The sequence below is a fragment of the Anopheles ziemanni genome, chromosome 2 (genome assembly GCF_943734765.1).
Source record: "Anopheles ziemanni chromosome 2, idAnoZiCoDA_A2_x.2, whole genome shotgun sequence".
NCBI classification, from domain to species: domain Eukaryota; kingdom Metazoa; phylum Arthropoda; class Insecta; order Diptera; family Culicidae; genus Anopheles; species Anopheles ziemanni.
Window position 1 is genome coordinate 23223450 of NC_080705.1, and position 101105 is coordinate 23324554.

At 43.4% G+C, this 101105-nt stretch overlaps 7 protein-coding genes and 1 long non-coding RNA gene across 8 annotated transcripts; 4 read left to right on the plus strand and 4 right to left on the minus strand.

Moving 5' to 3' along the window:
* Positions 1 to 12434: 12434 nt before the first annotated feature.
* LOC131293205 (uncharacterized) lies at positions 12435 to 13875 on the minus strand. The gene is made up of 2 exons (XM_058321285.1): positions 13724 to 13875; positions 12435 to 13645 (listed from the first exon to the last, which is right to left on the minus strand). Exons 1-2 carry the CDS (start codon positions 13782 to 13784, stop codon positions 12435 to 12437), a joined length of 1272 nt encoding a protein of 423 aa, XP_058177268.1. The 5' UTR covers positions 13785 to 13875.
* A 1562-nt stretch (positions 13876 to 15437) lies between these two features.
* Positions 15438 to 16667, minus strand: LOC131293206 (zinc finger protein OZF-like). The gene has a single exon (XM_058321286.1). The coding sequence runs from the start codon at positions 16665 to 16667 to the stop codon at positions 15438 to 15440; it is 1230 nt and encodes a 409-aa protein (XP_058177269.1).
* Positions 16668 to 35531: 18864 nt separating this feature from the next.
* LOC131282751 (protein Gawky-like) lies at positions 35532 to 41932 on the minus strand. The gene is made up of 7 exons (XM_058312288.1): positions 39066 to 41932; positions 38578 to 38985; positions 37741 to 38396; positions 37207 to 37348; positions 36570 to 37118; positions 35966 to 36353; positions 35532 to 35739 (listed from the first exon to the last, which is right to left on the minus strand). Exons 1-7 carry the CDS (start codon positions 41688 to 41690, stop codon positions 35600 to 35602), a joined length of 4908 nt encoding a protein of 1635 aa, XP_058168271.1. The 5' UTR covers positions 41691 to 41932; the 3' UTR covers positions 35532 to 35599.
* A 20013-nt stretch (positions 41933 to 61945) lies between these two features.
* LOC131293208 (zinc finger protein 70-like) lies at positions 61946 to 64077 on the plus strand. Its single transcript, XM_058321287.1, has 3 exons — positions 61946 to 62065; positions 62130 to 62263; positions 62327 to 64077. The coding sequence occupies exons 1-3, from the start codon at positions 61946 to 61948 to the stop codon at positions 63699 to 63701; spliced, it is 1629 nt and encodes a 542-aa protein (XP_058177270.1). The 3' UTR covers positions 63702 to 64077.
* A 698-nt stretch (positions 64078 to 64775) lies between these two features.
* Positions 64776 to 72060, minus strand: LOC131293209 (protein Gawky-like). The gene is made up of 7 exons (XM_058321288.1): positions 68770 to 72060; positions 68222 to 68623; positions 67192 to 67817; positions 66945 to 67113; positions 66403 to 66879; positions 65978 to 66326; positions 64776 to 64948 (listed from the first exon to the last, which is right to left on the minus strand). Exons 1-7 carry the CDS (start codon positions 72058 to 72060, stop codon positions 64776 to 64778), a joined length of 5487 nt encoding a protein of 1828 aa, XP_058177271.1.
* A 7292-nt stretch (positions 72061 to 79352) lies between these two features.
* On the plus strand, positions 79353 to 82005 carry LOC131281351 (uncharacterized). The gene is made up of 3 exons (XR_009188653.1): positions 79353 to 79712; positions 80643 to 80716; positions 80799 to 82005. It is a non-coding gene; the product is annotated as an uncharacterized LOC131281351 (long non-coding RNA).
* Positions 82006 to 82284: 279 nt separating this feature from the next.
* LOC131293210 (uncharacterized) lies at positions 82285 to 83053 on the plus strand. Its single transcript, XM_058321289.1, has 2 exons — positions 82285 to 82953; positions 82988 to 83053. The coding sequence occupies exons 1-2, from the start codon at positions 82285 to 82287 to the stop codon at positions 83051 to 83053; spliced, it is 735 nt and encodes a 244-aa protein (XP_058177272.1).
* Positions 83029 to 88664, plus strand: LOC131282190 (protein Gawky-like). Its single transcript, XM_058311596.1, has 7 exons — positions 83029 to 85365; positions 85469 to 85855; positions 86314 to 86858; positions 86939 to 87074; positions 87180 to 87677; positions 88018 to 88372; positions 88477 to 88664. Exons 1-7 carry the CDS (start codon positions 83116 to 83118, stop codon positions 88611 to 88613), a joined length of 4308 nt encoding a protein of 1435 aa, XP_058167579.1. The 5' UTR covers positions 83029 to 83115; the 3' UTR covers positions 88614 to 88664.
* Positions 88665 to 101105: the final 12441 nt, after the last annotated feature.

Genomic DNA, 101105 nt, shown 5'->3' on the forward strand with positions numbered 1-101105 from the left:
CGGTGTCTTATTTTCGTTACACTCAAACGCGCAAAACCGGGATGGCCTCCACCATGGCTTACGGTTCTAGGCCGTACACGAGAAACTGCGATGGACACGACGACGCGCAATAGTGTGCCGTTTCTGGTGCCTTAGTGGAGAACGGGCAAGCCTTTACCAGGGCATGGTTTACCGGGAAAATTCCATTTTGACCAACGAAAGAAGAGACGAATTAGAACTTCCTCAACTGTAAGGATGGTGTTTCTAGGCAACAGGAGGTGACAGGAAATTGGGGACGATTTATTTGGTCGAAAGGTGTGCACTTAGACACTGCTCTAAAATTACCACCAACGGCAAATGTTTACTTCGAAGTAATGGCCAGTAATCAAGGCGTTTTATGATCCAAAAGGGGATGTAAATTCAAATTGAATTGACACAATTTTACAATTGTGAAATTGCAATGAAAAAGATGGAATAAGAAAATGAATAAAATGCAAATTATTCAGCATTGTCGCTGTTGGATGTTGAGCAGCATATACGGATAAGCATAAGTAATGTCCTGCACATTTATTACAATTCACAGAAATAGTGCCTTAAATTATCTTTTTAGTTTCCTAACAATTTGCAAAAAAAAAATCAGTTCAGTAAAACAACAGAAAAGTTATTTGATTGAATAGCAAAAAATCAATTAATTATCAATTTTGATCTTACAAAGTTTTATTATGGATTCTCTGGTAATGTTATTGATGATTTTGCATGAAAATTCGCATAAAATAAGCCAAATAAAAAACATTTGAATGAAATAATATTATGGTAAATTATAGTTAAATTGATTGAAATTTTATAAATGTTAGGAATCCTGTGGCCAGGAAGCAGTTAATTTGATTTAGAAACAAAATAATTTAATGTAGACTTTCTTTCTAAAACATCCTATGACCATTTTCCGTCTAAAACGATAACGTTTAAGTTTACCACAAACGAAGGTTTTACTACAAACATTGTGTTATGGTTTCAAGAATGCTTGATATTTAATCTTTTTTCTCATTTTGTTTAGCATTCTTATTTTATCTACTTCCGTAAAAGGTTTAATTATTTCCTTGCGTTAGCTATGAAGGTATTAAATGGATGGATTTTGATTAAAAAATTCTTATTGAAAAACGTACTTCTCTTTCTCACTTCGAAATAACAAACGATGGACAACTAACTTAACCGTGTTAAGGTTCTGGCTGAAAACTACAGTAATAAATTTCTCGACTGATACCAAACATTCCATGTAACGGAAAATTATTTTGAAATGGAAAGCTGTGCAGTAAACTGGGGGTGCCTTTATTTCATATGGTGCTATATTGCATGGCATTTGCAAGAAAACTGCATCATGGTCTTGTGTTTCGAACTAAAAATAAACATATTCTCATTTTCCGAAACTCGACTCGAGATCAGAGATTAATAGAACAGTCTCAATTTGAACCACCCTAACGCAACACACGTGAATTGTGAACAAGTCAATAAACAACAACCAAAACCAGGAAAATGGCATACCAGACAGTCCGGAAACAGGATAACGGGGGTTGGGAAAGGATGAAGGAAAGGAGGCAAGGAAGTTCCGTTGCAGTTGGATGCATCCGCGTCAAATTGACCGGCCAGAGCCGGCATCTAGGGCGCGTTCTGCATCAGATGGTGGGCGCTTTGTGACGGTGTGCAGCTTTTCCTCTTTTTCCATTTTGTTTTTTTACTTTTTTATATTGCCCCGATTGACCCAGCACGGGAAGTAATGGAAGCAACTACACGAGGCTGAAAAAAAGCACCACAGCCCTCGGTCGGTCGAACAAAGAATGAAAGTAAAGGCAGACATGAATGAGGCGCAAGATAAAAAAATGTTCAAACGGAAGCAAAAACAGAGAAAAAACGCAAACCACCGATCCCCAACGGTTTTATTTGGGTCAGGTACTTTGTTTTGCTCTCTCTCTCTCTCTCTCTCTTGTTGTTATTATTATTTTTCGCTTAATGTTATTTACTTGCTCGCTGATGCAACGATTGCAACGCCCAGCCTACGCCAGTTGGCCCGGCGGCGCAATTGCAATCGGTAACAAGAGGAAAATGGCACCAGAACGGGAACAATGGACGGAGAGACACAACAAAACGAAGTGAGACGAAGGATGATTTTGCAAGTAATGAAGCCACCGTGAACAAAATACATCATTGTGGCAGAAATCACTCGCGTCGAATTGTTAGTGAATAAAATCGTTCTAATATTGAGCCAATGAAAACCATTAAAGAGAATAAAACATATAAAAGCCTTGTAACAAAACTTACTATCTACAAAGGTGAGAAACGAAGGTAAACAAATAAAATATTACCAGTATGTTAAAAAGAAATTATGCAACAGGATAAAATTTAATGAGAAAACTTACAAGAGAAATAAATTAAATAATATGTACAGCATTTACGCCCCAAGCAACCGATGCGTAAGCCTCATTAGGCACGCCTCTTTTGGATATGCTTTCGCCTGCTAAATTAGGATGACATCATGAAAAACAGTTCCTTCGTACGGCACACGAAACCGACGCGCAATATATACATTCTGCACGCGAGATCCAACCGAAAACTGCACCATTTACGGCAGAGAATGCACCGATGAAGGTGGGCCGTGAATCGGAGGAAGGCTGTTGAAGGAAGAGAGGGGTGAAGAACGTCTGGCGGATTTCGCCGTTACGATTGACCTAAATTTCACTGGGAAACGAAAATTGCTCCGTTGCGGTCGGTCCGTTCTGGTGGTATGCCCGTTTTCTGCACTTTCTTTGCGTCTGGCGAGTCGTTTCGGTGCAGTCATTTATAAGCTTTTTAAAATTTAGGTTTTTTAATGTAATGTAAAGTTAGCTAGATTTTTCCATTTGTCTGCAGATTGATATTCAATTAAACTATAGTTTGAAATTAAATCCCTAAAAACATGTATTTGCTATATTCGAATCAAAAGTTCAACAGTTTCTTTAAAAAGTACAAACAACAGGTATGTTAATATGAAAAACTTTCATGAGTCTTATAAAAACATTTTTTGTGCTTCATGCAGTTTATTTTCTCCAGTTCCTTTAACATTTTTTCAGATAAAATCATAATCCATCATGAGAATTTAAATTGGAAACCATATTTTCTTTAAGGAAAACGAGGAGTCAAATAACATTTTAGCTTTTAAGAATTTCCTCTTAAGCTTTTCTTTATTTCCAATGCAAATTAAATCTCAAATTCTTATTTCGGGTTCAAATTTCAAATTAATTTCGAAAACCATCCCAGTTGGCAAAGTATAAATTTTTAATACTACAAACAAGATTATCACATTTTTATAGATTACATAATCATCTTCATCATCAGTTACCGGGCTGCAGAAAATTAAAAGGAAAAAGGAAACAGAACTAATGGTAAATAATTCCGCTTCCTCATGATCGTTTGTTCATCATCCTCCTGAAATTCGGATGACACCGGATCGTAATCGCGTGGTTAAATAATGTTGGCCTCCGAGTATCCGTTCCAAAATTTCAGACGAAGATTTCCTCTTACTTAGGTGCTGATGGTAACCCATCACCCTAGTCTGGAGTGTTGCCCTCCCAGCGCAGAAACGGAGGAATCTCATCAATCTTTTCCTCGTCACGAACTTGTCCGCTTCTCTCTTTCACTTTTTGGGCGCTTGGCTGTTTATTTTTACCTTCACCGCGATCATTCTTACCTCATTTTAGCCATATTCCCCGTTCGGCGGTTGGCTTTGACAACCGGTGAGTAAATAGCGACGTGCGACGAGAAACTCCCAAAGCCAGCAGCACGAACAAACCTATCTCCCCCCTACCCCGTCCGAAGATGGCCACGAGTGACCCCAAAAAACCGGTTGTCGATCAATCTTATCCCCCGACGGGGCCATATGCTTCACCGAGGTCCCCGGGGATGGAAGTGGCAACCCGTCACCTCGGGAGAGTTCCGAACGGCAACTGTCGGACTCTGTACTTACCCCCTCATGCGAACAGGCTCGAGAACAGGGGAAATCGGGAAGGTAAACAGAAAACGGGTCGAGTACTTGTGGAGCCTCACGAACACAAAATAAAAAAAAAATAAAACCCCCACACAACCCAAAACAAATGCCACCTCCACACGACCACCAAGTCCAATGTCGAAGGTTGCCATGTTGTCAGCATCCCTCGCGCTCGCACGGGCCCCTTTTTCACCTGTCATGGCCACGGTCATCCTCACCTTCACCCCGCCTTTCCGACCACGGGGGTGGTTGTGGGGTGGTGCGATGCGGCGGGCAATTTCAAGTCCGTGTTTTGTTTATTTTTTATTTTCTTCTGGTTTAAATGTTGTGCCTATTCCAAGAGTAAGCGCGACCCACGCGACATTTGGCCATCGAAAGCCATATGGGCCCGAAGTGTATGTGTGTCATGTTTGGGAAGCGTTTAATTTGAATATTTAACACCGCCCCACCGTTGCGCAAAGCAGTCGGCGACCCCCGAAACAACAAACTCCTGCATTCCCGTCCGTTCTAGCAGTGGAATACCAAAAACCGCGGCATAGAACACCACTCGGGACGGATGAGGGGAGTTAGGAATCGCGGAAAGGTCGTGTGGGGTGGATGGCGTTTGAACGAAAGTAGGTCAGCAGACTGCTTGCTGAGCTCCGTGCGCTTCCCTTTCTTCCATTCGGGAGGACTTTACTCGCGATGGGGTCGCGTTTTTTTTTGTGGATGGCAAGGGGGAGAAAGGGAAGAATCATGACTGATCCAAACTTCGATCAACGTTTGTCCGCTTTGGTGTCCAGCGAAGGACGTATGAAGGGTCACCAAATAAGACAAACGCGGATTTGATGAGGTAGAACGACATACGGAAATGTAAGATGCTAATCGACAATATCAATTCTATTACATCATTTTTTTTGTAGATTAATTGAGTTCATTTGAAAGTTTATTTTAAAATAGTTGTAGTGTAATTGGTGTATTGTAAAAAAATAGTATGAACTTAATTTAAAAAGATCAACTGCATGTACAATTTAATGAATACATAAATAACGACACAGATAAGGAAAAATAAATAAAAGCCGAATGTATAGCTTATTGTTTTATTTAAATTTCTGTGTTTTTCAATTAGCAGAAAGTTTAGTATGTACTTTTGCAAGTTTGTGTGAGAAAAAGATTACGAGAAAAGTAAATAAGTACTCACGTTAGAAAACGATTTTAAAGAGAATAAATATATTAGAGTTATTTATATATCTGTGCTATATTCTTTTGATTGGATTATCAAACATGTTATGAAAAATTAAAAAAAAAATAGTGCGAAACCTATTTTAAAACAAGATGCAAAGATTAGTCAAGTTATCTACAACTAAATATAAAAAGAACAAACAATTCTAAAGAAATATAAAGAGAACAAACAATACCCTGGAACACATTTCAGAATATAAATATATATTTTAACTATCAAGAATATTTTTCTTATCATGATTTTTATCAAGTACTCCGAATTCACAAAAGCCATAATCTAAGTCTCCTAAATAACATGGAAACCAAAGAAAGAGGATTTTTAAAGTAATATATCTTGTACAAACAAAACTCCATTCTGCATTCGAAGTAACTCATTAGGCCTTGCCGAGTATTACACTACAACCATAGACTTATTACATCAAAAGATTCAGTAAATCATCAAACACCTCTTCATACGTCCTACACGAACGAATGCATTTCCCAACTTCAAAACAACCGCACAGTCACGTTACTGAATGATTCTGCACCTTTTCAATGACGGTCGTCCATTTACACCCCTTTTCCCCAATGCTGGATCGGGTCGTCGGAAAAACTCATCCAAACGACGGAAATAAGTTGTGTTTGTGGTGGGGGAAGGATCGCAACACTCCGGGGAACAGTGGACGAGCAAACTGTGAATGTGGGACACCGAAGTCGCAAATGTGGGTCACACAGCAAACCCACACGAATCTGGGAGAAAGGTAAACCCGTCACCCAGTGGCTCACTCACACTCACTGGTTCGCGTTGACGCGGGGTGGACGGTAGCTTTTCCGCCGCTTACGGTCGCGTTCCAGGTGAAAGAGCTTTCTCCCGGGTTGGTTGCGCGTTCCGCTTCGACCGGGATCCGGGGGGCGATGAAGAATATGCGATCGACAATGAAGTTAGTGAAGCACGTAGTAGGAACAAAACCTTCAATGTAAATGGATCGATAGGAACAAAAATAAATGAAAAACTATCAAATCGCACAACGTACCACTGTAATCATAAAACAATTGTGTTAACTTAATCGGATACCGTTTACCAATCTGATCAGTGAACGCAAACGCAAAGCCAATGTAGAAAAAGACGTGCTTTGCCGTGGTTTGCACATCGATTTTTACAGCCCGCCGAGGCGTTGGGGCTAATTAAAGTGTTTAATCTAATCCACATCTTCGGTTGCATAACAATCATTCGAACGGCTCCCCCCCGTAACGTTAATGGTATAATTGAGTGTTTTGCGGCTGGCCGGATAATAATTATAACAGTAGTTAGGTAGAGAAGGGACGCAAACACCGACCAGCTGAGACGTTCGCGCAACAAATGGTAAGAAAGGAACCCGTTAGAAATTATCCTCTTGGGGTGTTTGAGTATTGCGCAAAGTACGTCAAGCAGAACGAAAGCAAGAAAGTGTGAGCATAAAATGGGCTTTGAAAGAGTTACAGCAGATAGAATGAATGGTTTGAGATAACCTTAAAAAGATAACAAGAGCCAAGGGATTTGGATTTTTTTTAAAACACGAGAAGAAGCGATTTAATAAGTAATATATTGTTTCGATAAGATTAATCATTGACATATTTTCAATATTTCTTATCGCTGACATTGAAAAGAAATGCACCATATTTCCGGTGCATCAATACTTCACCAGCTTCACAAAAAACAAAGAGGCCGAGTTGAGTTTGCGCCTTCCCAGCGCCACGAGATGAATGCCGTTCCCTCGACACAAACGCAACACCCACTACTACCCCACAAAACACCCCACGACCAGGCTGACATAACGAGCTCCGGGCCGCCATTGCCGTGCGCTTTCACTTCGGGGCCCAGCTTCAATATCAATGCCTAGACATTGGCCGCCATCAGGGCCAACAGGCCGCACGGAACCTCCCCTTGGGCCCCAAACGAAGCCCCATGATCGTTCTTTCTCTCTCTCTCTCTCTCGCTCTCCTTGTTTGGGTCTCGATCCATTCGCAGGGGAAGAAAATGCGCGAACGCACTTGGAAAGGGAAGCGCAGCGCAATTGCTGGCCCACCGTTGGTGGCGTGGGTTGACCGAAATGCGGTCAGATCTGACCAGCAGGTTGAATTTCAAACCGTCGTTGCGTCCGCGCGTGGCGCGATGCAGTGAAAGGTGCGCCGTGTCATTTCTTCACAGGGTGCGGTTTCATGATCGTCAGTCAGATGCTGCACCATCCACACCACATGATCACTTTTATCAAATTCTGCTTTCACAAGAAAATGAATTTAATTTTTTTAAATACCAAATAAACATCTTCTAATTGTCGGTCTTAAGGTTCATTTTTCCTTCCGGACTCGGGATAATGTTACTACAAGCCAAACTGCGCGATTAAGATTAAGGTCGCAGCTTCCATCATACAGTTTCGTACTTCTTCTCTTCCAGCAACCTCCAAGGATGCTCACCCAGTCGGTGGGGAAAAATGGGTCAAGTGATGAACATGTCTACGATAGGAATGATCGGTTCCGTAGCCATAACAGTTCGCAATAGAAACCTTGAGCCCTCTGACTCAATGGGAGATTTTTCTATCCCTTTCGTTGAAATTTCAGAAGCCAAACAAAATGTAAACATTATTATTTTTTTAATGAATTTAATTATTCCAAGAACAATTTTTTTTCTCCAATAAATAATTCCCTAAACTTCTTAAAAACTATTTACAATCTATACAATACATTTAAACAATATATTTCACTCCAACAGCAGCTCAAAAACATATGAAAACAGGAATATTTTATAAATTTGTTATAAAGAGACAAGTGATATCTACGTAGGATATACACTCTGTATTATTTTATTTCTACATATTAGTTACATTCTGTATCTACCCACGAACTTAAAATGAGGGATGCAACAAAGACTTTAAGTTGACGGCGATGATAACTGCAAGCCGACCTAATTGCATGCCGCATCGCAACCGCATCGATAAAAAAAGACACACCCCGCCTCTTTTGTGCACCTGTGTATTTAGCGGTATATTATTGAACCCAAGGCGTCCATTTTTACCATCTCAAAAAATACACGTACGACAGTGAAGGACGACAGAAATTGTCAAACAACTAGAATAAACCGTCGCTCTTGTGCCGTTAATCTTAATTACGAAATATTACGACGCGGCCCTGCCGGCCTGAATCTTTCCAAACAATGCATTACGTGATGAAACCGACATGACGAATCAGGTTTCGCGCGAGAAGAAACGCTACAAATACGTCGAAAAGGTCGATGAAATCATATTCGTAAGTGAAAACTACCAGCAATAAACGATGGAGACGCTCAGAATGCCATCCGTCCATTTGATAACCGGCAAAAGTTGCACCATTTCAAAATGGAGAGTGAGTGCTGCCACCGCCCCCTACCAAAACACCCCCTCAGGCGCGCCGTTTTTGGTGACCTCAATTTCGCGTAAGTGATGGAAGAAATAAAACAAAATACGAAACCCAAGAGGGAGGAGAAAGAGTAAAGCAAAACAGCAGTAGACTCCAGAACTGCGACTTTGCACCACCACTGCAACATGCACCAATTGCATCGCGTCGGATTGTGCTCGACTCGCCTGGCAACTGGTGCGAGATGAGATAAGACATGCGAAAAAAGGAAACACACGAAAACTGAGCTCCACTTGCAGGAATGAGCAAAAGAAAGGCCCGGCTGGCCGTGGGGAGTCCGGTTAAAGGAAGTGTGATTTACCGTTGGTCATAAAAAAAATTACCTTCCCTTGTTCTTTGTCCTGGTGGGGCAGTGTTTGTTTGGTAAAAGTAGGTCTTGCCAAAAAAATAAAATAAAATAAAACGGAACAAAACCAACATCACCCTCAGAAATGGGAAGAAATAAAAGTTCACTCGGAAAATTCCATGACGAAAGGCAGACACTTCGCAATCCTCCACCCACATTTAACGGGTGGGTTTGTATTTGTTATTTATCTCTGCACTACGATCAAAGGAGGCCGGACAGCAAGGTGTCGTAGATAACTTCGAAGCAGTTTAAAATTCTAACAAATTTTCATAAAATAATCACTTAAAGATAAGGGTTCGAATACAAGAAAAACAAAAAATTAAAATATGAAAAAAAAAACCCAAACACAAAACAAATTGTGAGAAAAACATGAGAGGATACAACAAACCCCATTCAACAAAGCAACGAAAATCTTCGTTTCGCGAGCGACAGGTGATGACAGCGTGCGAGGGGGTTCGATGAACCTCAACGCAGATGCATACACCCAGAGCACAACGGTCGGAAATCCCGAATTTCGAACGCGACGCCATTCGCGGTTGCTATTTTCGGGGGCCGTTAGTGGAACAAAAAAGGCCGACACTCGCGAATTGTGGTCGCCTGGAAAGAGAAACAGAGAGAGAGAGAGAGAGAGAGAGATAGAGCAAAGCGCGAGGGAGAAAATAGAAGAGCAATTGCATTTGCACCGATGCATCTAAGGCTGTATGGGAACTGGTAAGGGGGAGCACATCCTGCAGTAGATATGGAAGATGGAGGACGGATTGAAGCGCACGGTCACCGCAATGCAATGACCGATAATGGAGAGCTTGCCATGATAGGAAACCAAACAAAAGAAAAAACCCGAAAAAACGTGAGTTTACCATTTTCAACAACAACGCCGTTCATCTTAGCTCACTCTGATCTACATTTAACCAAGTTATGTCATGTTTGAAGACTAGTAAAAATTGCCAAACGAATCAAATAATAAAGAAAGATACATCATTTGAACCGACTAAGTAAACCAAGTGGATTTACCACTACAATTAACCAATTTACCACTACAATTCAGTATAATGGATTGCAACGGAACGTTAACATTTAAACTATTGCAAAACCGCTTGAAACAGTTATCAAACCTTTATCTAAATATTGTTAACATTTATCGTAAACAAGAGACACAATGTTTAGCCCTTCTGTCTACCAGGGAACTTTAATTCAAATTATTAATTTTCTGAACCGCGTCTCACGATAAGCGAAAATTACAATTACGCCTTCGAACAGTGTCTGACGCAACCAAGCAGAGGATCGGTGCAAATTAAGTAAGTCGATATCACGAAACTGGGAGCGGGAGAATTGTAACATTATTACTCCTCCGGAACAAAGGAATGTGCATAACATAACTTTTGCCGAAATAATAAACTGCTGTACGTTTGCAGCAAAGCTAAAAGAACGTTGGGATAGGTCAAAGTCAAAAGTAGTATTTACATGTGCTAGCACATTCATTCATATTTTGATTAATTAAGGTACCCTTTTTCTTGTTCTCGAAGTTGTGACTTTTTCAGTTCGATGTATTTCAGTACGATGTATTAGGTGGAATCAATTTATTTATTTATATATATTACCTACCGGAGTTGGAATTTAACTAGACGCCAAATTAAACGATCGTTAAATAAACGAATCCGTCTGCAATTCCACCTATGGTTTTGAATAGATCTGTATGTATTAAAGAACGACAGGTCTGTAAACAAAAATGTAACCAAAAAGATATGTTTGAGCACTTTTTTTCATGGTTGGTAGGTTAGAAGTTACAATAACTCAAAACCTCATTACTAATCATATACAAACATACCTTGTGCTTTCGGTTTGTGCCACACTGTGCGTGCACTGGGCGCCAACAGGGGAACACATATGGCACTCGTTTTCACCCTCGTTGCGCGGAAACCGTCTGGACCGATGATAGATTTGGAGCTCGGTTGCAACTGACGGCATTTGTTTACTGTTGAATGAGCTATTTTTTATTTCACTTTACTCTCTGGCGAACCGTAGCCAAACCCGGCACCACCACAACACAAAGGGTGCCCTTAGCCGGTGTTACCGTGAAATTGGGTCACAGTTACCACCGTCGCCGGTCAACGGTCTACACTAGGATCCACCCGTCTCGGTAGCTCGGTGGCCACGACACAATTTACCGACCGAACCTCCCTATGACCGTCGGTAATCGTAATCATGGTAATCGTAACGGACCGGGGCAAAATGTCAGACTTTTCCAGCTGCTGCAATGCGATGGACATGAGCGGTTGGCATAATCATGATAATCCCACGATACGCTTCCGACTTGCAGATTCAATACGTTCAGTTCGTTCAGACGTAAGCCAGGGCAATTATTAAGTAAACCAAGCAACTTTTTGGAACATCTATATTTCATGTATTGTCTTTAGCAGTTTTTTTGAAATGATCCGGAATAAAAAATAAATTAAATTATCTTTTAAAAAATATCAGTGCATTCAAATACCGAAAGTAAAATTAAGCACAGCTTCAACTCATATTGTAAGATAAAAATGAATAAGAACTGATAACTGCTGAATCATACAATTGGACAACTACACATACGATAAGAATATTCAGTATCCCGGAGTAGGGCACCGACTGGTAATGCGAACAGACCGTTCTTGCTGATATAAATAAAAAATAAATAAATAAATAAATAAATAACTAAGAGTATTTACTCTGGAGTTTTTAAAACAAAAGATTACAATCGGAATTGTATAGATTTTGCCACAGGTTGAAGTGAAGTCACTAGCTAGTCACTGAAGTCACATGAAACAGCTGAACCAGAACAACGCCCCTGGCAACGGTGGGTTGTTGGCAGAGATATTCAGGATGGGGTCGATCGAGCTTGCCATCGGTATGCACCATCTGGTTGTAAGTATTTGGGATCAGGAATCCGGATCATGCTGCCTAAAAAGTCCCATCCTAAATATTCTTCTGTAGACTCGTGCCCACCACTACCTTTACTTTTTGGAAGATCTTCCAGAAGTGCTGAGACCAGCAGATCCCGACGCATTATCTCTGCATCGACTTGAAGGTGTTTTACGACACCATAGAGAGGATCGAGCTATGGAAGACCATGCGGCAGTACAGTTTCCCTCCCTGACAAACGGTTACAGCTGATGGATGCCCTAATGGTAGAAGTTCCGTGCAACGATATCGCACTTTTAGTCGGAACCGTTCGAATTTCTCCGGGATCTGAGGCCTGCCTTGTATTAAAAATTGCCCTGGAAGGTGTCGTAGAAAGCATCGAGCTCCGCGGCATGATTTTCATCCGCTCGAACATCGAAATCATCGGGCGAAACACCACTGGATGCTATATGGACCAGCAAAGACTAATTGCTGAGAAGATTCCAACACTAAATATTAAAAAAACAGTTACCTTTACGGAAGAATTATAAATTTTATTATTTGACAACAATAGTTCCGCCGTTGCCGTATTCATCTCTTTTTGACACTCTGGGTAATCGCTTGTTTAATTTCTTCCGCCTCGGTCTTCATTTTCGGCATTTCAACTAATTGGAAGGTTTGGCTTCGTTGGTTAAATTTCGCGCCAATCAAAAGAGCGTACTTTATCAGCTCCATTTTGTTCATCTGTAATGATTGATAAAGCACCTTGGCAGGGACTTCCTCAAGCTCCTCGAGCGCGAGCACGAGCGCTAAATAGTACAACAACGCCTTCGTTTCCGTATTTTTGGTGATCACTAGCCGGGTCCCATTTCCTTGAAGCTGGAGTTCCAAAAACTGTTTCCGGATCGGTTGATTCAATACATCTGTGAAGGGCGAAACATTGCCCTTCTGGCCTATCGTACGACTCATTTTCCGACGGAACATGCGCGTTAGCACATCCATGAACAGGCATACCCCCGCCTTTTGCAAGCTGCTTTCGGAGCCCACATCTTCCGACTGCATCAATGCCTTTACGCGATTCTCGAGGTACTCGTTGCCCATCGACAGTTCTTCCGGTGGCGTCTGGAGCAGTTGCTTCGCCGGTTCCGTAAGCTTAAGTAGCACATTCGAGCCGATCAGCGATTCGGCACTGTAAAGGTCGCACAGTGTAGTTGCCAGAAGATTTGACTTGGCCCGTATCTCCGCAGCGGGCTGGAGCATCATTTTATCATCCTCAGCGCCGTCTCCCTGAGGTCTATCGTTGGCAAATGCTGCACCGTCATCCACCTTCAGTGCACACTCCGTGATCATCCGTTGGAGCTTCTCCTGTATAACGTTGAGATCGACCTTGTTTCCGTACATTCGCTGCAAATTCGCCAGGTGCGTTTTGGAATCGAACTTCTGCCGCATCATCCGAAGAGTTTTCTCGTCCAGTGCCGCAGTGGTAGTCTGACGCCCACGGGGGCTGTCATGACAGACGTGGCTCAGTTGGCACGATACCACCTCCACAAGCCGCATCTGCCCGGTCTCACGATTGCGTTTGGCCACGTACGTCCGCAGCGGCTCGGCAGCAGCACGTTTCGACCCCCGTTCCTTATTCCCTACCACGTCCAGCCCTCCGATGTAGCCCCTATAAAGCTGCTTTTCTCCCGCTACGAGCACCATGTTTGAGCCGTCGCCATCCAGCGCAGGAACCGCATGATCCCTGGCCCGGAAGCCCTTGGCACCAAACAGCTGCCACCAGTATTTGTACATGTTTTCCACTGCAACAAAAAGGACAAACACGTTGTTGAAAAACTCATGTTTTAAGATGTGTTTTTTCTAGCTCAACAGAAACTTACGCATCACCGGATTGGACGAGTACACATCTAGTTCCGCAATTTCAGATATCTTTACAGACATGGCAGTGTATACACAGTCGTTAGTTAGTGTGAAGGGGTTACCAGTAAAATCTACCGCAGGTCTCTATCAGATCACCGGTGAAACTCGTTAAATCCAAGATACGCTAATGTAGACAGACTTTTACAAAAAGAACCACACATGTGAAAAGCACGTTGTAGATTGTTTGTTTAGATAGTTTGACAGCTTCAACTCAGCTGGCAGAATGCTGGGAGTTTAATATCAAAACAAAGTGGCAAGTGAAATAATTCACGATTGGAAAGAAACATGCAAATTATTGTAAACTTAGGTATTTTCTGTACTGTGTTGTTATTCAAACTAACAGAATAGACAAATTAGTCACTCGTTAAAAATGTTAAGACAAATTTCATGTTTTTCTTATTAATATGTGAAAAATAAGAATAAAGTTAATAAATCCGCAAAGACCACGTGGGTGAAACATTTCAATCTAGAACAAAAGCTACGAGAACTGAACATGCTTTTATTCAAAACCTGGCTCAAAATGTACAGTATTATTACAATTGTAATAATTGTAATTATCTAATGAGGTCGTGAGACCGCTGTTATCTTGTAATGGAATACATGAGTTTTTGTTTTAACTGTATGTGCACCAGCACACCTCGCCGTATCAATCTAGGTCGAGCGAATTTCATTGTTCTCATCATGTCATGAACAACCTTCTTTTATCACATGCTTGATGTATTTATTTGTGCAATTTTATTTTTAATTTTATTCAAAGAGACAAATTCGAGTTTCGCACTGCACCACAACCAGTCGTGACCTACCCCACTACCCATCAACAACCCTGGTAATACCTCTACCGTAAGTAAGACGTTATACAAATGGAAGCAATATTGCGTCAACGTATTGCGCATCCCTTTTGGAGGCACGGGATGACCCATTTCTTAAAAACTGGCGTCACTTGATTTACTCGCAATATGGCAAACAAAACAAAAAAAAACACTGATATACACAAGTGCAACCGTTGCACCCAGGTTGCGATAAGCACCCAAAATGTACTGCCATGATGCGCTTTGCGGGTGTGAACAAAGAAATGTCCATCATTTGGAAAAAAAATCGTAGTAAACGTATACAATGGACAAAGCACTCACTAGGAAGAACTGTTGCCCACTAGAAAAGGGCAGCAAATTAGTAAGATAAGTGTGAAATCATGATTTTTTTTCTTTAATTGTTGATACCATATCAAACCCTACTATCAACCACTTATAATTATGTATTACATATAAATTACTTTTAAGAATTAAATCAAGACTAATATTTAGTTCGTTGCTTTAGGTTGATCTACAATGTACTCTATAACTATATATAATCGAGAGGTTTCGGAGCACATACGAATTCTTGCAATAATACTTACACTGAGCAAATTTTTTTACAATTGCAATTGTACTATACATCGTTTGAATCAGAGCCAATTGTGACAATAAAATATGTCATATTTGGTACTATTAGGTGAACAAACATATTTATAACAAGTTGCCCAAGTAAATAGTGCAAAATTAAAAAAAAAAAATTAATTTGAAGGGGGTTTATCAAGCGCAGTCAGTTTCAATTCGTCATCTAGACTTAGATTAGATTCTTTCAGGCACATCATGAAGTGATAATGTCATGTTAGTTAATCGTTTTACACAAATATATTCATTCCGACCTCTTTTTGCAAGCCTGCACGTGCGCCTTTAGTAGACATGGCCGTACAAACTTCTTCCCGCAATCGCTGCAACCGTACGGAAATAGGCCGGTGTGCTGACGCTCATGCTTTGTCCGGTCGCTTACGTACTTGTACTGTCGGTCGCAATATCGGCAGTGGTACGACTTGTCCCCCGCGTGTGACTGCATGTGGCTGACCAGATTCGATTTGGTTCGAAACTGCTTCGGGCACTGCTGACACGGGAATGGTTTGTTTTCGCTATGCCGCCTCATGTGGCTGGTCAGATGAGACGATTTACTACTACGGTAGTCACATTCCGTACACTGGAACGTTTTTTCCCGGTGTATGGCACCGTGTGCGATCAAGCCTGCCTTCGTCTTGAATGCGGTACCGCATGTTTCGCACACAAAACTTCGCTCCAGTGCGTGCCCTTGTTCGTGTGCCTCTAGTCGGGAGAGGTAAGTAAAAGCTTCCCCGCACTGCCCACAGGTGAACGGTTTCCCCACATACACCGACCGTCGGTGATTCTGAAGGTTGGCCCGTGTCTTAAATCGTTTGTAGCATATGGTACACTGAATGTTGGTATCCATCCGTAAGCCGTCCTGCTCCTGGCCATGTGGTGGGGCGTGTTTCTGTTTCCCATGTGTCATCAACTCATCGATCGTTTCGAATTGTTCCCCGCAACCACAGCATATTTTCAATGGTTGAGCCTCGAGTGAGTACGATTTTCTAGCGGCCAAGCGGAGGTAGTTAGGGTGCAGCTGCTTCATGTGGGTCATTTTTAATCGGGGTCGCTCAAAGCAAACCCTGCACACTGGACACTGGTAATCTCGCACAAGACGGCGGAGATGGGTCAAGAGATTCTTTCGGTGGGTGAAACGGGTTAAACATACGGTACACTCGTACTGGAATGTGTCATCCCATTCAAGTGCTCGCTGGTGCACACCATGTACGGCTGTTCCATGCTTTTCTAGTTCTTTCCGGGACGTAAAGGTCAGCCAGCATTTGCGACCACAGCAACGAAAGGTACGATCACCACCGGCAAGCTTTGGAAAGTACTTTACATGCTTTAAACCAACGCTTTGCGTTAGGGAGGTCGTATCAGATTCCGATCCTGTTCCATCATCCGCATGACCATCGTTCCTTCCATTGTATTCAGAGCCATCTTGATAATCATCATCATCGAGAAGGTACTCCTCGTCACTGTAATGCTCATCCATTTCGGCGGTGTCTAGCGCTACCGTCTCGGGAATTGTTTTGTCGATTGAATGCCATTCCGGTTGCTTTGTTGTCCACCAGCTGTCTGCACGGATAACTGTCTGCACGAATGCATAGGCACTTATGGCTTTATCGACACAATCGGCACACATTACCATCAATATACCATCAGCTGGATCGGGCAGCTAAAACAAGAACGCTTCTAATTAGTACCCATTTACGTATTTGCTACATTTAAACCAGCTCCTTACCTGAACCGGTACTAATGTGCGCAACATTTCCGCTAGAGTAATATTGTTCCTTTTACTATATATGGAGGTAAAATCGCTAGATTCCAAACTACACGCGCGGCAGGCTATCATATTTTACATTTATGTGATTTCGTTGAAACAACTGTCTTGCCTTTTTAAATTAAATACGACAAAAACAAACCAGATAGGTTGTTGTTTGTTTACAATCCCAAAGGATAGCCGATAGCGTTTGACAGATCCAATTCCGTTTATACTCTAGTGTCCGCCCGAACTAAATTGTCAACACAGGTTTATAACAGTTTGAAAAATATTTTCAAAAACACAGAGCAGTTGCCGACCAATTATATGATCAGTCATATTTAATGAAGGAATCTTAAATAATTTAATAGAACCACACATAGGTCACATTGTACAGTAAGAAACTTTCTTTACTTGGTTTAATATGCTTTATTTGTCAATCAACGATTACAATTACGATTACATTGATATTTTGCTTGTTTGTTGCTCACAATTATTCACTAGTTTATTTGTATTTTTTCTTCATTTTTATCTTAAAATGTTATTTGAATGTTTGTCCTGCATAACTCCCGTTCAGTATCATCATTTTGGGCACACACCAGCCACTTTTTTCTTCCTTCATAAACCTTTTACCATGAATTTGTCTTTCAATCCCTCAACACTGACTACCCCCTTTGGAAGTGAATCAAGTGTTTCGGTGGCGGGTTTTACCAATATATATTTATATATATATAGATGTATATAATATTTTAATATATATTTGTTGGATTGCATTGCGGTTTTTCACCTTGTTTGTTGTATACCTTAAGAATAATTATTCATTTATTCATTTATTTGCTGTAGCTGTTTAATTAATTTACTTATCCATTTATTCGTTTTATGCTTAAATGTTTTATCATTTGTATGTTTGCTTTCATTTTGTAACTATTTCAAATACACATCACATGACTATTACATTTTTTCCTTATATCATTCCTCGCCGTCCCAAGTCCCTGTTCTGCAAACAAATGTCCTGTTCCGTTCATTGCTCATATATTCCCTTAACTTGAGTCGTTTGCAACGATGCTGTTTATTTTGCATTTGGTTAACTAATCACGTGTTCACTCCTCAAGATGCATTTTCGCATACCGTATCGATAACTTAACGGAACAATGGATGTCGCTTGTCAGATAAACCTTTCAAACCGAACCATCGATTCTCCTTACTGATAGTGTTTTTTTATGTTCTTTCTCGCTGGCCTGGGTAGTAACCTTTCAAAATGCATAATTGCTGCATTCGCAACCTCTGTCCTCAATTAATATACCCCGCTTCAAACTGCATTTTGTAGTATCTTGAACACAGTTTCCGCATCCAGTCCTGTCTACAACTTTCTAGCGCCATTCCGTGCATTCACTTCCTAGACCCATCTTGCTATTCATTTAATTTGTTAGTTTTCCCTTGTAAATGAGTATCACTCATACTTTCTACCTCCGCAATGTCATTTGCTACTAGATGGCAAGAAGTAGTAATAAGATTAGCCTGCCCCCCGTCAACATCCTTCTAAATCATCTTAATACATTAAAGCGTTTTTTATTCTACTCAGAGTTTTGTGTGGTTTGTTTTGTGTCTCGTGTTAAAACACGACCCCTTTCACCCCGATGTCTCATGTTATCTGTTTTTCTTCATCATTCACCTTTTCTCACTATTTGAGTGATTTTTATATCATTCCGCATGATCACTTGGGTTTATTTTTATTTATGTCTGTTGCATGATATTGTGTTTATTTAAAGTTTATTTCTTATTCACCTTTCAGACAGGTCAGTTCACATGCTACGTCACTCTATGCACATCTTATTTGTCATATCAACGTCGTTCGTTCCTGCTTGTGCTCTTAAGATAATTCGTTACCCACTTGCACAGTCGGCATAAGTTGTAAATGAAGAAAAAATATATATATATATATGGTTTGTTACGGTTCTTCTCGTCACTTAAAAAACCCTCTCTTGCACAACGTATGCAGTATTCTTGTGTGTTTTTTTCTCCATTCTTTCTGGGTGGCTTGAGTTTTCTTTGTTTTGTTTGATCATCCCGTCGTACCGTCTTGGATTCGCTGGGAGTACTTCTTGGGGTTAATATTTGATGGCTCCACAAACCGCTCTTCTCCTCGCTCTTATGGGCCTCGTAGTGACTATTTTTTATTGTTTTCTCTTACACTATTTCATTTTGATTGGTCACATTTATCTTGATTTTAATGAGTTTCCATAGATGAGTGTCGTATGTATGTTTTTCACTGTTGACATTTAGTTACTTGCGAAGTGTGTAGTTTCTTTTTATTATTTCGCAAAAGTTAGCTTTTTACCACATAATCATCACGACTGGTTAATCAACTTTTTGTTTGTTTCATTTTGCATTCCTTCCGTTACAGTTCAAGGTTTTCTTGATTTCAAAATACTAACAAGAATGCTTGATTGTAGTTTATCTTATTAAAAACGTTCATTGGGCTCTCCGCTTCCGAATTTTTGTTTGCTGTTATAAGTTACGTTTTTTTGCCTTTTTGTTGTCTTTGTTGCTGTGTTGATGATGTTATAATATTTGGGTTGTTTATCTTCTTCTTCGATTACATTTCGTTCTATATTTTTGAGTTCCACTTCTTTTCTAATTAATCGTTTCTTTTCTCCAATAAAATTATTGAACCTTCGAATCACTTCCCCATAGGTCAAGAAAGGATTTCTAAACTGCGCTACGAATTTGGCGGTTTCATCAGTACCAGAACACATCCATACACACACGCGCACACGCACGTACACACTGACGCATTTAGGGAAAAAGTATTAATATTTCGTAAGGAGATTTATACGATCATTTATGGTCTCAATGTGACACACTTTATACGTTACGTTGTTGCTTCCCGTTAAAGTTTGTAGTATTCATGCTATACTGTAGCAATTAAGTCAGTAAGTCTGTAAGTTTGTTTGTGTGTGTACGTGTATATGTATATGGGTGTGTGTATGTGTGTGTATAAAGGTTTTATTATCTGCATTTTAACTTCGATATTTGAGAAAACTGTTTCCCGAGTACGTAATATTTGATGATTCATGTAACATGCTTTCTGTGTCCATGCGTCCATAAGAACGGTTCCCGGTCATCGCCGTACGCTTTCGGCCCAGTGATATCTTTCCGCGAAGGAAAAAATCATGATTTGTTGTTGTATATGTATTATAGGGTGTTTTCTGCGTTGTATAACTACGATATTACACTCAGTAATGATTACAAAAATAGATTCGAAAGGTAATGTTTTAGTAAGTTTCCTTTCCCTATTTAAGAAGGTATTGGAAAAAAAATCTGACACCAATTGCGCAACGACGGGTAGGCCGCCTTCACCATCCTACCATTCATACATTTATAGATAGATATAACTTATATATGATTCACAATTTTTTTATCACTTGTGTCACACTCCCCCATCTGCCTTTTTATTGATGTGTTATCTAGGAAATTGTTCCGACAAGAGGAAGGCTGAAATACACTTATAGGTATCATGTAATGTATGTATATATATATATAGGTATATATAATATATTTGATTTGCATCGAATTTTGTTTGGTTTTGTAAAATGTTCGTCCATCTCAAGTTGATAAGCCATATATATCCGTGCCTCTCGGGGGCGTCACATTCCGGTATAACGTCTGTGATACACGTTCGAGTTTTTGTAGAATCTTTTGTAGAGCCCTTCGCATATGCTGCTACTTTTGCTAACATTTTTTTCCACACGAATCGCGAACGCCTATTGCGGAATCAATTGGATTGGGTGGGACCTCGTTTAGTACTAGTCGTAAAGAGAAGAAGTATAGAAACTATGGGCTATAGGATGTCGGCAACTGCTCACATTCAGGTTTCTACCACCGTGACACATAAGGATTGAATGGCGATGTGGAGAGTAAGTGTGCATATGGAGGATCGTCTAAACATTTCACACTACAACAACACATAGCGATATATTCACATTCATATTATTTTTTTTTTTTCATTTTGTTTCATTTTCTTCTCACACACTAACAAACACACAGAGATACACAGGACAAAGTTGGTGGATTTAGGACAACTAACGGTAAGAATTTATCAAGTCTTTATATCCATTAAAGCTGAAGCTGAAACACCTGTATCCTAAACAGTTTTTCTCTTCTGGACTCGACACGACTTCTATTAGCAGTTCTATATCACTATCGAGGAGAAACCAATTTTAAAATTTTCAATTGAAATGCAAGTTGTGTAGTGGGATGAAATTGCTTTAAATTGTCAACTGTAAGTGTCACAATGGCGTTATTTTATATAAATGTAAAAAACATTTCATAAGAACTATAAACACGTTGGGCACACGTTATTTGTGCAAAGAAAGCAAATGAAAGTTGTTTCAAAATACTTGCATGCTGTTACAACTGGCAAATTTAATCAACGAACACATGTTTAGATTTTTATAGACAGTTGACTAGTATGGATGTGAAATAAAAAAAAATGTAATGCCCCAACAAGACACAATTCGGAATAATCAAATATGGTTCATTCTCTTCCTGAATTATATTTATCATTCAAATGTGTTATTGTTGTACTGATTTGTTAGAAAGAGGAACACAAGCTTCAGACCAAATAAAAAACTTAAGCTCACACAGAAAGGACATGTCTATAAAGAAAAGAAAATAATCTTGATGGTGAGATTAGATTGTACATTTCATTTGGCACAATTTCCATTACTACTGTAGTAATGGAAGAGGGGTACACATTTTTCTGTCACGACACCCGAGAATAGTACTCACAAACTCGATTGAAGGAAATGACCAATCATTGGAAAAAATTTACAATCTAGTGTTCATCGAAGTTTGTCACGAAAATTGCTACAATTTTAAAAGCGAACGTGAAGCAGTTGTGTTTTGCTGTTTCATTTTGAGTCTATAGGTGAATCACGGTGAACATTATAGCTTAAAAGACATGGTCAGTAAATTTATTATTATTAAGATACGACTTTCGATACACTTTCACTAGCCTCCAGGTGGCAATATACGGTTTTGAAGATACATTCAAGTTTGTCGATTTTTAGAATTTCATATTGTATGGAATTACACAACGCACTTGTGGCGCAAACATTTTGTTTGATTCTTTCATGCTTTTTCCACATTTTCAAATTTTTGTTTTGACATGCTACAGTGTTCTTCTTTAAGTTATACTTACAAAGGAACATTTTTCACACTCTATATGCAACGTTATTTTTCTTCTCTTTTGTATCGTTGAACCCACACCATTTTACGTTTTAGCTTCGCGTTTTCCGACCACATAGTTCACTGTTTGTAAACGAAATCATCATATTTATGTTTCTTAGCTGGTTTGGTGGCATTCATTATGTTTTGTATAGTTTTCTTATTTAGCTGATAGATAACTGATAGATCGCTTTTATTTTCTTTTAAGCCACTATCTCTCTTTCTCTTTCTTTTATGTTAGTGCTGTTTCTCTCCAGGTGAGCGTTCAAAACCCAGCGGATAAGGCGTCCTCCTGGGGTATTAGTCGACTCGCGTATGTAGAAGGGTTATTGTGAACAACAACAAAAAAGAACAATAAATGAGGTGGCATAGTGGCCCACGCGTTGTCCATTGTCCGATATTGCATCGATTTTGCAAGCTGAATTGTTCTTACGCTATACAAACAAAATGGCGTAGGTATGTACGATCATCTTCTCGTTTATGCTTCCTCAAAATTTTATGTTTTTCTTACTTAAACCAAGAGTTTACCCACAACTTGCTTCTACATAAGTCTAAGGTTGATATCGATTTGTGTCTATCATTTTGTTCTCTTCACCTCAATGCTTAATCGTACTTTTATTGTTGATTTTTTCGCATGTTGCGGCAACAATGGTTTACTTCTGCTCAATTTCATTGCTGCCCTGTTATGAAACGCAAATTTGTTCACTTTTGCTTGCAAATGCGTCGCCTAGCTTTCGGGAGGAAAGAGAAAAACACATACAGCACACTACCCTCCCCCCCCCCCCCCCCTCCCTCACTCCCTCGTTCCCCATTGATGATACACGTTAAAAAATAAACAAGTATCCTAATCAATTTCTGGCTTTTGGATGGCTTGCTTTTCGTAACGGTGGAGTCCGCATATCTACTGATTATGCTGCTCTTGTATTTCACTCTGGTTTGGTCTCGCAACGGTTAGGGGACCATTGCATACGTCGGTTCGAATACAACTATGCCATCGTTACAAATCAGTCTCATGTCTTCAAAACATCGTACGGGATAACGTGTGTCAAGAATAAATACAAATAAAAAAAGGATTTAATAATAATCGAATCGATCGATCCGATCGTCAAAGTATCAACAGTACATTTTGATTAGGTGTAAAAGAAAAACTATTTCATTTTTAAATATCTCTTCATCTTCCTCGACGTTGTTTATGGACGATACATTGCACACTGTTTTACTGTAGCAAACCATATGCTTCGACTTTACCGTTTCTCCCGATTGATCACCGTGATGCATGGAATGTTAGTTAATTGCACTTTTCAAACAATCTCAACCTTCCGCACTTTTTCACTTAAAAGAAACACAGCAAGGTGTACGGTTGTGTGGCTTAATTCTTAAACTAATAAGCTATCTAAAGCGAAACTGGTGCCCATAATAGTGGAACAAAGTGTTTTTTCTTCCCATCGTAGTCGCCGTTGCTTCCCATGCAGCGTGCTTTGCTTTTGTCTTTATTTTGTATCCTGTCGCTTCCCACACCAGTAAAACATTCTGTTATGTCCATAAAAAAAAAGTACATTATTTCGCACTAACAAATTACAAATTGTCTTCTACTGCTCATCCTCAATTTGGTAGTAGTAAGGCTTCCATTGACCAGCGCACTTCGTCCGGCAACATGCAACCGAATTAGCATCTCGTTTCTGCCTCCGAAAACCATTTCTTCGATTTATTTAAAAAACAACCACCCCCTCCGTATGACCATCAATTTTTTTTTTTATTGTGTAGGTGTTGTTTTTGTCGCAAGATAAATTCACTCTCAACTATTCAGTAGCCTCATGGTTTGAGCGCATGTTTTCATGTTTTATTTGTGTTTTTCGTTTTACTATGTAATGTGTTTCCTTACATTTACTTAACTCTAACGCTACCTTGAATTATTCTAATTTTTTTATTTGTTTTTTTTTCCTTCTTCTTCTGGCTAAATCCTTTTTCGTAGAGAAAATACTGTTCCTTGCACTAGGAGAAAATCATGTTGCTTTTCTATTTAGGTGGTATTCGTCGTTTTGTTGCACAAGTTTCATTGCCCGTTTGTTATGTTGAAGTTCAACGTTGCTGTTAGTAAGGTTTTCCATAAACTCGTCCAACGCGAACGATATCGGTTTACATACACACACGCACACGCACATTCGACACATACATACATACAATAAAAGTGGGAGTAACAATCACCCAATGTTATTTTTTGTAATTTTTATCTTTATACTATATGAAATTTTCAATCATTGGTCGAATCTGTAGAGAGTTGGTTTTATTTGAGCTAAGCATCATGGTGAGTAAAGATGATTGTTCAACCTAAAACAGGTTCTGTTGACAATGTTTTCTATGCATTGCAAATTATGCATTGACAGGTTGCCATTTTTATAAACATTGTTTGTATTACTCTTGTTTGCATCATGATGTTTTTCAATTTGTGCACAGCCAAATCCCGAGAAAGTCTCTGCTCTCATTGGTTTTTGGTTGTTGATCCACATTGGTTGTTATACACTGTTACTGGTTTCTGTTATGGGATTCGTTATGGTTGTTCTTACATAGTAGTATATAATCGCTACGAATGTACGTTTCATTTTGTGTTAAATCAGTACCACCAGTAGTTGTAGTATATAATTGATCCTCTATTAGATTGCAGCACTATAAGTATGTACTATATATAACCCTGTTCCACGGTTCACCTTCACCAACAAGGGATCTCATTTTACGTGTTTATCCAAATGTCCAGCAACAATGATAGCCTCATATTTTTCCACATTCCCACCGTTCGCTTCGAAGCACAATAAAAACACTAACAATTTTAGTAGATTCCTTTTTTTTTTGATGCGCTATCCTCAATACGACACATACGTAGGGTTCTCCAACTTGATACGAATGCCTTGCATGCACTTAATCAATAGTCAGAAAAAATTACAGCAATTTACTTAAAATATAAAATGCGCATTACTTGAAGAGTTGGCTAATGCTATATATGCTTACAAGTTAGTTTCCTTTTTGAATATATATCTTATCGATGAACTTTTGCTTACTTACTCTTAGCATATATCTAGTATGTTTTTTATTCATTCCCTTGTCTAGCATCTTCATTGCCTAGAATTAGGTAAATAATTGTGTTATAGTATTTTCACACACACTTCCCAATTTATCACCATATTTGTCTCGGAACGTTCGTCCGACCTAGTAGAACACACACAGCATATAACCACACAGTTAAAAGCAAGCCACTACCTTATTAGTGATCTACTTATTAGTGATAGACTGGATGCATTCTGCAACTCCGGCGCCATTCATTCGTTTTGCATTTTTATGCTCATATATATGGTTTAAGTTCGTAACTTGTTTTGTTTATTTTTTTTTATATTTAGCACCAATTTTAGTAGCATTGATTGACCCTATAAGTCAATGCGCCGATAATAGGGTTTGAGTGGTAAGGGCATTTGTTCACGCCCGGATCATTATTGCGGAGATACCATCTCCATCACTGACGCTCTACCGGCAACATTCATTACTTGGACCTCGCAATGGAAAGGTACGTGAGTCCTTATACACCCTCGTCATTAATGTTTGAGTTTGATCGACTCGTCGACTCACGTGTTTCGATCAATTATTTCATGTTACCGTCAGTAGTTATGGCAATTGCTTGCTACACAAATGTTTTTCAGCATAGTTAAGATTTTATATTCTTCTGATATCTCGGCCGCATCGTTCGATACAGGTACTTCGATACTTTGCTGCGTATTTCGACGTATTCGAAAATCCGGTGGAACATGCGACTGCTTTATCAGCGAACCCATGAATCCTCTCCCCCTACACTCCCTTCTGTCTCCTTCATTCGCCGTAACAAATCGAACGCTTTTCCGGTTCAAAATTGCACGCTGTCTAATTGTGGGCTGGTGGTTTGGTGAACCTGTGGCACATCATTGTGGTCATTGTATAACAGATTATACGTATCGTCATGGTTTGCTTCCATCATTCGTCTCGAAACTTTGCGCTAATATAACGTCCTTTTGTCGTGCAGTTTGTGCTCGACTGGTGTTCGTATACGATTGGATGTGTTTGTTGGAGTTTGATTAACTAGCACGCTCTGCAGTAACCTGCATTTGGAACTCGAACGTTTGTACTTTCGCTGATAGTTCATTTCCGGCCGTGTCAAGTGCATCCGCCGCCTTACGGTGCCTTTACAGCACCATCGTTTTGCAAGAGTTGAGCAACAGGTGCCATTCTTGGGTAACGAAGGGATGCAACAGTTGGACCATCTAATGTTTGCCCCAATCAGTAGCTCGGAATGTTTAGGGATAGAACACTCTCCGCGATTTGGCAAAGTTGTCTCAAACTTTGGCGGGCGCACTATTACCTTCTTTTCTGCTCTACAATGTGGCTGGAAAACCTTACGGATTTTTCTTTGAATGCAAACCGTTTCACTTTACCGGCAACCGGGAGAAAACAACCTCTATGTCCACACTAAGCGATCGCGAATAAGGCGAGAGCGATACCCTCGCTCATGCATCAAACGATTGATTAGGTTGCCAGTGATATGTTTCAAACCTCGCCGTAATCGGGTTTCGCTGTCGATCCTTCAGCTCCTTCGCTGCTTGTTAAGTTGTGTTTGATTTGATTGGAACTCTCTTTGGCTTCAGGGTTTTCGCTGGACTACCGGATCGGCATTCGGGCAACAAAAATTGTATGCTGATCCTTGAAATAGTTGATTTTTGCATAACGAAAAAACCGACTGGTGTCCATAGTCTGTTGTTCTCTAACAACAAATGCTTTGTGTTCTGTCCTTTTCATTTGAACTCAACGTCATTCTTTTTTTTGCAAATATTTCTTCATTTCATCGTCATCTACACTTTGCGCTTGAATCATACCAAGCCACTCTCATACGGCACGCGCACACGTGCGTACAATTTATGAATCGTTTGCTACCACTCTACATGGTTCCAATCGTTGGGTCTACATATTTTAGTTCACCTTCCACTGCGGCTTAAGGATAAGATTTAAAAATAGTGCGCAATGAGAAAATAATATCATTTGAGATACAAATCGAGACACGGGACCGTTTAAGACATTCGGTTGATTTCGCCGGAAAATTGTTATTCTCTTCAAAGCGCATTGCAGGGTTACATTTGGCAAGTTTTTCTTTTCTGGTTCGATGGGTCCTTTTTCATGTTTGCTTCCTACAATGTGTTTTCCTCATCTGTATCTTCTGATAACTACTGTAAGCTCATGTTTGATTTGCTTCGTGATGCTGATTCTCCGCGGAAACGGACCGAGAGGTACGCAATTACGAAAGTCAATTTCATGACGCTATTTAAACGCTCGGAAAACGTTACGTATCCTAGCACTGACAAAGCTGTGGCAGTTTTTAAGGCACTCTCTGTCGCATGACATATTTTTTTTTGTTTTTTGGTTTGCTTTCAACAATATTTCGTGATATAGTCCGTCTATCGTGCAGATTTTATTGCCGCTCGTATTACGCCGGATTTAGCGGTCAATAGACAATATATGCACTGCAGACATTTTTTTTTTTAATTTTTTGTTTCACATTTCAGATAGTCCTTGGTATGAACTTGTTACATGTAATTTAAGTGTTTAATTTCTAAAAGATTTTTTTTTAAATACTCAACATACATCTCTAGATAATTACTTCCCTTGACAGTAAAGAAAAACGAAATCCGAATACTAATACGCAAAAGACGAAAGTGATGAAAAACAAAATTGATACACAATATGAAAGGTTTCCATTCTATTTTTCCACCTGGCACTAGACAGCATTGCTTGTCACATTCGGAGGTCAACCTTTCAACCAATCGAACTAGATCTGTTTGTATGTGAGAGGCTTTTACAGTAAATTAATGCCTCAATCTCACGTCTCATAATTCTCCACTAACTTGTGTTTAATTTAATTCCAGTTTTGTACGCATCACATGAGGAACCCGTAACATTTAGTAGTAGAAAGAAGGATAAAAGTTGTTCTTTGCCAGATGTCCTACACGTGTAGAAAAGAAGACTTTTGTAAAGGAAGTTTTTTATTACAAACTAAGGTACTGAAATAAGGCCACAAACCTAATGTATTAATGTAGTGTTATTAAAACGTATTGCTTTCAATGTAAAGATTTAAATTTCTGGGACCTCTGTCAAAAATAAGTTAGTAAAATATATCTTTCAAAACATTGTTTGCTAACCCTAACGATTGTTGCATCTTCAATTTTAGTCTAATAGAATAACTAGTACTAATATCTGATAGATAGAGCCTGAATAATATCATTCTTTAGGAATGTGTTTCGGTATTGTTAAACAATACTTAGCAAATGATAAGTAATTCAAATGTCTTAAGCGTTGATTTTCTTTGTGCTGTCAGCGAAAAGGGGAACTAAAATAGCTAACAAAAACCAAAAAACTGCACAATCGACTGGTCATCTCGCATCGACAGTCCAAACCGATTGTTTTACGCAACATTTCTCTTCTGGTCCACGACTTATGCACGTGCGTGTTCAATGAATGCGCCTAGGATGGTAAGTACTTGTTGAAGGCGAATTCTGCGTCACACTAGGTTTCAAAAAGTTGGCAAAGATGTCGGTGTGTAAATTGGATTGATTTGATAACGTACTGTTGTACCGCAAAATCTTCGACCTCTGCTCTAATAAGTTCGCAGTTTCAAACCACCTTACAACAGTAAAAATTGTATGAGCAAATTTTAGTTTTTGATGGATTATGGCATAGACTAAACATGTGCGTACTAACCACCATGAAATGGGGGCTAAAGATTGCAAGGGATAATCATTTAACGTTCTATGCTAAAATAGTACCAAAGAACGTATTGTTTAAGTTACTTGAATAGTGCGGTAGACAACTTTATGTAATACAAGTTCGAATGAACGGGTGTGTTCAAATTGTATGAACGTGTGCGCGTATCCTTTCTGTCAAACGCGTACATCAGAGCACAGCCTTTTAATGTTTTGGGACGAACCTCGACACCGAACAAAATGGCGTAGGGTGTTCGAAGCCAGTCGTTTTTCTGCGATAAACCCCCAACTATAAACCAAGTTGTGCTTTAATACTCGCATCGTTGATACATTTTTTTAAGGTGAGCTTCTACCATCATTTCCGCGCACTTTTTGACTGTACTCCATTAGTTTAGGTACCGTCTTATTACACTTGATTTAGTATTTGCTATTGGTTTCCCCCGCTTCTCTTCCTTACCTTACACTATTTGAAACTAAGGAAATGTTTGATGGACTTTTATCAATCTCACACAATCTGTTGGTTGCATTTTGTTTTGAATGTCTAACAATCTAACTCCGTCTCCACTATTACCTTAGGCCTTTCTTGTGCCAGCTAGCTGCATTTTACAGTTGGTTGATAAGATAAAATCACTTTTAACGATGATGTTGTTCGCTACGTTTTAACTATTTGGAGTAAATGGCTTGGCATCGGGACCGTGACTGCACCGGACCGTGTGCATCGATGGATGCTTCTACCCGGCTTTTTCAACTACCGTTTGCTTGGTTTGTGATCCCCTGCTGTAATACACATTAAAATACAATCAGTGTTTTTCTTAACTTAGCTTAGTTTTTCCTCTCCTGTTCCGTACGTACAAAGTTAATCACACACTTCGGCGGTTAGGGTGCATCGTTCATCAGGAATTAGTCACTGTTGTCCAAACCTATACAGCTAGACTCATACCATTGATCAGCTTACTTACTAGTTTCACTATTTATTATCAATTTTCTATTCCCTCACCACGTGATCTTAAAGCTACAGTTTAGTTTGTTATTTGAATATTTGACCGATTTTTTCTCGTTCCGATGTGTAGGATGGTACAAGTTATAACTTATAATAAATCGTCCTAGCTTTCACCATCCAGCGCGATAACTAGAGGTGTTGCTTTTATAGTCAGGTCTGAAATTCTTTGTCACAAGAGCACCGTCCAATGTTTGTCTTGTTTTTACTGATTTAGGCATTGTTTAATTCCTAGATATACCCTATTCAAAAGGCTTTGCGAAGCCATCTACACATTCACACACACACACACACACACACGCTCACACATTTGTAAGACAAAATTTAGATAAACGTATAAGTCATGTTTTACATAGTAATCGACCGTAAAACTTTAGTTGCTAAAAGTCTTACAACACAGTATTGAGTTACAGCATGCTACCGGTTGAGTATATAGTTATATGCATTTCACACTAAGAAGAGTTAAGAGCAAAAGTACACTTATATTTTTTTTAGGTTTATAGAGATTTGTTTCCTCACAAACTTCGGTCGGGTTTTGTTTTTGTTTTCTTTTTTTGGAAAATACAAGGAACACGAAAAGGTTTGTTAAGCTTCGATTTTTCGACACATCCTTTTTGCAAGCTTAGATATTACATCTGGTATCTTTTTTTTCTGGTTTGTTTGTTTTGTTTTTTTTTATGCATTCTGTCGATTCTCCCTCCCTTTTGTTCTTTTAGTGTAAAAAAAGTAACGTTCTTCCCCTTTGTAGCATGTAGGATATATTGCATTGGTATGCGCACAATATAGTTTATGCAAAAGTTTGGCCTTTGTGTGATTTCCGCTTCTCAGCACTTTTCATCGTTATATCACTCATCTATTGCTTGCTGCCAATCGACAATCGCCGTCTTTCGGGCAAATTTTTTGTGACTAGAGTGGAAAAGATCGAATCTGTGTTAAGCTGAGCTTTTGCACGAACAAAACCAACCAAAAAAGGGATATACATCATAAAAAAGCACTTTATGGAGCGCAGCCCTAGCCAGCTTTGCGTCTTTATGCTGTGTTCTGCGCTACGTACTTATCAGGTAGCTGCGATATTCGGAACCGTTTTAGAGTATAGTGTTAAAGTACGGAATTGGATAGCAACGCTGAAGCAACGGACCGACACCAGCTGAGGGGAAAAAGGCATCACATACAGTAAACCAAGTGGTTGTATATTGAGTATGATTGGCGTACCGGAGCTATACAACAGCGGCTGATGCGTGTGGTAGAGGTAGGGGCCTCTATTATTTTTGGATTATTAAAAAAAATTAAAGTAAAATACTACACGTACTCTAGCACCTCCTCGCCGAACGCACGGTGTTAAATGATTCGAACAGTTTGTTTGAGTTAAGAATACAACGTTTTTAATATATTGTCATAGCTCGGGTCGTAATATTGGGTCGGTCTAATCAGTCCTAGTTTGCAGACCTTTCGATGATTCTTCAATTAACTGTTGTCATTTATCTTGTTTCCTTGATATTGTTTCCATCATTGGAGTCACATATTCCTTATTCTACACTCTCGATAATGATTGTGTTAATTTTGTTTCGATATTTCTATACGTAATCGTTTATCCCATTGTTACTAGCCTATTATGAAGTTACCGCCTGAATTTATCGTCTGAAGTAATTCACGCATCGTTTCCGGTGTTGCTCGTGTGGTGTTTAACCAATTATTATAAACCTTAAAAATTAACATCTGCATTCCACAGAACGTCGACGAAGCGTTGGATTAAATTCATGTCATTTCCTCATGTACATTCTATGTATTCGAACTACAACACCCAGCAGTTTGCTAATCGATTATTTTATAAATAGATTATTGGTTCATCCTTTTGTTTAAACATTACGGTTTTTCTATGTTGTGTTGTATTCCATTTGCAATCTGCCACTCATCATCGTGGATCATGCCGAGTAGTCTCTCTGTGCATTTGTTTTGTTTTAATGATATTTTTCAATCACCAAAATATACCCACTATCCCTCCGCCATTAACTTAAACATTGTAATCTACAAAGTTATGATAATTGCTTCATTCGCATTTGCGTGTCATTTTGTTTCACATTTAGGTATGTGGGTGCCTTTTTTGCCCAGCTGGTTAGTTTGTTTCGCTAAAGATATCTTAAAACATCACTCATACAATTATTTTGTTGGTTTGTTGATGATATTAATTATATACACGCACGAAAGTCGAGGCAAATTGCATGCTTTTGTCAATTGGTTCACATGAATAACCGTCACAAGAACAATATGGTTTACAAGCGTTGTCAATACACACAAGCCCCGTTTTTTCTGCTGAGTTACAAAACCGTCGAATGAACATCAAAACTATCACACTTCATCCCGTCCCGGACATACACAGGGTACCACATTACCTTTGATTTCGGGACTTAGGATTCAGGTTTTGCATTTATAAATCACATATGCTCCCTCCTTCCTGCCAATTTTTCGCTAACAAGTATGCTAAGTGGAGACAGCCTTGGTTAATATTACATGATCGTGCTGTACTATTACCTCAGCCCCGTTTAATATTTTAACCAAACAATAATATTCCTCCAGACCACGCGAACACGTATCAGCAAGTAATTGGATCCCACCCCTTGGAGGCAAAAATGGGAACGAAAAACGACTCATGCGGTTGAATGTATATAAATCCTGTTTCGAATGTTTGCGGAGAGTCATTAGTTTCAATTATTGGCAAAGCCTTGTACCAGTACTTATTCGACTGTGTGTGGTATGCTTACGCCTTATGTTGCCTAATTTGGTTTGCTCTATTTTCCACTTTTGTTTGTTTGTTGTTGTAATTTTTAAAGGCTTTTTTGAGTGCTTGGTTTTAAACCAAGCATCATCGGGTTTGTTTTATCACATATTTAGCCAATAATATGCTTAGAGTCTGTTGTCTGTTTGATGCGCTTAAAGAGAATTCGAAACTAATCTGTGCTAGACACTAGACACTCATACTTTGCTAAGCTACGTTTTTCTCCTCATTTAATGTACCTATAGCAGTATTTCGGATGACTTGTACCATCGTAGTTTAGCGTGGAACATGAGGCAGGTTTTGTCAATAAACCATCATTCGCAGCCTCTCAAATAGCAATCTCATGACCTTGTGTCTTCAATTTAGCTGCGATTGCTTGTAAAAATTATATAGTGGATTTAATGATATTTTCTTCCGCCAACAACACATAGTGCTAACTTTATACACGCTCCGCCCAAATTCGTTTGTCTGACTGTCTTACTTCTTAACTTTGATCTCAGTAATATTGCTTTAGAGTAGATGTACATTTGTTTAGTTTAATGCCTGGTTTCATTTTGCGCTACGTGTCGTATTGGTTCATCTTGTTACACTTCACTACCATAGGAAAGAGCTATTTAAGGTTTGTTTGCGCACTGGGAGAGAAAACGTATAATTTATTTCAATTTTGTGCGTTTTTGATTTCCGGGCGGTCAAACAGGCTGTGTACAAAACTACTAATTTTATTCCACCGTAGTGTGATGCACTCTGTAAGAGCTAGTTTTTGCTTGGCAAAACCATACTTTGTTTTAACTAAAACGTAAGTCATAGAAATAAAACTTTATGCAAACTTAAGCGCGAATTGATTATGAATGATATGTAATACATGTGTGGGAAGGCAGATACGTGTCACCAAAAATCAATCTAAATTTCCCACACGTGTTAGAAATGCATACATTAATTGATCACCTTAACTTTAAAGCAGATGTATCAATAAAATCCATACAATGTAATGAATAACTACCATCGGAACACTACTTTTTCTCCATACTGGAGAGAGTTTGAGATATTAGAAAATCACAACCATCTCGACATCGAAGTACAGAGTAAAGACACAATTGAATTAAGGGAAGGAGATTGCAGTTGAACCGACTCGAAAGCCTCTTGTCAGTACGGTCCTTTGTAAGCCTTCCATTTCCATATGTCGATTAGACGGTTAAGATGCAAAACAATGGAAAGGACATGTCAATCATGAACGTACTATGGTAATTTGTTGATTAAACTATTCTAGCCAATAGTTCACTGTTAGACTTAGACTACATTCTTCCAGTTTCGGTTTTTGCTTGTCACCTTGACTAATATCTTCACACGTATTAAGATCGAAAGTGAGGCTGCCTACCTTGGAATAAAAATAAAACTAAGGAAACGAATACAAACAAAGAAACAAACAAACAAACAAATAACAATAGGATGAAATTCTTCCCCGTCATTAGTAGCTTGGCATTGAAAATCTTCCCAACGTTGTGCAATCGATTTACCCTTTGCTGTTTTCTGCGCTCATTCCGTCATATGTTGAGATCATTTTAGTTTGATATTTAAATTTCGGTTGGTTTTAAAATTAAATTAATCCCACTTCCCTCAACCTAGCACGTTGGATTTCAACATCGTTGTCTTCGTATAAACGTACACACGTCGAACACCATACACCTGTATGCTATTATTTGTTCCCTGTTTGACGATTCGCGGTTTCGACTAAATGCACATCATGATCTGATAGGTTCATCACTGCGTATTGCAAAGGTGTTCTGGTTGCAGGTTTTAATACTAATGTTAAGCGAGAATTAATGTACACAATTTGTTCTTCGACTGTTATTTAAGGAACGAAACTTTTTTTCAATATTCATCAATGGAAGAAGCTTGGTTCACGAACTTACTTCTATATAAAGGTAATAACTCTTAAGGAAATTAAAGTGGAGGTAAAAACAGTAACGAATAAATAATATAAGGCTGTTGTGCGAGTCCGATCAAGCCAGAACCATTAAGAATAGATCACGACCAATACCGCCGGCTCGTATTACACTACAATTTCGATTTTTCGTGTACATCCGAGTCCATGCACATGCCATTCCAACATCGATGAAAAGTAGTAGGACTGAGTTTTCTTAACGTATCCCCCAACTGAAGCGCACTCAGGATATCTTTTGTTACTCATTTAGGTAGGTATGTGTGTAATAAAATCTTTCAATCTTCACCATTCTTTCTATAATCATTCGCTATTGCTAAGACAGACTGTGACAAAAAGTTTCATAAAATATCGACGTTATTACGAATATTTGGAGGTCAGTTTTCTCTTCTGCTCTGGCCACTAACTCTCACGTTATCTATCGAGCATCTTCCTGAAAAGTGTTTGTCTATTTTGCAATTATGTATATGTTGTAGTATTGTACCGCTCTCTCATGTTGCTTTCAGCGTTCACTCCTCGCTTACAGGCATCCCCCCTTTCCTCGCTACTTCCTACACGCACCCATTTAAAACAGGTTATCATGGTTTTTGATTGATTAAAAGTGTGTTACAAATAATTAAAAGTAATTAACAAAACCTTTTCATTTGTACCTTCGGCTACATTGGGAATGCGTATCGCTTATGGTTCGTTTAAGGTTTAACGTCGGCCGGCCGTGGTCATCAACACACACTGCCAAAAATCCTCTCTTAAACCCGTTCTCAGAGGAGTGATGCCTTGACTTGGGGAATTGGCTTTGTTTCCCGTGTCTCTTACGTTATACCAGATACGAAAATATAGTATACCGTATTAATAACTTAGCTTCTATTACATCGACTACTTAACTATTTGGAAAACTTACTGTGATGGCATGATGAGGCCAAATTAGGTGTTGAGTGTGGCAAATTGCTACGTTGTTGCAATTCAATTCAGCTCTCCACCTAGAAGATTTTCCGGCAGGAACGAGTTCAGGTTCGATGGTGTGCTTCGCTCTGTTGGACCGTCCAACGGGGTCCATAAATTTCCTCCACCGCCGGATGAAGGCCACGACGAACCCCACGTGTCTACGGAGCAGAAAATGTTTTCTATTAGGAGTTTTTAGCTGCAATTGCAACGTTTATTATTTGATGGAAATTTGTGTTAAAGAATAAAATGCAACAAATGTCATGTATTTAAATAGACTTGAAATACACTTCATCTATGTCAAGTTATAATTATAATTTTCAAACTTGTTTTTTACTCCAACTAAAGTTCTTTTTTTTAAACAAATGAAGCCCGGTAATATCTTACCAGCAACTCGGCCAGCGTTGTGCCCACCGCCTAGACGCCATGTCTGAGATAGGCTAGAGTTTCCGCCGACACCTCCCGAACCGCCGAGACCTCCACCGACGCCACTGTTAGTGTTGGCGTTACCTCCACCACCACTGCCACCGCCACCACCATTGTTCTGTCCGGGCAGTCCGAGGTGCTGCAGAATCGTCTGCACCTCGCTATCGGTCGGCGATTCGGCGCAGATCGTAGTGTTACCGAGCACGCAGTTATTCAGTGCCAGTTGCGCCTTGCTGGCTTCCTCACGCGTCAAGTACTTGCATAGCGCGATGCCGTGGTTCAGATATAGGTGAAAGTTCTGCAGCGGTCCGTGCTGCATGCAAAGTGTACGCAGGGTCGAACCGTCAATCTGGAAGAGAAACAGATGGGAATGTAATCGAAACGGTTTATTAGATATAAGGCAGCGGTTGCTTGGATCAACATCACTGTGAACGTGATGTATTTGCAAAAAAAATCTGTTGTCACCGTCGTGTTTACATTTTTTGACAGTACTTGTTCAGTAAGATTTGGTTCATTTTCAGTTAAGATATGCACCCTAAAAAATTAGCCTGAGAAAAATCTGTACCTGAGCGGTGAGATTCTTTAGCAGCAGCCATGTGGAATACCAGGCGCCCGACGTGCCACCAGCCGGCCAGTTTCCAGCCGGACCATGCCGTTGAATCCATCCGTTACTTCCCGGTCCACCGGCGCCGGCACCGGCTCCGATTCCACCCGGCTTCCCGGACGACAAACCTGGTGGTGGTCCGCGCGGAGCCTTACCCACACCGGCACCGTTTGCTCCGGGGCCCGATGCTCCCCATACGTCCGAGGTCGCACCGGTTACGCCAGTGTCCGACCAAGTACTCTTGCCAGCACCACCCAGTTTGTTCATGCCACCGGCGACCCCCGCACTGCCACCACCTCCACCGACCCCGGCCGAAGAGAAGTTGTTATTCGCACCACCGAAGCTCCAGGTCGATGAGGAAATGCTGATCGAATCGGTTGGCGACGGTTTGCTGCTGTTTGCGAACAGCTCCGAGTCCTTCGCGGAACCGACGGAAATCGATGCGATCGGGCTACGGGCGATGCTGCCCGGCGTGATGGTCGGATCCTCTTCGATCTTCATTTGCGTGCCCTGAGGTTATGAAATTGTAAACATAAAGTTTTGAATTGAACGTTATTATTTCCACTTGATACAAGTAACACCCGTATCTGTTTCTTACCTTCCACGGTTTGCCCGGTTCAAACTCTGGCACCAAGTCCGAAAACGAGTCCTGATTCGAAGGCCAATCCTTGCCGGTAATGTCGGATGTAGCGTTATCTGGCCATCCGTCGGTCATTCCACCGCGTCCCGAGGACCAAGTGCTGTATAGACAGGAATAAAAAAAAAACCATACAGAACTTCGGTCGATGGAGTACTTGCTATGGGAACGATTCAGTAACGTGACTCAATTCAGAGTGAAATGGAGTTAGAAAGTCAATTCTTTAATTCACTCAGAATGATTTAACTCGGTGAGAATGTTTTAGCTCAATGGGAATGGTTTGGCTCACTCAGAATGATTTTGCTCACAAAGAATACTCTGCGCTAACTCTGAGCGAACTAATTCTCACGGAACCAAATCATCACAAGCCACAATAAATCATCTTGGTGAATTGCATCAATTCACTCATTGAGAAGAATTGACACATTCACTCATTCCGACTCTGTTCGCACCTCAATACGCAGTACCGATCGCTTTTAATTGTGTAAAACGTACCCATCGGATTGCAGGCCACCCAATGCACCCATCCCACCGCCAGATCCACCACTACCTCCGTTGCCACCCAGACCACCTGATTTGGCCGTCGAGCCAGGAGCCCGCGAGAAGTCGGTCAGCTCATGGCTGCTGTCCTTGTCCATCATCGACGGCATCTTCCATTGGTTCAGGCGTGACTGCTGGCTGGTGTGGCCGGTTCCACCGGCTCCGCCAGCCCCACTTCCACTACCTGGTGGCCCAGTGTGGTAAGGACCATTATGCTCCTTGCCGAGCGTCATCTCCGACAGGCTGTTCTGCAGGACCGACAGATCGTTCTGCTCGCGGTGGAAGTTGCCTCCGCCCAAGTGACCACCGCCAAGATGGGACGATGGGTTGCCGCCACCGGTTGAATGTGGCTGCTGATGGTGTGACTGCTGTTGATGCTGCTGGTGGGGATGCTGTTGTTGATGTTGATGTTGATGTTGCTGCTGTTGCTGCTGCTGCTGCTGCTGTTGCTGCTGTTGCTGTTGTTGTTGCTGCTGCTGTTTCACGTACATCGTTTGCTGAGTAGCGATCTGGTTTTGCAGACTTGCGATCTGCTGTTTAATTTTCATCACTATTTGGTTTGATCCAGAACCACCGCTGCGCTGGAAGTTGTTCTGTGTTATCTGCAGTTGCTGTTGGGAGGAAAGGAAGACATAAGAATGAAATATTAAATGTGTCAAGCTAGCAGATATTCCATTCCAAACTAAAAGATCAACCACTGTAACGCTGTGGGTATTAAATCAGAAACCAAAACCGAACACCGACCTTTTTCTCTTTATTAATGCAAAAAAAATCATTTTTTTCCGACCTTACCTTAATACTGTTCAACAACTGATTCAACAGCAAGAAAGTTTGTGGCGCCAGCGGTTGATGGAGAATCTGCGAATTCAGGTACCCGGCCTGGACGGCCATCTGGATCTGTTGGACGAGCGAGCGCAGTTGGGTTGCCGGTTGTACCGCGCTTTGGCCACCGCCTCCACCAGCACCACCACCACCACTGCCCCCATTTCCACCGAGACCGCCGCCTTGATTGAACGGTGCCATATTGTTCGCCCCCTGACCGCCACCACCCGCACCACCCATCGGGGGAGGCGCTTGGTTCAGGTAGTTGCCGAGCGACTTCGACGACAGACCGTGCAATCCGGAGAGATTCGGATTACCTCCACCACCCATGCCTCCCCCGGCGCCGCCTCCTCCTCCCGGCATTCCATTCTGGTTACCCTAAAAGGTAAAAACGGTTGCCAAACAGTTGAGGTTAGTTTTCATGTTTTTCGAATCTCACAAACCACATTTGAGTTTACCTGGAAATGCAACGATGGACCAATGCCACCTCCTGCACCGCTATTACCGGCTCCACCAGCAGCACCCATATAGCGTCCACCGCTAAAGGGTGGCTCAAACATATTGCCACCAGCACCACCGCCTCCTCCAAGATTGCCGGTAGTTCCACCGCCTGCGCCAAGCTGAGCATGGGGTTCGTCCCGACGCCAGTCGCCAAGACCACCTCCACCCGAAGCGTTGCCCACGCCCAGTCCGCCCACGTTTGGCATAGAGCCGTTCCGCTGCAGCCACTCAACCGAATCCTCCAGACTCATGTTGGCCGCACGAAGCGCAAACTCGACGTCCTCCTTTTTGTAGCCCATCTCACACAGGATGCGGTACTGCTTGCTGCTGCGAATGATTTCCAGCGGTCCGCTGCCGATGCCACCACCGTGGGGGGGTTTGTTGTTCATGTTAGGCTTACCCCCTCCACCCGGACCTCCGGTTCCCCAATCGTTACCCATTAGCTCACCACCGGCGGAGGAACCATCATGCCACACTCCGGGCGCTCCTGCAAGCTGTAGTTTCTTATTCGGGTTCCACGGTTGATTGCCACCAACTCCGGGGGCTCCAGTTCCCGGAGCACCACCACCGCTGCCACCGGGTCCATCCATCCAAGACCCTCCACCACCACCACCACCGAGTGCACCTCCCGGACCAGGCTTGTCATCCCAGTTGCTGCCTCCGCCACCACCGAGGGATGCTTCGTCCCACGATCCATTGTTGCGTCCTCCCGGACCTCCGTGTCCACCTCCTGTTGCACCACCGCCCCACATGCCACCGCCGTCTGCCTTGAGCGGATTGCCGCCACCCGGCCCGGAACCAACAATTCGCGGACCTCCGCCGAGCGGTCCACCAGGACCACCTCCACCACCAAGCGGGCCCGAATTGAGCCCACCCAGTGGTCCATTGCGTCCGTTGCGTCCAACCATCTGCTCTGCGACTACTCCCGATGGACGGCCACCGTTGCCGCCACCACCACCACCACCACCTGCCGATGCCCACAGGGATGTACCGTCGTCAAGGTTCGGATTGCGACGAACAGCCGGCGGAGAATTATCATCCCAGCCAGAGACGGATTTCGTAAGCGGAACATTCGGCGGTCCACCGCCCAACGCACCGGAACCGCCAGCACCACCACCCAGCGGCCATTGATTACCACCATTCACACCACCGCCACCAACGGAAGCGCCCGGTGGTGGCATTTTGCCCATCGGATAGTGCTCCATCATACCGGACGAGCCGCTCAGACGACCGGAAATGCCTCGGGGATCTCCACGGAACTCGCGGTTCGGCTCCATTCCTCCGGCACCCGGGGGACGCATACTTCGGATGTCCACATTCGACAGGCCGTCCAGCTGCGAAGCCAGATGAGGAGGAACTCCCGCGTTAGCTCCCACCGATGCTCCACCTCCTCCTCCGACGGTACCACCAAGACCAGCGCCACGTGGTTCACCCCATCCCCCACCGCCACTACCAGCTGCACCAACGCCAGCTCCTCCCATTCCGAGTCCACTGCCACCACCGACACCGGGGCCACTTCCCCAGTCGTTATCCTTCTTCGGTGGGGCAACACCGGTTCCCGTAAGGCCTCCGGCGCCCGGTGGCCACATACCGCCACCGCCACCACCACCGATGGGTCCAGCGCCACTTCCACTGCCACCAATCGCTCCACCACCACCACCAACCGGTTGCCATCCACCACCGCCAGGTGCTCCCGGTTGACCTCCACCACCACCACCAACGAGCGTCGGGTTGCCGCCACCGACCGGTGGTGGACCTGAACCGGGACCACCTCCAACTCCAACTGCCCCACCGCCACCTCCACCCGTGGCGCCAGTCCAAACGTTACTCGCCTCACCACTGCCCTCGTCGTCCACACCCCACGTCCCACCGTGGTGACTCTGTGGGCCCCAAGGTGTCTTCTGAGACTGTGGCTGCACGGGCGGTTGGCCGCCGTTGCGCAGGTTTGTCTCCCACAGCTCCGTGCCGTTGTTGACGGTTGCCTTGAGCGATGGATCCGGTTTGGTGCTTGGTTCCGGCGATGCCGGCACATCCCACTGCGTATCCTGGTTGACGTGCTGGCAGCCCCAACCGTCCTGCGCGAACAGCGCCTCACGCATCGAGTTCAGATGCTCCAGCTTCGATGACGGTGTCGCGGCCATAGCGCTTACGGAAGCAGCAACACCTCCGGCAACGATCGCTCCTGCACCAGCGCCCGGAGGCACTCCTGGTGGGGGTGCAACCGGTGGTTGCTGCTGATTCCCCTGCTGCTGCTGCTGCTGCTGCTGCTGTTGCTGCTGTTGCTGTTGCTGCTGTTGTTGGTTGGCACCTGATCCGGGCGTATTCTGCTGGTTTGCGATTGGCTGCTGCTGCTGTTGTTGCTGTTGTTGCTGGGGTTGTTGCTGTCCAATGACGGTGGAAGGTGGCTTACTGACCAGCTGATTCCAACCGCCACCAGTGCCACCCTGCCCACCTCCTCCTCCTCCTCCTGCTCCTCCATTAGGACCAAGCATCGGCCCACCGGAGGACTGCGAAAGATCGGCCGCTCTCTTGCCGACCAGCTGGTCCGGCCTCGATCCTGGCGGTCCAACCGGTGGTGGCATGCTGGCTTGGCCACTATTCCAGACTTGCTGTTGTTGCTGCTGTCCGGGCTGGGAACCTCCTCCCACCAGTGGGTTAGCGGCCGCATTCCACCCGGACCCGACAGCGTTCGAACTTCCCGGCGGTGAACCCCACGCTCCGCCACCGTTTAGTGAGCTTTCTCCGCCACCGCAGAGCCGACCGGGGCAACGAGGGGCACAGCCCTCGGCCGCCAGTGCACGCTGCCGTTCGGTCAATCGGAGTAGCTCCGCGAACGGAACGTAAGTGTCTGCCATCATTTTGTTTGTTGAGTACATTTCCCGTTGCTCCGATTGGTCTGTAGTTTGCATCGTTGCGCCAACGCTTACGAAATTCGGTTGCATATTTCTGCTCTCTCTCTCTCCCTCTCTCCTTGTGTGCGTAAGATCACTCCTCGAAAAAACTGCTCTGCTGCCTCTTTGTGCTTGCTATCGGAGTAGTGTGCAGTGTTTAGCGTCGTGGCATTCAATTTATACCCTTTGACTCACGACACGGTCCGCGTGTTTCGTTAAAACACGAGATTGCTCTTATTTGTCACTCGCCTCGCTATCCCCCTCTCTCTCCCTCTTTCTGCCGTCGTTCAGACAATAAAAATTAATCCTAACGTTAACATTTAGTCAGGTAAGCAAGAAAATCACATGTCATAATTCGGAGAGATTGTAATTGGTTGTATGATGATGGTTTCCCGTGTTATACCACTGCTACCCGAAGGGATCCCGGGTGCACTAGTCGTCCGCTTATTTGGCTTATGGCCTGTTTCAGTTGAAGCCTATCCGTTCACAGACGTTGACGATTGGCACAAGCTGCTCAGCGCGGACAAGTGAGTTCGGGTTGGTTCCTACTCTTTCGCTTGCCGGTTGATGATGATTCGTTCTGCTCGTCGTTGGCCTGGTAAGGGGATGGTATGGCCCCAGTAAGTGTTTCAACTGCGAGCCCCTTACCGAAAAGTATACAAATACACCACCTCCGGGATTTACCGTCAGACTTGTTGATCAGATACAGATTGGGTAGTGTAGTATCCACGAAGGGTATATTAGCGCTGATACTTCGTGTCCGTAGTGATATCGTGATACTACAGAGTAATGTTTGTTGAAATTCGCCGTCCGTTCTTATTCCCCGCGTAAGGATAATACCGTGTGTCACACGTATGTTGGTCTATTACAGTCTCCGTCGTGTGCTGATGATATTGCTGCCATCCACCTCCCGGCTTTCCTATCTTTGGAGCGTCGTCAAAACTGGCGCATACTTTAAATGGCAAACCCGTAAAATGTGTTAGCAGCCTTGTATCTTGCCGTTGCCACTTGATGCTCGAGCTTTATGGCGTTCGGCTACCAAGACGAATACTGTGTTTTGATTGGTTGGAATGAGCTTTATCACGGCGTGCAGGTGATCGCGATCGCGTCGCGTTCGATGGACGATAATGCCCCCACAAAGCAGCAAACCGCCACCGGTTCGCGGCAGGAACTTTTCACTTTTTCCTTGGTAAAATGCATCCACAAACCCGCCGTTATAGTTGAACCTGATTGTTCTTTTCTTTTGCGGTTGTTGATGAGAATAGCCTCTATGTCGAGGGTTTTGTTGGAACACGGTGTTTTGTATAATTGTTTTCACTAGCACAGATTGAGTTGTTGTTTTTACAATTTGTTGTCTTTACTGGCGAGTTTTCAAGTGTTCAGATTGGTTCGACCCCCAAACTCACAACTCAAACCGACGCCCGCGATTTAGCGTGCAAGTGTTCTCTAGCGTGAGAGGTTTGAAACACGATTTTTTTTTATATTAAAGCTTATTTTCCCTCTATCTGCTCTTGCAAGGGAAAGGGGAATTTGATTTCACCCAAAGCGCCCTGTATTGTGCCTTGGATAAGTAAATAATTGTTCCCTCAAGCGAGTGAACTTTTTTACCCTTTATTGCCTTTTTTGAGGGAAACTTTTCCCTTCCGATAGCAATATTATCTATACGACTGCTTTTTCACACATTTGTTCGCGTGACTAACTTGATATTCCATCACAACACAACACTTACTCCTTTCTTCCCTCCTGGGGGCGAACTTGTTCAATACTTGTGTGTCAGGTCAGTGAAGATATTCAGTTCCACCCACGTTTGGGCTATAATGTCGTCTAGATTGATTGTAGTTTAGAATGGATTATAGGAGGGTGAGGGTTTTGGCTGCCACTACGAATCACCTCCCGAAAATTCTGTCACTCATGGAAGATTTCACTGATGAAAGAGATTGTTTCACTTGTTTGTTGTGTCATACACTTTCTTGCATCCTCTTTTGTCACTTTAGTTTGTCAATTGTTTTTTTTTTGTTTTAATTTTATGTGGTCCTACAATTTGAAGACAGCAATTTGTGTCTACAAGACGTGTACGTTTTGTTGTTGTTGTTGTCGATTGTCCTCGACCAACAAAAACACGATTCTTCACTGGCTAGTGTTGATATTTGTGATGACGTTGTTGATGATAACGATGGATAACAGGTACGACGATGCTTTACCACCTTTCCCAGGGTGCATAACCGTATATACCTGGGAGATGAGGGGAGCAGCAGTAAGAGGACCACCGTCTCCGTGTCACAAGCGACTCTCGGGAAGGTACGCCCCCGTAAAGTTCTTCGTTGTTCGCCGTTGTTCCTCCTTGCTGCCGCTTAGCTTAGCTAACGTCCGACAAGGTGGCGGTTAGCGTGTCCTTCCACTTTACGTCAAATCTTAACCTTAAGTTTGGTGGCAGGGGAATGATGAAGCACCTTTGCCCTTGTTCTGAAAGGAGAGAAGAAAGACAAGTTAGTTTCCGAACACAATGTACCGAATTTTAGGCTAGCTAACACCGAAGAAGTCGCTTACCTCCTAGGACGGATTTGTATCCCCCTTTCAGAGACGCACAACCCTCGCAGCAATCCGGAACCAGCAGGGATCGGGGGGGCTCGTGCCGGGTGGGAATTATCACAGATTTTGCTTATTTAATGTATTATCAAACGATGCTCGTTTCCAGATGGCACCGGTTATAAGCGGTAACGGCCCGTGCAAAGCTAAGTACTGCTTCCAGGCGGTACTACTGGGAGCTCCGATCGATCCGATCCGGTGAGTTACACTCGTCCGTTAGCAGTGAGGGGGGGATGATGCTGTCGATGCTTTTTCGTTCTTTTACTTCCTATCGTTGAATGTCGCGATTTGTTCTAGCCGTTTGATTCAGCAGCTGGAATGAACCAATAAAAAGGAACATTGGAGGTTAAATAAGAAAGCAATTTAAACTTAACAAAGCTACATCAGACACAATGTTACGGTTTTTCTTATCCTTTTTAAATGCGACGGGAAATGGTTAGCTTTCCTTACGTTCCAACATGATCGCAGATCGTCGTTACTGGGTATGAGGAATTTTAAAATCCTTACAACTTTCCAGACAACTACAAAGCCACAACTGGTTTCAAATATTTGCTTGGTTTCGTTTAGTTGTTTGTTTTACAAATGACCAGTCATCAAAAGCTGAGTAATAATTTCTTCCTGCCTTAATTGAAATATACTATTTTATTCATTCCACACAATTCAATACAATTGTCGCACATGAGCGAAGAAGTAATGTTTTAGTCGCTATTTACACCAAGTTTAAAATGATATATTTAGCCTCTCAGCATGCTTCGATTGTGAACTGAATTTGATAGTTATGCTATTTCATTTCGTTAAATTACTTTGTTCTCTCCTGATCAATTTCTTTCTCCGTCGTTTTGCTATACCTTACTCTACCAACTTCATGATACAAACTGCTGCTGTGAACTGTGACAGTCCAATTGTTTCTACTTCCCTTTTCTCACGGCAATCTCTGGAGAAAAGATTGGGAAAAACGGAACCGCAAATGAAAACCCAAATGTCCAAATCTGCACACAAATCACAGCTTCTTGCAACTACCACAACACCAGCGAGAAAGAAGACAGCCCCCCCCCCGCCCCCCCCCCCCCCCCCCCCCCCCCCCCCCCCCCCCATGGGAGAGCAAAACAGAGGGTTAAAAGCAAACGAATCTGAGGGAAAAACGCAGCTGCACATTCCCAGTAAGCTTTCGGGCTCAATCATCGTGGGATCATCATCCGGCGCTAATAACTTCTTCCGTTGCCGTTGCCGTATTTTATTAATTCATCACCTTTTCCCCCCCGCGCGAACGACACCCATCGTTCCCTCGGTCATCTGGTGTGCTCGTGTTTGATCATTCCATTTTCCCTCCCATCCATGCCCTTCCTCCTCCATTGCCATCGCTTCCATAGAACTGCCAATTATACGCAGATTACATTCCATTCTTTTCCGACCGAAATTATGACCACCGTCAGACGAACGGAATGTCTCGGGGCGCTTCCATCATCACACAACCGTTCGTTCTGCTCTCGCGGCAGCGCTAAAAGATACTTGAATGAAACCAAGACGTGGACGCTGTGATACCGTTACACCGATCCGCTAGAGAGGGGGGGAGGGGAGGGGGAGCTTGCGAGGCCTCTAATGATGGGCTGGCGTCTTTGACTGCGTGCAAAGACTTCGGGTTTCCGTTCCGTTTGCCAGCTTTTTGGGTTTACAACAATCACCCAAAGCTAGCTAGCAGGCTGGCTCGCGAAAGGTCGAAAGTTTGTAAAAGCTTCCAAGCTGCCAATGAGCAAAACAAAGATCAGCTATGATTTCGTGCACACATACAAGGCAAACGAGACGAATGACGAATCGTATGTTTTCAGAAAAGCAAAACAATCTAATGGTTCAACCGGTTTTCGATTTCCGAAAATGCGCAGTAAGCGATAATAAATATCTTGCGAAACAAAGCTCGACGTTCAACATTTACTATTTCAGTTCCCTTGACACAGGTTATTTTTATTTTTTAAGACATTAGTGGACCATATAAATGGAATCACCATTAATAAAATGTTGCAAATTAACATATGCAGGGAAAAACTGTCTTAAATTTATCCTTATGGAAAAGAGTCTAGCATGATTTTTGGGTAGCTTTTTATTTCTACTGTTTCTCTTAAGAACACACACCGAACATAGATGTTTTAAAATATATTTTCCAGTTTCATGGTGTTTGTAAAACAAAATAGTCAAGTTAAAGTTGGGCAAACACTTTTATACCCTGGAGGCAGAAAATGTCACGCGACCCAGGAGGCAGAAAATGTCACGCGTGACATAAAAATGTTGTATACCCCGCGCAATTAGCGCGCAATTGGCGCGCAATTAGCGCGCAATTGGCGCGCAATGTAACAGCTAATTGCGCGGGTCTGAGTTACCCTCGGGAGCGATTTTGCGCATGCGCATGGATTAGAAATGGCGGCCCCCGAGTACCCTGTATAGTGATGGTCATCATGCAAACATAAGTCCGCCAGTTCCGTAATATTTTTATCAAAATATATATTTATTTCGGTTTATTTTTAATTACCTACACCGCTTAAGACTATTCTTAGTCATAAATTTCACTACATATCACTGCACTACACACAACACTTGTACACTAGAGAATATCTTCGGATTCGCATCCGAGCAGCGGAATCCAAAACAAGATTCCGACGAAAGATGCTCTAGAAATGAAAATAGATAGGAAATCAATTACTATTGATGTATATACACAATCAATGATGGAATACTCATCTTTTTTTGTTTTTTATCGATGAATTCTGCGAGAACGGATCGGACGCCAGCAACAGCAGTACCTCTCCGTGCGGAAGAGTAGCGATGTAAACAACACTATCTATCGATTAAATATGTCGTTTTCGGGCTGAATATGAGCAGCAAAGCAAGCCCACACACAATTTCTTCACTCTTATCGATAAATATCACTAAATAACACAGAAAACACCACTAATTTACCCACTTTATTTTCACTGCGCTCGACGCACTTCAAGCCGGTCCCGGCGGCTGCCATCACTGAACGCTCCCTTGACAGCTTGACTGTGAGCGTGGGTTTGAGACTATGGTGGCCAAAAATAAGTGTGATCGTTGAACAAAAATCGCGTGTGACGAAAGTTTATCTGTCCTAAATTTTTTTAAATTTGATAATGTTTTTTTGTAAATGGTTGAGGTTTCGCCTATTCAACAATTGCATGAAAAATCGGTGATAAAAATAATTTATCCACCCGCAATAAACTTTGTCCACAGGACAACCAAATCCCACAATAATGTAGGCGGTTTCGCTTGGCATTGAGTGATTGAAAATCTGGTCAAAGTGTGAATTTGATTTTCATTGTTATTTTCAAATACATGGACGTAAATCATATTGAAAATGATGGAATCAAACGCATAATCTCTTTTCTATGTTTATTTCCGTTGTAAAATGTGCTTAAATAATTTTAAGTGCATTATGTGCATGCTTTTTAAGTACGTTTAATCTAATTAATTGATGAACGATTGAAATTGACCAATTTGTTGATCATTGATCAAATCGACGTTATTTCTTTAAGTTTTGCAAAACTGAAAACTGTTTGAAAATTTGACTAAGTCCCAAAAGAGCGAGTACGAAAATCCGGGGTCGAAGGTGGGAGTAGGATGGCCTGCTGCGTGCATCAACGGTGTTGCACATCGTTTAAAAAGTGTGGGCCAATGAGGGGTGGAAACGGGTGGAGACGGGAGAAACGTAGACGCGACATGGAATTTTGAGTTCCCGCTGCCACCTGGGGACGCGTAAAAATGTTGTAAACCCCGCTGCCCGACAAACAAAGTTGCGCGACGGCGGGTTTAGGTGCAACTTTTTCCATACAAAACGCCCGGGCGATGAAAGTGCTACCCCAGTGCTCCTCTCCGCGAGTCTATACTTGCAAGCGGTAGCACAACATCGCGAACAAAACACCGCGACGAAGCGATGCATCAGGAGGAATTTCCTCATCCCACCCCTGATGGACCCATACTTGCAGATGGCACTGCAACACGGACAGGTTCGGACCAAGGCGCATTAAACAGGGTAGGTTTGGTAAATGTCGTTAAACTTTTCAAACCACAAAAACCCTGAAGTTGAATCGGAAAATTGATTCATATCAAAACTTAACCATGACTACGATGAAGGCACTTAAAAAATGAGTTTTATGAAATGTCCATGAAAACCATTTTTTTAACTGTCAGTATTTTCTATGTATTGCTGCGTTAAACGCAGTAAGGGACTTTCTCTCGCGCTTCTCAGGCGACATCAAACTTCGCAGGAAGTTTTTGAACTTCTTGCTTCAGCGTATATACTCGATCAATAGGTTGAAAATTAGCACTGCACATGTTTTATCTTGAGCAGTTGCGAGAGTAAAAACGATCGCTCGCACAGCCACCAATCGATAACGTAATGCTATGATGTTCGTTGTATACAGCTGGAAAAAAATATTGTTTATTGATTACTGCGAAAGCGAAAAACCAAAACAATCGCTATACATTTCTCATACCATGATTCATCATGATTCATAATGTAAAGAAATAAAATATTATGTCAAAAACATGGATCTTCTATCGAGCTATTACTTTCAGTCGTAGAAGTGTAGTGGAGAATTAAAAAACACATTTTTAAGTGACTGAAAGCAAAATAAGTGAACCAGATCCAAATATTGCGCAAAATAGAATCAATGTGTTCAGTTTTATATCAATCATCACTTCAAACACTGCTCATAATTACCAAGCAATGAAGAAAAAATAAAATATTATTTTGACAATTAATTATGAATTTGAACCAAATGTCAACAAGCCAAAGTAAACCAACCTACAGCTCTATGAGCCTTGGGCAGTTTTGCCTGCTGTCAGCAGAGTTGTTTTGATTTTGCCACCGCTTGCAGAGTGAAATTGCAGTTCACCAAAAATGTGAAGAAAATAGTAATATAGCGGCAGTTTTCGTTAATATTCGGTAAGTAAACGTTATTAAGATACATGAAAATCAGAAAAAATCCAAAACTGTGCTAATTTTTATGCATTTTCTTTTCCAAAGTTCAACGCAAGCAACAGCGGCACCAGAAGCCCAACCGCGGTGTCTTCACGCGGTGGAATGCAAGTTACGTGCGGAGATGGCTGATTTTTGCAGTAAAGGCGGCTCCTGGCGAATAAGCGGTTTGTAACGTGGTTTATAAATATATTTCAATAAAAAATGTTCTTTTAATATAAAATTACGACTCGGGAATTTTCCTTTGTATATGATGACAAAATATTGAAAACATCGCCTCCATTAAAACACCGCGCATTGTATAAAAAACATCGCGTCACGTCGTTTTTGTCACGCAACCTACATATTTCGCAGGTTCCATCAGGAGCCCGATGATACCATGAAAAACGCCCCTTTCATAGCGCAACATGGATATTCTTGTTACTCGGGTGGTTTGGCGCTGGTTTGGCGCTGGTTGTGACACGCAACCAGCGGGTCTGAGATGCCCTCGTGGGCGATTTTGCGCATGCGCATGGGTCAGTAATGGCGGCCCCCGAGTACCCTGTGTAGTGATGGTCATCATGCAAACATAAGTCCGCCAGTTCCATACATTGTTCACAACATATATTTATTTTCTGTTTAATTGATTAACGACGCTAATATACACTATTCTTAATATTAAAATTCACTTAATATCACTAAACACACAAAATAACACTGGAAATGTGATCCGGCCAAGTTTAACGCGATTCCGAGGTACGCCGTCGGACCCACATAGGTCAAGTGGTAGCCAAAACCAACTCCATACAAAACAGCTCCTGCAAATAAAAAGAGATATAAAACACTTAACATGGATAAATAATATAACATATGATAAAATACTCATCTTTTTCCGTTTTCCACCGATGAATTCCTCGAGATCGGATCGGACGCCAGCAGCAGCAGTACCTCACCATGCGGAAGAGTAGCGATGTAAACAACACTACAACTTCCAATTTCGGGCCGAATATGAACCGCAAAGCAAGCCCACGTACAAAATATTCACTCTTAACGATAATGATCACTAAATAACACTGAAAACATCACTATTTTACGCACTTTATTATCACTGCACTCGACGCGTACCAAGCGGTCCCGGCGGCTGCCATCACTGAACGCTCCCCTGACAGCTTGACTGTGAGCTTGGGTTTGAGACTATGGTGGTCAAAAATAAGTGTGATCGTTGAACAGAAATCGCGTGTGGCGAAAGTTTATCTGTCCTAAAATTGTTTTAATTTGATAATGTTTTTTTTGTACGGGGTTGAGGTTTCGCCTATTCAACAATTGCATGAAAAATCGGTGATAAAAATAATTTATCCACCCGCAATAAACTTTGTCCACAGGACAACCAAATCCCACAATAATGTAGGCGGTTTCGCTTGGCACGGAGCGATTGAAAATCTGGTCGAAGTGTGAATTTGATTTTCATTGTTATTTTCAAATACATGGACGTAAATCATATTGAAAATGATGGAATCGAACGCATAATCTCTTTTCTATGTTTATTTCCGTTGTAAAATGTGCTGAAATCATTTCAAGTGCATTATGGACATGCTTTTTAAGTACGTTTAATCTGATTAGTTTTATAATAAGTTTGAAATTGAACCAACTAAGTTTGAATGACCAACAAGGTCATTGATCAAATCGACATTATTTTTTTAAGTTTGGCAAAAATGAAAACTATTTCAAAAATTGACTAAGTCCCAAAAGAGCGAGTACGAAAGTCCGGGGTCGAAGGTGGGAGTAGGATGGCCTGCTAAGCGTATCAACGGTGTTGCACATTGTTGAGGGGTGGAAACGGATGGAGACGGGAGAAACGTAGACGTGACATGGAATTTTGAGTTCCCGCTGCCACCTGGGCAAATACCGTTTAGTCACACACTCACACACACTCACTCCTTCAAGTGCAACAAATGAATGAATGGCGATGGTAAGCAAAAATTTGGAGTATCACAAAAAAAAAACACCACTAACCCGCTCGTGACTAACGGTATTTTTATGCCAAACGCAACCTCACAATGAGATAAATCAGGCAGACCGGCGAACACAAACACCACCAGTACCAGCACATAACGACTAACCCCTCCTCTTCCTTGCACAATGCCCTTCTTTCCAATCGTCTTTTCCAAGTGGAAAACCGATGATCGTGGCGATCGCGAATCCGCGACATGGAACCGAAAACAGATCCGCCAACAAATGCCGGTGTGTGAGTGTATGTGCGCACGGTTCCACGGTGTGCGAAGGTGGTTTTCCTTCAACACTAGCAATACCCGCGGCCCGTAAACAATGCCAGGGGGAGGTAATAAAAACATGCGGTTCAATAAACTATTACGTAAGACCTTCAACCCGTGTGCTTCTTTCTAATGGTGGTGGCGGGCGCATTCGCGCTACGCAAATCGGCTTCTTCGAGCGATCCGATGCAAATCGATCCTCCAATCCCATGCAGCCTGCATCATGCATCGGCAGCGAAATCCGAAAGCAAGGTTAGCCCCCGCATCAGCATCCCGAACGATCGGTAAGCTCAAAAAATCGAAAGCCACAGATTCTTAAGCCAGCAGAATCCGATCGCCAACGGTGAATAAAAGCAACCCAACATCCCGGCCGCGTTCCTTCAGATCATGGTTAGGAATTCTTTAGCCATTCACCAGAAGGTTGTCTCATTCAAACACAAGACGTGTTTGTTGGAGTGCCGGTGTGATCGTTAGTTGCAGAGCACTGATTGTTTGCCACCACTGGTTTATTCTGTCAACCAGTTAAATAATTTATAGCTTAAAATTTACCGCCTTGTGGAGCGATTTTCAATAGTGGTACAATATTCTTCCGACTTATTACTGCAACTACATTCGGAGGCAATTCCTTTGTAATCGTAGTTATGAATTATAAGGATTCATCGAAAGCAGTAGACGCATCATATGAATGTCTACTTTACGTTTCGTACATAAAATATCAAATTGAAAGGGGAAAATCTCGCAACAGGATACAAAACCAACATGAAGAAGGTTGATAACGTAACCAGTTACCTTTTATAGGCTGAAAACTACATAACATTTTTCCGTTCCATTTTATATTGATTTTCGATGAATAGACAAATCGAACAAATGGTAAGATACAAAGTTCATGACACCATGCTATCTAATGTAGATAGATCTAATGTAGATAGATATGTAATGAAAGTAAAGTGTTTACAAAAGTTGTTAAAGTTACCAAGCAAAAAGAATCAACAAGTTCGTAAAAGCTATCAAATCATGATTGCACAAACAAATGCTTTCTAAAGTGCGCAACTGTACCTTAAAATATACCTTAACAGAAATGAGGCAAGTAATGCTAGCGTTCAGTAAAAAAGTAAACGAACTTGTGAAGCTTTTCTGTGCGTATGTTTGTGTTCGTGTGTCGTTTCTAACCCCCTTCTAACGTTTTGATGCGAACCAGCGCAAATGAGGCCACAACATGAGAGGAGCATGATTCGCGCGAACACGTTTCTCATTCTTCGGCAAAAACATGAACATACCGACGACGATGACGACGGCAAAGAGGTATTTGAACTGAACCGTGCTGGCCCCCTTTTTGACTGTACTGCCTCTCTGCCCCTGGTACACCCTCTAATACTGAGCGGGGGGAAACCCCATGGGACGTGTTAGTGTATGTGTGTACGTTACGTAAAATTTGTTTTGATTTCAAATGCCCTTTCGCTTGAAACTTGCTCGAGACGACGGGTTTCTTCTATGCGCAAATACTTAGGTGCAGCAACTGGCTAAAAGGGTTCACCTTGCCGATGGCACTGGGAGATCATGTTTCGAGGTACAACATTTGTAAAATAAATGATCTCGCATTTTATCAAACCCCTTGCAAACAACTTCACCGTTCCATTCCTATAGTTTTTTGGACATACGTTTGAACGGTCGTTTTCTTTTCCATGGTTCCATCAATATCACGAGTTGTAGCACGGTAAACAAATTTTTAGCATAGCATTACAAGTTGTGCGTTTATATTAGCATACCATATAGATTTTCGTGTATAATTTTACTCGATACCTACAGTGGCAAACTATTTAAATTGAACCCAAACCATTCGTGCAACTACGTCAACTGTGCAACCCTACCTACACATAATAAACCTAATTAAAACCGAGCTATTTTTTCAACCATCAACCATCAACCAAAAGATACCGATCACTACCACTTTGCCTGCAACGCATCACGCACTTGATGAATGTCTTGATCGTGTATTGTGTAGTACCATTTCATTTGCCTCTCTCCTAGTGGGTTGCTGTTTTTCTTCCCCCTCAACGAAAGAAAGAGAAAACTCACCAAAGCGTGAACGTATCATAGTTCACAACCATTTTTCTAGGATGCTCCGCCAGCCGGAACCGAGAGGCACTGGAGTGCGGAGAAAACGGAGAAAAAAACTAGAGAAGAGGGCCTTCTAATTGGGCTGTAAAAGTCCACAAGAAAGTTTGAAAACAAAGTTGAAACGAACACTGAGTATAAGACTTAAAGCTGTTGTTTACGAGTGAACTTATATCAAATATTAGTATCGGACATATTTTGGAAAAATCTGCTTTTAGTTCAATCCCGTGGTGCAATCGTGAAGCGAAGTAAGTACCCAGCCAGCCAAATGAATAGAAAAATTCATGATTTACCCTCAAATTCATCAAAATCGCTCGATCTTTGGATGTATTGGGTATCTGTACACGGGCTCACACCGGTGAATTCGTTGCGGTGAACATTTTCTGGCAGACGCGAGAGCGCACACACCTTTAAACAGAATAATCGATAAGACCGCTCGCGCGTTTACTGCAGTGAACAACGCACACACCCATAAAAAGAAGTATCTGTAAGACCGGACGTTCACTGCGTAAATCCAATCGTTCATGCGCCGACCGACGTTCATGAATCCACATCGGCCCACGCATGCGCCGACCCGCACTTTGGGCACCATGACGGACAGAGTGCAATGTGCCGCGAATAACAATTGATATAAAATGTTACGCATTTGAATCAAAGTTAAACATAGGGAGCTATCGGATACGTTTTGCTCTATCGATCGATATAGTATATCGACCAACAAGTGTTCATTTTCAGGATACTTGGTTCACTTAGCAATCGCGAACGTTGAAAGTTATCTATCGATATATCAGTGGATAAAACGGCTGTCAAACGCGAACAAATTTGTCGAGCAGTTGCTATATCGATAGATATTACTATCGCGAACGCTAGAAGATGAACGCAATCGATCGATATACTTTCCACTGCCATGGACCAGTCGATAGCGAGTTGAAACATCATTTTTGATGATGGTACACTAAAAAATCAACACGAATCCACAATAACTAACACCACTGAGCATCACAATTCGTTATTTCTATCAAAATCACTGATTTTATTGATTATTTATTTTCATCTGATTTCATCTGTTTACCAAATGTATCACTTGACCAGTAAAAAAAGGATACTTGGATCCAGCTGGATGACGATTGTCTTCCATGCGATTTTTACATCCATAGAAAAGTAGCTAATTAGCAGCCAGAAAACTGGTTGCCTTATCGACCGATAGATTTATATCGACCGATACAGAAAAAGCGTACGCGATGCAAAATTCGAGTAGATAACTTTATCGACCGATAAAAATGCATCGATCGATTGGTGAAACCTACTTCGTTCGCGATAGGCATCATAGTGACACATTTGTGCCCAACTAAAAAGGCATATTTGTATGTGTCTTTCTGCTTAAAAAGCTAACATTTTTTGTCAAACACGAAAAATTGAGTTTTATAATTTTGTCCAGACATGTGTTCATGGTGTGGAGTGGCTAATTCGGCGCATGCGCTGACCGACGTTCATGAACCCACGCCGTCCCACGCATGCGCCGACCCGCACTTTGGGCACCATGACGGACAGAATGCAATATGCCGCGAATAACAATTGATATAAAATGTTCCACATTTGAATCAAAGTTGAGCATTTTGTAGTGACACATTTGTGCCCAACTAAAAAGGCATACTTGTATATTTCTTTCTGTATAACAAGCAAACATTTTTTGTCAAAAGCGAATAAGAAATTGAGTTTTATAATTTTGTCCAGACAAGTGTTCATGGTGCGGAGTGGCTAAATCCGGTTCATGCTTTGCAAGAGTCCCCGCTGTAGCTGACTGGCATTTGTTGCACTGAAATTCGATATTTGATAATTGCTAGCATATTTGGTATAACTCGATGTATGTTTTTAACGACATCAAGTAGAAATGTTAGGCAATGCGTTATGAACAAAATTAAGTTGATTGACATGGCGAACATGTTTTTCTTGCCGTTATAACGTTAAGTCAAGCTAGCCCTAGTATACTCGGGCCCCGTCAAAAATATGTTACAATAAATTAAGAATTTCAAAACCGACCATAATTTTTTTAACCATTATTTAAAACTGATGGGGCACTAGCGCATCCATCACGCACCAACTGTTGTCCAACAACTCCGGTGATAGTAAAGACTTTTAAACGTTTTGGGCGTGGGCACTCCTGTAGATAAAAAGTCGATTACAATCCATGCAATCCAGGCGCGGGCTTTGGCCACGCGTGTATCGTGTATCATACTTTCAGTATTCACCGATGGCCGCCGGTTAGTGTTCGACTCCAGCCACGAACATCTGAAGACCCAAACGAAAAGGAACTACCAGGAGCGCAGACACAGCGAGGAGCATGCAGATAGCTAGCACGAAGACCATGCGGCGGCATTAGTACGAGAGAAGAGTTAGGGCCACCAAGGGGAAAGCGGGGTTCATGTTTTGCTGGAATGAATTCCCGATGAATTTTCATGAACACCGGATGTGTATAGCAAAGGCTAGTGCAACTGCTATAGCAATTCTTATAGATACTTCGTTTTACGGGTGTATGCGGGTGAATTGCGTTCATTTTGGCTGGCTGGGGTAAACCGGAATAAAAGGATAACAAACAAACAAAAACGGTTCGACCGCAAACCGGGGATTCACCCAATGAACCGTCAACATTTTCGCTTCTCCTAGGCATTTCCGTGTGACATAAATCGCCGAAGAATCGTCGTTTGGATTTTTTTGCCTTGTTATTGTTTTGGAAAGGGTTGTTTGATTTTTTTTATTATTTTTGCTCAAACAAATTCACCTCACGCAAACGCCAATTGCGCAGTAATTTTACGTTTTGTCACGCTAGCGATTTTCGCTGCGCATAGGTTGATGGGTAGTGTACGCTCATACAGAGCCACCGGAAACTGGACCACGTTTAAGGGTGGTATGTTCCCGTGCTGGTTGGCCAGCTGGAGAGGAAACGCCGTTCTCGAATGCGCGCCATTTGAGGTCAGATTACGCACACGAATATACACGCGACACGGTGACAAGTGCCATTAATGTTGTTGCGGCTAGTATTTTTTTATGGCCAAATGTTAAAACATAAGGAGCTTTTAATGAAAATTTCCTAGCAAAAAGTTTAATTGAAAAATATCCATCATTTTGAAACTCATTTTTAATTTTAGCAACATAAAATTTAAATAACCCTGAAAATACATTTAAAGCGAGCATAGTTAATCTTAAATGTTCGCAGCGTTAGGCAACTGTTTCGATAACAAACCAATGAAGCAGTCAACAACATAATCAAATTCCTTCGCAAAAAAAAGTAACCTATATAGAACAAATATTCAACAAGAACTACCTATTTAGTTTTCTAGATGTTTTGAAAAAATAAAATTCCCAGACTTTTCGATAACAAAAACTGGAATGACGATTTTTCTACCAATCAAACTCAGCTTAAAACAAGAAGACTAGATTCAATAGGCCATTTAAAGGACAAAATGGTAAAACTATAACTGTTCGAACGGTGAGAATCAGAATGAATAACAAAAAAAACTTCTGATGTCCAGCTAACAATTATTGTACCAATTATTTCATTATTTAGTATATTTAACTTCTGGTTCAAACACCAAAGAGACACATTCTTAAAGCGCTGTTGTGGAGTTTTTAATATCTTTACAAACCATGAGGTATATTTCATCTTATCATTGATCACTTAGTAATCCTCTTGACACACACTCGTCATAAATACAGCAAAATATAATGGTACGTTTCACGATAATTCAAGGTCATTTTTGCAGCGCTCCCCCACCTAGCATGAGATTGTGATCAGTGAATAATCAGTAAGAGCAGTGCGATACGTCACGATAGTAACCGATTTCGAGCCCCACCATCACCCACCCAACCCAAGGGGGAAGGGGGTTTGGGCTGCAACAGCAATCCTTCACCACATTCTGAGGTATTTTTCAAGGACAACGGAAAGGGATCAACCAACAGCCAATCACACGAGTGGAGGTACCATGTTCCCATTTCCCGATTGGATGCCCCGGGGGGACAGGAAACGCAACATATGCATCATCATTCATCCTTTGCAATTGAAAAACAACACAAACGTTTTGTGCTTGTTTCGTGTTGGTTTTTTATCTACAATGTTGTTTCACCCACAATGCACTCCATTGGATTTGTCGATAGTTTTTCACTTTCATTCCAGAAATCCAGATCAAAACAGAGGTAGCGAGTAAGCAAAGTTGATGAAAAATGATAGCATCCCCATCGATAATGCAAATGAATGTGATGATGGAGAGCATACCGACCGGAAATCCATTGCAACGGCTGATGGCAAAAATATGATCATGGTGAGGAGAAACTCTGATTCGTCTGACGGATTTGCACTACAAATATTCGTTTTGCTAGCCAACCCAGTCAGGTATATTGATAGACGGTTTTTCATCACAAGTATGATATTTTGACATTCAATTAAGTGCACGTTTTTGTTTCGCTCGACCCTCTCCAAGCAAACCCTGCCTCTGCCAGGCTGACCTTTTCGGTACTGGTGATGCCAGGTCAGGGTGGGTTTTACATGCACGAATAGCACACACAGCCTGCAGCTATAGCTTGTTTTGAGTCCGCCGATATTTTGTTCCTTTATTTTCAGTCTGCTCCCGAGCGCAATATGTTTCGTCGCACTTTACCACGCCATAATGTTGTAGTAAACGAGGCAAGAAACGCGAAAGGCAACTGCGCATGCTTACGATGCCCATGAAATCCCACACATCTGGGCTCCAACACCTCCAAAACAACAAAAAAAAAGGCTCTCGCCAGTCATTTTAATGCTGCTCACGAGCGAATAATCTGCGGGCAGTGTCCCGTTTTTCCGAGATCAACCCAGTCACAATACGGGAGCTTGCTGACCATCAATGTAATGCTGGATCATCTGTTTCTCCTGCAGGAATGCCCTAACAATACCTCAAACACATTCAGTAAAAACGTTACCTTCTGTTGTAACACATTCCAAGGCGTCCTAACAACGCCGTTCGCTCTGACGTCACGTTTGTCATCCTAGCGAGGGATCCCCATTCTAAAGGACAGTCCTCACATCCTTCATCGTAGTAGGTTTGTTAGTCCTTTGTAGATGTGTTTGTAGACAAGCCAAAATGACCAGTAAAACAAAGCAAGCAAAGCATTTACCAATCGCTTAGAAACGACCGAAAGTTGACGATTCTCGACGTCGAAACGGAATTCGTTTGGTGGTGAATAAAGAAAAACAAAAACAACTTTCTCAATTTTTTTACCAAGGGATATTTTGACTTACAATGTTGTGGAGCCAACAACAGCAATGGGTGTTGTAAAATTTCAAACCTCCAGAAGGAGATTCACCCCGTTGTGTTAGATGATCCATTGTTTTAACCAATCGTGCAATAAGTTTAGAATTTTTATCGTTCCGGATTTCCCTAGGGCCCATGGTCTGACGATACGCTCGACCAGTTAAAACTTGAACAACTTTTGCCGAAGTTTTTATGGTTGCATACCTTAAATGCCCCAATCTTCAATTATTTTTAACAATTCATTCAGTATTTTTCAAAACAACTGTCCTTCCTATTTGATAACATTTATTTTGATCTAGCGGTGTTACTGTTTTAGTTGACACAATCAAAATGATTATGATTCTCAACTGCACCATTTTATTGCCTTTTTTCAAAGCGTTATCAGTACTATTAGATAAGAACAATTAGGATAACACGATATCCAAAAATGCAGTACTCTTTCTTACGAAATGCAGTACATTTCGAGCCATGTTCAGTCTCAACACAACAGTGCACTATTTTTGGAACCGATGAAATGGTCAATTATTCTTAAGATTGGTGGAAAACTTGTACATGCTGCTGCTTCTCTCCCCTGCACAGTATGGAAATTAATTTGTTTTATGCTGTGTACCAAGTAACGGGACATGCACCCTTTTGGCACATCTTGCACGCAACAGTATTCACAGCATACGCACGCATTCACACAAGCCGATCAATCAAGTCAAGGTCAAAATTTTGTACGTGCATCCCCACCCACTTCGTATCACCCCCTCCACGAGGAAGAACGACTGCGGTCCACGACTTACTTATCACGCTGTTGCTGCATTGCGCCGAATGTGGTTTGATGTGGTAATATTATTACTCCACTGTCGATGCTGTTCCCGTAGCAGTTTGTTGACTAGAACACTGCGTCCGCCTGTGCCCCATCAAGGGACATACACATTTCGTTCCTTTTCGAGTGGAGCGTTATGGAGTCAACCTGCACCGCTTTCCACCCACACACGAATCACAATTATTTTTGTGCACGTTTGTTTTGTTTGTTTGCCCAAATACGCACCAAACTTTCGATTCTCACCACTACGGAACGTTACAAATTGTGCACTAACGGGAGGGAACCGCACTGCGGTCGGCGCACTGGTGGTGGACACTGCGGTCGAAAATGTTGAACCCCAGGTTGCAATTCGGAACCGTCCACGGCAACGGCAAAGAATAAGGCGACGCTAAGCCGCAGTTCACCGAAATCCGTCCGCTCCTAAAGGAACCGATGTTTTACACCAACTCGACCCCGCCGATTCCTTGGAACTCCACTGGTCCCGCCGTTCCAACGAAACGACTCTTCCACGTCGCACTGTCGAATATTATTGGCACACTCGCGCGCACACACACACGCGCCACGGTACACCTTTTACGATCCCCATCGTTGTCGAACGAACGGACGGACGGTCGTTTTCTTTACTTTTCTTCGCCTTCTGCTCCGCGGCGGACGGTTCTATTTCGTTTTATTTCTCGCCTTCTTTCACTTCGCGTTTGCTTTTTCACTTTTCTTCCCAGCACACACCGCCGACAAGATGGCAGGCTACTGTGATTTCGTGCACGGTGATGTTGGAAGATTTTTTCCTCCTCCGATCGTCACCTCGCCACCGTAGCGGAATGTTCCAAAATCTGAACCCCAATAATTTTTCAACCACAAGCATGCACACACACCCTCGAGCGCACGCATTCCGTTACACGCAGCAGCCCATCGATAAAGTGGGATTCGGGAGGTATGGATGGGGCTGATGCTTGCTGCTGCTGCTAGCTGACTTTGGAAAATACGCATCGACCACCGCTAGCTGTGTGGATTCTGCAGCAATTTGTGCTGGCCTGATTTACTGCCTCTTTTCGTTTCGCTCGCTTCCCCGTGTTTTGCACTCGCGGCGATTCACACTTTCCGCACCAGAAATTTTTCAAACGACGACGAGCTTCATCACAACACACTGCCAATTTGGCATTGGCTGCTACAGTAGACTGTGCAAAAACGGATTTTGTCTTCCACGACCGTCCACTTGTCTATAGTGGTGGACAATCCGGAGCGCACTAACGGCTCCAGAGCCGACTCCGGCATTAGCCCGGAACCAGTTCCGAAATAACGGATCCGAAGCAGACTTCCAACCGACGGCCCCAAGCTTACGGGACTCCGCTTTTCTTGGTCGCATGATTTACGCCAATGAAAGAACCGCGGAGATTAGTTAGTCCGTTTAGACCCGACTCCGTTAGTTCGAAGCCGGTTCCAGAGCCGGTTCTAAAATATGCCGGAGTTGGTGGGAGCCGGCTCCGGTTGCGGAGCTGATTTTCCCACCACTATTGGTCGGTCCAAGAATAAAACCAAGGTGGTTGTAAGGCGTCAAAATAACGTTTCCCCGCAAGATGCACAATTGTAAAGCATACTGCTTAGAGATACCCAAAAAATTTGCTTTTTTAAATAAAACATTCAGGATAACTGCAATGACCACTATAAGTAGCCTGAAATATATTCAAACCAGAAATGAACGCAAAGTAGCTTCCATTTTGAAAATGTTACCAGGGTTGTCTCAATTTCTTGTAGTTTTCGGCAAAAACGCTATCAAAACACACTACAAGAAACACCTTCGCAGAAGATTGTCTTTGAACAATAATATTTACAATTTTAGTTGCTGGAGTAAACAAACAACCAAACAGGTTCAACAAAAACTATTTCTCCCCGATTCGTTGGTTGATGAAATTATCCGAATGGAGCCCAAGTATAGGTGTAGAATTTGCCTCGACTACACCAACAATTGTTCATCGTTGTTCGCCAAAAACAATGGGACCAGTATCGCACAGATGGTAAAGTTCTGTGCCGGTGTGCAGGTTTGAATTTTTCATCAAATATCTGTAGTATACGGTGTTTCATTTGGAGTATTTTCCCCCACAGATTACCGAAGAGGATGATTTGCCACGCTATGTCTGTACGAACTGCAGCGAAGAAACGACATTTGCTTACATGTTTGTGAATAAATGTCGAAAATCGGATGCAGAACTACGAACTCAACAGATACTTGGACCTCAGTGAGTGTGCTTATCCCCCTCCTATATTCCTATTGTACAAAATTATGAATATTTACGTTTCAGTGAGAAGAACATTTCTGGCAGGCAAAGTGAATGTTTGGAAACCGTGGTTCAGCGGGAGGTACGATCGGACGGTGTTGATGAAGCTGGTGAGCTGAGTGTGGAGTTTTACGACATTGAATTATTGGACGATACTGTCGATGGAGCATCTTTGCACAGTTGGCCCGACCATCCTAGGGACGATGAATCGACAGAGACCAACAATGAAGTGGAGCCGGAAGAATGGGTACTCCTTGAAGAAGAGGTCCTATGTGAAAGCGAAGACGAAGAAACAGAGCTACCTTGTAACGTACTGGACGAGAGTAGTACAGAACAACACGATAAGTGTACGAACCGGATAGATTACTCTGACCGAAGCGATGATTCAATATATTTCTGCTGCAACACTGATTGTACATCAACGTTCACCTCAAAACCAAAGCTCATCGAACACTTTCAATCGCTGCATGGGGAAAACGAGTCAGAGAGCGAATGTGCAAGCGAAACTTCTTGTAATCGGTGCAGAAACTGCAGCCAATCGTTTCGATCAGTGGATGAACTAAAACGCCACGAAAACAGGCTTCAACTTAAGCAGGCCGCTCTCTGTCGGCGACAGTTCGGGCGACCCAAACTCTATCCCAGCATATTCGATGCGTCCGAGAAGATTTGCTGCGGATGCTTTGAACGTTTCCCCACGACGGAGGAACTGCTCGCACACAGTGAAACAACCCATGCCATCCGCAAAACGGCCATCGATCCAGACCGTCCTGCTCAGTGCCAGATATGCTACAAACTGTTTCGCTCCGAGTCGCACGTACGAACGCATCTAATTTCCGTATATAAATCGCGCAAGTTTCGGTGCACCGATTGTGACGCACGCTACACGACCGCATCGAAACTGGCGCACCATCGACTTGTTCAGCACGCGGGTCACCGGAAGTACGTGTGTGAGCAATGTGGAGTCGGCCTAAAGTCGGAGCATAATCTCAAAATGCACAGCCTACTGCACCGGGAAAAGCGTGAAGTGTGCAAAACATGTGGATTACGTTTTCACCGGAAATCAAACCTGAAGGTACACCAGCGCATACACGCGGACACCTTCTACTACGCGTGTACGCACTGTCCGAAGCAGATGAAGACGATGTCGCAGCTCAAGGAACACGTGAAGGTGCATACCAAGGAAAAACCGTACGCGTGCCGGTACTGTGATAAACGATTTCGGTACTGCACCGATCGCACCAGGCACGAAATGGTACACACGGGGAATTATCCTTTCGAGTGTAGCGGGTGTTCGAAAAAGTTTGCTCGCAGCTTCTCCTACTATCGGCATCGAAACAAGTGCGGGGAAAGTAACGGAGTGTCCTACAGTAGATCAACAGCATTAGACAACGATACGTAGGAGGAAAACCGCAACCGCACGACGTTATATTATTAGAACAACTTGTATTTCGCATTAAACGATATTTTCCATTTTATTGATCTCTCCGTTATGTGTGTCTAAATAATTTCAAAAATAATTCAATAACATTTATGTATACTTGTTATAATATATAGTAAATCTAATGCTCTACTTCTCTTCTTCCAATCGCCATCGCTATTTTATCGTCCATACGGCTTTTTTTTATGCATCATTGATGTGTATATTAAAATTAATAAATATTTTTTCTGGTTTCCATCAACACACGCTTTCGTTTTCTTTGTGGATCGTTTCTTTCTCGTTTCTTTTGTCTGTCTTCCTCTTCTGCGGCAGCAGGACAGCATGTTTTTACGGTACGAGCCCAGGAGAGATATCCTTTCGGCTCTGATTACATTTGTTAGCTTTTCTTCATCTACAACAGCTATTTAATTTCTTTAAAAATCGTCTGCTTTTCTTATAATCTTCTTTGACTGCATCTCATTTTTTTGCGCTGCTTCAGAATCATCATATGGCTTAGTTCTGGCAGGCGAAATAAAACTCAAATAAATCGACTGGTATATGCTAATGCCGAGTCAATGTGCGCAATGCCCATAATGTTTGTGGCATCGTGCATCTCGGGAACCGTGTTGAGCCGTACTGGAAAGAACCCAAGAGGGTGAGTCTTTTTTTACACCCACAGACACCTGGATTACACGAGCAAAAAAAAGAAAATAATAAGCTAAACAATATTTTATTGAGAGATATAAAATTATAAAAGCGCTGTTACTAAACAAACAGAACAATGCAGCTCGAACCGCACCTTAAGGTAATAAACATGTTTCATGGTGAAATATTGTTAAACCATAGACAATACACTTCGTGTGTGTTGCAAAGCAAATAAAAAAATCCTGATTATCTGAAGTATTGCAAACGACTGCACTTGAGTCAGCGATGCACGAATCCGATGCCGGGAAGAACTCTATGCCTGGGTTTGTAGCTTCTTCTTCCACCTCCCTGGAACTGGACGCCACAAGCTGAGTTGGCAGCTGCCTGGATATCTTTCTGGTGATAGCAGGTTTAGTTTAATTCTGGCCCGAGCAAACTTTCCGGTAGGAACGAGTTCAAGCTTGATGGCGTTCCCGGGTCGGCAGTGTCGAGCGGAGCCCAGAGATTTGCCGCACCCGTGCCGCCTCCGGTACTGGCTCCTGCACCCCCACCCAGAGGCCATCCGGAGCCCCAAGTGTCGGCACCTATGAGAGTGGAAGGCAATCAAGAAAAGAATGTATTGTTGATAACAGCATGGAAATATATTACATACAATGTTATACTTTGTTAATATTTTTTTTTTAAACGAAAAACTGGAGTCAGCTGCAAAGCTGAGCGTATACCATAAATTATTTCACACTTTCAAGTTTATCTGGAGAACAAAAAACGAACCAATGCACAATTTAAATACCAGTTAATTTTTTCTACCAATATTTCTTGCACTACGCTTCTTCTTCTTCTTGGCGTAACGACCTCTTGGTCATGCCTGCCCGTTAAGGGCTTACGAGACTTGTTTCCTTGTTGTACGTGGATAGTAAGTCCCCTCGCGTACAGGGGGAGGGTCCGGTCCGGTCTCGGTTGGGATTCGAACCCACGCCGTCGAGGTGGTGAGCCTCGGCGCTCATGGGCCGATTTTCTAACCGGCGCTACCGCTCGGCTGTCGCGGACTCGCCTGTTGTACTACGCGTGCGGTTCTTTATATTTGAAATTTTATATTCAGAACTTTTTTGACATCACAAATGAGAGCCTTTTTCAGGTAATACCATCTCGAAGATTGTTCTTGTGTGCAAGCCGCCATGATGGATCAAAACTTACGTATCACACGTACGTTCCAGAGAGTATTAGGAAATTGCTTGGCCAAATTTGGAATGTTTGTTTTAGCAAGCATTCTTATTGCACGCACTACTTCGCGATTCTTTAGATGGTGTACACGATCCTTTTGTTTTCTACCTGAGTAATTTTCCAGTTCTACAATGATACAATGAGACTACTAGATGATATTAGTGTAAAAGATGCAAGAATGCCCGAACTCAAGTTATGCTTAGCAATGACGAACCTGTACGCTCAATTTTTGTCTAACACAAACAACACGTTTCGGTTAAATAATTAATATAATTAGTTATTAAATTGTATCACTTAACTATACAGGTGAAACCAATGCCCCTTTTAGGGGTATGCTTCAATATTGCGGTTGACTGTATTGTATTAAACAGGATATCGTTGTATATTCTTACCGGTGCCGGTTGAGCCGCGTTGTCTCCACGATTGGGACGATATGCTGGAGATGCTGCCAGCAGTGCTGCTGCTGACGGCTACGGTGTTGGCCCCACCACCACCGGCAATCCCAGACGCACTGCTGCCACCCAGTTGCTGCAGATACGTTTGTACTTCCGACTCGCTTCCGGGACACTCGGCACTGATCGTGCCGGTGCCGAGCGGACAGTTGTTCAATGCCTGCTGAGCCGTCGTCGCTTCCTCGCGTGTGTTATATCGGCACAATGCCAGCCCGTGGGTCGGATATGAATGGAAGCTGACGATGGGACCGTGCTGCATGCACAGCGTGCGCAAAGTCGATGCATCAATCTAGATGAAAATGAGAATTTTTTAATTAAATTTCCGCGAGCGATAACGCCAGCCAACAACAATTTCTTGCACATACCTGAGACGTTAAATTTTTCAACAACAGCCACGAAGTACCGACGCCCCAGCTGCTTCCATGCTGCGATCCCGTCGACCAACTGGCTCCTCCGCCACCGTTGCCTCCCTTGCTGGCGGCCCCTCCCAAGCCGGGAGGTGGGCCACGGGTTGCCGATGGTTTACCGATCGGCGTACACCAGACATCGGCGGCGGCACTGGTGACCGCGACACCACCACCGGCGGTACTGTCTGTCCATGCCTTGCCCCCACTTGCCACCACTGTTGACGAGGGCGTATTGAAACTCCACGCGTTGGTTGTGAGATTGAGGCCACCGCTCCGGCCATCGCCAGCATCGACCGTCGGGGACACTTTTTCCGGTGCCACCATGCCTCCTCCTCCGAACAACTCCGATTCTTTGGCGGTCGAGATGGACAGTGGTGAGCGGGCGACACTGCCCGGCGTAATACTAGGATCATCTTCGATCTTTAGCTGCGTACCCTGCAAGAGGCAAGCACGGGTTGATTTGCAATTTAGGAGACAGAAATAAACAGTGAAACCCTCACCTTCCATGGTTTTCCCGGTTCGAACTCAGGTACTAGATCGGTAAAAGCGGAACTATCCTGCGACGAGGTGTTGTTGTTATTGTTGGTGGTAGACCAGTCTTTGCTTTCGGGTTCACCCGTTTGCTCTGGCCAGCCATCGGTCAGATTTGTACGTCCGGTTGCCCAGGTTCTAGGAAGAAAAACAAAACCCTCTGTTGAAAATGTTTGCGAAGATAAAGAATCAACGGTGCACAAAACCACAACATACCCATCCTGCACGAGGCCAAGAGAGCTGAGATTGGCGCTGGTAGTGCTGGACTTAGCGGCGCCCGTCGCGGTTGGGCCGGGGGCACGTGAGAAATCGGTGAGATCATCCTTCCCAGCGGACGGATCCTTCTCGAGCGACGGAAGCTTCCACTGATTTAAGCGAGACTGCTGACTAGTGTTGCCGCCACTGACAACGACATTGCCAGGTGCGACGGACCCGGCCCCGAGATGGGCTGCGCCCGGGATGTGCTGCGATTGAACGATAGGCTGCGGAAAAACTACTCCACCAGTGGACGCCGCCATGAGTTGATCCTTCGTGAGGGTCATTTCCGCAAAGGTACCCTGCAGCGCCATGAGATCTTGCTGCTGCTGCTGCTGGCGAAGGAAGTCCATGCCGAGCGCCGGATTCGATGGCATTAGCGGGGGCGGCCCTTGGTGTCCTGGTACACCGCTACCGGCCCCCTGTTGTTGCTGCTGTTTCAGGTAAATGCTCTGCTGAGCCGCAATCTGCTGCTGAAGCTGGGCGATCTGGGTTTTATGCTTGTTGATGGCCAACGTAAGCTGGACGGCACTGATGCCACCGGTTGCACCGCTGCGTGCCAGGTTGCTTTGCGTCAACTGTATTTGCTGTGTATAAAAAAAAAGAATCAAACCATTTCCAATCCATTACAGGAATTCACAAATATATGTTCTATTAAATGTTGGGTTTGGAGGACAACTTCACAAAGCAATCCATGCGATAGCGTTCCTTTCAAAGCAATTCTCAGAAAAGTTCAACTGCTTTGATGTTGTATATTATTCAGTTTTGATAAGTTTATTGATACATTTGATTATATTTGATTATATTCTTGTGTATTTCAGCTGAAGTGAAAAAATAGTTAGAGTGTTCTGTATGTTTTTTTTTTTGCTTTAGAAAGCTGAAATGAAGTCACAGGGGTAAGAAAATGTTAGCCTTTGTGCTACCAAGATGATAAAAATTTACCCATCGAAGGAAGTTACTAACATTTAAGGGGGACACACTTTTGTTTTACCTTAATATGATTGAGCAACTGATTCAGCAGGATGAGCGTCTGCGGTGCCAGCGGCTGGTTGAGGATCTGGTGGTTCAGGAAACCGTTCTGCACGGCCAGCTGAATCTGCTGCACCAGCATGCGCAGCTGTTGATTGGATGGTTGTGCGGCGGCCGCAGCCAGCTGTTGCTGGTGCACCTGCTGCGACTGCTGATTCGGGCCACGACCGCCCGGAGGCAGCAGCGATGCTTGATTGAATGGCGGATGCCCTCCGGTACCACCGGTGCCCTGCTGCTGCTGTTGTTGTTGCGAGAGAAACTTCAGATTGTTGAGTGCAACCAGATTGACCGGCCCGCCGGCACTGTCGAGACCGAGGCCACCGCCCGGTCCACCGGGGATGTTGCTCAGCATGTTTTGATTGTTCTGGGAGAGTAAGAAAATCGATCAGTCAGCGTATTTTTCACGATTATCGCTACAATTTCTATCATTTTTTTTTTTGTTATTGTAAATTAGTATTGGTAAAAAAGTCCGAGGCCAAAAACCTGTTAAATACACATTTCACTACTGACCTGCGAGAAGGACAATCCGCTGGCCGCATGATTAAGCGGAGGAATGCGTCCTGAGTATGAGCCATCGTAACCCATCCCCAATGCGCCATGCTCGTCCGAGAGCGGCCGGCGCCATCCACCTCCACCACCGCCAGCACCTTGACGCAGCACCTCCATGGCATCGTCGAAGATCATACCGGTCGCCCGGAGTGAAAGCTCCACATCCTCCTTCTTGTAGCCCATCTCGCACAGCAAGCGGTACTCCTTGCTGGCGCGGATAAACTCGAGCGGGTTTCCACTGTTCAGCTGTTTCCCGCTCGCACCGGCAAGCTTCCCTGGCCCACCGAGAGACCAGTCCATGCCGCCGGCTCCACCGCCGGTGGACGAGAGATCGTTCGGATCGGGCCACCCGACGCTGCCGCCGGACTTGGGAGTTGTTGGCGTTTTGTTCCAACCGCCACCGGTTCCGTTCGGCGCGAGCTCGACATTCCAGGACATGTTGGTTTTTTCATCGCCCCAACCGGACACACCGTCCTCCCAGGATCCGTTCCGAGCGAGAGCTGCATTACCCTGGCCCCATGACATGGCATCTGGTTTGCCAAGGCCAAGTGCACCACCGCCTCCACCACCTCCAAACCGAACGCCGGAACCAGCGGAATTTGCACCGGGAATACCAGGACCGAAAGCACCGCCTCCCTGCAATGGAGCTTGGGACTGATTGCGCTGCAAGTGAACGCCGCCTCGCATCATTTGATCCGGCCCAACATCCTTCCATCCAGACGAATTTTGCCGAGCAAGTACACCTCCGGCCGCTGCTGCATTGCCCTGTCCCCAGGGCATCCCTCCAGCTGCCGTCTCATCAAGCGCTGGCAATGGTCGGCCGACATCATCCCAACCCCCACCGACGGATGATGGCATCTTGTTGGAGCCATTATTATTCTGACCATTTCCTGAACCCCACGGTTGAACTGCGGATGGGCCCCCGGCTGGACCGCTGGACACAGCTCCCGACGGAAGCATTCCTCCACCAACTTGCGATACCTTTCCACCGATGTGATCCGGTGCCGTACCCCATCCCATGCCTCCTCCCACAGCACCGACTCCATTTAAACGACCAGAAATACCACGGGGATCGCCACGAAGCTCTCCACTGCCGATCAGGGCATTCGCTTGTCCGATCGAACTGGCCAGATTTAATCCACCAATTCCACCAGGGTTCGCTACTCCGCCTGTACGTCCATCGCCTCCCCATCCTTGCGCCATCATACCGGCGGCAGCGTTTGCTCCGGGGCCACCCCCTGGTCCACCAGATCCTGGCGGTACTCCAATGATTCCTCCTGGAGGCCCTAGCTGCTGCTGCTGTTGCGGCCCACCGCCTCCAATCGAGCCCCATTCATCCTTCTTCACAGCCACCTGCGGGTTGTTCATCGGGACGGGATTTTGCGGTGATCCCGGTGGCCACATAGCCACACCCGCCGACGCATTGTTAACCGCAGGAGTTGCCCATCCGGACCCACTAACCGGAGCCGGCATTGGTGCGATCTGGGTACCTGCCACGATTGCAGCCGCGCTACCATTCCAAACGTTGGCCGCCCCGTCTGACCCGGCCGACGGACCACCACCACCACCACCACCATTGTCGTCATCTTCCATCCACGTGCCACCAAGATTATTCGCCGGTACCCAGGGAACAGCGGAGGCTTTCGCTTGCTGTGCCTGCTGCTGGTTCGGTGCCACCGATCCGTTGCGCAGATTCGTTTCCCACAACTCCGTGCCGTTGTTCATGATTTGCGGCTTCCAGCCACCACTGCCACCGTTGGGTCCACCACCGTCACCCTTATTAGCACCCCCGGAGGCTCCACCTCCTGCAGCTACAGCACCACCTCCCGCACCCGTGGATGCTGCGGAAGCACCAGGTGGTTCGGGCGATCCCGGTACCTCCCAGTTCGTGTCTTGATTCACATGTTGGCAGCCCCAGCCATCCTGCGCGAAAAGCGCCTCCCGCATCGTATTGAGCACTTCCAGCTGGTTCTTGGCAGTCCCATTCCCAGCTCCGTTGTTGCCGTTAGCACCGTTGTTGGCCATATTCTGCCCAGCAGGGGCTGGCTGTTGTTGTTGTTGCTGTTGCTGATGGTGACTATGGTTCTGGATGTGATGATGCTGATGGTGCTGCTGCTGCTGCTGCTGGTGATGGTGGTTACCGTTGTTATTGACAACGTTCGCCTGATGCTGGCCTACTCCGCGATGATTTGAAGCAGCCGTGTTCCAGGCGTTCGGTGGTGTTGCAACCTGCGGCGTGCCTTGTTGCTGTGATTGAGCGTTCGTTTTGTTAAAGTTTGGGTCCGACGAGCCTCCTCGTGAACCACCACCACCGCCACCACCATTCCCGGTGGAATTGTTACCGTTGCCATTTCCATTGTTGGTATTGTTGCCATTAGAGCCCGTGCCATTGGAAGAGGAGTTTACCCCCGGGTTGTTTCCACTGCCACTACTGCTGCTGCTGCCGTTGTTATTGTTATTGTTTCCACCAACATTTCCCCAGGCGGGTGGTGGAAGCGACTGATTCGGCAGCACGCCCCAGGCACTCAGGGCACCGTTGCTCGTGGGACCCGGCGGCGTTCCCCAGGCGCTCGTGCCGTTATTGATGGAGTCTTCGCCGCCACCACACAGTCGCAAATTTCGCATTACGCCGAGTGCCAGGATCTCGAAACCAAAACCGTTTGCCCTCGCTTTCCGCGTCCACTCGCGCTCGAGTTCCGTGTAGCGGACTAGTTCATCAAACGGGATGTAGGAGGAAGAGGAAGAGGATGAGGAGGATGAGGATGAACAGGCCAGAGACGTTTGAATATCCGCGCTAACTTTAACATGGCGATCGGGATTTGTCGCGGCACCGTCCTCCGGCGCGATGGTGTAACGTTCCGCAGGACATTTGTCCGTCGTGGTAGTAGCTTGTGCTTCTGCCGTCTCCAGTTTCGACTGCGCTAAACTACATCTAACAGTAATAAAGTTAATCAGGTAATCATTTAAATCACATTTCAATGTCACAGTATCAATCTGGGTCGATTTTTCGTCAGCGTCGTCGTCGTCTTTATCATGGCTAGTGGTGGTGGTGGTGGTATTAATGGTAGGGGTGGTAATAACGGCCTCGACAGCCGCATCATCACGTCGATATGCATCACCAGCTGGATTTGTGTTTGTGCCTTCTTGCAATACCTTGCCAGGGACTCCGGCAACGGTTACTTCCCCTGCTCCGGGCGGTTCATGTTGGAACGGAAGGGCAAGCCTGTCCTTAGCTTGCTTAATATCATTCATCTCGAGCGTTAGTGGCTTGCGCTTGCCTTAAGCGATAGTCTAAATATCAGCGGCGGTGTGTCTTAACCACCTTAGTTCACCAAACTCTTCCTCCTCAGCTCGTAAAAAGTCGTACCGGCCGAAACAAGCATCTTTGTTGAGGGGTTTTAGTTGCTGACGAAAGACTTGGCTTACTGGCCAGAGGCTGTGATCGTTTTTCTAGGCTGTGAAAACAAGAACAGAGCACCGGGCTCTGTGAAACGAAAAGTTACAGGGTTAGTGAGCTAATTGTTTTCTCTCAAATATTATCATTGTTTACCCACAATGGACGGATAGCGCCAAACTTCCTTCACAACACCAACACGCTCCCGACAAACTGCTTAAGCACCGCCAAAGGATATCGGTGGAGTCCGTTCGAGATACGAGCGGTATTAAAACACCACCGGGTGAATGGTGTGACGAGAGGGTTAGGGATAATTGTAGAGAATCGAAGAACGTTAGAGGCGGAACCCCGCGAAGAACTCTGGTTCGCTTAAACTATCCAGCAATGGATATATCACAGATTTTTCACGGAAAACACCAAGTTCGCGCCGAGAGCGTGGCTTTCCGTTGCAATTTTAAAACACTGGAACACCGAATACGACGGTTCTCGCTAGCCGTAGTTGCGTTGTTCAAGAAGGTTTTGGGTTCTGCAAAACAAAGAAAACATAAATAATGTTACTCTACTCTGCATTAATTGACCAACAATGAGATTACCAGAAGTTATTCATAGTTTCATTGTTTAAGTGTGATTCAATGGCCAATTCATCTTTTTGTATACACAAAGAAGCAAAAAAATGCATGTAGGACGCCTAAAGCTCTTACAATTATAACTATAAAATTGTTAAAAAGGTTTTAAATTAAAGTTAATTTTTCTTTTCTTATTTTCAATGTAGACTTGGACCTAAAAAACTAAAACTAAAAATAATAATGCATGAAATTAAATATAAATGGGTACATATTTAATGTAACTTCGACATGGAACCGTGGGCAAAAACATGACATATTCAAACCCTCAGATATAGGACGTTTTTGTTTTTCGCTTCATTTTTGGCTATTCCCCATTTCCTATTTCCTTTAGTTCGAAATTCGTTTTTTTAAGCTGTAGAAATGAGTCTAAACTAGCTCAGAGACACGCGCTTGTTTATTATTATTATGACTTTATTATTGACTTTTTTTTGACACTTGTTATTCCGTTCCATGCTCCAAAATTGTGTGTCGGCCGCTGTTGTAACTTTTTCGTTATCTCTTCAATCGTTCTCTTTTTATGTTCAATTGACGAGTTCTTGCGCTCTTTCGCCCTTTCGCCTACTCGCATCTGCCTTTCTCTGTCCTTTTTGGAATGCTCTTTCTAAATCCGCCAGCCAGCGCCTTTGTTTTGTTATTTTTTTACGTTGTATTTACATACATAACCCGCGAGAGTGAGTAAGGTTTGTTTTGTCTTGTACATGTTATGCCTTCGCCCCGTCGTCCCATTGCACATTCTCCCAGTTCCTATGCTGCCTACGTTATTCGGCGCTGTTTTCTGTTATGTTTTCTCACGTTCACATCGGAAAGCAGGCACACTACACACAGAACAGCACAGCAATCTATGCTCGGAGAAGAGTTCTTCATTACTTTGCCTTTTCCCTCTGGCGCTGGTTTGCTCTCTCACTCCTGATGGAGCATAAACACATACACAATCACATAGCACCAGTGCCTCTACGCGAGCACTTATTCCCTTCCTCAGACTCCTGTTGCTGCGTCTTCTTCTTGCTATTCACTTACTTTTTTTAACGTACTTTTTCACAACTTTAAGGGTTTTTTAGTAACACCGTTTCCTACACAAAACATTCACTTTCCGAAGCAAACACCACCGAAGCGAATTGGGTCCCCTATTTTGATCGCGAGGTGTTCGAAGCGGAGCAAATAAAATGATAGAAAAAATCCCCCGTTCACTTCACCACCACCCTGCTTCTTCGTGCAACCAGATAGAATGATAGAACGAAAAGAATAACAAACTTTCTGCTAATATACCGTACATAAACGGCTGTTCTCCACCCGCACCGTACACTAAATTCGTTCCTCGGTTGAATCTAGGAAAGTTTTATGCGATTCGCCATTTGTGCAGTGTCCATTCTTACCATTTTACCTTTGACGGAGGATCCGAAAAACACCTAACCACATACGGCACCACTGGGCTGTGTGACCTGGCAAAGTGCACGTGAGCCCACTGGCTGCACTGCTCCAACGCATTGCACTGATGTGGCTACGCTAGCTAACTCGCTCGCTCTGGCACGTCCCAGCGGATCATTCTCGGATTCACGCGGTGTCTCGTTTTCTCTACCGCCCTTGGTAGCACTTTGCAATGTCCTATCTCAGCTCGATGGTTGCTGACACCAACATGAGCTTTATTCAGCGGGTTTGTTTTACATGTTCAACTATTTTATGGGCTTATTTTTCGATGGATAATTGCTGTTCAATGGTCGATACATTGCTCGCAGAATTTCACACTTTTAAACCACAATAATAATTATGATACTATAGACATAACTGTATCTCACAACGTATATGTACATACCGTCGCTATTTCTAGATGTATTCACAAATCACGTTAAAATGTAGCTACGAATGCAATTTGCATAAGAAGTTGTGCAAATACACTATCGTTCACCTTCGTCGAGGTGAATAATGTAGCGGGTGCATCAACTTTTTGCTTCAACTCGCGCTCTCCCTCGTACCAGTGCGATTCGGGTTAAATTGCGTTAATTTTATTTGACCGTATAACGATTTGCATTTTTCCAACGCCGTTGCACTTTGCAGTGAGCCACCATCACCATTACGGCACCTCGGTAGCGACTTTCGATGCACAGCACGGTGTGTCTGTCGTTTTTTTCCTTCCAAATTTACGAATCGATACTTCTGCTCGATATCGTCCAATTAGACTTTGAGCCTCCCATGGGGGTTCGAACTGTGCTGCGCCCGTGTGATAACCCCGAAGCGATCCCGTGATTTACTTGACGGTTGATTTTGACGAACAAGATGCAATTTTCCTTCTGGCTTCTTGCAAGATTATAGCAAATCATCCCTCCATAGCACCCATGCACTACACACTGGGGTGCACTGTGAACGCGCCAATTACCGAAATAGATAGTTAACTTTAACAATTTTTCAGACTCGCCATTGCCTATCCGTAGCGGACCGTATTCTATAGTCTTCCGAGGAACCGTTAGAGGGCGTACCATCGTTTGTTTAAACCAACTAAAAAAAGATTATTTGGCTCTCCTTCTCGCTGCCAAATGTTATCGCCTTACATATTTTAAGCTTTCTCTTCTCGTTTCGTTCTTCGGTGAGGGTAGAGTGTACTCTGTTTAGCCAACGGCAACATTACTCCTTTCTACCTTTTCCTTCCATAGCTACAGTAGCTGTGAGAGACAAGCATATCATCATGCTTTTCTTTAATTTCAGGGTTTGGCAAACTTGTTCTGGCAGACGACAAATTGCAAAATTAACTTCGCAACAATTGCAGATAATTTGAAGGTCAATATTCTAACTAAGCAAGCTGGTACAATGGAAAATTAAAACGCCTTCCCAGCAATTTGACTAAATACGGCAAGGGTAAGCACAAGTGAGAACACATCTACTTATCAACCCAAAATGTTACCAATGTTATGCTTGTTAAAGATGTTATCCAAAATGCGCTGCTTCCTTCAATGCTAGTACAGCTCTACACTGCTGATTTATTACATTAACTACTGTTCGTGCTGCATTAACTTAAATCTTCATCAAACACCTTCATCAAAGATGCACAGCGACAACATCGTGTCAACAACCTAGGAAACATGAACATAAAACAGTAAACAGTGAACAGAGTTGACCCCCCAATATGAGCTCGAGCACTAGAACTTTTAGCTTTACGTGCTTCGTTAGACTAAATGTGTTTGTTGTCAAGTTTCATGATAAGTTTTCTCATCAAGCAAATAATTGGTTGCCCAATATGATTAAATTGATAAATGCAATCCTTCGTTGGGTGTAGTGTTCTTGTTTTTCGCGGTTTATTGGAAACGATAAGTTACGCCACCTGCTGTCAACTAGGTTGGTGCTTGCAGCCGAGCTGCGGAAATTTGTCTGTACTTTTTCAAATCAAATGATCTCATATGGTTCACGAAATAAAAGGTACAGTTCAATAATAATTTTGTTATAACAAATCTATATCATCACCATTAGCAGCACACAGTTATTACAGTAAATAGAGTTAAATTTTGTTCAGACCAACGAGATGGGTGGAGCATTCAACCCGCCGGACTAAACGTGATGTCATGCAAAGGCCGAAAGCAGCGAGGCGACGAGTGAAAACGTTCAGAACGATATTTGCAAATGGCACCCCATCGTCGAGCAATGGCTCTAGCATTATACGTGAGATATTTTTCCTACACAAAAATCGACGATAAATAGTAGTCTAATCGGGCGAAAGTTGTTCGCAAGTGATACACTGACTGATTGTGCGTAAGCGTAAGGTGTTATTTAGCGTATCGGCGGTGGGACCAGCGAGAAAAACGGGCTGAAAGAAAAAGTTTTTCACCAGTGTGACACACACCTTTCGGGTGGCAATATTATTGCGACGGACGGGGACGGTGTGCCTAGCGTCCGAGCAAGTGTGTGTGTGTGTGTTGCGTTTCTTGTGGTACGACGGCCGCTGGGATCGTGAAAAAAGGTCCTGCAGCAGCAAAACGCTGCAGAAGCAGTGAGATTCGAGTTATAAAGGAGATTATTACACACAAAATCACCGTGAATCGTGGCACAATTTTACAGTGCTGTGTGTGCGCCTGAAAAAGTGTGTCGCTTTTTAAGCGACATTCCGTGTGCCATTGAACACATACACACTCAACGTGACGCACATGACACCATCTCATTTTCATCGCGAAGGTATGGCAGTGCCGACGTCGAGAAGTCTGCTAATAGTCCGCTAAACTTTTCCCTAGGAGGCAGTGCTGTTTTCGTGACTAGGTGATACCGCATCCACGGTTGCAAAACTGCGCACATATCCAGCAAGCGTGCCAGTCAGCATAGCAGGAGCAGCAGCAGCAGCAGCCGCAGCAGGAACGCAGTGTTGGTAAGTGTATTCCCCAGAAGTGATGCCCGAGAACAACCACCATGCGCGCCAGTGTGCAGTAATTTTTCGACTTGTTTGCCCGTTTCATGTGCTTTGTCGCCATGTTTGCCAAAAAAAATGAAAGGGAGCGAGCTAAGTGAAAAAGTTAACTTATTTCCCGCATGCACTAGATATGTTCTTTGGAAGATCCTTCGTAGTGCAGTGCAAAGGATTGTTAGGGAACCTTTTATTGAAGTATTTAATCACACTTAGTAAACCCAGTGCCTACTAATGGCCAGCAGTCTCTGCGACGGGGTCACGGAGAGACTGTCAAACAATGTCTCCATCTCGCTCTCGCCTGCAACTATTGCCGCTTCATTCATTTCCTCTCATTCACGCGCGCACGGAAACCATGCAAAGTGTCCCTAAAATAGAAATTTCAATAATATGTGGATGCTATACACATTAGTGTTTTCAAGCACCGTGGGGCCCAACGGAACTTCACTGCTCCGCGCCGGGGCCATCACATTGACGACGAGTAGAACAGCATCAAACGGCTTAACGGTTAGAGGGTAAAAATTAAAAACAAAAATTTCTTTTCTAATCTTCGACAGTAGGATACAACTGGTGACAGCACTTAATCACCATTAGCAGCAGCTTACAAAATACGATCACTTTTGCGTATCCTTTCCTAATGATCGATCATTGATTCAAACCAAACCAAAGTCAAAATAAGGGAAAAGTCATGTGTAGGTCTCGAAGTTTTCCGAATATATTTACAATAAATGCATTCGGTTACATAAAAAAAAAATAGCGGAGCACCGACACCCTACCGGGAGAGTCCATATCAATTTTTCAATGTTGAACCATTCTACTTGATGACCGTAGCATGTGTCTTCCTTTTTAGCATTGACTTACTTTTTTCTGTACTGTTCTACATTCGTTTCAGTGGATGCCGAACGAACCGACCGGAAACCGACACCGAGGATTTGTGATTAAGCTTGTGTGTGATGTGAATAAATCCCCTCCCGTCCTCCGCGTGTGTTCCGTTCGCGTTGTTGTGTTGGGGCAACGATAAAAAAATAATAAAACGAACCCCGCCGGCGGCGACCTCCGCAGAACGCCGCTGTTTCACACTCAGTCACGCTCGCGCTCAGCTGTCAGTTCTCGAGTCGGGCTAGGGAGGGTTGCATAATTGCACCACGATTATATTGGTTCCGCGGCGCAAGCAGAGAAATTGAGCCGCGCTAGATCGCCAACGTCGTAAAGAAGCTGGTGCGCTAGGTGGTAGTGTGCGATCGCAGTGTGCTGTGTTTGTGAAGATCAGTTGCGCCGAGAGCGGTGGAAAACGCGAAGAAAAAGAAACAAAAGAACGTCTCAAGAAAAGGGTATCAAAGGACGAATACACACATACGCCCGCCGTTTTGACGGAAGAGGATCGTGAGCCTCACTCCTGCCCTGATATCCAACGGCGAAGTTAGATTCTGTTCTAATAAGTGTCTGTTTGGTTGTTGTTGCAATCAAACTACACTAGCTGCTTTAAGCGTAAAGTGTGGCGGACAAAGAAAACAATCAAGCCATTACAAACCTAACCCATAAGTGCGTTTAGACGAAGACAAATAAGGGACGATCGGGTGGTGCTGTTCGGGGTGTTGTGATTCGGCCAAGTAACAAGCGGTTAAAACTGACAGCAAAACGGCTTATCCTACCATCCAACCAAACACCATACCAGTTCACTCTCTACCTGTTTAGCTGCTATTGCTTTTGTGAACTTCACAGCGCGCGCACATACAGATACCCGTACCGGAATTAAGTTTTGATTGCAAACATACCATAACGTTCGGCCACGTTCGGTATCAACGAAAAATAATCAGAAAACGTACGAAATAAACACGGGTCCGAACTTTCGGGAGCGTAGTGCAGCAAAACGCGTATCGAAATACTACGAACGAATAGTGCAAAGATACTGCAAGTAAGACAAGACAACCCATACCCAGCGATAAGACAAGAAGTTAAGGAGACGACCTGGTCAAATTGATTGATTTATCATCAATTCACAAACGGAGAAACACCAATCGATTCATCGAGCCATTGCGAAAGAATGAAAGAGTAGGCTGGTTCTTTGGGGTGAAAGGAGCTAAAGTGGTATATTTGCTGAAGAAAAAAAACAAGTAGTACCGCATGCGGATAGGAGCTACGTTATGCCAGTAGCTCCATAATCGTCGTGATCGTGACAATATCATGATAGTGTTAGCAAAGTGAAAACAAACCTGCTTCAAGTGCGTCAAACGCTGCAACTTTGCTTCAACGCAACCACCGAATAGAGTGTAGCCTGTTTGAGCGCCGGCGCAGCCACAGTAAGGATCCCAGTATCAGAAGTAGTTATCAAAGCAGCAGCAGCAAATCAGTAGCAGCATCCGCAGCACAAGCACTTCTTCTGCGCTTGACTATACCACGATCTCCAGCAAATAAGTCGAACCAGTTTGCTTTTTCTGCCAAGCACAACACTCATTGCAACGAGCTCAAGTACACAACAGCACACAAGCACATCTCTCGTAAAACGGTAAGTAGAAAACAAACCTGTAAAATATTCTTGAGCACGAGCGCTAAACGTGAACTGTTACAGGTTGGGAGTTGCATACTTTATTTAGGGAAGAATAAAAACTACTACAGATTTTAACTCTGCGAAACAATTTTCCCTCTGTGGACAAATAATGCCCAGAGGAATATAGTTGAGGTTGCTTCTGGGAAAAGATAGCCAAAAGCGAAATAAAATCAGTCTTATATCTCATTTGTGCTGATAACAGGCACCGATCTCTATACAAGCACCGCTCTCTCAGCAAAGTTACGCTGCTTCATTTCTTATCATTCCCACAGCCAACACATCGGCGTTGGTGCGATTTGTGATACAAGGAAAAGATTATTTGAACGTACAAATTATGAGCCTCTCCAGTGCAGAGTCGCTAGTCATCCACTACTAGTGTATGGTAAGGTCATCGTGAACCGCATCCATTACAGCCAAAATTAAACCAGTACGGTTTAATTTAGAGCCAACCGCGTTTCCTAACGGCTGCAAATGTAAAAGCTTACCTCTACGGTTGTTAGATAATTGATTGATTCTGGAGTAGTAGGCCCAAATGATACTCCCAGAGAAGGGGTTTCGTGTACGATAAGATAGCTAAGTGATAATAAACGCTTTATAATGCAACCGTTTCTGAGAGACGGTTTCGTTGGTCGAAATCTTGTAGACTAAGTAATTCCATATTGCTTATCGGTGGGAGGATTAGCAGTAGTTGTTTTTGGATATCCAGTGGAAATAATTTCGCTTCGCAAGGGAGCTTTGAATAAGGATATGAATATGAAGGTAGACTGTATATCCAACTGCAAGTGATAATGTTCACCATGTTTTCTTATCTCAATATAATTCGAAAAATTTCCAAAAGAAACATGTCGCATCCGATTTAATATGTTTTCTTTTCCCCGCTTTTTCCAGATATTGTTTCATATCCTCTGGTGCGTTGAACTCAACGATAACTTTAAAGTATAAAAACTGTCAAAGAATCTAATGTAAGTAGTACTTGCACACGATTTTGGACGTGGTAACGCATCTAACACTCCCCTTCTTTTTCCTGCTTTGCAATCCATCCAGGAAACAGTATAAAGCAAGAATCCAGTCGACAAAATCGAATCGAAAGTGATAAAAGCACTAAGCAAAAGCACCACCATTATTCGAAGAGGCGTCAGCGCTGTAGCACAGCATCCAAGCGAGATAGCGGACGCACAAAACAAAAACTTTACAATAAGTGTTCAAGAAGCGAAATCTTCCTTACTGAAGAAGGGAAAAAAACCTTCATTACGAAACTAAGCACGGAAGAAGGAAGAAGAAATTCACCCACGAAAGTCAACCAAAACCAACTCCAATAGATTAAACTGATTCCTAGCAGTATTTTGCCAACTTTCTTGTCGTCTTGTTGTTGTGTTGTGTTGAACACGCGTGATTGCAAACGCTTTAGCAGCAGTAGGCACTGCGGATTGATCTTACTACTAGAAGAGTACACACTACCACCAATACTACTACGAACTACTATTACTACCGCTATAACTACTACACCTACTAGGTCTACTACTACGTCTACCAGCCACCCAGCAGTAGTATATAGTGAAAACAAGAGTAGCAATAACTGTTGTGCTGTGTTGTGTCCAATTACTCAGCAACACTACTTCACCAACAAGTCTGAATACGCTTTTATGAATTTACTTAAAGTACCATAAACGAAGAAGAAGCAAATCATTTGGCATAATTGTGGACGGCACTGAACGAAAGATCACTATTTTAGCGACGAAAGTAAAAGAAAAGAGGTCGTTCGTTGGTGGAAACATAAGGAGTAGTGTAACGTACAACACCAACTCCCCATAGATTTACCCAAGTACACACACACACACATCATTCGGCGTCGCTACTTCTGTGGCACCTAGCTACTATTGCGATTACTACCTACCTTCCTTACCTACCTACCACACTGCAAAAACACTACAATCGATCTAAGAGTCTGAAATCACACAATCAGGGATTGTTGTTCGCAACGGCAACCTCTCTCTACCTACTACCTAAGTACTTGTTGGCGGATCGATTGGTGTGCGGTGGTGCGAAAACGGTCGGGAGAAGCAGCAGTGTATTTGTGTAGCGAAATTTGAAAACGGACGGGAGAGCAGAGCAAAAGTATCCCGTTTCAAGCTCGTATTATGTGCCAGTGTTCCTTACCGGACGCACAGAAGAAGAAACACCGGAAAGGGGCAAAGATTCAGCAGTTTAAGTTCCATCAGTTCCCAGTCAGTGGCGACGGGAACGAAGGACCCACCGGGGACCAGCAGCAGCAGCAGCAGCAGCAGCTCGAGTCCACTATTGGGCCGTTGTCATAAAGGAAGCGAAAAACCGACCATCACAAAGCCGTTGTCGCGGGGCATCGAGTGGAGGCAGAATCGCAACGACAACAATCATCTCTACATCATCAATACCATAATTAGGCAGGTAGCAGCAGCGAAACAGAGAAGCGAGTGGAGTTGCCATAAGAACGCGTCACGATCATCATCGTCGTCCTCATCGTCATCATAGTACCATAGTGTTCAAAACTATGATGGCCGGCGTAAGCCAGACGGTGGTAGGCGAGGAAGAGGGGTCGAAGCGGCAGAAGAAGAGTAACGAAAATGACACTGTGAATAAGAATTGTGATTTATCTGATTACCTGATAGCTGTAAACAAAACTAACCGTAGCGTAGAAGCGGGGGCGAAGGAAGTGAGGAAGGAAGCAGTCATGGCGCAGATGGTGCAGCGAGAGACGGTGGAGGATGAATATGTCGTAGAGGATGACCAAATTGTAGGCAGTAAGAATTCCAAATGCAAGCAACAGACCGTGGAGGGGGAGAAGCATGATAACAGTGATACTACTACTACTACTACTATTACCACTACGACTCACGGCGGCCGACAGGTGGCGGCGGCTACTGCACACAGTTTGATGATGTTGCCGACGAAAGAAATGCAGTCATTAAGCGAGTCCTCCGAGTACATAAAAATCGACGAGCTGATCCGTATCACGAAGCGATGGAAGGAAGGAGGGGGTGTTCCAGCCGGTGTACGAATGCGACTACGTGGTGGTGGTGAAGAAACGATCAACAATGGTACCAGTGCGTGGGGAACACCAGCAACCAACCCGTCCGGGGGTTCCTGGGGTGCGATCGGGGGTGCCAGTGGCACTGGAGCTGGCCAGAATGCAGGGGGACCACAGCAGCAGCAGCAGCAACAGGTGGGAGGACCTGCGAGTGCATGGGGTGGAGCAGCCGGTGGAGTTCAACAACAGCAGCAGCAGCAGAATGGTGGAGCAGGAGGTGTTCAACAGCCAGTGAAGCCGACGTCCTCTTCCGCCACATCATCTTCCGTGAATCCGGGCGTTGGAGTCCCCGGTGGAATGGGGCCGGAGGGAGGAGGCGCTTGGAATGGATCTGGCATCGGTGCACAGAATGTCCCGCAAGGAGGAGGGGGTGTAGCGGTACCATCTGGCCAAGCTGGAGGAGGAGGAGCAACCAATAGTGCCAACGTTGCGGGCGCGCAACAACCGGAGCAACCAACCGGAGCAGTGGTTGGTGGAGCGGTTGCTGCCGCTGCACAGGAAGGAGGAGCAGTAGGCGCCGCGGGGGCTGCTGCAGCAGCCGTAGTACAATCGAGTGCGGCTAAAAATCAGCTGGAGCAGTTGAACTCGATGCGCGAGGCGTTGTTCGCCCAGGACGGGTGGGGCTCGGAGAACGTCGACCAGGACACGCAGTGGGACGTGCCGGCGTCGCCGGAGCCGAGCGGTAAGACGGACCCAAACAGTGCCACCAGCGGCCCGACGGCCGGCATTCCCATGTGGAAGACGAACACGGGCACGGAGCTGTGGGAGGCGAACCTGCGCAACGGTGGTCAACTGCCGCAGCAGCAACCGCCGGTGCAGAAGACCCCGTGGGGTCCGGCAAACAACTATGGCGGGACGTGGGGCGAGGACGATGAAGCGAACGAACCGGGCAACGTGTGGAACGGCGCATCGTCCGCCATGGGAGGCGCTGGTCCAGGAGGGCCGGGAGGTCTTCGCGACCAACCGCCGGGCGTGGGCCTGGGTGGACCCGGTCCTGGGCAGCAGGCGGCCCCTGGTCAGCAGCAACCCGGGCAACAACCGGGTCCGTGGAACGCCGGTGGTGGTGGTGGTACGGGCCCAGGTACCGGTGGCATGTGGGGCACAGGCGGCCCGGGTGCAATGGGACCCAACGTGGCCGGCCAAGGGCTGAAGAAGGATAACGAGTGGGGCGGTGGAGCCGGTGGAGTCGGTGCCGGTGCCGGTGGTGGCAATGCTTGGGGTGGTGCGGGCGCCGATGTCCGTAATCCGGCAGTGGCCGCCGCTGGTGGGCTCGATCCCACTGGTATCGATATGCGCAACATGCGCATCGCCAGCGCGATGGATAGCAACCGCGAAATTCGAGGTGATCCGCGTGGCATCTCTGGACGGCTGAATGGAAACGTCGGCCTCTGGGATCAGCATCAGATGGCGAGCATGCAGCAGAAGATGCCACCGACCGGGGCGACTACTCCCGGCACACCCACCGGAGCGGGTGCCGGTGTCGGCGGAGGCAACGGTGGCGCCGGCCAGTGGCCCTCGAACCCGCTCGCTGGTTCCGTGGTCAACAACGGTGCAGTGGGCGTGGGCGGTGGTAAACTGGGCGGTTCCGGCTGGGATGATCCGACGGCTGGTGGCGGCCCGCCGCCGGTGGTGCGACGCAAAAACATGGACGACGGAACGGCCCTCTGGGGGGCGAATGCGCTCCAGCGGCAAACCTCGGCGAACGTGTCAGGCTGGAAGGACAACGGACCGGGTGGGGTGGACGGCGGCGGTGCTGGAATGGGCCGCAATCCGCTGCACCGGAACAACTCGATGGGCGGACCCGTCGGCAATCTGCCGGGCAATCAGGGTGGTTTGGTCGGGCGTATGGGCGGTGGAACCGGTGGAGCCGGTGGCCCGATGAAACCGGAAAGTCTGTGGGGTCAGAACCCCGCGGCAGCAGCGGCCGCCGCACTGGGTGTGGGCCGTGGCGGTGGCGGTGGCAATTGGGGTGCCGACGATGTATCTTCCGGCGGAGGAGGCCAGTGGGGCGACGACAGGCCAGGTGTTGGCGGCGGCATGGGTGGTAACTCGCTCTGGAACGATGCGACCGGCGGCAACGGAAACAGCTGGGCCGGAAAACCCAAGATGCCGTCGGTCTCGTCGACGGGCTGGAACGATGGTGGAGTAGGTGGAGGCGCGCCCGACATGGGCAACAGCTCGGACTGGGGCATGCCGCCACAGAACAAACTCCCACCGAATGGCGGTGGCGGCAACAAGATGAACCCGGTCGAGTACATCCGCGCCAGCAAGCAGTACCACCATCTGTGCGAGCTAGGCTTCAAAAAGGAGGACGTCGAGACGGTGCTCCGCGTGACGAACATGAACATGGACGAGTCGCTCGAGACACTGTACCGCAACAGTGGCAACGAATGGCCGCTACGCCGGCCGGTTGACAATCACGGTGGTTTCGGTGCCGGCCAGGATCAGTTCGTTGGTGCCGGTGGCGGTGGAGGAGGCGGTGGCGGAGGAGTTAGTGGACGATTCGCGGCAGCCGCAGCGGGCGTTGGTCCGATGGCATTCCAGCAGGTTAGTGAGCGATCTGACCTACCGCACCGATCTGACCTACCTATCTGTCGTAAAATAATTAAATCATACTTCATTTTTCTTTCCATCGCTTTTCGTTTCGCAGAACAATCAAAACAGTCTCGGAGGGGCCGGCGGAGTGTTTGGACCCGGTAACGGCGGTCCAGCTGGCGGCGGCGGAGGTTCCTTTAACAGCATGAAGTTCGGTGGCGGCCACGGTGCGGGCGGAAACGGTGGACCGGCCGGTGGGCCACCGGGAGGCGCCTTTGGCGCTGGGCAGCAACAGGGTGGTGGAGGTGCCGGTGCAGGCGGGCTCGTTGGCCTAAACCAACCGAACGCGCAGTCGCCACAAATCACCAGCCATCAGCTGCGCGTGCTGGTGCAGCAGATTCAGCTGGCCGTGCAGAACGGCTACCTGGAGCATCAGATCCTCAACCAACCGCTTGCGCCCCAGACGCTCATGTTGTTGAACCAACTGCTAACCCATATTAAGGTAAGCTAATCCACTTCTCTTATCCAAGCGTGATTTGATTTTGTTTTTTCAACTTACAACATACCTCGTTCAACAATTCTAATCTTCATTGGGAAGAAAAGCGTGAACAAAAGTGATTAACATTGAGCTGGGTTTTTTGGACGAAGGATTTACATTCTCTTACGGACTGGATAAAATCAGTTGACGGGCCGGACTTTGCCGAGTCCTGATCTCTAGACCATGCTATTATGGTAATGCGATCATGCAACGCTATTCTCATTTATTGTGATAGAAAAATTTTCATGTTATATTCCGTCATTGGGCTTCCGAGGTACTTGCAAATAAATATGATTGTATTATGCAGTTTGTACAAATGCCCTTTCCTATACGTTGACCATTGAAAAGCATTGAATGTGTTCTGTAAGACACCCTATGGTCATAATCATGCTCATTTGTTTTCGCTCATCTCACACGTCCAGCAATTGAATGTGATGCAGAACAACTTGGCGCGCACCGGTGGCGGTGTAAACGGGGCCCAGTATATGTCGATCGCCGTCAACAAGCTCAAATCGCAGATTGCCAATCTGCAGAATCAGATCAGCATGCAGCAGGCCAACTACCTGAAACAGCAACAACAACAGCAGCAACAGCAGCAACAACAACAGCAACAGCAGCAGCAACAGCATCAGCACCAGCAGCAGCTGGCGCATCCGGGCAGCTTGAACGCAGCAAACCTTGGTGGAGCCGGTGGTGGACACCCGGGCAACGATCTCTTCCGCACGCCATCCGATCTCGCCGGGCTACCGGGCAGCTTCGCCGATATGGCGTTGAAGGACGGCGGCAATCCCTTCCCATCGACCGGGAGCACTAGTCAGCAGTCGCGGCTGCAACAGTGGAAGCTACCGGCAACGAGCGTTACCACCCCGAGCGGAGTTGACAAGGACGGTTCGGACTTGGCCGATTTTGTGCGGGCACCCGGGGCTAGCTCGAAGTCGGGTCAGTCTGGGTCGGGCATTGATGATGGGTAGGTAGCGAGTGCGGGGCATTACCGTGAATCGATTACACACAGGTCGACTGTACTAGAAACATTATTTCTCGTTTCAGCACATGGTCCAATGGGCGCAGCAATTTGGGTGACGGTTGGCCAGATTCGAGTACGCAAGATAGCAAGGACTGGCCGGGTAGTAATGATGCTTTTAGTGACTTGGTGCCAGAGTTTGAACCAGGCAAACCATGGAAGGTAAGGATTGAACTACTTTCATTTTCATGAAACTGAGTTTCACCGAACACAACAGGCTAGATTGGAAACATTACAACGGCATTTCTTTTTCCCTTCGACTTACAGGGCACTCAGGCGACTCGCATTGAGGACGACCCAACGATCACCCCCGGAAGTGTGGCGCGCAACCCGCTGTCAATCGCTGCCGCAAAAGAGTCCAACCTGTTCGGTGGCGGTTCGAGCAGCAGTGCCTCAAATGTCAACAGTAAATCGTCCCCCACCGAGTCGACTTGGAGCTTCAATCCGTCCGGTGGGTCCGGTGGAGGTGGCGTGCAGGCTGGCAACTACGGTGCAAAGGTGCAGAAGAATCCGTGGCAGGACTCCGGTACACCGACGATGCCCCCGGCTGACCTGTGGGACACTTCGCTTGGTGGTAGTGCGGGTGGCGGCAGCAAGGGTCGCGGCAGCATGATGGGAGGGCTTGGAAAGCCGCCCGGCAGCAAACTGGACGCCAACGGATGGAACACCCCCAGCACCCAAGGTGGCAGCTCGTGGAACAGTGGTGCTGCATCAGCCGGCAGCTGGTCGTCGACGTGGATTATGCTCAAAAATCTGACCGCACAAGTACGTATAAATGGAAAATATAGTGGTCATCATGAGACAACGACGCCATCTGTTATCTTTCTCGGCACGTCTCGTCAAAGTCCCATACAAAAAGTACACAAGAATCTCATACCGCGTCATTTTATGTTCGCGTAGACTCGACGCGTTAAAGATTCTATATAGGTTTGGTTAAAACAGTTAAATTAAAGATAATAACATCGATGATTGGATTTAAAATAAATTTTAAAGCATTGATGTTGACATTGTAAGTTCTATAGGGTTACCTATAGGATCTTCTATACTTAGTTACTTCATCTACAACATCATTCCGTTTCAAAACAAAAAAAAAATCTGCTTCCAGATCGATGGCTCAACACTGCGCACACTGTGCATGCAGCATGGTCCACTGGTAAACTTCCAGCTGTACCTGAACCACGGCATCGCCCTATGTAAATACTCTAGCCGAGAGGAAGCACAGAAGGCACAGCTGGCGCTGAACAACTGTCCGCTCGGCAACACGACGATTTGCGCGGAAATTCCTACCGAGAGTGACGTGCAGTTCATCCTGCCGCACCTTGGCAGCGCCACCAATGGTATGTCGAACGGACTGACCGGTGGTGGCAACGGTGGTGGAGGTGGAGGTGGACAAAACTGGCGCCTTAACGCCGCTGCCCAATCGCAAGGGACGGTTGGTCGTTCGAATTCAGTCGTTTCCGGTGAGTAGAAAATTAAAGGAAAAACAAACAGATGCAAGACTTTAATTTTCGAAACCTACATTCGGTTCTCCCGAATTTTTCTCTTCTTGTCTTCTCCTGTAAAGATGCCTGGAGCTCGAATGCCTGGAGCTCGAGCAATGCCGGTCCCAGCATGTGGACGCCGCTCGACGGCGACCGGGGCACACCAGCGAACCTCAACTCACTGCTACCGGAGAGCCTGCTCGGCACAGAGCTGAACTGATGAATGCGACGACACTGATCGGAACTGGCCGTCGATCCACCCTGCTAGGAGGCTGCAGCAGGGTGGATGCACCAGTTTCGTAGGGAGAACCACTGTCACTGCTGACAGTAAACACACCACCACCACCACCACCTCTCAACACAGTTTTAAAAATGCATCCATGCACGGAGGTGATACGTACGGAATCAAAGGAGCCCAGCTCCTTCGCAGCCACACGCACACATGCGTCCTGCGTGATGAATGCAAATGACACATCCCAAAACAAAGAGAAGCAACTGCGGAAACATTAATACAAAGTAATACAATTCTCTTAGGGTAGCTTATAAGGTAAGTTGACATGTAACTGTTATTATAAAAGTTTAGTTTTCCACTGTGGCCCAACATTTTTTTATTGCGTTGAGAGATGAAGAAAAAAAACAAGATTCTCTAATTGTGCTTCTCCTCCCCTGGTTCATTCGTTTTGCTTTGTACTAATGTGGCGCTCTTCGTTTGTCCCCTTTTCATTCCCTTCGACGGTAATGAAGGTTTAAAGTAGGTTTGTAGGAGGTAAAACAGCATAGCAACATGAAGTCACATCCGCAAACCGACGATCTTTCTGTGGCGCACACATGTAGACACCTACTGATGATAGCTGATTTTGACCCGGCCTCGGGGGGCCGACGATGCAGGATAAGCAGGCGAGAAACGGAAAAAATGAATTGGCAACCGTGTGCGTCGTATGTGTGTGCATCGAGAATTTTGTGAACAAAAGCAAAAAAAAAGAAATCTAAAAAGTGTCTTTTGAAAGTCAGCGGTTTCGCGTCTGGCGTAGTATTAAGGTGTTGTGAATGTTTTTATCATTTTTTTAAACAGTAAAAATGTAATCTTATACAATTTAAATAATATATTATATATTATATATATTTGAGATGAGAACGGTGTGAGTAAAATAACTTGATGAATGCGAAACATAAAATACGTTTAGCAAAAAAAAAACGAAAAATGAAACAAGAAAACATGTCGAAAATGTCTACTCTTAAAGAAAACTACAACAAAAAAATGATGAACGAATGGCGTAACATAAACAATGCAATCCACGTAGGAAAAAAGTTACTCGTGCCCACATGATACATTTCAAGTCAAAGAGAAAGATCTAGTTCTAGCAAAAAGCATTGAAACCAAGGGAGGAAAATCATGTTACGTTTATAAACGATTTTGTTTGTTTGTTTGGAAAATACAAATCTTCCCCACCACCCATCCCATGCGTGTGTGTGTGTGTGAGTGACATTCTCCTTCCACGCGCCGTCATGAGAAAATCTCTACGAAGACTTGTAAAATAGAAGCATTAAGCAAAGTGTCAGCCGAGCCGCCGCCCCCTCGGCGGTGAAAGTAGCGCGGGAGAATATATGTGACCAAAAAACAAAAAAAAAACAGATTCTTCTCCCAGCTCATGAGGTGAATAAAAATGGAAAATAGTGAATAAGAATAAAAAAAAACAACAAACGAAAGTGTGCTACAAATGAAATCGAAAGCTAATAATGTTATACGCTGGAAGTTATGGAGTACCCGATTTATATATACAGAATAGATATTTAGCATTTTCTTTCGTAAGTAATTTTGTTTTTACGTAAATTGTCTCCATCCACATGGGCCCTTTCCATGCCCCAGCTCCCTATCCTCTCTCCTTTTCTTACTAATTCATCATGGAACTAGGTTCAGTTAGGGCGCGAAAGGATGAAGCGGAGCGGGCAGCATGTATGCGGCCGGATAGTGAATTAGTGAAGGTGGAATGCGAATGAGCTGTGGAAAATATGAAAAGAAAAACATACATATATATACATATATATAAGCATATATGCATATATCAAAACAACAAAAAACATTTCCTTTTTATGACGCTTCTAGAATCGGCTGTTTCATCAAAGGGGACGATGATGGCGTACAGAGACAGAGACAAACTCAGCCAAACAAAGCAAATTATGATTAGATAAAGTAAATTTAAAAAACAATACTGACCCGACCCGGTGTGAGGTCGTAAATCACATACCCCCTAGCATGCGTAAGGACTTAGTTTAAGAGAAGGAAGAAAACTAAAGTAACGTACGTAGTAGCAAGAAAAGAAACCAAAAAAACACAAAAAATAGAAAAATCTAATTACAAAACAAAACGTAAAAAAAAACAAAAAAAAACTCTACAAACCTTTAGTCATGAGGAAGAAAACGCGTAAACAAAAGTGTGGAAAGAAAAACCACACTACCGGTATCGCACGCGTGTGTGTCGCGTGTTGTTGCCGTCGTAGATGCGCGTGTCGTTACCGTGCCACTACCAATCACCACCATCATCAGTAGAACCGCCCAATTCTATCCGGTACGAATGCGAAGGACGTACAATTTTTTGGTTTTTTCCGTTCCTAGAACGGAACAAGCAATGCATTATTAAAAACTACTAGAACGAGGGAAAAGGCAATCCTGAGCGGATGAAACGTGTTACTTTTATACTACGATTATATACTAATATACTGACTATTCCAACGAAGAAGACCTGTTGCTTTCCTTACACCTGGCAGCTGTGTGTGTGTGTGCGCGCTACTAAACTGATGGCAATTATAGGTCATGGTGCATTTCAGTTATGGCTAGCTGCGTGTGGCTCGATCCTACAGATCAGGTGCTAGTTCTGTTTGTGTTTTGGTAATTTTTATTTTTGAAGTTTGTGTTTAAGCTCTTGAACTTTGTTTGCGTTTGTTTTTTTTTATAGAAGTTATTATTTTTGAGCAGGGATGAAGATAAATGACATAGTCAAGTAATGAAAATGCCTACTGCATGCACGATCAAAGTAGTTTTGTCATGGCAGGTTGAAAAAGCAGACGAATTGAAAATGGGATCCTCAGCTGATATATGAAAATGTGCAAGAAAGTGACAAACATTACCGAGGAATCGTAGAAAGCTTTCACTGTGTTCTATTTTGTTCTTCAAAACATGATATGATGCGTAACAGAAACCAAAATGTACTGGAAAGACATAAGAAAAAACATACAGTTGATAATTTAAACAATAAAATGTACATTTGCGATGCGATTTAATGCAAAGGTACTAGCAGGAGCTACCGAAAAAGATTTCCTAGGAGCATAATCAAACGATGAAGGTTGTAGATATCTGGCCATCGCTCTTGCATAAGGACAGTTTTTTTTTCGTTAGCATTGAAACGCATAACTATTGCATGCCGTGTGTTCCGGTGGTGCTCCACTGCTTGTAGCCACTCGAAATATGTACGGAATGAAATTAAACTCATAGGTATTTACTATGCAACGAAAAATGGAGAACACAACAAAACCAAAACCAAAAGGGAAAAGGCGTTTCTTGTTGGTAACAGATGAGACTTAACAATAACTAAACCCAACCTGCGGAAGCGCTCGAGTTTAGCGATTTGAAAATGAAGCCATTTTGTTAGGTGATGGATATGATAAAGATTATTTGAAAACTGAAGGTACCGGCGTGGAACGTGAGTGATTAGGGGCTAATCAACAGAGTATTGTTAGTAATATTTGCGCCGAGAAGGGAAGGACAACGGTTATGTATTTGTATGTATGTGCGTGTGTATGTGTGGGTATGCTTGAGAGGCATGTGGCCGCGAAAATAGGAGACATCGGGCGCAGGGTATCGTAACCTCTTCTTTATTTGTTCCTAGTAAAAATATTGTGTGAGTGTGTCGGATAATAAAACTTCCTGCCAACCTGAAGGAAGGGTATTGACTCAAATGAAAACTGGAATTTCTAATTATAAGATAAGTTCTCGCTGCTTCTTACTCTTCCGTCTATTGCTCATTTTGTTTTTTTTTACAATGCATTCTAAGTGCTTAGAGTTTGATCCTTCAAATTCTTGTCCCGTTAAATAATCACTCGGCACATTGTACAAACCATTCGTAGGATCACCATTCCCTTGTGCTTGCTTTGAAGTGCAGGAATTGAGTTTGAAATGCAGCAAAATAGTGACCAATGTGTGTGTGTGTGTCTGTGTGCTTGTAGTTTGCGTCTGTGATTGCCATAGATAGGCGTGTAGGTTGGCGTCCGAGCGTCACCATGTCGTCCTTTTGAATAACGTTCAAAAATTATGGAAATAGTTATTTTGCCATCAGGCGCGGTTTACAAAATTGCTGGTTTGTATTTCGCTACGATTAGACAGAGCGAGAATGGCAATGGACACATTTTTGCTTGTTTTTGTTGCAATCAAGATGGTTGTTCGGGGTATCCGTCACCTTCCAATACACCTGCTATTATAGGTATCGGTTAAAAAGGACATATAGCCTCATAAAAGTATGTTAGATAGTTGCATTCCGTAATTCTTTTTGCTTCCTCACCACCAATTCCACGATTGTGTGGGTTGATCTGGGTGGTATCTACACATGTGCCGGCTCTCAATTACAGTGAGGCGGAGGTCCTGATTTGAGCTTTGTTTAAAATGAAAGAAAAAATATCTCAGCAAATAAAGCCAAGACAAAAGAATACTGCAACTGGGATAGAAATCGGTACCGCGCCAAGAAATCCTATCATTCTCATGTAGTGTAATGTTTCGACTTAATCTTATTTTTTCTAGCCGGCAAAGCAATGTAAGAAGTGCCTATACATGAAAAAGCGTATAAACTGTATTAAACAAAAAAAAGAAAACACAAACTGAGAGAAAACTTCCACTTACCAAAGCGAATTGTTTCATGTATTTGATTTCGGTTCATGCACAGCGATCGGTTCGAAGGCTGAACCCTAGGTTAGGTTTTCCGGTTAACCATGATATCTTAATATCCTTAATAACACAAACGCAAGCAATGCCATTCTAGGTGGTTGTTTTTGCCTAATAATGGTCCCTCTAAGAATTGCTCCGGATCCGGATGCATCATCAATCACACAACAATACTCTCGGCAGGGCTCCAGCAATCAATCAAGTAAACACAGTTACTCCCTTTGATGTCAGTTTGTTAAGTAGTTTCCGAGGATTATAACTTAAACTGCGTACGATATCCGTATATTTGCGTCATTTTCAATAACCCGCACCGAGCTCCAGTGAAGCGAAATTTGTTAAGCCATATAACACACCGCACATAACAGTCCGCTAGAAATTACTTTTGAAAGAACAACCCAAGAAATTGTAACACATTGAAATATGGCAACTAAGTGAGCCAAGTGAACCAAGAACAAAGAAAATTAAGGATTTGCTCGAAACGAAGTTGGCAAACTGACCAGCACAAAAAATGTAGCGCCGGGAGATGCGTTTGTATTCGCAGTTATAGCGAATCAGAAAGTGATTTATCAAAGCAACCGTATCCATCGTTTTCTATCTGTGCTTAAATGTATTGATCCCTAGTGTAATAAGGCAAACAAATTATGCTATGATCCACCATTTTGCCCACCCGGTCCCTGTGAATGAATTATAATCGATCAAACAAGCAGTAATTGACGAGAGTAACTGAATAAAATAAAAAAATAGAAATCAAAACAGGAGATATCAGTCTAAAAACAGCATCTCAAATTAATGGCACTAGAAACCATGTTAATAAAAAAGATGAAAATCACTTAACATACGGAACACACGACGGAAAGGAAAACAAAATTAATCCCAAATGCATACAAAATCTCTCGTCCTTTTGAAACGACAAAGAAGAGAATGTAGTGGGATACTACAGGTGATCCGACATGTTTGGGTTGAAACTAGCTGATGATAAAATTGTGATATAACAAACGGCGTCCTGTCATAGAAAAAAAAAACACACACAAGTTCTAATGTGAAAAAACGTAAATTGCAAACAGTCTTCATTGGTAGTATTTCATATTCTGCCTTCAGATTTTAACAGAGAAATTAAACGTGCCGACAGGCCAAACAACCCAGAACAGGAAAAACGCGTAAATGCTCAACTTTTGCAGAGGATTTCGGTCGAATCCATGGAGACTTCCCTTGGAGTCGGAAGGGTATTATCCATTTCACTATCCATCTCTCCTAATGTGTACTTGCATGTAGCCACCGAGACTTGTGTTCGAAACTTCGTCCGAGATCCTTGGACTCCTTGTGCGCAACAACGCGATCTCTGATTTGTTTTGTCTTCCAGCGTTGCGGTGATGTTAAACTTCTTGAAAGCTGTTGAAGAAACAAACAAAAAAGAAACAAGAACAACCATTTAAACCCTCCCCAAACATCTGATGAACGTCAAATATATGTATGTATTTATTATATGTCTCCTTTTAAATTGAACTTGTGACTTTCGTGAGCGAGATCGGGTACGACGTGTACGGTAGAAAAGAGGTCAAGGGCGGTAGAAAAAGATCATTTGGTTAGCTGCAGCATCTGTGCCAAACAATTAAAGAGGCTCAGTTGTGTGTTGTTCAGTGACGATAGCGAAAGTAAGCTTAATTAAAACATAACCGAGAACCGAGAACAAGAACAATTATCAGTTCCCTAGTACTAAATGATCCATCGATTCCTGATGCGTGATCCAAACAATTATTTCTAGTGCAATAGTCAGATTGACAGAAGCAAAAGAATCTAATAAGGCATTGATTTATATGAGTTAATTTTCGCGAAAGGATGTGGGCTCTTGAAGAGAGAAAGTACAATGGCACAATGACTCCAAGGGTACTCATGCACACAGACACAGACACATACACTCACACACTTGCATATAAATTGATTAGAAAAAGTTACGAATATGAACCAATTTGCGACCATAGGTTTAAAAAAAATTAAGTATCAATTTGGCCACCATTAATCTGTATGCGAACACAGGCTAAGATGTAAGAACGAGGCTGTGTGATTATTCGAGTGTTCAAGTTGCGCCAAATCGTTGGTAATCCGTTAAACAAGAGATTGTGAAGAGTAACGTTGGTGGTAAAAGTTATAAAAACAGGACAAATGCACTCATTCAATATATTGATAGCTGTTGTTGGTTTACAACGGTAAATTTGAAAATTAATTTCAATATGAAATACATTACAACGTGTAGCTTTCCCATTATCTATTGCATGTTTTTGTTTTTGAATATATGGTTTCATGACACAACATAGTTCACTACTTTTGTTTTTGTCCAGTAACATTCCAAAGGGAAAATAAACAACTTTAAACAAAACCGAAGAACATCAGAGAATGAAAAATAACCTCTACAGTGATATGGAAAGCTGAGTATGAGAAGGAAATGGATTCATTCATAAGTAACAAAAAAGGTTGATTCTCAAATAAAACAAATACCAGAAGTGTTGAGACGAAGAAAAAACTTTCATCTATTGAACACACTTAAGGCAATAACACACAATAGAGAAAAAACATCAATACTACCGAACAAAGAATATTAGACCTAAAGTAACTGAAAATCATATAAATTTACGAAAAACTTTGCTTATTAAAAACTTATATAGAAGTAAGTGAATGAGAATGCAGAAAAAGCCACATGATAGAAAACTCCAAGGACATGTAACAATACATTCAAATGACGCTTAAACCGATCTAACGAAAAGTCAAATCAATTAGTAAATCAATGTTTTATTCCTTTGTCGAGACTATTACTAACACTACAAAGGGCAAGAGACTTGCATAAGGATCACAATCACAGTCAGTGTTTTTTTTTGTTTAATCAAATGCGTTGTTACTATTTTAAACTTTGTCACTTTGATAACTCTTGTTTTAGTCTTCTTTGTTCCAATGATTGAAGTATTGACTAGCAATTTATTTAACAAAAGTGCATATAGAACATTAGCTTTTATGTACCACTTAGAGTGTTTAATGGGGAACGGTTGTTGCCTTTTGCGTAAAATGGCATAAAAAAAGAAACATACACACACAGAGTATAGAACTGAAATTAATTACCTTGTTTGTGTTTTTGAAGGCCAATGCTTTCGTCCTCCATAACCATGTACTTGAAATAATGTGCAACCTTTGAATCGCTATAGTGTAAGCTTTAATTTATTTGATTTTTTTTGTTGTAAAAGCAACAAAAGTCAACCGAGGCGATGATCCCTACACGTGCGCTGCACCTTGGGCGGCTCGATAATTATTTACTGTCCTTCGCATTCGGTTTCGTTCCTAGAACAAGGCTTGTTGGAGAGATAGTGGTTTAAAAGCGTGGTAGCAGTTAAGAAACACACAAACATTAATGAAAAGCAGTAAACGAGAGTGAAAAATGAAATCATAACAATGACATACAAAACAAGAAACGCAGCAAAGCAGATAAGCACGTAACGGTCCGCATATCTTTTAAATATTTTTACAGAATTATATACTACAAACGAGAGATAAAGCAAAACTTAGTAAGACGAATTCCAGCTCTGTTTTGTTGGCAAAGCGTAACGATATACATCAATTACAATCTCGACACGTGGGTTTGTTATATTTTGGTGTAACGACTTTTTTTTCTTTGCCTATTTGTTAATAAGCTCATATTTTTGAAAAGTAATTTTAGAGATAGGATTTATTTGACAATTTTTCTTAACGCCGTGTATCGTTGGGGAAGATAGCAAAAGAAGGCAGAAGATCAGTAGGACGTACAGAAGTCACGTGGGAGCTGATGGATGCGGTAAGGAATGATAAAAAAACAAAAAGCTAAAAAAACGTATAGGGAATGCCAAGATCAATCAAATCAAGTATAATAAATCAGATGTGTCTTATTTAAATGCCCGACAACATACACATATTACCACTAGTGCGATACGTTTTTGCTCATTAATACTATTTCTTCCCTCTGGCTAAGAATAACTAGTGCATAGTTTTACATTCGTTTGACGTAAGGCCCTTTTAGTTAAGGTTGTTTTTCCCTCCTATTATTTACCTCGTATTATGTGTTGGTGGTGGGATTGATAAAAAGTAACACTAAAACAAAACGATCATAGAACAATGAATTTTGCCTATAAGACGATAAGAACCTCACGACGACGATCCATGCACCTAGAAGTCATACATACACACTTAGGCAGCGCGATCTTTAATGATAGAAAACATTGTTAACCCATCCGGTTCCGTCACAAAGCCAACAGTTCCCTAGGACGTGTTCGATCATACGTTTGGGGCTGGCTTTTCACATTCAATGTACTGGCATTTTGTTAAACGGGAACCAAATCAATTGCAAAAAAATGAAAAGACATAAATCTAAAATCAAACCAATTGAAAAACACAAAACAGTTAAAAGTATAGAATGGAAAGCCCCAGTAAATTCATTTGTGATCTTTTAGGGCGCGCATATCCTAAGATCTCACCGCCAAGCGATCGTTTATGAAGCAATACTAGCCAATTGCTCGGTACGTGGGATAGAGTGATATTTATTTCCTTTTGCAACTATCCATCCTTAAGGGCGTTCCTTTTGCGAAGGACGTGCGTGTATTTACGTTAAATGAAAAAAGAGAAATTACAAACCGAATGGAAAACGCCGAGCTAAGCGATCGTAAGACGACCGAGTTTTCCATCTCAGTAAATAGATCGCTACTTCCATGTTTTAGATGCTCAACCGCTTAATCTCGAACCGCAACGGCCCGTCGATGCTAAAAGAACATAATCTAAAGAATTTTAAAGAGAGATACTTTCCAAGGTTCACGTACTACTGTCGCGTAAACATTTAAATGGCTCTTTTCACAATAGGTAACCAGCTCTAAAGATGGTTCTGCTTAGCCCAATCACTTTTTTGGGCTTGTTTCACCGATCTACTTATTGCTATTGCAGCTCGTTCAACCGTCGTTCCTTTTCGTGGTTCACATCTCGTGTCAAAGTCATTAACAATGGTGCCATTTCGATGTTTAGGACACACTGGTGCACTTAGTTCGTGCACCACAACCATCTGCCTAATGTGGTAACTTTTTTTAGGGAAATACTTTTGTCAGTATGTAGGAGAAAACACGACACGAGGTGTAATTGATCCGAAAAAGGATAGACAGGAGAGACGTAGTTTGCAAAAAAAAAAAATAAATAAAAAGGAATCGCCCAGTCACCACTCCAACTACTCTTGCAACAAATCTCCGTTTCCGTTTTTCTGGGCTCGTTTTGCGAATAAAAGCAATGAAAGCGATATTGGGAAGCTGCATTATTTGTTATCGGTGCAAGCACATTGCACTTTCCATTTGTTCGGTGCAATTGTGAGACGAAAATAACAAGACAGTCTTAGCAAACATGAGTGGAGAGTGAGTGAGTGAGTGAAAAAGAGATAGAAAGAGAGAGAGAAAGAGAGAAAAAGAACGTTAGTAAATCGTGAAACGGGCATAAGATACTCACACAAATGCAGCAACCAAAACCAGATGGAACAATACAATAATAATATTAATAGTAATAATATTAATAATAATACTAATAACAACTAAATAGTGATTAACAAACGCTAATCTATATCTAAGCAATGGAACTTAAAAAGAAACTGACTAAAAAATGGAACACAAATACTGGTGAATCATATTAGGTAAAAAAGGTGAACATAACTTAGAGTAAAAGACAGACATATGACAAACTTTCTCATACTCACGCATGCATGTCAAAGACAGAAGGAACGAGCAAACAAGGAAAGCAAACATGTGAAATGGGGAAACAATGGACGAGAAGCGTCCATTAGCCTTTTTGTTCGTCTTTTCCACGCATCTTGCTAAAACTGTAAAATTGTAGTGAGAAACCTAAAACAACAGATAGAACATGGAACAGTAAAACAAGCAACAACAAAAACACCCATTAAAACCCCAAAGCGCGTGGTATAAATCATTGTATTATCAAAACAAAAAAAAACGAAAAACAACACAAAACAAACAAACAACCAATGGTGCATATTTAGCAGAGGAATCATGTTTTTACAAACTATACACAACAAGCAAAGTATATGAAGCAAGAACGTTGCACTGCAATATGGGTGGTGAAATTGTGCGTGAAACCGAAGAAAATCAACTGCGATGAGCTCTGGGCTGGGCATCTACTTTGCAGGAGAGAATGCGAAAAATGGCAGAAACTGAAGAAAATACACAAAAAATATATAAAAAATCACACACAGACACAAAATTAATGAATAAACAAAGAAAACACTAACTTCAAATGCGCATACAAATTTCACATTGAAGAGACTGAAATGCCAAATTAATCATACCTTATAAAATAAAGAAACAAAAAAATGGAAAAAACAACAAATGAAAAAAAACTAGAACGCACAGTCATACATAAACACATGCGTGCGCTCAAACGTAGCCAGAAAACAGACAAGTATCATAGAAGAATATTGGTGCGGATGGTGAAAATCTGTTCAAAACCATCAACGAGAAAAGAGGACGAGGGTATAATGGTTTGGTGAAGAAAAACGGAACACGAATAAGCCAAGCAAACACAAAACAAAAAAAAAGTCAAGTTTTCGTATATTTATGACACAATGTGTATTGAAAACGAAAAATTGAGAAAATCTACTGTGAAAAGCAGATTGCATAAGAAAAATATGGTGCGTGCAGAAGATGTGGAGATGTGGTAGGAAAACTAATAGAAAGGAATAATGATTATTGATAGCAAAAGTAAGACTTTTTCTGCATACCCGACTCTGATAGAAGAAGAGTAACATTTATAAGGTTCTTAATGTTCAATAAACGGTCAAATAGTGCACACATTTATTATCGTTCTCATTCTGTCTAGCAGCAATATCTTATGTTTCTTGTTATCTTGCAGATTGGTACGAGAAATTGGTAAGATATGTACAAAGTTGTTCAAGTGGTTGGTTTTATTATGTGTCCTGTTTTAAGGTAAAGAACGGATGCCTATATTAAATTGCTTCCCTTGGAACAGCCTGTTGCCTGGATATATTTGCAATTATCCACAATACTTTCAATCAGTGCAGTGTTTAAATTAAACCACGCATAATCGGATTCATTGTCACTTAGCTTTGTACCGAATCTCAAGACTGGCCCCTTCCGGTATTACGAAAGGCTAACCACCGATCTATAATAAACCGTCTTTCGAACACAATAACTCTCTTCGGAGAGAGGCCTTGTCCCACTAGGGGATGTTGTGCCGTATAAAAAAAATCTAACAAGTTGTATATAAATTCCAATTTAAAAGCGGTATGTTATGTTTTTAATTAAATATATAGTTCTCAGCCAAAACAGCAATACGGGTTAGCTATCCATTTTAGTGGGGAGTCCGTATCTTTTACATATTTACTGCTAATCAACTTTGACATAACATCTTGAACAAAGCACATTTGCTTTGCAATACAGAAACGTACAAAATTATATGCAAAATGTATAGCTCTCTCGCAAAATAGCGATTGGTTGACTATTTTCAGTTGTTCACTTTTTTCAAAACCCGGGCGGTGGTTATAGCGCAGGTTAGATAAGCTCACCTCTGCCCAGGCTTCTACGGATGTAGCATTTGAACTTGCTATTATAAACACTAGCTTTGCATTTCTATCAAATGTCACTGTCATTTCAGTCCAACTACGTCGAAAATACAATACACACATTGTGCTCATCGATTCTATGATAATTTATCTGCGTTTTGCGTTTTGTTGTTCGCCCACGGTTGGGCGTATTATATTATCGTG

Coding starts and splice junctions, on each gene's coding strand:
- LOC131293205 (XM_058321285.1), bottom strand. CDS start 13,784: ATGTCTGTAAAGATATCTGAAATTGCGGAACTAGATGTGTACTCGTCC. Junction 13,646..13,723: donor CTCGTCCAATCCGGTGATGC/GTAAGTTTCTGT, acceptor TTTTTGTTGCAG/TGGAAAACATGTACAAATAC.
- LOC131293206 (XM_058321286.1), bottom strand. CDS start 16,667: ATGGATGAGCATTACAGTGACGAGGAGTACCTTCTCGATGATGATGAT.
- LOC131282751 (XM_058312288.1), bottom strand. CDS start 41,690: ATGCCACCACCGGTTGGACCGCCAGGATCGAGGCCGGACCAGCTGGTC. Junction 36,354..36,569: donor TAAAGAATCTCACCGCTCAG/GTACAGATTTTT, acceptor TTTCTCTTCCAG/ATTGACGGTTCGACCCTGCG. Junction 35,740..35,965: donor CAACGCTGGCCGAGTTGCTG/GTAAGATATTAC, acceptor TCTGCTCCGTAG/ACACGTGGGGTTCGTCGTGG.
- LOC131293208 (XM_058321287.1), top strand. CDS start 61,946: ATGGAGCCCAAGTATAGGTGTAGAATTTGCCTCGACTACACCAACAAT. Junction 62,066..62,129: donor AGTTCTGTGCCGGTGTGCAG/GTTTGAATTTTT, acceptor TTTCCCCCACAG/ATTACCGAAGAGGATGATTT. Junction 62,264..62,326: donor CAACAGATACTTGGACCTCA/GTGAGTGTGCTT, acceptor TTTACGTTTCAG/TGAGAAGAACATTTCTGGCA.
- LOC131293209 (XM_058321288.1), bottom strand. CDS start 72,060: ATGAATGATATTAAGCAAGCTAAGGACAGGCTTGCCCTTCCGTTCCAA. Junction 66,880..66,944: donor AACCGGGAAAACCATGGAAG/GTGAGGGTTTCA, acceptor TGCCTCTTGCAG/GGTACGCAGCTAAAGATCGA. Junction 64,949..65,977: donor ACGCGGCTCAACCGGCACCG/GTAAGAATATAC, acceptor CCACTCTCATAG/GTGCCGACACTTGGGGCTCC.
- LOC131293210 (XM_058321289.1), top strand. CDS start 82,285: ATGGCCGGCGTAAGCCAGACGGTGGTAGGCGAGGAAGAGGGGTCGAAG. Junction 82,954..82,987: donor AGCAGCAGCAGCAGCAACAG/GTGGGAGGACCT, acceptor GGGGTGGAGCAG/CCGGTGGAGTTCAACAACAG.
- LOC131282190 (XM_058311596.1), top strand. CDS start 83,116: ATGGGGCCGGAGGGAGGAGGCGCTTGGAATGGATCTGGCATCGGTGCA. Junction 85,366..85,468: donor GTCCGATGGCATTCCAGCAG/GTTAGTGAGCGA, acceptor TTCGTTTCGCAG/AACAATCAAAACAGTCTCGG. Junction 87,678..88,017: donor TCAAAAATCTGACCGCACAA/GTACGTATAAAT, acceptor ATCTGCTTCCAG/ATCGATGGCTCAACACTGCG.